This window comes from Vipera berus (assembly GCF_964194415.1).
Source record: "Vipera berus genome assembly, chromosome: 9".
Lineage (NCBI taxonomy): Eukaryota > Metazoa > Chordata > Lepidosauria > Squamata > Viperidae > Vipera > Vipera berus.
In genome coordinates this window covers 2,737,342-2,878,623 of record NC_138212.1, presented here as the reverse complement: position 1 = coordinate 2,878,623, position 141,282 = coordinate 2,737,342, and the positions used below count along the sequence as shown (strand labels likewise).

The window sequence follows — 141,282 nt, the reverse complement described above, 5'->3', positions numbered from 1 at the left end:
ATATAGTTTGTCCTGAGTTTTGATTGACTAACACAATGGCGGATATAAGTAGATTATAACATTTTTAACTGCATAATTGCATAGTATTTTTCAGTCTGTTAATAGGAGTGCGTTCACACACTATGATCTTTACTTACATATGTTGTGGGTCTGCAAATCTTTCTAATAGAAGAGACTCTCCTTGCTTCAGATTCAGGCTTTCATCTCAAAGAGGTGGGTTGGTCAATTCCTGTTGCAACCAATGGATCAACACTTGATCTGGAAAAAAAGACCTTGCACTTTCAGGAAACTACTAAAGATAGGAAAAAAACCTTTTGGGAGGTCCATCTTCATTTTGGTCACCAAGCAATCAGTTGTAAGTTGAAGACTGTACAATTGTCTCTGCTATCTTGACATTGTGGATACTTTTTATTGATATGGCTTGTTTTAATTGGTGTTTAATTATACCTTTGATATGTATTTTCAGACCTTCCCAACTTTTTAGTGTAAATCAAATAGAAATTGTACGGGTTGAGAAGGAAGCCACAAGCAATACTTTATAGGAACCAAACAACATGGGCAAAAATTTGGGTAAGATTTTGACATTCCCAGGTTTTTTTCAGTCTGGCAGGAATGTTATTAAGAAGAATGGAGTAAGGGAAAGAGGGAAAATATAACAAAGTTGATTTCATGAAACATATTTAAGATGGCATGGATGAACCACCACAGGCTAATGAATTAGGTTCTTACTCCTAGAAGGAAAGATAAAAGGAGTGATTTTAATAAAAGACTTGATACAGCCATGATACATTTTAGAGCATCTTCTGTAGCCATCAATTCTATTTTTAAAAAAATTTCAAATCCAGGGTAGTGCAACAGTTCCCTTTAGCATAGAATTTAAAACTCCTGGTTCTTTTTATTATAGCTTTGGAAGGTGAATAGATTCTTCTGTCTTTTAACTGCTGAAATATTTTAAAAGTATTTTAGTTTTCTGTCTCTAGGATTTTTAAACCATTTAAAAAATGAAACAATAAAAAATTTCCCTTAGTTCAATGAATCTTGGCACAGAAATTTGTATTACTAATAAAAGCTAGTTTGGTGCCAGGTTAAGGTGCTAGGCTAGAAGCCAGGAGATTGTGTCTTCCTTGGGCCAGTCCCTCTCCTTCAGCCTGACCAATCTCACAGGGTTGTTGTGGGGAAAATAGGGAGTACAGGTACTCAACTTACAACCACAGATGTGCCCAAATGTTTTGTTGCTAAGCAAAGCATTTAAGTAAATTTTGTTCCATTTTACGACCTTTCTTGCCATGGTTGTTAAGTGAATCACCACAATTGTTAAGTAACACAGTTGTTAAGCGAATCTGGCTTCATTGCCTTTGGTTGTCAGGAGGCAAAAAGGGCATCACATGACCCCAGACACTGCAACCGTCATAAATGAGTCAGTGGCCAAACGACTGAATTTTAATCACATAACCATGAGGATGCGGCGACGGTCAGAAATGTGAAAACCAGTCATAAGTCACATTTTTTCAATGCCACTGTAACTTCAAACAGTCAATAAATGAACTGTTGTAATTTGAGGACTACCTTACTGTGTTACCTTGAGTTATAAAAAAGTAATAATAAAGGCAAGTTATAAATAAGGCACAATCCCTAAAATTAAGCCAGTGTGACCACAAAACAGGGATGGCTTTCAGCTACAGAACCCTCATTTATTTAGCATGGGGCATAGACAAGAGCACATGGGTAACAGTAATAAAATTATATAGATGCACACAATACTAAGGTGCACGTACAATGGAAATACGTAGTCAATTTTGTAGTTTGAGGAATTTAAGAAATGATGTGTTATAGGTTAGTTTTAAAATAAGTTGATTCATAAGAATGACCCCTCCCCCGCTCCTCAATGGCGCTTGGGGTTCGTACCACAAAGGAAACCCAGACCCACACAGGCCCCGTTCACACGCCTGCTGGACCATCACCCTAATCCTATTTGGGCTGCTTGCGGGGTGCCACGTAGAACTATCAAAAGTGACTCTGAGCCGGCCTGATTTTAACTAATTCGGCAACCTCGCCGTCTGGGACCAAAGGCGGGTTCGGCGCCTCACGAATGAAGGTTGCACCCGCCGAACCGTCGTGGGAAGACACCCTCCCCACCGCGTCTTTATTTATCCCTCCTGAACACCTCCCCGCGTCCTCCCCCTCACGCCCGGCTCCCCTCAAGCAGCCCCTCGCTTCGGCTTTCGCGCCTTTCCCGCCCCCTCCATCCCTCTTGTCAAAATGGCGGCGCCTCTTCCTCGGTTTTCCCGCCCAAAAGAAAGTTGAAGGAGGGAGGGGGGGGGGGAAAAAGACAAAAAAAGGTCGCTCCTCCCGAGAGCCCCGCCCCTTTCAGCCCCGCCCTCTCCCCCCCTCCCCGGCGCGTGGGCGGCGCCTCGCCGTCCGCGGGCGGGCGAAGGGGGCGGGGCCGGAGCGCCGCCCTTGCCCAGCTTGCCGAAGAGAAGAACGACGACGTCGAGAAAAAGAGAGAGAGAGAGAGAGGGAGGGAGGGGCCGGCGCGAGGCGACGGGTAAAGCCAGTCGCTGGGTTTGGTTCGGCGGCTCCGCCTGGCTTGCCCTTGATCTCTCCGCCCCGCGCGCTCTCCTTTCGCCCCCGCCTCCTCAGAAAGGGGCGGTCCCACTTTGGATCCTCTCCCTCCTCCCCCCTCCCTCCCTCCGTTTGTTTGGGGGAGACGCCAGACGTCGGCTCCGCCCCCTTCAGGTGCTGCTGCAACCGCCCCGCCCCTCCCGCCTCTCTTCAGGGGAACCCCCCCCCTTTCTGCCGCTCCCCCCCTCCCCCCCCGCCTGTGCGTGCAACAACGTCCCATTTCCCAGCAGGAAAGAGCAAGGGGCTTTGTAGTCCTTCCAAGCCACCCCTCCCTTTTCTTCCTGTCAGGGGCCCAGCCTGGGGGGGGTCCCCCTCGAGAGGCAAACCAAAGAGGCTCCCTTTGGGCCTGTGGTAAGAGGCCTGCAACCCCCCCCCCACGCGCCCCCCCCTCCCCAAGAAGGAGGGGGGGTTTCCTCCTGGGCTGGGTGCAAAAGTCTGTTTCTAGGCTCCCCCCCCCAGCAGGAGGAAGAAGGCCTGCAGCCATTGCACAAGCTGGGCTTTGCTGTCCCCCCTCCCCTTGCAATTCAGAGAAGGGGGGGGGTTGGACCTCTGAGGGGGGGAGAGTGGGAAATGCGCCCCCCACCCTCGCCCCTGTTGGTGGTGTGAGTTTGCCAGGCTGGTGAGGGTGTGGAAATGTGCTTTGAGTTGGCCTGGAAGGGAAAGGAAAACCCATTTGGAGATCCCTTTATATATATATCTATATATCTATATCTATCTATCTATCTATATATATCTATATCTATATCTATCTATATCTATCTATCTATCTATCTATCTATCTATCTATCTATCTATCTATCTATATATCTTAAGGGACGCGGTGGCTCAGTGGGTTAGGATGCTGAGCTTGTGGATCAGAAGGTTGGCAGTTTGGTGGGTCGAATCCCGAGTGCCGCGTAGCAGAGTGAGCGCCTGTTACTCGTCCCAGCTTCTGCCAACCTAGCAGTTCAAAAGCACGTAAAAATGCAAGTAGGAAAATAGGGACCACTACAGTGGGAAGGTAACAGCGTTCCGTGCGCCTTTGGCGTCTAGTCATGCCAGCCACATGACCACGGAGACGTCCTCGGACAAGCACTGGCTCTTCGGCTTTGAAACGGAGATGAGCACCGGCCCCTAAGAGTCGGAAACGAGTAGCACGCATGTGCGGGGGAACCTTTACCTTTTATATATAACTTAATAAAAAGTTAGAACCCCAATCTGAATTGTGGGCTCTTTAAAAGCCTAGCAGGACCCCAGCTGATAATCAGCATTCTTGGTTGCTTAAATTTTTCTGAATTAAACCAGGAGCAAAGTTGGAGGGGGGGGGGAAGGGATATTTTATGGCCAAGAAATAGAATGTGGATGAAATGGAAGATCTTTTCTGTTGGTGGCTGGTGGTCTTCTTTTTAAACAGCTCTGGCAGAAATTCAAATCCTGTTGCCTCATCTTTTCAAACCACTTTTCTGCCGCCCCACTTCCTATCAAATTCTGCAGTTTTCCTTTTTTTGTTTTTCCTTTAATCAGATTTTTTGGGGGGAGAGCTCACAAAATGGCATAATTTCCTTTAAACATCTGCTTTCTTTTTATCAGGAGTTCAGACCAGCAGTACTTTTTAAAAAAAAAAACTCCTGAAAAATCAATATTCTGCAAGTGAATATTGAGCATCTTGAATGACAGATAATTGAAAGATTTTGGTTGATTAATCTTCCTGCTGTTTAAGTGATGTTTTTGAACTTGCACATCAGCAAGTGTATGATTATATTTGCACAGGCATATATATGGTATACTAACTTATGACATTGTTAGCATACCAAAATCACAATGCAAAAAAAAAGTTTATTTGCATTAACATTACCTGAAAATAATCAGTGCTATGACTATTATTTGTATGGGCAGCCATATAAATTACCCAAAGTTAAAAAAAACCTCTAAATTTCACATGCGATAAAGTTTTTCATTAATTATCCTGACTAATGAATTCCTCATTCCCCCTCCCCCACCCCCTTTGTTTACAATTACCCCATTCCAGTTTTTCTAGTGGTAAATGATTGTATAACAATAAAATGTGTGTTTTATAGATGATGCATTATATGAACAGGGTTTTTTTTTTAAAAGCTAGTATACAATATGCTTGGATATAGCTAAAGTGATCAGAACTTCAGATTAAATACTGGATGTACTTATGAGTGAATGTGAGTTAAAATTCCTTTTACTCTTTTTTATTTTAAGGACACTCCTTTTCCAGGATTTTCCCCAAAGGTATGTTATTGCCTAAAATACAGATACTGAAATGTTACTGCTTGTTTTCACTATTATATAAGACAAAAATAAGTCCTGATGATTTTAGCTTTATTGCTGGTGAATGGCACCTCTAAGCATATATTTAATTAAAGGATTTATAAAGGGAAGCTACTGACTCAGCAAATATGAATCTTCATGTGTAATTTTGCAATATATTCGCCCCTTTGCTAAATTAAGAGTACTGTTTTAGAGACAAAACAATCGCACACAGGCTTTAAAAAGCAATACTTTTAATATACTGCCTTTGCTAAACGTACCCAGAGTGTTGCACAAAGCAATAAAAGAAGAGTATCGTAATGAAAAATAAGATAGTATGCCAAAATGTATATAACTCTTCATAAAATCAACAAACATGTAAAGCTGCAACAAAAAGCTACAGTAAAAGGGACAAAGCTGTTTGACTTAAGAAGCAAAGAGTTCAAATACTTGCCCAGAAGTTTTAGGTTTTCCTTAGCAGAAACCGTTTTGAATAGCTCTGCTTAATAGAATTTCATTATCAATTACTGAAATCCTTAGACATTGCTGACTGAAGAGATAGCCCCATTACTTCTTTTTTTGTGTGTGTGCGTTTAGGAAATAACTTCAAATACAGAAGTGATCAAATATGGACCAGTATCATCTCAGTGATGACAGCTCATTCCATTCTGAAATTCAGCTCCCTGAATTTTCTGGGAATCAGGCTTTGGACTGTAGCGATACATTCAGCCATGATCTTTGTCCAGATATGAGAGACATGATTTATGCTGGACTGAACAATCTGGATGTGGATCCCAGCCTTTCAACTACAAATATAAACAGTGATTCATTGGAAGACAACCTGGACACCTTGTCTCTCTATTCAGTAAGAGACTGTGATTCTACTAAACTCCTTGATGATTGTGACACAGACCCACAACCGCTACTGCAGGGTGAGTAATCCATTGCATAGCTAACGTGGCCATATGTACAATCGACTTATTTCATTCTGTGGATTCAGGTCTTTTGCCTTATTCAACTTTATATTATTTCAGCTAAGGTAGCGTTCTTCAGCTGGATGTTTTCCAGAATGGTTGGGATTTCAACTGTCAAGAATTCTCAGCCAATATTAAAGAAATAGCTGTGCCAGGAGGCTGTTTGCTAATTCTATATTTTGTATATATAAGACTAATGGGAAAAAGGAGATGCTTGGCAACTGACTCATATTTATGACGATTGCAGTGTCCCGGGGTCATGCGACCCCCTTTTGCGACCTTCTGACAAGCAAAGTCAATGGGGAAGCCAGATTCACTTAACAACCGGGTTGCTAACTTAACAAGGGCAGCGATTCACTTAACAACTCTGGCATGAAAGGTCGTACAAAGGGGGCAAAGCTCCCTTGACAAATGTCTCACTTAACAACAGAAATTTGGGGCTCAATTTTGGTCACAAGTTGAGGACTACAAGGTAGTAATGGTAAAAGGAGAGGCAATTTTTGACAGTAACGGCACCAAATTTTTAAACTGCCTGCCTCAAAGTAGCTCTTGTGGTATTGTCATAACAGTCTTTTTGGCATCTGATGGAAGATTTTATTCTTGATATTTTAAAAACTTCCGAACGTTTTTTACATCTTGGTACTGTTTTATATTGCTGCTGTTTTTAATATGTCATTCCACCACATTGCTTTTAATACAGTGCTGTAGGTTTTATCTGGTTTTATTATGTGCGCTTTTGTCATTGATGACTCATTTGTATATTATGCTTCAGAAGTAACCTAAAAGTGTAATAAATGAATCATTGCCAGAATTTAGTTCTGCATGTACATATTAAGCCTTAGTCTGTGGTTTGGAAACTGCCGGGGCTAAGCAAAAAACTGAATCACAGTATGGCATAGCATGCTGTATGTTACATGAAACCATCCTATGAGGCCTAATGTGGATTCTTTGTTTTGGCTTAGCGTGTCGTATAAACACCATCTGTATAAAGTGTTAATCGTGGTTTAGTCTGTGGTCAAACAAACATTGTTTTGTACGTCTGACTGTCAAAATATCCTGGAACAAGCATAATTTCTCTTGCCATTTTTGCAGTACCTGATGTCTCAGAGGCTGCTGCTTCTCTGGCCCATGGGATACAAATAGTTGTATCTGAAATACTCTGGGGTCCTTTTGTGATGCCAGAAGCCTTTATATACATATATATATGGGATACAAATAGTTGTATCTGAAATACTCTGGGGTCCTTTTGTGATGCCAGAAGCCTTTATATACATACATATATATATATATATATATATATATATATATATATATATATATATATTTGGTTAATCTTTACCACACTCCTCCAAGGTAGGACAGCATCATATAGATCAGGGGTCTTCAAACTTGGCCCTTTTAAGACTTGTGGACTTCAACTCCCAGAATTCCTCAGCCAACCATGCTGGCTGAGGAATTCTGGGAGTTGAAGTCCACAAGTCATAAAAGGGCCAAGTTTGAAGACCCCTGATATAGATGCTACAGAGAAAATTGCTTGTGGGGCTCAAGCCCCAGCCTTTTTAGATTACGATAGTCCTCGAATTACAGTTTAGTGACCATTTGAAGTAATGGCACAGAAAAAAAAGACTTAACGACCCTTTTTCACACTTACAACCTTTGTAGTGTCTCCTTGTCATGTGATCAGAATTCAGGCACTTGGCAACTGGCATGTACTTACGACAGTTGCACTGTCCTGGGGTAACGTGACCCTTTCTGATCTTCCCAGCTAGATTTTGACATAAGCAGAGCCAATGGGGGGAAACTGCACTCACGTAACAACCTCGTGAGTCTCTTCACAATTGCAGCGATTTGCTTAACAGTGGCCAAAAAGGTCGTAAAAATGGGATGCAACTCCGTTGGCGACTGCCATTGCTTGGCAATGGGAATTTGGAGCTCAGTGGTGGTTGTAAGCCCAGGGCGACCTGACTTAGCGACTACAAGCAAGCCCAAAACTTCTGTTGCTAAGGGAAGCAATTGTTAAGCGAGTTTGCCCCAATTTGCGACCTTTCTTGCCACAGTCGTTAAGGGAATCGCTGCAAGTGTTAAGTTAGCAACCCGGTTGTGAAGTGAATCTGGCTTCCCCATTGACTTTGCTTGTCAGAAGGTCGCAAAAGGGGATCGCGTGACCCCAGTGGACACTGCAACTGTCGTAAATATGAGTCAGTCGCCAAGCTTCTGAATTTGGATCACATGACCCTGGGGGTTTTCCAATGGTCATCAGTATGAAAAATGGTCATAAGTCACTTTTTTCAGTGCTGTTGTAACGTCGAACTGTCACTGAATGGACTGTTGTAAGTCAGGGACTGCCTAAACCAGGGGTAGGCAACCTTGGCTCTTTTATGACTCGTGGACTTCAACTCCCAGAATTCCTGAGTCAGCATGGCTGGTTCAAGAATTCTGGGTACTGAAGTCCACGAGTCATAAAAGAGCCAGGGTTGCCTACCCCTGGCCTAAACGGACACCCGAGACCATGCCGATGAACTAAAAAGTTGCTTTTACTCATTTAGAATTGGGGCTTACTGCCCCTTCAGCACCGAAAGAAATGGAGCCTGGAGGCAGATCCAGTTCTGGCAGCGGGAAAAAAGGACGACCCCAGCAGAACGCGCTTCAAGCCACTTTCTTGGACTGCAGCCTCTGTGGGAAGGTTTTCAGTAGCACCAGCTCCCTCAGCAAACACTACGTGACCCATAGCCAGGAACGCAAGCACGTCTGTAAGATCTGCGGCAAAGCCTTTAAGAGACAGGACCACTTGTACGTATCTTTTTCACCCCAACGACTTTAAGTGCTATAGGAACAATAAGCATTACTGGCGAAATCCGCCGTGCAGGTGCTCACGAGGGGACCCTCCAGAGTCCCAGGCGATCTCGTTTTTTCCCCTGTCCTGGAAAAGACAAAACCTGCCACTTTTGGAGTCGCTCTGCTCAGTGGAGCTACTGTAGAACTTTCTAGCGTGCCAGGTTTTCACGCTAGCTTGATCTAGATTCTTGGGACCAAGGGGCAGCTGAAGAAAAGAAGAAAGGTTTTCTAATGCCGGGGGGGGGGGGGGCGGGGGGGGAGAAACATTAGTCCTCTAACTTTTGGGGGAGGGCAATTAATTTTCCCAAGGGGCCATTTGAGAAACTGAGACTCATGGAGGGCCGAACTAAGAGGGCTGTGAAGGTGTGGAAGTCTGCACCCAAGGACATATATTTAGGAAAAAATAGTAAGCATCTTCAAAAATAAAAGAAATCCACGCAGTCTGGACAGGGAGCGCCAAAGGGCCGGATATGGCCCAGGGACCATAAAATGCCCAGGTCTCCTCTAACTGGAGGCAGTTGAGTGATGGGTTCTGGCAACAGGGAACAAGCCATAAATAAGCATAATTGCTAGCAAATTGTTAATACTGCATTCCTTTGGAACGGGGTGGGTGGGTGGGAAACAATGGCCCTTTAATGACTTGTGATCTTCAGCTCCCAGAATTCCTGAGCCAGCATGGCTCAGCTTGGAAACCTCTCCCTTTCCCCTCAGCCTGGCTGGCTCAGGAATTCTGGGAGTTGAAGTCCACGAGTCCTAAAAGAGCCAAGGTTGCCTACCCCTGGGTAATGCTCCCTTCCTTTGCTTCATCCTTGGTCTCAGTGTACGATGATGGGAGCGATTTTAGTATTGGATAGCAACGAGGGTTAAGCCGCCTTTGCATGTTTCATGGTTTAATTTTTTTTTAAATTTTTTATTTTTAAAAAAAATCCCATCAGGAGTGGTCACATGCTGACTCACCAAAAAACAAAGCCCTTCGTTTGCATAGAACAAGGTTGCAATAAGAGCTACTCCGACCATCGGTCGCTGCGCCGGCATTATGAAATGCATCACGGCTTGCGGCTGTTGAAAGAGGAGGAAGCCTGCGAGAGCACGCCGCCTTCCCACGACTCGCTTCCTCAGATGGGACAGACCAGCTTGAGAGCCGCAGAAAGCTTGGCTGCTCATCCAGAATCGCCCGTGCCCAACAATTCCATCCTGCCCAACCGGGACTTGGTGAGATGCATTGTTAGTAGCCTGGTGGGACCAAAGCTTCCGTCCACGGCATCATCGTCTGTCGGACAGAATGAAACCGACCCCCGAGGACCCTTACCGCCTTGCACCTCGGTCTACGGCCAGATCTCGTGTGTTCCCACCAGCGCCACAGCAGTCAGAGAAACCCCCAGCGAGAAAGCAATGAAGGACATTTACCCTTGCCAAAAGAACGTGGCTTCTTCCAGCATGTACACTATCATCAACACTGGGAATTTATCGATACTGGGGACCTCAGAAAGCTGCACAAATTTCCCGGACCGGCCTCCCCATTCGGAACGCGAGCTCCTTTTAGAAACCAACCCTTTGGAGTATTGGTCCAACAGTGGCGTCCCTCGTTTCCCCTTATTCCGAGGCCAGAAGGTCCCCACCGCCACTCAGCAGCCAAGCGGCAGCATCCAGTGGGCCAGAAACGCTCCCCCAATTGGCCCCAAGACCAAAGGACATGGTCTTTACATGGCTCAGCTGTCTTCTGCTGGCCACGAGGTTTCTCAAGGGATGGTGGGGCCATCCCACGGGTTTGACTCCGCCAGACCCAGCTTCGAGTGTCCAGATGTTTTACCGTTCCACCCGGCCCCTATAAAGACCCCAGGGGAAGTTTCTGGAGAGACCAAGCTCAGATGCTTTGAAGAGACCTTTAGCCCAATGGCAAGACTTTCGGACGTCCCAAAGCATAGCCTCCTTCAGAAGGGCGAGGCCACGCCACTGTTCCGGCCTCTCTTCGTGAAACCCCAGGAATCCTCGCTGAGCCAGGATCAGGTGCATGTCCAGAGTCATCTTTTCCAGAGGATCACCAAATCTCAACACATTGTGTCCCACACCAAGGTGTTGGCTCCGTCGAAGCTGGCAGCTGCGGGGGTCGAACCGGGGGGAGCAAAATCGGTTCCCCACGGGTTTCAGCAGCAGAAAGATTTGGTTCGCCCGGTGGCGCAGCCGATGGGGAACGACGGGCCTCCTTTGACTCCGTTTCAAACAGACTTCTCTGATCTCGAAAAACTGCCTCTGCCGTCGTCCGCCGTCCCCTCTGGAACCACAAGCAGCACTTCTCACGCTAAGCACCCCCGGCCTTTGAAAAGATGTCTAGAGTGTAAAGAATGTTCCAGCCCAAATCAGTCAGCCTTGTATGAAAACACCCCGGGAAACCACACTTACGGGAAGCCGAGGCAGTTGGAAAAAGACTCTCCTTTACCAAGAAAGAAAGAGAAGACCAAGGCTTGCGCTAAAGAGTTGGGCAGCAAAGGACATTCTCGCAGCGGTAGACCCCGCCGGAAGGAAAAAACCAAGTTTGATATCACATCCGTGGCTTCTCCTAGTCAAGTCGCCATGGCTTCCTTTTCCTTGCCCAGTACCTCGTTTGACAGCGTGTCCAGAGCGAAGTCCAAGCTGACGATTTTCAACAGAATTCAGGCATGTTTTTTAAGGCTTTTTTTTTTAGAAATCAGAATAAGCTTCTAAATAATAGACCTCATTTGTAGATGAAAGGAAGCTATTGGTATATGTGTTTAATTTCTTTCTTTCTTTTGAAAAAAAACAGGGTGGAAATATCTACAGCTTTACGAATGCAGTCAAAGAGGAATGCTTTTCCCCTGGATGGTAAGCAGGGGTTTATTATGCTTTGATACTACCAAAAATATTAGTGTGCGTACGGGTGTGGGTGCATGTGTATACACACATATTCACACATGTACACACACACACACATCTATAGCTATATCTGTCATCTATCAACACATATACATATATCCACAGGCAGTAGTCACAACAGTGACAGCTCATATTTGTGTAAATTTTAGATTGCTTCCTTTAATTCTTTGTTAGCAATCTAAAATTGCATACATATATATATATATATGCATACATATATTCATACAGAGAGAGAGAGGGAGAAACGTAATTGCAAATATAGTTACAAAACAAATATCCTTCACCATAGTCGGATAAACAGTCGGAGATACAATCCTGCTTTTGTTCAGGTAATTTTTGGATGTGCTGTCCACGTTCCTTGATAATTACTTCTATCTGACAAAGGTGTCCAGAAAAATAAGCCAGAAGAGAGATAAAACCTGGCCCACTAATCATAATTCTTAATTTTAGTGTGTCAGAGACAGAATTTGGGAAAGCCCAGGCAGAAAGCTTATGCAAATATGAGGTTTCTGTTCCTCATGCTAATAAAACTGAGTTAGGTAAATAAGCTTCCAGCATTGAACAGATTATAATTCAGTACATATATGGGGAAGATACTCAGGAAGCAGACAGACAATCGGCGCTTCCAAAGATGGCATTTCAAAAGTGATTTATAAGAAGGCACACCAGGAAAAGGCTGTATCTGACTGGGCTGGCCCTCAGCAGCTTATTATCTTTTGGACAGTCCTTCTTTATATATGATGCCCCAGTGAGGTTCCTTCCCCGTTTAACAGTTCGGTAGCAAATGATCCGTGGAAGGACTCCCCCCCCCCCAGGCTGGCTTCAGAGGATCTCTGAAGTACAAGAACATAGTTAGGGTTGTAACATGGTTGGAGTATAAATCATAACATAGAAATTCAAGCTTTCTAATATACGTTTCTCACCTTACTTGCATCGATTGTTGCCAACAGTAGTAAGACTGAGGCAGATCTTGGAGACAGGAATGAGAAAGGGAACAGCTTTCGCTGTGCAACCTGCAATCAGCTGTTTTATACCGAAAGGGGCCTGAACAGTCATATGTGTTTCTATGGTGAGCAGTGGCAGTCTCCGTCAGGGAAGGAAAAGCAGCAGGTAAAAGGAAAAAAAAAACCACCGTGGTAAATGAATGTTTGTTACCGCTGATGCTGGAGTAGCACATAAAAAAGAGGAGGTTGTAGCGGAGAATGAATCTTAAATATTTTAGTCAGACTTAGTCTCGATTCTGCTCTCTGTGGGGTCCTTGCTGCTCTCTGAACTTGGTGGTTTTCCTGCAGACGTTTCGTGACCCAGCGAGGGAGTGTCATCAGTGCTAGAAAGTCATGGGGTTTGCAGGCTTTATAAACTCCACTCCCGTCTAGCACTGATGATGTTCCCTAGCTGGGTCATGAAACGTGGGTAAGAAAACCACCGCGCTCAAAGAGCACCAAGGACCCCACAGTCATTGACATCTCCTCCCCCCCCTCCCTTCTTCCTTCTTCCCCCCTCCTCCACTCCACAAACTTCACTCCCTACTAGCACTGGTAATGTTACCTAGTTGGGTAATGAAATGTCTTCAAGAAAACCACCAAGCTCAGAGAGCACCAAGGACCCCACAGTCTTCCTCCACTCCACAAACCCCCTTCTCTCCTAGTACTGATGATGTTCCCTAGCTGGGTCATGAGACATCTGCTAGAAAACCACCAAGGACCCCACAGTTCAACCTTGAGCTACAAATATTCTCTTTTATTGGTATTCTTCTCACTGCGTTCCTTGCCTTCCGTCACCAGATCTTACTGTTTCCAGAAGAAGTCTGCGTACTACTCTTCTTATTTCTGAGCAGAGCTACTTTTTGAAACTCAAACATTGCCAGGATGCATCCAGTGAGATAAAATGTCGTCTTTTGACATGCTAAGGACAAAATGCTCCTTTCATCCTTTTTCTAGACGGTTGCACTGTAGAACTCCCTTTGCTATCAAGCTTTTCCGTTCGTTTTTTTACCGGTAAAAGCTCCAGGCAGCTAATAATCCATGTAGAAAAAACAACCTACTGCATTAAAAAGGATGCTGAACATGCCAATGGGGACACGGAGCTATCTTAAATAAGATAATTCCACCTCGTGTGTGTCAAATGCTTTGAATGTTGAGAAATTGCTATATAAATGCTAATAATTATTAATCCAAAAATCCAATCTTTTGGCTATTTATTTGAACGTAGCCCGGCATGGTTATTACTTAGGGTTGGCTTCCAGGAAGGTATGATTAGAATTGAATATAATGAAATTTAACTGCCAGTTAAATGTATCTAGCATTACAGCTTTGAAAGGGGGAACGTGAACCATTTTGTTTTGTCCCCCCCCCCGTTTCATTTGGTAGTTCTTTCCAGGGTGGCCTGGCGGTCTCGTGGTGAAGACTCTCGCCTCCCACTCGGAAGGTTGAGAGTTCAATCCTAGTAATGGCAGATGTTTCTCTGTCAGGGCACAAAGAGAAAATACTTGCTGCAAACTGAACTCCACGTAGGCATCAGGAAGGGCATCCGGCTAGTAAACTCTCAGCCCCATTCGGTCACCCAAAACTCTACCCCAAATTAAGGAATTACCAGGTTGTAGAAAGAAAAACAACAAAAAAAAGTTATTTCTTTCCCCTGGCTTTTAAATCTTAAATATCTATTTCTAGATTAAGTCCTTTGGAAAGACCAATACAGAATCGGGGACAAAATTACAGGTAGCCCTCAACATACCATCCGTCGTTTAGCGACCGTTCAAGGTTCCCTCAAAAGGGACTTCCAACCAAATTACAACACCCGCTCACCCCAGTTACCCGACTGTGTTTCAGGCACTAGGCGACCTCCCCACATTGATGACCCTTTGCAGAGTCCCACGGTCACCTGTCCACAGTTTATGACATTTTTGTTGAAAACCGGCATTTACTTCTGATTTTGGGGCAAAAATGCCCCATAACAAACAATGAGTCGCTTAATGACCATGGCGACTCACTTAACGACCACCGCCATGAGGTCATAAAACGACCAGTCATGTGATGACCCGCTTTACGACTGTCACAGCTTATGACCGTGATGGGCAGGCTCCGTTACAGTCGTAAGTTGAGGACCACCCGCAGTTTGAAAGAATTAACCAGCGTTTGTATTACCACTTGCAGTCTTGTTGCTAGAATATGTTATTTCTTTTTTCTGTTTCCCTTAAGGCCTACGAGGCAGAGCAGTTCCAGGCTCAGAAGTGGCCCTTCCTGGCAGCCGCAGACCGAGCTGTCGCTCCCGAAATGAAAAAGTCTTCGGAAGAGGGAGCAGAAGCCCCTATAGTCATGCCTGTCTCAGTGCCCATCATGGCTGCCAGCCAACAGGAAGTGGGTAGTGGTTTGTATTTTATTAATTTTAAATTGCAAAGGTAAATGAATTGTTTTAATTTCTGGTTAATGCGGCAGTTCGTGGAACTTTACATGTCGTGCAGCAGTACGTGTAAAGTTCCTCCCTGTGCAGAATTGGCCTTTTTGAAGAATTAGAAATTTATGATTTTATTGTATTGTTTAGTCTATAAAATGAGTTGTGAATTATGGGCTCTTTTTATGAGCATTGTTTTTCCATACCTTATAGCTGATTGCATGGTGTACAGGAATAGAGTAGAGAGTAGAGTAGAGTAGAGTAGAGTAGAGTAGAGTAGAGTAGAGTAGAGTAGAATAGAATAGAATAGAATAGAATAGAATAGAATAGAATAGAATAGAATAGAATAGAATAGAATAGAATAGAATAGAATTCAATTCTTTATTGGCCAAGGGTGATTGGACACACAAGGAATTTATCTCCGATGCAGAAGCTCTCAGTGTCCATACAAGCAACAAGCTGTAAATCATGATTATAATCATAAAACTCATTCATCATAGATCATAAGATACAACACTCAGTGATATAGGGTACTAAATAAGCAATCAACATAAATCATACTAGGATGCTAAATAAAACAATATAAATCGTAAGATACAAGCAACAAAGACTTAAACCTTCCCAATGTGCGGGAATTGTTAGAAATATTTGGGCTTTGCTGTGTCTTCAGGGACATAAACATATCTGCAGTAGAGTTCCAGACTTAAACTAGGCCAGTAGCTTTATTGCTTTGTAACTTGGGTAGTTCTCAACTTATGATTGATAATTTAGCAACCTTTCAAAGTTACAACAGAGATACTTAAGACCCATTTTCAGTGACAGCCACTGCAGTGTTCCTCCTGCTGTTCATATTATGAAGGCAGGACAAGAAACAACGGATGGAAACTAATCAAGGAGAGAAGCAACCTAGAACTGAGGAGGTATTTCCTAACAGTGAGAACAATTAACCAGCGGAATGGCTGGCCTTCAGAAGTTGTAGGTGATCCAATTCTGGAGGCTTTTAAGAAAAGATTGGACAGCCATTTGTCTGAAAGGGTCTAGGGCAGACATGTCAAACTTGTGACATCATGTGACGTCGCACAATGTATCGGAGCTTTTTCGCCATTGCTGGCAATGGGGTGGGCGTGGCTTCCGGATGACGCATCCGGCCCACAGGCCAGGAGTTTGACACCCCTGGGTCTCCTGCTTGAGCAGAGGCTGGAATAGAAGACCTCCAAGGTCCCTTCCAATTCGGTCATTCTGTGATTCTCAGTGGTTTACAATGTCAACATTATTTGCATATTTCCCCCAACAATCTGGGTCCTCATTTTTCCAACCTTGGAAGGATGAAAGGCTGAGTCGATCTTGAACTTTGTTAGGATCGAACTTCCAGGCTGAGTTTGCCTGCAATACTTCAGTTAACCACTGCGCCACCAGGACAAGATAATGTATGAAGCTCAGAGAGTGCTGCAAAGCACTATGGGGTGGTATAGAAGTCTAAACGGTAAAATACTATTGCTGTCTTGTGAGGGATATATATGGCTGTAAGGTTGGCTGTGCCCATGCTGTAGATGGAGCTTGCCTGGGAAACGACTGAGACACATTGATTTGCCTCAAGCTAGCTAATCTATGACCCGGTTGTGATGCAGCTCACCAGCATCCTGATTTGAGCTCAGCCATGTTTATTTCCCAAGTCAAACCCTAAAGGAAGCAGGCCACACGTAGGCCACCGCTTCTTCTTTCGCTTGGACTGAGCCGTTCTCCCAGCCTCCTGGTTCAGCTTCTTCAGTCCCTACACAGGGATTTATTTCTCAGTGTCTCTTCTGTTCCTCCTAAAGGAAAAATTCTCCACAGATAATGGTAGGACTTTGCTGCTGAGTAAAACAACAGTGGGGGACTAGAAACCTCCATTTTATAGTGGTTTAATAGGTAAAACTACAAAATTGTGCTCTCTAGACTAGGCAGCACTAGGTCTTACTAATGCTAAGTGAAAGAGTGAAGTCCTAAGTCAGCAGCGATGGGGAACTATGGTCCCTTTATGACTTGTGGACTTCAATACCCAGAATTCCTGAGCCAGCCATGCTGGGAGTTGAAGTCCACATGTCATAAAGGGGCCGTAGTTCCCCCACCCCGTGCCCTAAGTCAACATTTATAGAAAGAAATGCTCTAGCTGGAAGAACAGCATAGTGATGTCATAATCCCGTCACCAACGGAGTTGGCATTTTCAGTTTCCCTTCAGGATTGCAGTTTCTAACCTTCTTTAAAGTACTTTTTTTTTTAAAAAAATGAAAACTAGACTGTAGCAGTAATTCTTTTTTATTTGGCGATTGATTCTCTCCCCCCCCCACAATTATTCACTGTTGACATTGTGAAATCCTTTGGGGCAGGCAGTACAGATAAAGGATTTTCTGAATAGCTCTGACAGGCTACAATTCCTAGGATTCTCCGGGGGAGATAGCATTTAATATGGTATCAAACTTGATATATTTGCTGCTGTGGCTAGATCTTGGTGGCGATTTGTCTCGGCGGGCGAATGTCAATAAAATATTTGGTTCTCGGGATTGTGTGATGGTTTGGGTATGGGTATGTGTAGGTTTGAGAAAGAAACATAATTTGCCACTTTGGTCTAAGGATTAAGGCACTGGGGTAGAAAACAGGAAACTGTGAGTTCTAGTCCTGCCTCAGCCCTGAGAGCCAGTTGGGTGAGTTTGGGAGACTCACAAGGCAACAGTGAGTTCTAGTCCTGCCTTAGGCATGAAAGCCAGCTGGGTGATTCTGGGCCAATCACCAGGAGACGGTGAGTTCTAGTCCTGCCTCAGCCCTGAAAGCCAGTTGGGTGAGTTTGGGTGACTCACAAGGCGACAGTGAGTTCTAGTCCTGCCTTAGGCATGAAAGCCAGCTGGGTGACTCAACCCAACCCACCTGACAGGGTTGTTGTAGGGAAAATAGGAGGAGGACAGGGTGTTGGATATATTGGATGTAAAAAATAAGGTGGGATACAATTAAATAAAACAAATTTTAAGACACATCACAAAAGTTGAAGCGGCCTTATTTTCTGTTATTCAGGAGAGCAGCGTTAGAACCAGCGTAAAACACGTAAGGGAAATGATTTTGACTAATCATTGGAGAAACTTCTTAGAGCGGCGTGGTGGCCTCAGTGTGGAGCTCCCACCTCCCAACCAGGAGGCTAAGCGTTCAGTCCTAGGTAGCGGCAGATATTTCTCTCTCTGGGCGCAAAGAGAAAATCCTTGCTGCGAACTCCGCGTAGGCGTCAGGAAGGGCATCCAGCCAGTAAACGTTCAGCTCCATTCAGTCGCCCTGACTCCACCCCGATGCGAGGGATCATTAGAGGGTCGTTGAAAAGGAAAAATAGGAGAAACTCCTTAAGTCAAAGCTACTGGATAGAGTAAGAGACAACCTGGGTATACTTGATTCTAGAGAAACCAAAGCCAAGGCTGGACTGGATCCTATAATTGCGGGATCCCTGCCGTGTAGCACTCCTACTTATAAAACGCCGTGATTCCAGTAGTCCTTAATAGCTTGACTAGTTGGGGCAAAGGTGCAGTGCTCATTTTAAGGACGCACCACCGTGCAGGCCGCCTTGATTTTCCTTCTTCCAGTTAATCCATCTAAGCTCCTGGGCTCCGTTTCTCTTGGGTCAGGTTAACGAGAAGGAGAGCCAGGATGATAAAGATCTTCAGGAAGGCATGCCCCCCAAGAAGAAAAAGAAGCGGGCTCATCCCAAATCCCTGCTCATCCCATCTCCTTCACCTGCTGGGAGCGAGAGTCAGCCTGGTCCCGGAGGATGCTACCAGAGTCACCTTCGCTCACCTGTCTTCCTCATGGACCATTTTCTTCAAGGCTTAATGCAGTTCTCTCCGTACACGCCACCCCCAATGCTCAGCCCCATTCGGGAGGGCTCCGGGCTGTACTTCAACACTCTCTGCTTTGCTTCTACAAATCCTACTCCTGCGTCGATGTACACCTCTGTTTTAGGTAACTACCCAGCCCTCATCCTCTTGACACCTTTGCGTAAAACTGCCCAATAAATGCACTATTTGTATTGCCCTCCTCTCTCTCTCTCTCTCTCTCTCTCTCTTTTTTTTTCTTTCTTTCTTTTTCTTCTTTCTTTCTTTCTCCCCCACAAAAAAAGTATAGTTCTGTCTATCTCTGTAAACTTTATTTATCATAGCTATTGATAAGAGTTACCCTGTGGTAAGGTGGGCAGCCAATAAAGTTTATAAATATTGAAAATGGTCTATCCTCACTGAACACCTGCATTTTTATCTCTCTCTCTTTTTTTGCCCTTTGGGTTTTTTGTTTTTTTTTAAATAATAATTAAAAAAAAGTTTTGTGATTGAACCTGTAAACGAGCAGTGAGAAATAGAAGAAAGCGTACAGATCCCATCCTTCGTCCTGCTGCCGAGGTTGCAGATGAAAAAAAAAAAGATTCATAAAGGTTGATTTTGTTTTTAACTTGTGCTTGTATTTTTTAGATGGAATGGATGGAGCCCTTTTATACTCCCTTGTGAAAGATACTACCAAAATTAACATAGAACCGTAAGTGGAATGACGGCAGTCTTAATCAATGGACACAACAACATCTTATGTTCTCTCCTATTTATTGATCTGTAGCAAGCACGATATTTAGACTGCCGTGACTATCCTTCCAGGTTTTGCATCTCTTTTCTGTCATTTCAGGCACATTAACATTGGGAGCCGGTTCCAGGCGGAGATCCCTGATCTCCAAGACAGATCAGATCTAGAGGACTATGAGCACCCAGCCTCGCTAGTCTGGAAGCCCTGGGGCGATATTGTCAGCAACACGGAAACCCAGGAAAGAGGTGACATTTTTTCCTCTTTTTGAGGCTCTTCCCACTCCACGTGCAGACTCTTATTTTGCTTCTACAGGTAGTCCTCAACTTACAACCCCAATGGAGCCCCAATTTTCTGTTGCCAAGTGAAAAATTTGTTAAGTGAGTTTCGCCCCATTTTACAGCTTGGCACAATTGTGAAGTGAATCACTACAATTGTTAAAGTTAGTAACATGGTGGTTAAGTGAATCTGGCTTCTGCTTGTCCAAAGGTCGCAAAAGGGGATTGCGTGACTCCAGGACATAAATATGAGTCAGATGCCAAGCGTCTGAATTTGGATCACCTGACCCTGGGAATGCTGCCACAGTCGTAAGTGTGAAAAACGGCCATAATGTCACTGTTTTCAGGGGCTGTTATAACTTTGAACCATCACCAAATGAAAGTGCTGTAAGTTGAGGACGATCTGCACGCTATTGTGATTGCGATTCCTGCCGAGCAGAACTTGACGTCTCCTTAAAACAAATTATCCTTCTAAAAACAAATTCCTTTGCAGTGGCAGACCTGCTAAAGCTGGCCTGTTCCAGTGCGATGCCAGGCGGAGGGACCAACTTAGAACTAGCCATACATTGTCTGCATGAAGTCCAAGGAAACATTTTGGTAAGATGGCTGGAATCGTGGCCTTTTTTTTCCACATGTGAAGAAACCTATTTCCTCTTTCAAATTAACGATTCTAGGGAGTAAGGCGGCTGCTTGCGGAGAGCAGTTAGGAGTGGTTGGTTGGGGGCACACCTTGCAGGAAACCTGGTTTGTGAAACAGGCCGTCTTAGCCAGCTGCATTCAGAATACTGCACCATATTATGCTATATTAAACGCAGTGGTTGATGTCATGTGTAATAACCCAAAAGCAAATGAACCTTATTAAAGCTTAGCATAGTGCATACACCCATATCATCTAAACAAGGGTGGGGAACCTTGGCTCTTTTAGGACTCGTGGACTTCAACTCCCAGAATTCCTGAGCCAGCCATGCTGAGGGGAAAGGGAGGTTTCCAAGCTGAGCCATGCCGGCTCAGGAATTCTGGGAGTTGAAGTCCATGAGTCATGAGGGGGCCATAGTTCCCCATGCTGGCTCAGGAATTCTGGGAGTTGAAGTCCATGAGTCATGAGGGGGCCATAGTTCCCCATGCTGGCTCAGGAATTCTGGGAGTTGAAGTCCACTAGTCATGAGGGGGCCATAGTTCCCCCATGCTGGCTCAGGGATTCGGGAAGTCCACGAGTCATAAAAGAGCCCAAGTTCCCCACCCCTGATCTAAGATTTCCCCGACTGTTTCTATTCAACAAGAGTTAATGGGAGTCTTCTCTAAAACAATTCTAGGAAGCGCTGGAGAGGATGCTACTCCAAGGGCCACAGAAGCCTCCTGGCCATCCTCTTGCTAACTACCATTACTCAGGTAAGAGACGATGAGGACCTCATTTGGGTCAGGATATAGCCATGGTGTTAAGATATTTAAATTGAGGACCTGGAGCGGTGAGGTTGTGCAGTGTGCCAGAACACACAGTTGTGGTTGATTGGGCTGCTGTGGATGTGGAGAGGGAATTCCCCTCCCTCTGCCCTGTGTGCTTAGTGATTTACCTCACGAGGACGCTCCTGTTTGCCTGACTAAAATAAGGCAAAGGGAGGCAATAAAAGAGGTTCATTTCACAGGAGCGCTGGGAGGTTAAACGGATTGCCTATTTTGCCTAATTTGTGTCTTCTTGGAATTCCAGGTTCACATCTGTGGACTCCTGCTGAGAAGCAGTTGTTCAAAAAAGCCTTTGCCTTGCACAAGAAGGACTTCTACCTCATTCAGAAGAAGGTAGCCTTCCCAGAAAGGGCTGCTTTCATTTCCTCTTTCAAAAAGCCCGTCCTTTGTTTTGAATATTCCAGCTTTTCCCCCCTTCCCTTGACAGTCCCATTCGTTGTTCCCGAGGGTGCACAGCTCAGGGCTCATTTACATTGGAGTCGTTGAGGTTGTTTTTCTCGCAAGTAGACCTCGACTTGAGAAATGTTCGCTCAGTGAACATTCAGAGTTGTAACGGCACTGAAAAAGAAAAGTGACTTAGGACCTCCCCACGGCCACGTGATCAAAATTCGGAGGCTTGGCAACTGGCTCGTACTTACGACGGTTGCTGAGTCCCAGGGGTCACGCGATCCCCTTTTGCGACCTTCGGACAACCAAAGTCAAGGGCGAAGCCAGATTCTCTTAACAACCGGGTGACTAACTTAACAACTGCCACGATTCACTTAACAACCGTGGCAAGGAAGGTCGCAAAACGGGGCAAAATTGCTCAGTTCTGGTTGTAAGTTGAGGACTGTCTGTGACCTGAATCACAATCTGATCTCAGAACTTTCCTTGAAGACAGAAGGTGTGCTGAGAAAGACAGCAGTTAGATCTTGTTTGGTTTAGCCGTTTCAAATGGTTCCTTCTATTTTGCCCGTATTGAAATTATTTCTTCTTTCCTCCTCCTCCTCCTCCTCCTCCAATAGATACAGACTAAGACCGTTTCTCAGTGTGTCGAATACTATTATAGTTGGAAAAAAATATTAAAATTTGACTGCAGCCGAGCGCAAGTGGGAGAAAAGAGACCCAGGACTGAGCAGGATGAGCTAGAATTGGATGAAGAAAAGGTAGAACGAGCTTGAAAAGTTGGTTGGGGACGACAGCTGAGATTTTAAAAAAGCTACATTTCCCCCCCCTCTTCCCCCCTCCCCCCTTTATGCTATACCCGCTGCTTACTTTAGAAGAGACAAGCCAGTTTTCAGGGTCACACAAGATCAGATTTCCCCCGGTCTGTTTCTCTTTCCCTTTCGGAATAAATATTTGTCTGTAAAAAAATCGTGGTATTTTTCCGTATTTGTATTTTGCAATCTAGAAAGTGGTTCTTTCCGCCCCCATTGCAGCTGGTTGACTTTCAGGTTAAAGTTGTGGCAGCTCCTTTCTGGCTCTGTGGGCTGCACATAACTTTTAAGCACACTGACCACCTCCTAAATTAGAAGTGACTGTACTGTACCCATTTGAAGACTGCAGTTTTCCAAAATGGTTGGCCAATTGATTTTTTCTTTTTATCCTTAAAATAAAAATGGAGGCTTTCGAGGAAGCCGAACCCTGTCCTAGAGCCCTGTTCCAAACATAAGCAAAATTTCAAGGCAAATATACGTGTCCCAGGATAATAATATTGCAGGAGACAATCTGGATCACTCAACGGGACCAGAGGTTTCGTCTCCCGAATATTTGGACTCGTGCTGGGGCCCATCCTCGGAGAACTTCTCTCTAGCAGAGTGTGGGCTTTGGGCTATTAAATACCCCACACCCCACACAAGAGCACAAAGCACAATCCGACCCAGACTGGATCCTGTAATAAACAAAACTGTGAAATGCAAAATCCATCTGGTTATTTTTTAAGAATGCCATTACCTGATTTATTGATTGGTTGATGTACAAATTATTCTGATATTGGTGCACCTGTGTGGCAGATAAGCACAGGATTTGATGATTGTATTCTTCAGCATTTTTTCCTGTGATTGACAGGAAACAAACTTTGTGTTCTTTGCACCTGTTAACCGCCGTGAATAAAAACAGGACAGTAGCAGGTCGCAATGGACCAAATAATCCATTCACACAGTCTGCTGTTTCTTTTACTAAGTACTAAGCCAGTCGTGTGATTCACCTTAATCTCTGCTTTGCTTCGGACACTACGTTCACGTCTGCAGAGATTGATAGATGCATTGCATTAATGTTTTCATTGCACGGGTCCTATATTGTGTTGTTGGGTCCTATGTTGTGCTTTTGGCATGCTTCTTGTGTGAAAGTGCTTTCAGAACACTTCGTTCGCCAAAACATAGCGGGGTGAAAAGGAAGTACATTTTCCCAAAGAGACTTACTTAGGACCCTCTTCTCAAATTGATTTGTCTTAAGATCAGTCTTTCACTATGGCTTTGATGTAATTGTTTCAGTTTTGCTTGGGTCATGTTGTGGTCCTCTCCCTTACAGGTAGTTCTCGACTTATCACCGGTTGCTTAGCGACCGTTCAGTTATGACGGACACCCCCCCCCAAAAAATGGTACTTAAAACCCAGATTAGAAGTTCCAACAGCCTGGGAGGGCGCCCCCCCCCCCCAGTCACATGATTGTATTTTGGGTGTTCGGCATCATCTCAGTCATGTGGCTGAGATGTATGACTTTTTTTTGCCAGAAACCAACATTAACTTTTGGTTTCTGGCAAAAAAACAGACATTATGGACAATGGGGTTCATCTAACAACCAGGGTATTCTGCAGGTTCACTTAACCACTACCGCCAAAAAGTCACAAAGTCGGGTCAGTCCCATGATGGCCCCTTTAACAACCAGCACAACTTTAATGACCATAATTCCAGGCTCCATTAAGGTCATAAGTTAACGATGGCCAGAACGGTCTTCCTTTCTGGTTTTCACATGGCTTTTTAGGGTTACTGTATTGATCTGTTGAATAATAGCTTGGGGCGATGGTGCTTTTAATTGGCTCTGTCTGAACATTTCTCAAGTAACGTTTTATCATTGGAAAGCAAATGAACTGCGAGTAATTAAAGCAACCCACGGATATTCCATGACTTGCAGATTGCATGCAGCCCCAAGAAAAGGCACTGCCACCTGCCTGAACAGGAGAATAAGCTGAAATCAAGGACTTACAAAAAAGCAGCGCCTGGAGCCTTCAGTCCAACCAGCAGCCAGAAGGATGTTCTAGATGCACCCAGAAGCGCAGGCAGTCAGGGCGTCTTCCCCTGTAAAGAGTGTGCCAGGTAGTACTGCAGTGTGTTCCACCTTTTGATGTCTTGCGATCTTGTTTGGTTATAACGCTTATTCTCCAAAAACGCTCCCCACTTCCCTGTCTGTCATGTTACGGTCATTTGCTGTGGCATCTCAGAACGCTTTGCCTTCATCTGATGACCATTGGTCCATGAGCATCAGAAAAAAGCTGGAGCCAAGAGAGAACCTGTTTTATTTTTATTTTCACTTTTATTTTTATTTTTTATTTTATTTTATTTTATTATTTTTTATTTTATTTTATTATTTTATTTTATTTTAGTTTTATTTTCTCCCGCCTTTGTCAATGACTCTGGTCAGCTTATAATTCAAAAAAACACATTTTACATTTGAAATACTAATTTTTTTTAAAAAAAAACAATAAAGAAAAAAAATATCCAAAAAGGGCAGCCAAGATACTTGGCCAGTTAACAATACAGCGAGCGCTCCAGACTCGAAAATACAGACAGGTTTTTAAGGACCTTAAAAAAACGTTAACGGGGTTGGAGCCACTCAAATTTCCGAAGGGAGGGATGTTCCATAGAGCAGGGGCCACTGCAGAAGAGGCCCCGCTTCTAGTCTCTGCCAGCCAACATTCTTTGGCTGACGGGATCTGCAACCTGCCTGTTCTGCTCGATCTAGTTGGGTGGGTAGAGGGGTCTTGGGGGGGAAAAAGCGATCCCTTTGGTACCCCAGTCCCAAGCCATGTAGGGCTTTAAAGATAGCCGCCAGCACCTTGAACTGCACCCAGAAACACACCAGTCAGCAATGCAGCTCACGCAGAAGCGGTGTCACCCATGCCTTGTATCTGGCAATTGTCTGTCTGTCTGTGTGAGAGAGAACTGAAGACTGGTGTCTCTGGTTTACCTCTAGAGTGTTCGACAAGATAAAAAGTCGGAACGCTCACATGAAACGCCACCGCCTTCAGGAGCAAATGGAACCCATGATAAAGATTAAGTGGCCCATAAAGCACTTGAAAAATGAACCGAAGAAGGAGGAGAAAACCTTGAGCATGGATTTCCTCCAGTGGTAAACTGGGAAGGAGCAATTTCAGGGTAAGGATGCTGTTAAAACTTACCGGATGCCAGGAAAAAGGAAAAACAAAAAAAATCAGGTTTCTGGTAAAAATTATGTTTAATGCTGCCAATAGATTCCTAGCTTTGGCATCCCTGGGTCTGAGTTAGCAATGGAGAGGCCAGCTTACATCGGAAAAATATCATCCATCTCTCGCTACAGTGTAGAAGGCCGGGAGTTGACATCCTGGGTGACGCTGCGGTGCCCTTAAGGAAAGAACCCCTCCTTCACTACAACAAGTAGCTAAATTCATTGTATAATTTGACACGATCATGTCCTCAGCTTCCGTGTTAACTCTAGGAAGAGCTGACAAGGTAGAAGGCAGGGAATTCACTGCGACACCATGCACAGTGAGAGTCGTAAAATTTACAAGAAATAAGGGAAAAGTTAAGATGGTAGAAGTACTGTTGAGGCCAGCAGTTTGTTGCATACCTTTTAACACCCTAGTGTCTCTGTTCCAAGAAATGTTAACCATCTTTGTTGCAATAGAAACCAGAGAAATAATACAGCATCACACAGATCAACTTATTCTGATGTCAGCTTTAGCCATTTACATTAAGTATTTTGGGGCGCTTCTGTGCCAGTATTTCTTAAAAAGCTCGATATTATATCACACCGGACAACTCGTATTCCATCATACGTGCCTTAACAAATTAAGACTGCTTTCAATTTTAGATAACAAAGACTTGGAAGTATGTTTATTAAGTGTGTGCAAGATCTCCTGATCAGGCTGTTTCAAGGAGGGTTTCTGGAACATAACCCTCCCAACTAGATGGGTGTTATGGTGTTCAGTACAGAACAGGCTGATTCAGAGGATTTAACTTCCAGATTTGAAGGTGTAACCTTAACGGGTAATTTAACAGTTGATTTAACTTACAAATCACATTCTCTGCCTATCATATTTAGTTGTATGTCTTGTTCAATTGAAATGTTATGATATACTAATTCTCTTTCTCTCTCTCTCCTTCATCTCTCCCCAGCTGTGTCTTGTAGAGTTCTGTTAATACTAATTTTTTTTGGAGGAGGATAAAGTAGACCAATCAGTGAGAATTGCCATTGTATTTCGTATCTTTTTCTGTGACTGATATTGTACAACCGCATTTTGATTCACTCTATAGTACCAAAGTGATCTGTGTTCTTGTTTATTTTGTATGCGTTGGTTATTAAATTGGGTTTTGCAACCAAAACTGCAAGAGCTTTCTGGAATTTATTCTTTGGCTCGCTCTGGTCCATATGGTAGCGCTGAAATTCAAAAGGAACGGGGACTTTGTTGTTGTGTGTTTTGATAAGAACCCGGCAGCCCTTCCAAGTAGACCAGATCAGGAGACAAGATTCCATAGGAATGCAGAAAATTATTGAAGAAGTGTCAGGTGTAAACAACCAGAGTCACATGTGAACAGCCGAAGTCCCTAACTTTATTGCCTACCACCTACGTTACAAGAATCTCCCTAGACTGCTTGGCATCCCCTAGGAACAACCAGGTAAGGCTTGATAGATTTTGGGAGGAGGTCAAGCCTATGCCACTTGTGGCTATGCAAGGACTCCAAGCTAGGCCCTTCTTTGACTCCTCCTTCCAGCCTGGCTGGCAGTTTCCCAGCAGGCAGTAACAACATTTTGCACATCTTCCCATGTTTTACCTTCCCTCCTTTTTACATTCCATCGAATCAGAGAGGAGTCTCTGTTCCCTTTAAGAAGTGGCTCTGTCTGTTTACCAAATGGTTTCTGCGGCTTTGCTTCGAGGCTATTTCCCCGGCTCTTTTAATGCCTCAAAAGGCATTATTACAGGTGGCTCTGGACTTACAACATTCGTTTAATGACCATTCAAAGTTACTGGACTGACGACTAGTTTTCACACTTCAGGACTCTTGCAGCGTCCTCATCGTCACAAGTCACACAATCAAAAATTTTGGCACTGGGCAACAGGCAGGTAATTACGACAGTTGCACTGTCACCATTTGTAACCTCCGCAGCTGGTTTCTGACAAGCAAGGTTAATGGGGGAAGCTGGTTTCGCTTCACGGCCATGCAATTCACTTAACGGCTCGACAGGTGTGGCAAAAGGAGGTTGTAAAATGGGTCAAAACTCACTTAACTTTGCTTAACTTGGGACAATTTGGTCTTAATTGTGATTGTAAGTCGATGACTCCCTGTATATGGATAAAAAGCAACCAGCCCCGCAGCCTTTGCCTTCTATCTTTTTTCCCCCTTCTGATGCAGCTAACTGACTCTGTGCTGGAGACTGTTGGCTGATTGCTATTTTGCTGGGCTTCTTCATGTACATATTCAAAATAATTTTACATAAACCTCAGCAGTACCCAGTAACAACAGTAGACAGATGAACTGAGTTATTTTCTTTATTTTATCCACTGAATCTATTTGTCTCCCCAACAGACTCAGTGCTAATCTTGTTAACCTTGTTTCAGTTTATTGCACCACAATATTGCATAAGTGACAAGCTCATATAGGAAGGGGGAATCCACCTATGGAATCTAAATTAGTTTGATTGCTAATCCTGGTTTACCCCTCACTGCAAGATACAGTGGTATCTCGGTATTCATCACCAATTGGTTCTGGGGGGTGGGGTGGGGGTGGGCACAATGAGTACCAAAAACGAAGAGTACCAAGCCAAATTTTTCCCAATAGGAATAAGGTAGTGTGTCACAAGGCAGCCGACATCGACAAGCTGTAGCTTGTGCATCGAGTGCCAGACAAACGATGGGGACAAAATTTCCGCATCAAAATGCGTTGAGTACCAAATTCGATGAGTTTCAGAGCAGTTGAGTACCGAGGTACCTCTGTACAACAAATTTGCCCATTCCTGACTTCATCCGTTGATGATGGAAACAAGGATTACAAACACATCTTCAATCAGTGGATGAGTAGGTTGGACACTAAGGCCATTTAGAACTTGACTCTTCATTCTTCAATACGTTATTGTCTACCTCCCTTTCTGTATGGGTCTTGTCATAGTTTGAGTTGCAAGCCTGAGAACAAGACCTGTCTTCTAAAAATGGGCTGCAGTTGTGTTTACATTATCTCCAAAGCCATAAAGCTCATTTAAAACACGTTTGCTCACTGCCCTCAGGCAACTTCTTACATTATAGCCAGTTTTTACGTTCACGTTTGCCTTCACTGTGGACACAACCTCAAGGCATCTTGGAGATCCTGAAACTATAATGAAAAATCTACGCTCATTGTAGATGACCGAGTACACTTTCCACACTTTTAAGACAGCCGTGTGACGTGGGCCTAATTGATAACGGGAGAGCTCTGTAAATGAGCTGGGTATGACCAGGAGAGAAACAGAGTGGCAGATACTTACTTGCCCAATGGGCTTTCCTAAGTTTGCATCCTGTTCTGGAAGCCAGTTACTTGCTAAATAGGATTAAAATAAGAATAAATAAGCATTACGAGTTTTAATCTCTAGGAAACTTTTCAAAGCGAGAGGCCATTATTATGGACTTGCAATATAGCCAGCACGTGTCTCGTTCATGAAAATGAAACCTAGGTTTCTCCAGGGCAGTCTTTTATCAAAATGAAACAACGCTTTTGAGAAGCAGGCATACATTTTGAGCTTTTTATAAATTAGGGTTGTTTTTCAAGACACCAACCGTAGCTGGTCGACGCACACCTTCCCCCGTCAGCCTCCCATGGGTTTGCTTTCCTCACGTGCTCGTATAATCTCACTTCTTAACTCAGGAGTGGGTTTGAGCCGTTCCCATCCTAACAAGCCTATTGTCATCCTCCCTCTTCCCCAGCATTGCCTTCCACGTTAACGTTTGGAATGCCATCAAAACTAGCATCCTTGCATAAATTATAGGATGGTTCTATACGGTCCTCACGCTTAGTGACCGTCGCAGCATCCCCCACGGTCATGTGATCAAAATTCAGGGCGATTGGCAAATGTATTTACGACGTTACAGTGTCCCGGGGGGGGGGGATCACATAATTGCCATTTGCAATATTATATTTTTGTTCCCTTATTAGAAGTTCCTTGCTCCACATGGTAGTCATTTAAGGAAGACACGTCAAATTATTTCAACTTGTCCATATTAAACCTCTTTCTGAAACAATGGAGGCATGAATCTAGTTCTCCAGTTAAATTTCATGGCTCTCCAGACACACCTGCCTTCCAAGAATACACCTGAATCTTTTTAGAAGAGCGACAAAAATGTCCTTGCTCTACAATCTGTTTTAAGCACAGGGTAGTCCTCGAGTTACAACAGCTCATTTAGTAACTGTTCAAACTTACAACGGCACCGGAAAAAATGACTTGTGACCATATTTCCACGTGTACAGCCGTTGCAGCATCCCCACGTGATTCGCTTACCAACTGTGGCAAGAAAAGTCATCGTAAAATGGGGCAAAACTCACTTGACAAATGTGTCAGCAACAGAAATTTTGGACTTAATTATGGTCATACGTCAAGGACTTCCTGTATGTCTCATCTTTTTTTTTTTAAAAAAAGCTAGTCTTATTTACAGGACAATCTGCACAACAGGGAGAAACATGTAAAGCTTAGGCAGTAGGCAAACTGGTTTTTAAGTTAAAAGGACGAGCTCAAACCTTGCTGCCAGTTTGACTAAAGGGACCTGAAAATCATGTTATCCTTTTTAAAAACTGATCATCCTCTTCCTCCTTGGCTGCATCAGGATACACTGTTTTCTATGCTCTTTCCATGCCTGTTTGTTGTTTTTTTTCAATACTGGCTGTGCGCAGACTTACTCAGATTCTCGTTCCCGTTTCGCATCGATTCTAAAAAGTCAAAATTCTGGTGCAAGAAAAGAATTTGGTCCAGGTTTTCGGGGGCGAGTACACTTCTCCGGTGCTCCAGTGCACTTTCGCTAGCAGCAAAGGCTTGATCCGGCGGTACAACTGTCGCCGGTATAGCCAAATATTGCCGGGCTAACCGGGCCACCGAGGGGAACCGGTGTTCGTTGCTCTTCCACCAATCCAAGGGGTTAGTGCTACGCTTGCAAAGGGGTTCCACGATGTAGTTCTCCAGCTGCTGATGGATCTCCGGCATGCTCTCCGTAGGGTCTTTCCCCAGAAGGATATCATACATACTTTGAGATTGTCCACTTGAACCTCTTTCCTTATGAGCAGCAAGCTGGCCGGCTGCTTCACTGACCTCTGCTTTGTAATCAGAATTGGGCACCCAGAACTGGGGGGTCAGCGGCGTCTGAGGATTGAAGAACTGGGACAACATGGCCTTGATTTTTTTGTGCAACTCGCTCCGCAGACTCGGGCTGAGGAACCTCATTTCCTTGAATCGAGGGTCAAGAAATGATGCGATGACCGCCGGGCTCTCCAGCAACTTAGTTTCATCCAAGATACCCCAACGCTGGGTGAGCTCTCCTCTGATATTGTGGACCACTGTTTTGATGATGCCGCTGGCTCCTTCCGACTGTTGCCCGATGGCGGTGATGATGCCATGGATGCAAGGCATCAGGGAGGCGATGGAGAAGTTTTGTTCTTCTCGCAAGAACGACGTGGCGATCTTAAGTGTCCTCATCACAGGCACCAGGTCCTGCAAGAGCTTCCACTGGTGATCGGCCAAATTCTGGACCACCGAAGGCCCCTTGGGGTGTTCCTCCAGAACAGACATGATGGCCCACTTGAGATCCAGCAGGCACTCACACATCTCGATGGTCGTTATCCACCGAGCCCCAGTGTCCATGACCAGTTTCAGCTTGGTCTTGTTGATAGCTTCCAGCTTGCTGTTGAGGGAGCAAGTAGCTTTGGCATCTTGCTGGAAATAACAGACGACGCTTCGAGCGGCGGCCAACGCCTCCTGCACCTGCTCCACCTGAAGGCCTGCCTTGACACACAGGTGGAGCAGGTGAGCTGCGCAGCACAGGCTGGTCCAACCGTAGATGCGTTTCAGGTGGGACGAATTGGCCTCCAAATCCTGCAGGCTGTCGTGCATCAGGCAAAAGACGGATTTGTTGGACAGCCCAAAGTCCGTCAGGACCGCATACAGCCTGTCTCCCAGGTTGCTCTCTGCTTTGTTCTCATGCACCTGCTGGCTCTCTAAGATGCACCTCGCCCGCCGCCATTCTCCGTCGATGAAGTTAGTCACCATCGTCAGGTACCTCTGGTTGGGGTGAGACAGCCAGAATTCGGCGCAGATGACAATCGACTGAGCTGTCTGCAGGTAGTGCTCCAGATGCTGCTTGACCACATTGTATCGGTGCCACAACATGCTAGAGAGCTGCACTGGGGAGGGCAGGACAAAGCTTGGTTCTAGGTAGCCAATGAGAAGGCCAAAGCCTTTGTCTTTCACAACGGAAAGCGGATGCAGGTCCCGAAAGATCATTTCCAGCACCAGTTCTAGGATCACATCCGTCCTGGGTTCCGTGCAGGCCCCAGTGTGATAGGGATTGTTGTTCTCCAGGGTCAGCTGACGAGCTCTTTTTATGGCGTTCTCCTGAGCTGCGTAGTCAGGCTCGGGCGCCTGGTCGTCCTTCAGCTGCGAGAGCAAGGTGTCACGGATGCTGTGCTTCCGCACCAGATGTTCCCTCATGGTGGTGGTGCTGTTGTGGAAGGACAGCTGCTTCTTGCAGACGTTGCATTCCACGTAGGCGTCGCCCAGCTTGGTGTAATAGTTCCAGACTTTGGACTTCCGGCGGTCGACGTAGAGAGACGTGCTGGTCCCGTCGTGGCCGCTGGCTTTCTCGCGCCGCCTCCTGGCACAGGGGCCCAGACTGGCTGGCACTGCACAAGTATTGAAAACCATTGAAATTTCCTCTGTCAAAATGGAACAGGAGAGGAGACAGTAGCCGCAAGCGTCGTGGTTAACAGCAGCACAGTTGAATGGGCCACATATCAAAGGATGGGGAGGGGGCAGCTGGCAGGGGGCACCATTCATCCACAACTGACATCGCCTTCAGGAAAGTGCTATTATAAGGCTACTTGGACTTCATGACAACTCTTTGTTTTAGGGGGATGGCTAGTTTTTACGATATAGTCACTTGGTCCTTTACAAATTACCAGGATGTTGGTTTAGTGGTTAAGGTGCTGGCCTAGAAATCAATAGACAATGAGTCCCACCTTAGGCATGAAAGTGGGCTGGGTGACTTTGGGCCAATCACCAGGAAACGGTGAGTTCTAGTCCTGCCTTAGGCATGAAAGCCAGCTGGGTGACTTTGGGCCAATCACCAGGAAACGGTGAGTTCTAGTCCTGCCTTAGGCATGAAAGCAGGATGGGTGACTTTGGACCAATCACCAGGGGATGGTGAATTCTAGTCCCGCCTAAGGCATGAAAGCCGGCTGGGTGACTTTGGGCCAATCACCAGGAAACAGTGAGTTCTATTCCCGCCTACGGCACGAAAGCCGGCTGGGTGACTTTGGGTCAATCACCAGGGGACGGTGAGTTCTAGTCCCGCCTTAGGCATGAAAGCCGGCTGGGTGACTGGTCTGGTCCCTCCCTCTCAGCCCAACCCACCTCACAGAGTAATTGTGGGGAAAGCAGAAGGGGGAAGGAAGTATGCTTGCCACCTTGACTTACTTATAAAGTAGTAAAGGCAGGAGAAACACCTAATAAACAAATAAGACAAATAAATAAATCTGCTTAAAGAGAGCCACCCAGAGTTGCTTTCCGCTGGCTGGGGAATTCTGGGAGTTGAAGTCCACCTGTCTTAAAAGTTGCTAAGGCTGGAAAACACTGTTCTAGGTGCAGAGATTTCTGGAGGAGAGCGATTCCCATACCTTGCACGGTCTGAGGATAGGATGGAATGACCAGAGGGAGACTTTGAACTTCCAAGATCTCCTTGGGTGGAGGGCCTCCCTCGTGGTCTTCTAGTTTGACGCATTTCTGCAAGAAGTCACTGATCCTTTTGGAGCTCACATCTTCCATTCTGGTCTTAAAGTGAGGATCGAGAGGGGGGAAAAATGGCACAGTAGCATTAGAAACAACAAGCGGGCCGATCTTCATACTTTTCCACCTCGTGGCTTCTGCTTTGCCAAGAGCTACTACGGGGACAAATATCTCCACATAATCCACCTTGCAGGAGAATTAAATGGGAAAAAAAATGACGGATTTACATGACTGGGACCTTAAGCCATAGAAGTACATTCCGAACAAAGTGCCCGAATTATCTTTAGATTCCATACAAGAGGATTGCGTTTTAAAAAAAACTGTAGGTAATCCTCAACTTACAACCACAATGGAGCCCAAAATGTCTGCTGCTAAGTGAAACATTTGTTAAAGTGAGTTTTTCCCTGTTTTTACAACCTTTCTTGCCACAGTCGTTAAATGAATCACTGCAGTTGTTAAGTTAGTAACACGGTTAAATGAATCCAACTTCCCCATTGACTTTGCTTGTCAGGAGGTCACAAAAGGGGATCACGTGACCCTGGGATGTGACTATCGTAAATATGAGCCGGTTGCCAAGCGTCTCAATTTTGATCACCTGACCACGGGGAGGCTGCAGCGCTCATAGGTGTGAAAAATGGTCATAAGTCCCCTTTTCCAGGGCCATTGTAACTTTCAACAGTCACTAAACGAACTGCTGTTGAGGACTACTTGTAACAACGGCACTGCCAAAAGTGAGTTATAACTAGTCTTTGCGTTTACAACCGTGGTTGTATCACCCGCAATCCAAATTCAGGTGCTTGGTCACCGGGTATGCATTTATGACAGTTGCAGCTTCCTGGGGTCACTCACTTAACAACTGTCTCACTTAGCAATGTAAATTTGGGCTCAATTGTGGTCGGAAAGCAATCTGTATATCATGATTCCTTCCTATATATAAGCAATCATTGTTTGGTGTTAGCAGAACCAGAACTTCTGCATATTTCCGTGTGGGGCAAGCCCATGATAGTATAAAAGATTAACTAGAGGTTGGTCAATTACAACATTATATTAAAAAATTTTTCCATCCTCATTTCCTTCAGAAAAAAAAATCCTTGTTCTGTTTATTGTTCTCATGTTGACTGCAGTGCCCATCATCTATAACAGCATAGTGTCCAGTTAAGGGAGAAGATCTGAAAAGGTCCTTGAAATTATATTAAAGGACAATTCAGAAAACAGGTTTAATGCAGTGTTTCTCTACCTTGGTAGCTGGAAGATGTATGGACTTCAACTCCCAGAATTCCCCAGCCAGCATTTGATTTATCAAGTCAGCAATATTGGATACCTTTTTCTGAGCCAGACTATTAATACGACGAAATTGTTTAGAAATCCTTGTCCTAGTACTCCTAGTATTTCTTTTGTCTTTGTCTTATTTTTTTAAAGTCTATTTAGCATGATTGGCTTATAATGAATAAGCACTGTATGGTTAATATGGTTAATTAATTACACAATTTATTCAGTTGCTTGTTTCTTGTGATCTCAGACCCATACACTATTTATTCAATTAAAGTTTGCAGCCCTCTATTGCTAGAGCAGCCTAGCCGGTGTTTTTGTTGTCTTTTTAGATAAAAAAGATTCCAAACCCCATCATTCTCAAAAGCCATGCTGGTTGGAGTGGATGGGAGTTGTAATCCAGCACAGCTGGAACCCACCAGGATAGGAAAAGCGAGGATGCTGTATCAGTTGCACACTAGACGGTGTTATTCCCTCTCCAAAAATTCTGCATGCTGCTGTAACCACCTAGAAGGAAAAACTAATATCACGTATGTGCCTGCAGCATACCTGTCTGGAACAGCAATTTAAAAGGAGGATGCTGATTTTAATCTTATTATTTTCCCCCGCAGTGATTTCTCGGTTTTCCCCGTTATCAATTTCGTCCGATAACGGAAGAGATGCTTCAAAACACGGCTACTTGAATCTTGAGGGAGGTTGGGAATTAGGTTTTCATTCCCACCAAAGGCTCAGCACAATCTTGCTGACGCACTCACCGGACCCGTCAACCAGGAAAGCCAACGGTTCCTTTGGGACAGATGAATTTTCTGCTGGAATTCCACTCTGCCCATCCCACCTTCTTCCCGTCAAAAATCCCCAGACCCGTCCAATGCAGCTTTTGGAGCGTCAGAGCAAAAGTTTTCAAGAAGCAAAGGCACCCCCCAGATCTCTGCCATCCTTACATGGAGATAACAGCTGTAGCGATACTCACTCCTTTGTTGTCATGAGCAGAGTGCAGCTTCCAGTTCTTCGGGGTCTCACAGCTCCTGGCGCAGCCAAATGGGATTACAGCCTAACCTTTCTTCGGGAAGTGATTCCTTTAGGGCTCCTCTAAAAAGTTCCCAGCAGGGCTAAAAGCGTCCTTGGATTAAGAGGGATTCACCCAAAGACAGCCAGGCTAAGATGGGTTTCTGCCTTTTAGTTTTGAAAGCTTGCCCTCCCTCTCCTGGCAAGCAGCAAAGGATTCCCCTGCCCTTATTTGCCGGTGTTATTAGAAGCCCCTTTTCACTGCAACATTTTGGTATCATGTTGGCGGTGGTGTTACATTTCCCCCCTCCCCTTTCAGGTGCCTTCAGCATTTGTGATTTGCTGCCTGGATGCTGGACTTGCCTGGCCAAGTCTGTCTGACCTCTGTAGCTCTCTGATTTCGGCAGAGGAAGAATGCTGAGGACAAGAGCAAACGGATATAGATATATAGATATTATTAGTTTTCTATTATTACATTTCATTGGTGCTTGATATATTGTCATGTGGGTTACATTTTGTTTTGCTTAGTAATGCAAATTATATTCCTAGTCTCTACACCAGGGGTCTTCAAACTTGGCCCTTTTGTGACTTGTGGACTTCAACTCCCAGAATTCCTCAGCTGGGCACGCTGGCTGAGGAATTCTGGGAGTTGAAGTCCACAAGTCATAAAAGGGCCAGGTTTGAAGACCCCTGCTCTACACCGTTTTTCCAGCCCATTGATAAAATAAATCCCATGTTTGAAAATACTCTATCTCCTTTCTCTCTAATCCTCAGCGTGAGTCTGTCCATTTCAGCACAGTCCAATATCCTCTTAATTCTATCTTCCTCTGATGGTGTTTCTTCTTTCTTCCAGTGCTGAGCTAACAGACATTAGTAGTGACCTTACAACAAGGCTTGGACATTGAATATGTCCTTTGATTCTCAACGGGATTGAGCATCCTTTAAGGTGGAACTGTACAGGGAGTCCTCAACTTGAGCCTGAAATGTATGTTGCTAAGTGAGAAATTCTTAAGTGAATTTTGCCCCATTTTAAGGCTTTTCTTGCCACAGTTGTTAAGTGAATCACTGTAGTTCAATTAGTAACATGGTTGTTAAGTGAATCTGGTCTCCCCATTGACTCTGCTTGTCAGAAGGTCGCAAAAGGGGATCACGTGACCCCAGGAACACTCGACCATCGTAAGTATGGGTCAATTGACAAGCGGCTGAATTTTGATCATGGGACCATGGGGATGCTGCAACGGTCGTAAGTGTGAAAAAACGTTCCTAAGTCACTTTTTTCTGTGACGTCGTAACTGTGAACTGTCACTAAATGAACTATTGTTAAGTTTAAGGACTTCCTGTATGCACTTGCGAAGTCAACTTTTGCAACAAGTACGCATGGCATGGAGAAAAACACTTTTTAATCAAATTTAACCTATGATTTATTTCACACCGCTCTTGTCTTTAGAGCGCCACTTGGTCACAGTGGCTAAAAGCAGCACGGGTCTAGAAAGCCGGAGACTGTGAGTTCTAGTCTTGTTTTAGGGCAGAGCCTTGCAGGATTAGGCTGAAAGTCCAGCCCGTTCAGTATGCTACAGAGGTAGATCAGCATCTCTCAATCTTGACAGCTTTGGGATGTTTGAACTTCAACTCCCAGAATTCCCCAACCAGCATTCTGGGACTTCAAGAGCTCGGGAAATGGAAGTTGCGATTCTGGTTTCCTCTACAACAGGGGTCTTCAAACTTGGCCCTTTTATGACTTGTGGACTTCAACTCCCAGAATTCCTCAGCCAGGCACGCTGGCTGAGGAATTCTGGGAGTTGAAGTCCACAAGTCATAAAAGGGCCAAGTTTGAAGACCCCTGCTCTACAAGATGCATAACGGGTCTGCAAACTTGGCAACTTTTAAGACTTGGGGGACTTCAACTCAGCCACCATGGCTGGCTGAGGAATTCTGGGAGTTGAAGTCCCCCAGTCTTAAAAGTTGCCAAGTTTGGAGAACCCGGATCTAGAAGATTTTGGGACGGGCCGCACAATTCTTTACTGGAGCAAATCAACCAAGGCCAAGACTGTTGCAATCTTAACCTTTTGCAAATTTGGCGCCTAGAAAAAAATGTGTCCTTTTCCATTATTGCCAAGCAACCGAGATCTTCCTGGCTGGGAGATATAAGGAGGCAGACGAAGAGGAAAGCCCAGCAACTGCCCTTACAACTCCCATAATCCACAGCCCGGCTGGCTGAGGACCGTGGCCAATTTGGAGGACCGTCAAACCGAAGCGCACATTTTAGCGAAGCATTTCCGTAGCCTGGAAAACGGATTTCAACCCCTCCCTCCCGTAAATAAAAATGGTACAGCCCAACTCGGCCTTAGCACCTTCCCAGCACCCCCCTCCCCCCCCCGTCCTGGACTGTACCACCCAAGCGGTCTTCCCCTGGCGGCAGTGGAGGCCGCTGGCCTCACGTGATGCTGGTGAGTCAGCAGAGCCTGAGTCACGTGAGGAGAGACTCCAGAGGCGTGCGTGCGTGCGTCGGGGGCCCAGAGGGCGCGGCCTAGGTCACGTGCTGGGAGAGGCGGGAATTACAGACGCCGCCGACGCCGCCCATTGGCTGTGCGTGCTGACGCGAGGGCGTTAGGCGACGTCTCTTCTTTTCCCCCCTCAGCCTGAAGGGAAAAAGATCGCCGTGAGGGGACAGTTGCGCTCGCCCGCTCTTTCTTCCCTTCCCTCAGCTTCGGCTTCTTCGCGGGGCGCGGGCCCGTTCTCCGCCGGCCATGGCGATGGACACCAGCGGCAAGGAGAAGGAGGCGCTGCAGCTGCTCGCCGAGGCGGACAAGAAGGTCCGCGGCTCCCATGGCTTCTTCTCGGGGCTCTTCGGGTAAGGCCCCGCGCCGCGGTCAGAACCTGGGAAGGGCGGTCTGACAGGGGGGGAAAGCCCGGAGGGAGGGCCGAAGCGGGCCGGCTTCTCCCGCCGTGAGGGCCCGGAGCCGTCTTGCCCGACCGACCGACCGACCTGTCAGGCGGGCCTCGTCTCTGGATTGCGGGCCTTGCTGCTTTGCGGCGCTTCCTTCCCTTCGGGCAGGGTCGCGGCGGGATGTTTGAGGGCAGGAAGCGGTTTTAGGCAGGCTCTGGTAGAGGTGGTCCTCGAGGTACGACCACAACGGAGCCCCAAAATTTATGTTGCTAAGCGAGACGTTCGTTCCAGGGAGCTTTGCCCCATTTTACGACCTTTCCTGCCCCGGTTGTTAAGTGAACCAGCGCGGTTGTTAAGTTAGTCACACGGTTGTTAACAGTGAATCGGGCTTCCCACATTGACTTGGCTTGTCAGAAGGTCACAAAAGGGGATCGCGTGACCCCGGGACACACTGTGACCGTCATGCCAGTTGCCAACTCTCCGAATTTTGAACATGGTGACGCTGCAACGGTCCTGGGTGTCAAAGTGGTCCTGTCGCTTTTTTCAGTGCTGTTGCAACTTTGAACGGTCACCAAATGAACTATTGTAAATTGAGGATTATCTGTACCCCAAACTCTTTGGCTCATCCACCCCTTCATGAAGTTTCAGATTTGGGGAGTCACAGGGCTGTATTATTTCCCATGTATTACATGGGTGGGGAAAAAAATCCTAGTTTAACCACAATAATGGAGACCTGCCCCTAAAGAGAAACCTTGAGGGAGAAACCTTGTTCTTAAAATGCTTGACCCAACTGCCCCTTTTCCCCATCTCAAAGACATTCCACCTACACACCAAAAAAAAAAAACCCAGGCCTGTTTTGCCTCAGCAGCTCAGTAGGGGCTGCCCCAAATGGCAAACAAGCAATTGCAAATTATCCACATAGAAGAGAATATTCGTAGCTCAAGGTTGAACTGTAGGGTCCTTGGGGCTCTCTGAGCTTGGTTTTCTTGTAGACATTTCATCTAGGGAATATCAGTGCTAGAAGGAGTTGGCATAGTTGTCGACATTTGGGGTCTTGTACTGGCATAGACGCGGTGGCTCAGTGGGTTGCCACTCGCGCAAATGGAGCTTCACAAATGCACACATGAGTGTCTGCCACCCGCGCAAATGGAGCTTCACATATGCACACAAGTGTCTACCACTTGTGCAAATGGACCTTCCCACATACACACAAGTGTCTGCCACTCGTGCAAATGGAGCTTTCCACGTCCACACAAGTGTCTGCCACTCACGGAAATGGAGCTGCATGCGTGTGCTCGCCTGCCGCTCACACAGAACAATTTCCTCTCTCTCCCCCCCCCCCCAGTCATCAAAGCCAGAAAGGTTGGGGACCACTGCCATAGACCATATATCGCTGAGCATGTCGATCAGAAGGTCGGCAGTTTGGCGGGTCGAATCCCGAGTGCCGCGTAGCAGAGTGAGCGCCTGTTACTCGTCCCAGCTTCTGCCAACCTAGCAGTTCGAAAGCACGTAAAAATGCAAGTAGAAAAATAGGAACCACTACGGTGGGAAGGTAACAGTGTTCCGTGTGCCTTTGGCGTCCAGTCATGCCGGCCACATGACCACGGAGACGTCCTCGGACAAGCGCTGGCTCTTCAGCTTTGAAACGGAGATGAGCACCGGCCCCTAGAGTCGGAAACGACTAGCACGCATGTGCGGGGGAACTTTTACCTTTACCTTTACTGGCATAGGAAAGATGCTGAAGAGTGAGAAAGTACCCAAAAACAGGCAGTGCAACCAATTGTTGCCAAGTGGGAGATGGGCAAAGAGAATGGAGGGTATATGACAAATACAATTCCTTGTATTATATATAATGTAAGTCTTGAACTTGAGAGGTGGACACACTTCTGCAGCAGGACATTGGTGTTTATTTTTTCCCACAGGCTGCGAATAAAAGTCTGGGTGTCAATAATTGTAGATTAATTTATGTTTTATTGCCAACATTGATGGTGTGTGTTAAATGGAAGAAGGTAGAGAAACTGTGACAGCTTTTGAAGATGTTTGCTTTCTAGATTCTTTCTTTACAAACAATAATGATGTGACCTAGCTGTTTTTGTAGTAGATTTGCTAGGAATAGTTATGTGCGCAGAGGCAATTAGGGGGTCACATATTGGAAGTAACAGGATGGGATTTGTATAGAACAATACTTAAATTCACAAAGCTCTACTACTCCCAGAAAAAAACTAATGGAAATACCCTGAAGAAGGCCATTGAAATTATCTACCTCAGAGCAAAATGCAGTTTCTAGGATAAGAACTCTGACTGCTAAATTGGCCGAGGTTTGTGGTCCAGTCAGACTTACCCTAGACTCCTTCTGTCCATTTCAAAAATAATAAGGTCCTAAGAGACAGTTTTTCATAGCATGTATAGCAAATGCCAACTGTGTAAACTGGAATGTGTTGATTTTAAAGGACTTAAAAATACAAGCTTGATTAAATGCTTTGGAAGTGTGAGGGCAGCTGATGCATTATGTGGATTAAAAATATGTTGTCTATTATGCTCATTTATCTTGTTTACATGCCACCAAAGAAAAGAAGACATAGGGGAGACATGATAGCTGTATTCCAGTATTTGAGGGGCTGCCACAAAGAAGAGGGGAGTCACGTTATTCATCAAAGCACCAGAGGGCATGACAAGAAACAATGGTTCGAAACTGATCAAAGAGAGAAGCAACCTTTAAGAAATTATCCTTAGTTAGAAGGATAAACTATAAATTACTTGTAGTCTGAGGAAACATTTTGGCTTCCTAGCATTTAGCTTATATGTTGGATAGCTCTATTTAATTGTCCAAGTTTTTCTGAGTTTTTGGTATTTGAAATGCCTCTTTGCATCCAACCCTGTGGCTTGTTCCCAGGCTGGTAATGTATCTTGTGCAACAGCTATAATGTTTTCTGGAATTTATCACTCATGTCTCTGGGCTAAGCCATGACTTACATCTCAACTTTCCTTAGAGGCCACAAGCTTTCCAACCACTATGGCTTGGACATCTCCCAAATTGGATTCTGTACATTTTTCAGAACTGACTGAAGAAATTTACTCTCTCAAAATACAAGCATTGGAATATTATTTCTATGTTCCTTGGCCTTTTAGTTTGGCCCCTTCGGTTCTCATATTTCAAGAGAACATTAACTAAAAATACTTTCTTTTCCTGGGTTTTATTTTGTTGAAACTCAGGCATTTGGCAAAGCCTGCCTGCCATCTGTAAGTGATTCAAAGAAAATGAATTATAGGTTTCCAGTGATGGAGCAGGGAAATTGCTTTCTGGAAGGGAATATATTGGAATGGCATGACAAAATTAAGCTTTCTACAAACTAGTGGTATTAGAGCAGAGCTGGCATAACCAGGTGCAACATTTTGTGGCACATGTGATGCGTGGTTTTGGGGAAACATAAATCTACTATTTTTCTTGGGCTGCAGCCTTGAGGTCTGGTTCAATGTGTTTTAACTGTAGTGGGCACTTTTAAGTTGTATGCTTTAAAAGTCTCAGTAGCTGATGCTATTTAAACTAAAACATTAAAATCCAATAAAGTACAAATTGTGTGACTTGATTATGCTATAAATCTAAAGCACCATTTTTTATATTATTTATGTTGGAGTCTGTTTAATACTGACAATTCACTAGCACATAGTTCTCTCATTTATTTTTAAGAGGAGGAAAAAAGGAGGCCTTAATATTTCCAAAGGTTTCTGCTTTAGTATTTTCTACATATCAACTGAAAGTGAAATGCAGATCTAATTTAATCATTTCAATGTCTTATAAAGGCATGTACTTTAGACAACAATCATTTTGTTCATACATCACATCATTAACTGGATTGAAATAAAGCTATACTTGCCTTTCCTTTGATTCATGTTCCTTATTGTGAAGTGCACAACCTGTATTTGGGGCCCCTACGGCCATGCCATTATTTAATTGCATGCAGTTTTTTTGTTAGAATGATGTGGCTAATAGTAGCTTCTTATTCAAAATGATGTAAACATTTAGATGTTAATACACCTATGTATATTCTTTCTTTTGTTTGCCAACATATTAGACACTACAACTGTTAGACATTCAGTATGGAGAAAGAGTATGTATGTATGTGTGTATGTATATGTGTGTGTGTGTATGTATACACACACACACACACACACACACACACACACACCTTAAGAAGCCCTGGGGAAATCAGAATACCCAGGCAGTTCAAATGGGTATAGAAATTTATTGCAAGCTTAAGCTCTCTACAAGAATTTGAACTAATTATGGGTCAAGCAAATTGGCGGTAGATAAGAGTCAATGGAATTCAAAGTGGGCTGGACTTGGATCTCTTCTGGGCACAAAAGGACTCTTAACTAATGACACGTTTGATGCCTCCCTCAGGTTTAGCCTGGCCATCTCCTACACTTGTTTTGCAACTAAATGATTCTTCCTGCTCTCTGCTGATGCACCGTGTTCTTTTCCTCCATAGAGGTGGTTCCTCCAGGATCGAAGAAGCATGTGATATCTATGCCAGAGCGGCTAATATGTTCAAAATGGCCAAGAACTGGAGCGGTATGTGGCCTGCCTGATCCTGTATCCCACACTGTGGTATATTTGACTTGCTAAGATATACATGCATCACTTTGTCTGCTGGTAGAACTTACACATCATCCTCATAAAGAGGCACGTTCCTCAGCCTGAGTTGCTGGAAGTACCTGAACAATCTTACGGAACCAGGAAGGGCTGGGCAGGTGCTGTTCTGGCTCGTTTCACGGAGCCATGACTAATATTCACACTAACCTCATTGGCTGCGGAATTGCCACTGCCCAAAGCCGCACTGAAAGAAGTGCTGCTGTTTTAAGTAACAACTCTACAACCAAGTGGCGTGGACCCCAAGATTTGATAGCAATGATAACCAAGTAACTTAAGATTGTACATTCCAGGCATTTTCCTTCTGTTACCCTTTTGTTTTTAGCAGAGGAGGATAAAGCACAAACTCTTTAGAATTTACTTCTGGTTTTGAACGTTTAAGTTACTTATTAAAAAGCCCCTAGCCTTTCGTTCCCCGTGACTCTTTTCTTTCTCTCGTAGCTGCCGGGAACGCATTCTGTCAGGCTGCTCAGCTCCATCTCCAGCTTCAGAACAAGCATGATGCAGCTATGAGCTTTGTGGATGCTGGTAATGCTTTCAAAAAGGCTGATCCTCAAGGTAAATAAAAGGGGGGCGAGGTATCTTTGCAGCCTTAGCAGAATAAGTTAGGGTTACCTCTTGGGGCATGGGGTTGATCCATTCATACCTCCCAACATTTCCACTAAAGCTATGCAAACCGGTTTAATCTACAGTATGTGGGTTTGCATCACGCAGTGTAACCAACAATGCTTCAACAAATACATATATTTCATTCAAAAAAAAAAAATAAGTCAACGTTGCCTTTTGGTCATTTTGAGCATGACTAGGAGGGGGAAGAGAAGAACTGAACTAAGCAACTGCTTTAGGGGCCAAGTCACACATGATTCTGCAGTCCAGATGTGCATCACCTTCTCCTTTTGTAGGTCATCTCCTTGGCCTATGGAAATAGCTTCAAGGCCCTGGCTTCTCTTGAGAGACTGTGAATATAGTTTCCTGGTTCAGCTCAAATGAGAAAATGAGTAATTAGAGATTCTGCTGAAATACATCATAGGGATGAAAAGATTTTGAGTATCCAGGATCTTTGTTACTGCCTGGTTTTTTTTGTTGCAGACATTTCATGACCTAAATTAAGTAATATCAGTAGTAGCATAATCACATAGTACTAATGATGTTCCCTAGTTAGGTCATGAAATGTCTGCAAGAAAACCACCAAGCTCAGAGAGCACCAAGGACCCCATAGTCCTCCTCCACCTCCCCTTCCCTTCCCCCTCCTCCCCCCCTCCCTTCTATCACTGAAGACGTTACCTAGTTGGGTCATGAAACTTCTGCAAGAAAGCCACCCAGCTCACAAGGACCCCACAGTTCAGCCCTAAGTTACAAATATTCTCTACTTCTGAGTATCTGCTTTATTAATCCAGTGTCATTAGTGGTCTACGCTTTGCCTCTTAAGGCTTAACCGACTTGTTCTGCCTTTAAACGGGCCATAAAGCTGCTTGTTGCTAGAATGTCGAAGAGCAAAATCTCGCCAGCTCACCTCCTAACAGGATACACAGAGAGATCATCCTTCAGGTGCAGTGTTGCAGTTTAACCACTCTCCACTTGTTGCAGAATGCCTAATTCTAATCCATGAGTCCATACCTCATTTTAATGTCTTACTGTTTAAGCTTAGGAAGGCTTGGGTAATCTTGGGTTGCCCAGAAGCCAGCTTTTTGTGTAGCTTAGAGTAAATCTGAGCTTTGCGTTATGAAGTTGCTCTTCCTCCCCCAGGCTCTTTGTGATTAGGAGAGGATTACAAGGAAGATTTTACCTCTCTTCTTTTTTCTTTTTTGTTGTTGTCTCTCTTTGAGTGCAACACCCGGGAAGATCTACCAACTGACCCACAATTTGTCTAGGCCCAGCTTCTGGCTTTTGAGTCTGTTTCTGGGAAGAGGAGGAATCCTTTTTGCGCCTTCTTGCTAGTACTTGTTAATGAGAAAATGGTGGGCAATTGAATCAAGAGATCTGTCTTCCGTAGCTCTACTGTGGCTCAAACAATAGTTCAGAAAGATGAAAATGTTACTTGAGGAGAAAACGCATCTAATCCTCACCAGGGATTTGTTTAATCTTTTTTTGGAGACTTGGAAGCTGATTATCGGCCTTAAGAGGGAGATGAAATAAGAGACGATCCAAGCTGTGTACCGAGTTCCCCCAAGGATTTTAATCTGATGCTTGACGCCTTTGGGTTGCCTTTTTTTATAATAATAATATGCAAGGCTTTTCCTGGGATTGGAGTTTGGAAAAGGAAACCATTCTGCTGCTTTGGAGCCAAACAGTGTCGGTTACAAATCTGTACCCCTGGAGGGATGGTCCTTGTCCACCCAGAACAGGTGTTCCAAAGAAAAACAAATTCGGATGGGGTTGCGTTGTCTTGGAGATTGGACAGAGCCTCTGGTCTTGAAGGGGAAATCTGGTTACCGGAAGCCTTTAGCAGTCAGTTCTTTCTCTTGTTAAAACAGTGCATTGGAGTTAGGGACAGGCCAGGATGGGCTTGAGGCATTGCAGAATCTTGAGCAGGAGATGGTGGGACATGGAGACCACCTGCTTCTTCTAGCTTGATAAAAAAAGTACTCGGAATAATGCCAGTCTATATAACAGGAAATTAAGTCTTTTCAAGGTCTCCTGCTGTTGCCCGAGAGGAGCAGGTGTCTACTAGAAGTATTTCTTCTGTGATGGCTGCTTGCTTTGATTTTTTTAGCACTAGGTGCAACACTTTTATTTTTCCAGGCTGTTTTTCCTCTTCCCAGTTGCAAGTTGCTCCACTAGGATGGGATGAAATATATGTATAATTCACATGCGGCCTGACTCCCTGCTTCACTGCTAACCCTGAAAATAAATAACGATAAGCTTGACAGTCCTCGACTTAACGACCACAACTGAGCCCAAAATTTCTTTTGTTAAGTGAGTTTTGCCCCATTTTACACGCTTTTCTTGCCACAGATATTAAGCGATTCACTGCCGGTGATAAGTTAGGAACACGGTGGTTAAGTGAATCTGGCTTCCCCCCTGACTTTGCTTGTCAGAAGGTAGCAAAAGGGGATTACATGACCCCGGGACACAGCAACGGTCGTAAGTATGAGTCAGTTGCCAAGCATCAAAATTTTGATCCCATGATCATGGGGATGCTGCAAAGGTAGTAACTATGAAAAACGGTCATAAGTCGCTTTTTCCAGTGCCGGTGTAACTTTGAACGGTCACTAAACGAATGTTGTAAGTCGAAGTTGTGCAGTTCTTCAAGCAGCCACATGATGGCAGCACTGGAACCCTTCCAAAGGTTGCTTGTCCTTCTTGGCCGTCCCTAACTCACTCCAGTATGATGCCCAACTGTTTGCCCTATTCTCGCTTGGGGAAGAATGCCAAACCATGTGGAAAAGTCCCATCCGTTCTTGAGATACTCTGTCCTGGTTCCAAGAAGGACCAGGCAGTTTTTCCTTTAAGTACTTACTGATCTCCTCCAAGAAAAGAAATATGCTATAAATATTCCTGCCTTCTGTTTGAAAGGAACAAAGGTTAGCTGGAGCTGCATTGATGAATGGCTTTGTTTCTTTGTGTTACTGTATTTAAAATGGCTTGTTTTGTTTTTTAACAGAGGCCATTAATTGTCTCCTTAGAGCTATTGAGATCTACACAGACATGGTAAGCTGCTTATATAATTCAGAAGTTCCCTTCTTAATTAAAAACAAGGAATATTTCATGCTTGAAAAAAAAATTACTTGGCAAACCCCTCACAGAGGACGTCTTTTCACAAATCACATGGTGTTTTTTAGACATGGCTCCCAAACAAGGATTGGGGGGGGGCGGATTGTCTGGCTAGCACACAAATTGCATAGTACTGTGAAATGCTGACAAAAAGTTTGTGTGTCGAAATTGCCCATAAATGAAATAAACACCCCCATTAAGGTAGATGGCACTGTCACTGGCTGGTCCGATGGATTATGCTACTTGCCACAGAATTTTCTGTAAAGTATAGGTAATCCTTGACTTACGACCACAGTTGGGACCAGAAATTCTGTTGCTAAGCAAGGTGATTGTTAAATAAATCATGCCTAATTTTATGACCTTTATAGCATCTGGTGGTTCAGGATAATTGCCTGATTTCAACATAGTTGAGGATGATCACCCATGGATTAGCACTGCCTTGGGTGGGAGATATCCAGCTGTCCCCAAAAGTTGGTTCCCAATTCATGCTATTTCTCTGGGCTTTCTTTTTCAGGGGCGTTTCACCATTGCAGCCAAGCACCATATAACCATAGCTGAGATCTATGAGAGTGAGCTGGTGGACATTGAAAAGGTACGGTGAACGGGCAGGTCATGTAGACCCTGTCTCCATAAGCTTGGTCATGCCCAACTCTTCACGACCCCATGGACCAAAGCACGCCAGGCCCCCTCCTGTTCTCCACTCCCTGAGTCCACAATGGTGTGCTGTTTATTTACTCATTCAATTTATGTGCCGCCCCTCTCACTGTAACAGCGGCTCTGGGCAACTTTTACCCTGCACCCTATCCTGGTTTCGCAGAAGAAGGGGATTGTTGTTGAGATTGAGGTAACTTTTGAAAAGCTCCTTTTCAATTCTCCTGCTGCAAACACCCACGTTTCAAAGGGCCTTGATTTAGCTGGTGGATGGGCAGAGAAGAGGAATTGATGGGCTCCAGGAATTAGGTGTAATGCTTTATAAAACCAGTTTGTAGTCAGAGTTAGATTCAGAACTAAAAGTTCATTTAGAAGCTTTGGACAAGTGGACTGTGTCTTTCATTGCAAATGACTTACTGTTAACTGCCACAGTGGAGAAAGGCTGGAGTCTTTAAATAAAATGCAATATTTTATTGGCCAAGTGTGATTGGACGCACAAGGAGTTTGTCTCCGGTGCATAAGCTCTCGGTGTACCTACAAACAACAAGGTAATATAATCATGAGATACCAATAGGAGGCAGTAGTAGAAAAGATGAGAGGGATAATAGTAACACAGCCCTACTGCATGAGTAAATATCTTTACATATAAGACAGCAGTGTGATAATTAGATGTTCAGCAGTGACGGCATGAGGAAAAAAACCTGTCCAGTTGTTTTGGCATGCAGTGCTCTATTGTGCTATTTATGAACTCTCTGGGAAGAGTCTGCTAAGGTCTTGTAGAGAAAAAGTGTATGTATGTGTTTTTCAACCCAAACCATATATATATATATGCTCAGTTCTCTTTCCATTTTCCCCTTTTCTTCCTTTCCAGGCAATAGCTCATTACGAACAAGCTGCAGATTACTATAAAGGTGAAGAATCAAACAGGTAATTCAAGCATTTCCTGTTTGCATTTCTGCCATGGGCTTACTGCTTTACGATGGTTCCGTTCCTGCTTGTCAGGAAGGCCTCAGAAAACAGACTGGTTTAAAAGCATCAAAGCTGGATGGACAGCTTGCCTGTTTTGGAAATGGTCAGAGGGGTTTTTGTGTTTCACTGACGGCAAGCTAAAATAAAATTTCAAGTTGATCCTTGTGATTCAGTTCCCTGAATCAAAGCTAAAGTGATATTTTGTCATCGCTGTGCCTTGGTGGATATAAAAGCAATGAGAATGTGGTTTGGCTGGTACTTCACGTTTTCATGAGCACGCACTGCACTTCCCTGACTTTAAGCTTACCTTACTAATTCAGCCTTATTTTGACTACTTATTAGACCAGTTCTTGCTTTCTCCATGTGAATGGCTGCCACAGGTTTAAAATACAGTGCTCTATAAACTTCGTCCCAAATGACTTTGGGGGCACTGTTGGAGATAGGAAGCAGTCATTTGACATCTGCCCCAGATGAGTAAATTTGTGTCAAAAGGTTTTTCCAGGAGTTCGAATCTCGCTGGCTCAAGGTTGACTCAGCCTTCCATCCTTCTGAGATTGGTAAAATGAGGAGCCAGATGAAGCAGTATATAATTCTAAGTGCTATTGCTATTGCTAAAGGAGCTGTGGACAAAATGACAAGAAGCAACGGATGGAAACTAGTCAAGGAGAGAAGCAACCTAGAACTAAGGAGAAACTTCCTGACAGTGAGAACAATTAACCAGTGGAACAACCTGCCTCCAGAGGTGGTGAATGCTCCAACACTGGAGGTTTTTAAGAAGAGACTGGACAGCCATTTGCCTGAAATGGTATAGGGTTTCCTGCCTGAGCAGGGGGTTGGACTAGATGACCTCCAAGGTCCCTTCCAACTATTATTATTATTATTATTATTATTATTATTATTATTATTATTATTATTATTGCTTGATCGGTGCCTTCGACACACATTATCTCTGGAATCTGAATGAGCTGGTTCATCACTCCCAGAAATTTCTACACCACTCATCTCACCTAAGTAACTCTGGGCATTTTACAACAAATTAATAAAACCATATAAACGCATGAATAAAAGCATAGCTTGAGAGCAGAGTTGAAGCAAGTTAAAACTTACAAGTAAAAATGAATTGGGTTAAAAGTTCAAAGGCTAGGAAGTTAACAAGGCGGTGGGAGTGTCTTCAGGCCACCAGCCATCTAATGTTGCACGATACTTTTCATAATAGTTCACAAGTAGGGTCCAGCTCCTTTTGCGTTATCTAGTCTGAATGGATTATTCTGAATTTAGTTACATGGAGAAAGGATTATTGCTTAGGCAGCAGCTTCAACACACAAGGAGTCAGAAGTGCCTCTTAAGTGACCCTCTGCCCTCAGGCTGGTACTCAGTTTGAAAAGATCTTGGCTCCTGGGAAGAGCGGAGAGGCCGATTGCTAGGAGCACTTTCTGGAAATCTTCCATTATAGACACGTTATCCTCTATGCTTGCCTTGAGAAGTACAGTTCTACTCTCAAGTCTCTCTAGACTAGCGAGAGAAGCCTAGTCGGATGCAAACCCAACTTTCTCCCACACAAGCTACTTTTTAAACTTGTATTTGCATTTTGCATTTGGGCCTTAGCTAGTTTGGGTGTTTTGGGGTCCACTGATGTTGCCCGGGCGGGCATGATGGAGGCTGTGTTGGCAGGTGGGGAAGAAGAGTTGCTGGTCTTTCTGTGTCCATTTGCCTCCAATCCTTTTTTTCCCCCTTTTTTCCTGCAGCTCTGCCAACAAATGTTTGCTGAAAGTGGCTACCTACACAGCTCAGCTGGAGCAGTACCAAAAAGCTATTGAAATCTATGAGCAGGTCCGGTTACTTCTGTTCTCTCTCCCCACCCCCACCCCTCCGCCTTCCATTGAACCTTCATAAAACCACACCTCTTTAACATACTGAACCACCATATAAGTGTGAAAACAAAAATCTACCAGGGCTGAGATTTGCCAGTTTTAATGAAAACAGGGCAATCGGACTTTTGAGTTAAGAGAAACAGGGATGCTGGTTCTATGGATTCTTACAGGCGTATTGTGACTAGTTCTGTTTTTGCCAGATGTCAGGTAATTCATGAGTTTGCTCATTTAGAAGGCTACCCAGCCAACCCTGACTCTGAAGAATGTATACATTAAAGGACAAACCCAAGAAACACACACAAGAATAAGCATAGCGGCAGAGGAACATGACATACACCCTAGCCCACAGGTCTGCAACCCACGGCTCCGGAGCCGCATGCGGCTCTTTCAGCCGTCTCCTGCGGCTCCCAGTTTTCTGACGTGCAATCCAAAAAAAAAAAAAAGTGGGACTAAAAAAGTTCAACCAATCAATTCAAATATGCAGGGTAGGTGCATATCTCGCCTTGGTTCCACTCTTCAGTCAAACCCTGTTCTGCGCATGCGCGCATGTACACGCATGTGCACACATTTTTTGCGGCTCCCAGTTTTTCCTTTTGTGAGGGAACCGGTTCCGAGTGGCTCTTTCACTGTTTCAGGTTGCTGATCCCTGCCCTAACCCAAGCAGTCAATACCAAATGGACACACACCAAACGTGACTCAGAGCTTGGGGGGGGGGGGAGTATTTCTATGGTTTGTTTCAATAAAAGAGGATATTTGTAGCTCTGGATTGAACTGTGGGATCCTTGGTGCTCTCTGAGCTTCATGGTTTTCTTACAGACGTTTTAAGACCCAACTGGATAACTTCAGTGCTAGAAAGGAATGGGCTTTATAAACCAAAGACTCCACTCCGTTCTAGCACTGATGAAGTTACCTAGTTGGCTCATGAAACATCTGCAAGAAAACAACGAAACTCGGCACCAAGGACCCCAAAGATTTGTTTAAAGAATTACAATATTGGGGCAATTTGAATGTCTGAGGATATATTACTCTAAAAGGCAAACATCAGAACAGAAAAAGTGTGCTTGAGACCTATCAGAGGACATTGCTTAATAGATAGAACATGAAGCACACTTGCTGTGTTGGATCTTACAACAGAGATGATGAGAGACTGAAAGAGTCTTTTATGCCACAAGCCATAAAGTGGTGTGAGGGATGGCTAAGTCCTCAACATGTTCGGAGAACTTTCAGTGACCTTTCTGACCAGACTCTTCACCAGCCTTCTCTTCCATCCATTTTGCCTCCACAAGAGTTAGAAACTTATTTTCTTTGCGTAAAACTTGCCTTAGGTTCACAGGAAGCCATTGTAATGACTTTCTGGGGATGTTCCTGGGATCTTGTGGCATTATGACCCCCGCAGAGCAATTCTAATAATGTTTTCCAGAATCTTCCCCTTCAAATTTGGAGCAGAGGAATGGAGATGATTCAAAGACTAAGTGCATTTTTTTAAAAAAAACGAAAAAAAATCACTACTCTAAAATGCTGTATTTTGCTCAGAAAGATTTGTTTGCTAGTTCTATTCCTGTCCGTTTTCTGCTCTCAATGGCATTGCTTATTGTATCAGTGCAACTTCTTTATTACAATCATTGGTTTGTTTATGCAAGAATAAAACTTTTGCAAGAAAAGTGTTTAATCAATCAGCAGCAATCCCGTTAAGTTACCAGGTTAGAAAGTGGGAGACGTGAGTTCAAGTCCCACCACAATCACGAAAGCCAGCTGGGTGACTTTGGATTGGTCCCTCTCTCTGTTTGATGCACCTCGCAGGGTGTTTGTTGTGGGGAAAACAAGTCAAGAACAGTGTGTTGAATATGTTCACTACCTTGAGTTATTTGCATAAACAATAAAAGCGGGATACAAGTCAATAAAAACACTAATAACACAGATTAATATAATTACAACATTTCTGTCTGCCGCACTTCTCTGCTCTGCATTTGCCATATTTGGACTCCTCAACACGTAAGATTTGCTGACTTCTCTTAAGAAAACAAAAACCGAATGTCTTCATGTCTCTTTTGTGGTAGGTGCTCAATCCTGCATGTGAGGGTATAAATAATACCATATCATTTTCTTCCGTTTTTTTTAAAAAAAAGCTTCCTTCAAAGCAAACCCCCTTTTCTGATTTTCTTCTTTCCCCCCACCTTTTCTGCAACCTCCAGGTGGGGACCAGTGCCATGGACAGCCCCTTGCTGAAATACAGTGCAAAGGAATACTTCTTCAAAGCAGCCCTCTGTCATTTCTGCATTGACATGCTCAATGCCAAGGTTTGGACAATGTCGTTTTATTTCTAGAAATTTGGTAAAGCTTTTACAGTATTCTTTATTGATGAGGCCTCAAAGTCAGCATATGTTCAAGTGAATTCACCACTGCGCGCAATCCCAATGTGTTCTATAAAATATCTTCACTGTTGGGCAGCCCTGAGTATAAACTTACGGTTCTAGTGACCACATATATATTTGTGCCCTGAAGGAAATAAGATAATCTGTTATTAAAAGTCTCAGTAAATAGTTCTGTCAAGTAGTGTCCGTAAATACCGAGCCTGTGCAGAGGCATATAATAGACAATTTCTTTAATTACCGGTAAATTTCTACACTGTCCATCTAGCTTAAAACCATATGTGAATAAACCATAGATTAAAAATTAAAAACAGGTTAAAACTTACAAGTAAAAATTGAATAGGACACATGCAACGTCTCCTATTTATGCTCCTTTGTAAAATTTTGTATTGAGGGGGCTCCAGGCTAAGGATTCTATGCATGAAGGAATCTGATTCCTTCAGAATGTGCAGGGGATTTAAGGCTGTGTATATGTGAGAAACGTAGCTGTCTTAACTTCCTGACCCTCATGACAAATAGGCTCTTTATTTTTGCTTTAATAATCCCCCAGAAAGAGGTTTGTGTGGAAGGTGTTGGAGAGAGACTGTCCGGTCCAGGGGAGGAGTCAAATGGGAAATTAGTCTGGAATCCCTACGTGGACATGAGAATGAACTCTGACCCTCCCATTTAATGCCTTTGAAGCTTATCTAGCGTAGCCAAGTCAGTCTGGGAAGATTCCTGCATATAAGCTTGAGCAATAAAACAAGTAACTGAGTTCATCACATCGTGCCCGATGTGGGTGGAGGAAGAAAAGCAGAAAGTTTAATTTCTTAGTCAAGGCTTGAAATTTTGTAGTTAAAAGTAATTTGATTGTCACCTGTGCAGTATTTTAGTGCAGGAAGAGGCAGCCTAAAAGGCTTGTCTGCTGTTTCACCTTTTGTAACACCTGAAGTCCTTTACCTTTTGATTCACACAGCCCCTAACTGGGATTCCATTCTTTTCCTTCATTTAAATCAGTTGGCCATACAGAAGTACGAAGAGATGTTCCCGGCTTTCTCGGATTCCAGAGAATGCAAACTGGTTAAAGTGAGTATTTCTTATCGAGGCTTGAGGCCAGTCTCACTGAATGTATGCATCTGAGATTTTCAGCCTCAACGTACCAACGATAATCTTGGGTTAGATTTTTAGCTACAAAACTTGAGTGATATTATACAAAGATTGCAGCAGTCATGAGTTAGAAATTAATTGCATGATTAGTCAGCGAAGGAGGAGGAGCTAGGCCATACAAGGATGGCATTGTTCTTAAGCACTGGGGGTTAGATTTCCAGAAAAAAATTGGAGATGTTTGGCTAGTTAAATTACAGGATGTTTTTTTTTTCTGTCCAACGGTGGCTCAGCGGTTAAAGACAGTGAGCTTGTCAGCTGGAGAGCTGACAGCCCGGGTTCAAGATCTGAGCTCCACCCAATGGGGTGAGTCCTGCTACTTGCCCCGGCTTCTGCCCACCTAGCATTTCAAAACATGCAAATGCAAGAAGAAGAATGGCTACCACTTCGGTGGGAAGGTAACAGCATTTTGCGTGCCTCGGCATATAGTCATGCTGGCCACCTGACCGTGCAAATTGTCTTCAGACAACTCTGGCACCCTTGGCCAAGAAACGGAGACGAGCACCGTGCCCTGGAGTTGGACATGACTGACAAGGGAAGCTTTACCTTTGATGGTTTATATAAGGTTGGTCTACCCAAGACCACACAATGTCCACAAAAGCAACGATGGGCTCTTCGGCCAGCGTATAACATCTGCGCTCAAACCGATGAGTCTTCTAATTCCCTTGCGTCAACGGCTGAACCTTGCCCTCTGTTGATACTGCTTTGTTTGGGAATTGATCTGGAAATGCCTCACGCCTCTCCTGTCTTCTTTCCTAGAAATTGTTGGATGCTCACGAGGAGCAGAATATTGACAGTTACACTGAATCAGTAAGTTTTGGGTTATCCTCTTCCTTTCCATTACTGTCCAGCTCATTCCCCACCCACCCCCAAGCTTGGTGCCTCCTGATTTTCAGTTTTGTGATTCTGGATGATCAAATGCAACACATCTAGGGAACCTCAAGCTGGAAAGAGAGCGGGCCCATCATTTGCTCTGCAAGTAGACAGATTGGAAGGCTGCAAACGGCCTCAAATTCTGGAGCTGCAGTCGCAGCTCATCTGGAAGGAGAATGACGAGGGGAGGGTGGGAATACAGGTAGTCCTCAACTTACAACTTTTCATTTGGTGACCAATCTGAAGTTACAACAGCACTGCAGGGGGAAAAAATGACCTACAAGTTTTTCGCACTTAAACTTGTTGCAGCCTCCCCGTGATCACATGATCAAGTTTCAGACACTTGGCAACTGACTCGTATTTATCACAGTTGCAGCGTCCCGGGCTCCTGTGATCCCCTTTTGCGACCGTACAAAAAGCAAAGAAAATAGGGGAAGCCAGATTCAATTAGCAAGCATTCTACTGACTTAACTGCAGTGATTCACCGAAGAAAGGTCATCCAATGGGGCAAAACCCACTTAACAAATGTCTCGGCAACAGAAATTTGGGGCTCAGTTGTGGTCCTATGTCAGGGACGGTCTGCATTTAAATTCCTGCTAATAGAATATTCCTGGCCACATTTCTTTTTTCCCCTCCACCAGGTGAAGGAATACGACTCAATCTCTCGCCTGGACCAGTGGCTGACCACCATGCTTCTGCGCATCAAGAAAACCATACAGGGTGAAGAGGAAGATCTGCGTTAAGAAAAACCCCCAAACACCTTTGCCCTCCGTCCTCTGGCCCGTTATTTGCAGAACTCTGCCTGGATCAGCTCTGGGGGAAGAGAGGGTCTTGGCACGAAGGAATTAGACTCAAGTGGCAAATTCTTCATTTTCGCTTCCTTTCTCATCCCGCCTCTTTGCGCTGCAGTAAACACGGCTGGGATGCGTCACCTGTGGATTGCTCCTGAGAGATCTACAGTCCTCCAAGCCTTGCCTCGCTTCCCGAGTCAGCATTTACATCCTCCCCGTGGCTTCGTTGATGGTTTAATATTTAAAGCATCTTTAGTAAGTTGGGTTTGTTGATGGTGCCATTCTCTTTTCCTTCTCCCCCAAATCTTAACGGAAATTGACAAGGAAAACGGCTCCTTTACAGCAGAAAGAACGCCTGGTGATATTTGTGGCTTCATCTCATCTCTTTCCCCACCCCCACCCCTTTTGACCACAGCAGTTCCAGCTCCCTTTTTTCAACGCATTGCAAGGCTAGGGAGCCCCTTCCGTGAGCTTTGGTCAACCCTTCTCCTTCCAAAATAATGTTTTAAAAGTGGACAGAATGGCGCTGATCTCTAAATGAAGGAGCCGGGCTTGCTAAGCGTCTCTCACCTGCCTCGTTTCAAATAACACGGGAAACCCACACAAATTCTGGCTGTTGCTGATGAGCTGTAGGAAATAATTCGGCTTCATTCCATGTCTCTCTCTTGTACCCTGAACTACCTTAATTTATGTGTGTTAGCCCAGTTTATCCCTTTAGAGCAGGGGTGTCCCAACCTTGGCAGAATTTCAGACTTGTGGACTTCAATTCCCCAGCCAGCCAGTCAAAATTCTGGGAGTTGGAAGTCCACAGGTCTTAAAAGTTGCCAAGATTGGACACCTCGGCTTTAGAGATTGGTGTTAGAAATGTGGTGTTGTATATCCATATCTCAAGAGTGATAAAGGATATTCAGGTCTCCTGTTCCTCCTCGGCAAGAGGCAGACCAATCTGGGAATTATGCAGCAGATAGCCAAAAAACCACCTAATTTAAAACTAGAAGCTGTGTGTGCAAGCTGTCTTTGATCTCTCGTGGCGCATGATTCTCCCTCCTGGCTTAGTTTGAAGAGAGCATTTTTCCAGCCAGGTATTCTGTATACATCGTCATGAAGCTGCTGTGTTTTTCCCCCCCTCCCTTTTCTCTTTGCTTTAAGTTTAAGAGAAAGAGCTTTATCATGTAATCTAGCATCTTCAGGAAAGTTTCTCATATTTAATGTTTCCTTACTCTGCTGTTGGAAGGTAGACTTAAATTCTGTTGCATGTTCCATAATGTCTACCGGAAAGCAACTAATAGTGAAATAACTTGCGCACAAGAAACAATAAAAAGGAAAAAAAAAACACCAACTTTTGCATGTGGAAACAGTGTCGAGTATGATTATAGCCTCCCTAACTTTAAAATTTCTGCTGCTTTCTATAAACGTCTTGCTTCTGCTCTGTTTCCCTCTGGATTCCGATTCCCTTTCCCACCAATTTTTCTAAGTTGTGATCCTGTTCTTGAACACTGGCTGTGGTTCTGCGTGTCTAAAAATACACCTGCATGCTTGAATTTGGCTGCCTGCCTGTGTGTGTGTGTGTGTGTGTGTGTGTGTGTATAAATTTTTGTGACCGCAGTAGATTTTGATGAGAAGTCCTTACAGGAGTGAGGGTTAGAGGTACTCTGAAGTTGCATAACAAGTAAGAACGTCCCCACATCAATTGTGCAAATTAAATCAAGATTACTTTAAAGTACATAACTCTATGCAGGGCACTGAATTTTCTCTTTCTTAATTGGAATCTTTCCCCCCCCCCACTGGCACTGAAGTAACTTTTGCTAAACCTCAGTGCTTTTTGAGAAGCATATCTACCCAGCCATAAAACCACCTGGAAATTGGTGATAACTGTCAGGAATGAAAAGACTTGCAGTCCAGAGATTGCCAGTTTGGACATCTCTGAATCTGAGGTGTCCACGAGGCTTGCAGCAAGAAGTAGCTGGTTTTCTAGCAATTACATCACATCACATTAATATTCTCCAGAGAAGGGCAATACCTGCCATCTGGGGGGGGGGGGCGCAGATTGAAAGAAGGTGGCTGATATCCTCTGCCAAAACAAAGGCCCATAACAATAGTTGTTATGTTGAGCAATTAAATACACTGTAAATCCTCAAAGATGCTATCTAAATGAGAGTATGTTTCTTTGTCTTACATTCAACGCTAACATAAGTTATCCCTAGTTCAGAAGAATTAGACTACGCCCAGATTCCATGACTTGCTGGAATGGGTTTCCATGAAGTCCTAAGTTTGACCTGACTCCAGAACTTGCTTTATTTCAAGCTTTATGTAGCTCTGAAGTCAAAAACATTTTGTGCTATCCCATATTGCTGCTGCTTGTGGGCACACCTATTGTCACAGAACTAATGGCCAGTGATGTGGGAGTAGTAAAACCAGCCAGACCAGGAGAGACAGTAGGACTTGTTCATGGAAGCATAACCTGGATTAGCTGCCTCCTGGAGTGATTTAGACCAGTAGAGTTTTGTATTTTCTTGCCATGTCAACAGTACAAACCAGAAATAAAGCATGAAGCTGGCATTTGTGACTCAAACTGGATCTTGTATTACCTTAAAAGCCAATACCTCAATTCTATGTCAGGTCCTTTGGTTAAAAAACAACAACAACTGCACAGCCACAGATGTGTGTGAAGCATTGTCCTGAAGAGGCTGAAGCACAAATGGTTGGGGGTGGGTGGGATTTAAATAAGTTACAGAAATAGGAAAAAGTACAGAGGGTAATACAGATAATCCTTGACTTAAAACAGTTCATTAAGTGACTGTTTGAAGTTACAGTGACACTGAGAAAGGGACTTAACGACCGTTTTTCATACTTCCATCTGTTGCAGCATTCATTCCCCCATGGTCATGTGATCAAAATTTGACAACTGACTCATATTTATGATGGCTGCACTGTCCCGGGGTCACGTGATTTCCCCCCTTTGTAACCTCCTGAAAAGCAAAGTCAATGGAGGAAGCCAGATTCGCTTAACAACCGTGTTACTCGACAATTTCAGTGGTTCACTTAACCGCTATGGCAAGAAAGATCGTAAAATGGGGCAAAACCCACTTAACCAATGTTGTTTCACTTAACAACAGACACTTTGGGCTCAATTGTGGTTGTAAATCGAGGACTCCAATTGGGAGAAAACACCATTAAAGTTATTACAGGAGAAAAAATCGGGAATCGGAGTAATTTTTATTAAAGAGAGACAATGGCCAATGTGGGTTTTAAATTGGGGTACGGCGAGTAGAAGATCGGTAACTTAAGACAGGCATTAGTTAAATTACAAGCACGTGAGCAATTTTATTGGATTACAAAATCCTGTGTTTGTCGAGACCTTTTGAAATGGCAAAAAAGCTTTTTCAAGTACGTTGAGTCTTAACAATTTCTCACGATGCTGTTGTTCTCCTCCCACCCTTTTCTTTTTTAAGAAAAAGCCCCGTCTTTCTAAAAAGTCAATTTGAGGTCACCATAGGTCTCTTACAAAACCCACAGTCGAAGAGGGAAACTAGGCAGTGTATTAAACGTGGAAAGAGGAAGCCTACACCGTTAAACAATTTCAATTTAGCTTGGAGTTAAAAGCCGAAAAGCTACTCAAACCTTCCAGCCTAGCTGTGGATGACGTCACCGCCTTGCCTCCAGGCTCGCCCTGCTGTCACCCAACGCGCATATTCCACGGCGCCCCGCCCTCCCGGAGGCGTCACCCGCAGCGCGACTGCCAACGTTGAAAGCCCCCCTCTAGCCGTCGCGTCCCGGGGAGCAGACATGGAGGACGGGGCTGTCCTCAGCGGTGCCTGAGTCGGGATGGAGCCTCCCCGCAGCTGCCCCTTCTTGGAGGACAGCTTCACCCGCTTCTCCTCCCAAAGCAACGTCTACGGGCTGGCGGCCTTGCCGGGGGCGGCTCGGGGGGGCGGGCGAGGGCAAGAGGGGCCCGCAGGGGGGGCTGGGGCGGAGGAAGCCGGGGGAGGAGAGCTGTTCTCCCAATGGGGCCCAGAGGTCGCGGCTGGGCTGGGGGGGGCACCCGGGGAAGGCCCGGGGGGGCTCCTGGCGGCCACCCTCAAAGGGAAAGTCACTTATTTCCGCTACCAAGACATGAGGCGGAATCTGCGGCCGGTGGCCAGGGAGGTGCAGTTCACCTACATCCCAGGTAAGGCTGGGGGTGGGGTGGGGGGCTGTCCGGGTCTTGGGGGGGGGGTTAGGGGAGAGGCTGGGGACTGGTGCCCGGCCTTCCCTGCTGCATTAACAGAGGGGATAGAATCACGATCACGTGAAGTCTTAATACCACTTTATAATAGTTGGGTAAGGCCACCCTTGGAAATACTGCATCCAGTTCTGGTTACCGAATTATGAAAAAAGATGTTGAGATTCTGGAAAGAGGGCAGAGAGAAGAGGAACAAAGATGATTAGTTCGTTTAGTGACCATTTGAAGTTACAAGGGCACTGGAAAAAAGTGACTTGCGACCATTTTCCCCACTTAACAACCGTTGCATCCTTCCCAGGATCAAAATTCAGACACTTGCCAACGGGTTCATGTTTATGACGGTTGCCGTGTCCCGGGATCATGTGATTAGCTTTGGTGACCTTCTGACACACAAAGTCAATGGGGCTGCCAGATTCACTTAGCAACCATGTTATTAACTTAACAACTGCAGTGATTCACTTAGCAACAGTGGCCAGAAAGGCTGTAAAATGGGGCCAAACTCACTTAACAAATTCCTCACTTAGCAACAGAAATTTTGGGCTCGATTGTGGTCCTGTGGTCGAGGATTCCCTCTATGAAGGAGATTCCAAGTTAGAAATGATTTACGTTTCTTATGTAATTTACATTACAAACGGTTTACATTTATAAAATGCAGCTCTGTGCTCCCTGCAAGAGGAGACGATTTTCTTTCTGTGATCTTCGGTATGATTGCATAACATAAGTAGCTCTTTTTTCCCCCCAGTTGATGCTGAGATTGTTTCTATTGATACTTTCAACAAACCACCTCCCAAAAGAGGCCTTGTCGTGGGAATAACCTTCATTAAGGTAGGCAGGTCGTTTCATTCATTGTTTTTCTTGCAATTTGCAAAGTGTTATGAATTGTTGTGCAGAGGTCTCCTTGTGCTACCAAGAAGTTGCACAGACAAGGAAGGGTACTGAGAGCAGTAAGAGTCACACAGTAACCACAAGAGTACACTGAGTTGTGAAAGCAAAAAATACTTTACTTTGAGGTGGTGTAAGAACAAAAATGCACGGTCAAAAATAAACAGTCCAGGTCATACACAACAGCAACAGTCCATGGAGTAATCCAAAATACAAAGTCTTCTTACCGGTCCAGAGGTCAATACACAGTTCCGGTTTATCACAGTAGTAAACCGATAGTACAGCAAAACAGAGCAAAAACAGTAATAGTAGAGAGCAGTGAATTCAGAGAGAGAGAAGCTACGTTCCTAGCTTCCTCTTATGGCCATGAGAACACTTACACACCCATTGGCCAATTAACATCTTAAAGACATAACATCATGGTTAATATATTTTCAGCCCAACATTGTAGGCTATCACCATAAGCCTAACACAAATATACATGTAAATCTATCTTACTTTGCAATTTTGTAATGTACCAGCTTAGCAGATTACAAATTTTCCGTTTATATTATGAAACGGTTTGAGTTAAAGCTTTGGTTTAAATCATTGCCGTGGGACTTATCTTACTTAATGAGTAAGGGGCTATATTTTTATTTCCCACAGTGGGGATGCTGCAACAGTTGTAAGTGTGAAAAATGGTCAGAAGTCACTTTTTTCAGTGCCGTAACTTTGAACAGTCACTAAACAAATGGCTGTAAATCAAGGACCACCTGTATTGTATACTTTTTAAACCTATGCCTAATGACCCCAGACTATTCTGCCTCTATGGTCTCTGGTACATCTGAGCAATTCAGAGCTTTATTCTTAGCAACCCAGAAACTAACCGTTTAAAACTGCAGAGGGCAGCTGTGCAAACTGGAATGATGCTTGATCTGACTTCCATGAATAAAGCTGAATCTGTCAGCATCGATGCAAGTTTAGTTTGTTCTTTCCGTTTTTTGCAAGTGTAGGTTGATTGCTAATGAAGCATTAATTACTGAAAGCTATGTAATGGCCAGAGCTGACTTTGGGTTCCTTCAATCCATGGATTTGTCTGGATTTTTCATTTGCATAAATTGAAGGGGACCTGTCTCCATACATACAGACAAGGCTGCTTTAAACAGATTAAGATCTAGACAGAGGACACTCTGTTGAGATCAATGCTTTTCTATGTCTCAACGGGGCTGGATTCTTCTTTTTGGGCAGTATCCCCTGTCCTTCATATTCCCAGTTGACTATTACTGGCTATTCTGCCTCTTCTTGCTATTGCTTAGCAACTGGGAGGGATGAGATGATTGGCAGCAATTTTTTTAATGGCCTTATTTTTCCTTTTCAGGATTCTGGAGACAAAGCCAGCCCCTTCCTTAATATTTATTGCGACTATGAGCCCGGCTCTGAATATAATCTGGATTCTATTGCACGTGAGTTTTCTCTGCCCAACTCTGTTCTCCGATGCCATCTTTTGTCTTGTTTCTGCTTCCCTGGCCACTTCGGGGTTTTCTGGATAGCCTTTTGAGAGCTGGATATAAGAAAAATAGCGAGAACATTCATGCCGTTGCTCCTGGGACAAATGTCTTCTTGTTATAAAAAAATTATGACTTTTTAAAAGAATTGATTCCCTGTGGCTGCTGCTTTTCCGAGTGGAATGAGGACCCAGATTGTTGGGGGCAATTAAGCTGACTTTGTAATAATGCCGCTTGGGGTGTGTGTGAAAGCCCTAATAAGCAGGCAAATACATAGAATGAAGGCTACTGCTAAGCTTGTAAGCTGCCCTGAGTCTTTGGAGAAAGGCGGAATATAAATGGAATTAAAATAAAAAAATAAATAAAAAGAGACACTTAAGATAGTTGCACCGACCAATAGAAACCACGATGACTACAAGAACCAGCATGTGACGCTTTTTACCTTGCAATCAAGGTAAAGGCTCCTTTTGCTGACAATTGGCTGGGTATATTTTTTTAAAAGAATATCTCAGAAATTGTACCTAGCTGGGGTAACATTCAGTCCTTGATGGTGCAGTTTGAGGATATCATCTCTCTCCCAGACACTTTCCTAATCCCCAAATGTGAAACCTTATAAAGCACAATTGGGACGTGGATTTCCGTTGCTAAGCAAGGCAGTTGTTAAGTGAGCTGGACTTGGTTTTATGACCTTTTGAACCATGATTAAGCAAATCCCTGCTGTTGGTAATGAATCAGATGGTCATTGAGTGAGTCTGGCTTCCTGGAAGGCGCTTGGGAAGGTCCCCGATGGCAGCCAAGCGACCCTGGGACTGTTCTGTTCCCCCTCCCTCAAGGTACAAACAAACAGACAAGCAGGTAGTAATCAAAAGGGTTAAGTCTTTATACCACAATATAATTGCTGTCCGATAAAGTCTTGGCAGCAAGCTACCCACAGTCAGCCAAAAATAAGCTAGTTATCTCAAACGTTCGCTGACATGAGATAACTGCCAACAAGTAAGTCCAAGAAAATCCAGGCAAACAAACCAAAATCAGAGATGAAGAAGCATAGTCACAAAATCCAGACCAGGGTTCACACAGGTAGAGAAATCCGACAGATGTGACCAGAAGCAGTGTTGAATTAAATTGTTCGTCACAAAGTTCTGAGAGCAGCCACACCCCCTTTTGTACCTTATGGGGTGTGGCTCAATGACTCAGCTACTCCCTGGCCCTCCTACTCATCCTATGTTGCTGCAAATGCCTGCGTCTTTCTCGAGGGTCTAGCCATGAGTCATCTTCACTAGACTGTATTTGCTGCAGCTGCTTGAGCTCCATCCCAGCCTGGCTACTCCCAGGCTGCTCCTCTCGGTCTTCAGATGGAGACGGAGGCCTTGCCAGAGAGGAGGGCCCCGGAGAAGGAGGCCTTGCCAGTTCCTCCCCATCATCCTCAGAGTCCTCTTCCTCGGTCAGGACAGGCGCGGGGTTTGGGGCCACAATAGGGACGCTTCAACCCTTGACAATACAGGCCACTTGTCAAGCACCTGAATTTTGATCACACGACTGTAAGGAATGCCGAGACAGTCGTAGGCGCGGGGACTGGTTGTAAGTCACTTTTTCAGTGCTGCTGTGACTTTGAATGGTCACTCAGCGAATGGTCGCAAGTCAAGGACGACCTGTCTACCTCTTAGTTTGAGAATCATGCCTCTTTCTCACAGGCTCTTACACATGTTCATTTTGTACCTTTTTGTCCTTCACAGAAAGCTGCCTGAACCTGGAATTACAGTTCACACCTTTCCAGCTGTACCACGCAGAGTACGTACCTCCACAAAGCGAGCAGACCTTTTGCCTTCCCCATTAGTCACCTTTCCCCGCAGGAAGTTAATGCGGTCGTATCCGTGCAGAAATTCCACACGTCGTCGGGGTTTTACTTGCCTTTTGGGAAAGGTGAGGAAGGCAGGACAGAGAAGGGAGGAAGGGCAGGAGGGAGGGAGGAAATGGGAATGGGAGGAGGAAGGAGAAGGCAGGAGAACGAAGGAAGAAAACAGGAAAAGGAAGGAGAATGCAGGACAAGGGGGGGGAGGGAGGAAGGAAGGAAATGGGAATGAAAAGAAGAAGAAGCTAGAACAAGGGAGGGAGGGAGGACATAGGAATGGAAGGAAGAAGGAAGGAAGGAAGGAGAATGCAGGACGAGGGAGGGAGGGAGGAAAGAAAGAAGAAAGAAAAGAAAAAGAAAGGAAGAAAGAAAATTGGTTGTTCCCCAGCGAATGATGTCCATGAACCTGGAGATGGCGTAAGGCTGTCATGACTAATAATTCAGGGAAAACATACGCTTTCTATATTTGTCTGCTTCCCTTTCTGAGCTAGTGGCTGTCAACTGCAGTCAGCATGCTCCAGTTCTCCACCCAGCTGACGAGTACACCTCTTCTAAATTAAAATAGTCGGAGGTGCACCGCATCTCCAAAGTTGTTACTATGATTAAACTCTTTGATGAGCCAGTCCTACTCATCCCTCATGGTGAGTCACTCACTACTGTAGCCACCTCTCCTCTGAGACACTTCCGCACTCAAGAAGAGACGACGATCTGATCGGAAAGACGGGAGAATGACTTCTTTCTCTTTTTGTCTTTGCTCCGCCTCCATTTGAGTTGAGCTGGCGAGAGAGCAGGACTCCTAAACCGGCCCCTTTCCCGTGTTTTGACCCACAGCCAGCCTCAGATAGATGCCCCTAACTCGGCCTTTGGCAACACCTAGTTGTAGATGCTGAGCTTTGAACTCTAACAGTGTTCTGTCCCAGCCTACGTACGTCCTTGTTACTTCACAAAGACAACCCCTCTTTTAACAGTAGACTGGAAAAATAAACCCTTTTTGTCTGAGTTACAGACCTGATAATTGTCCCAGAAAAACAAAAGCAACAGAACACTTTTCCAATGGACACCTTGTCCAAAAGCAAAACGGAGCATGAGTCAAACAGGAAATAACTCACATGCAAAATAAACAGACCACGATCTCTTGACACTGAAGTTCTTTGCAAACGGTTGCCTCCAGCAACCAGCCCTGCCCACACATTCCCTTTTTGTTACGCAACCCCCCCCCCCCAAGGCGTGGCTTCTCACTGCTTTCTCCTTCTCCCTTGGAGTCTCCCCATTGCCTCCCTCTGTCCTACTCGTGTGACCTGTCTGTGTTTGCAAGCTTCTCTGAGGTCTTCCAGCTGTGAGTCTGACTCAGCTTCCCAGCACAGCTGGGTCTCAGCCTGAGGACGAGTGGAGCGGCCAGCCTCTTCATCAGAGTGTAAGTCCTGGAGCTCATCAGAGCCTTCCTCCGACTCTGGTGGCTCTGCAGGCCCCTCCTTCTCCTCCTCTGATTCCCCAGACTCAGCTACCGGGATCACAGGCTGGCACGGAATCACAAAAAAATGGTTTCCTTGGTTGTGGAACATTGCCTTAAATGGACCTTCTGATTTTGTGTAGGCAGCCCTAGACTTAACCACAGTTCAATTCAAAGCCACAAGGGCACTGAAAAAAACATGGACTAGTGACATTTTTCACACCTTCTGACCGTTGCAGCATCCCCGGTGGTCATGTGATCAAAATTCAGCCGCTTGGCAGGGGACTTACACTTTTGCCAGTCGCAGCCCCCCCCCTGTTGTCACGTCATCCCCCTTTGCGACCTTCCGTCAAGCCAAGTCGGAGGGGAAGCCAGATTCACTTAACAACCGTGTGACTCACTTAACAACCGCAGTGATTCACTTGACCGCTTGGGCAAAGAAAGGTCTCATGAAAACGGGGCCAAACTTCCTTAACAAAGGTCTCACCGAACAACAGAAACGTTGGGCTCGGTTGCGGTCGTACCTTGTGTTTGAACATGGATGAATTCTCGTGGTGGTGGTGGAGTTTCTGTTTCAAAACGGACATCTTTGACCTGCCTCTTTGGTTGGTGCAGAGTCCAGGTTGCCGATCGGCCAGAGACCGTCTTCCTTCTGAGTGGAAACGATCCCGCCATTCATCTTTACAAAGAGGTGAGGCCTCCAGTTGGACTTTGCTTCTCTGGGCCTTCTAGCCCAGGGATGGCGAAACTTTTAGAGACCGAGTGCCCCAAAAACCGACCCGACCTGGCCGCTCCACACCGCCCCTGCCCTGCCCCACCTGCCGGGCCACCCACCGCCTCCACGGCCTGCCGCAGATCGCTCAGGCAGCCCTGCAGTGCCATGGTGGACACGCCCTTAATCCGCGTCCCTGCTGCCCAGCTGCCGTGTGCTTGGCTGGGCCGCTCCTGGGGGCGACTCTCCTCTGGGAGCACTGCTGTTGAGGATGGGGCTGCGGGGGGAGGCAGGGCTGGGGGGACGGCGTGCGTGCCTACAGAGATGGCTCTGGGTACCGCCTCTGGCAAGCGTGCCGTAGGTTCACCGCCACCGTTCTAGCCGCTCTGGAGTTTTCCTTTGGGTCCTTTTTTTTCCCCAAAGAAACCCCAGCCTTCATCTGCAAGGCCCTTCCCCCTCCCCTTTTTCTTTCTTTCGTTCCATCGTATCTCATGACACTCTTTATTTTTTTCCCCTGGTCAAATGGCTTTGTAGTGAATTAAAGCAGGGGGTTTAATTCGGACCAACCCCCTGGTCCGTGAACCGGTACCGAGCCGCAGCATGCCAGCAGCCGGTCTGCACAAACAAGGAAAGCCCCATCCGTGGGTTGCAGGCAGCACACAAAACCAGGCCCCCTCCGGTCTGTGGGAAAACCTCCCTCCACAGAAGTGGTCCCTGGCACCCAAAAGGTTGAATTAAAGCTCTTCTTAAAAGTTAAAAACAAAACAACAACAACAATGGTTTTTACAATTTTTTCGGTTTGAGCTGAGCGAGGGGCGAGTGACTGGGGAAGCTTTCGGTCACTGTGATTACAAATCTCTGATGAAGTCTTCAGAACGGAAAGGTCATCTTGCAGAGACAGCTAGTCCCAGACTTACAACCGCTTATTTAGTGACCGTTCAAAGTTACAACGGCAGTGGAAAAAAGTGCCCTAGGACCCTTTTTTGCACTTACATCCGTGGTCACGTTCTCAAAATCCAGACCCTTGGTAACTGACTCCGTTTTATGACAGTTGCTGTGTCCCAAGGTCACGGGATTCCCCCTTTGTGACCTTCTGACAAAGTCAACGGGGGATGCCAGATTCACTTAACAACCGGGCAACTCACCAACCGTAATGATTCGCTTAACGAGGGTGGCAAGAAAGGCTGCAGCAAAACTCCCTTAAATGTCTCGCTGAGCAACAGAAAGGGTGGGCTCAATTGTGGCCATAAGCTGAGGACTGCCTGTCCCTTATTTATTTTTTCAATTTATTTGTTTATTTTTTACAGAATGAAGAGCTCCATCAATTTGAGGAGCAGCCGGTCGAGAATCTCTTTCCAGAGCTTAAGGAACTGCCAAGCAAGTAGGCAACCCGGTTTGTTATTAAGGTGTGAGGTGGAGGCAGAATGGCATTTGGGAAGAGGCCGCAGGTCGGGACTTGTTATGCATATACACATACATAGCTATACACACACGCAAATACAAATACACACAGGAATATATATCTCTATACTTTTTAAAGAGAGAGCGCAGCTATATTTATTTCATCATCATCCTATTGTTTTTCTCACCAGCTATATTTATTTATTTGCTACATTTATTTGCCTCCTATCTTGCCAAGAGGTTACTCTAGGGCTACTTTACTGTACCCTGTATAAATATCTGCATCTTGCTAGGTGTGTGTATTCTCACCTGGGAAGGAAAGTGAGCAGTCCACACAACCCTGCTGCTGCTTCTCACAATAACCCTGCATTGTAGTTATCTCTTTTGCTCCCAGGTGGAGATATACCATGTTTCCCTGAAAATAAGACCGGGTCTTAATTTTTTTTTTGCCTCCAAAAGAGGCACCAGTTTTTATTTTGGGGGGTGTCTTTTATACTCACCTCCGGCACCGACAGCCCCGCCCAGCCGGTCCACTTTTTCTGGGGCCGAAGTTCTGCAGCTGCATTCGGGGCTGCATTTTGCAGTCAGGCCTTTCTGGAAGGCCTCTGCAGCTGAGTACCGAGCTATGGATTCAATCTATAGCTTGATGCTCGGCTGCTGAGGGCTACAGGGCTTTCCGGGAGGCTACAGAGGCCTCTTGGAAAGCCCTGTGACTGAGAAATGCAGGCCTGGCTGCTGAAGAGGCCTCAGAAGAAGAAGTGGGCCGGCAAGGAGAGGTCTGGCTGCAAGGTAAGTGGGTGCGGGGCAGGTGGGGCAGCAGCTCCACATCCCCACCCCAGCCGTGACTTGATTTTTAGGTGTGTGCCTCGCCCCAAAACTAGGGCTTATTTTTGGGATAGGGCTTATATTAGGCCCACCCCCCGAAAAAAATCAAGCTATGGCTTATTTTCAGGGTAGGCCTTGCTTTCGGGAAAACAAGGGTAGTTGAATTTGGAGCATACAAATCTGATTTGCCAAGCCATAACGTGGCTTATTGGATTTAGTTTGCTGTCTTGGGTGAAACCGGCCATTGTGGTTTGTTAATTAAACCATAGATTATTGGAGAGATAGGCAATCTTGGCTCTTTTATGGCTCGTGGACTTCAACTCCCAGAATTCCTGAGCCAGCTGGCTCAGGAATTGTGGGAGTTGAAGTCCACGAGTCAGGAAAGAACCAAGGTTGCCTACTCTGGATTAGTGTGTCCCATTTTCCTCCCTCCTCATTCCCAATTTCCTCCTTCCCTTTCTCCTTCCCTTTTTTCTCCATCCCTTTTTCTTTCCCTTTGTCTCCCTCCCTGCCCCCCTCCCTCCCCTCCCCCCCAACCTTTCTCTCACGATCCTCCTTCCTGCTTTGCAGTGTGCTCTGGCTTGACGTCTACAACATTCCCAATTCGGGGCAGCGGATTACTGCTTTTGGCTGCCAGAGCGGCTACATCCGGGTCGCTCAGGTTGAACCAGCCAAGCGAGGTAAGATCCCCTTCTCCCACCCACCCCCTCCCTCTTCTTCCGGGGCTGACCGCCGGGTCTTCCTCAAGGCTCGGACTGCAAGCCTAGTAAGCGAGGGACGGTTGGATTGATTGACTGGTGACCCTTCTCTCCTTCTGGAGCGAAGAGGTGCTGCAGAGCTGGAGCATCCAACAAGATGGCCCCATCTCCAAGGTCCTGGTTTTTGCTCTGCCAAGCGCCAGCCAGCCAGATGGCACCTCTGGGGCTGCGTCTTCGAAAGGTGAGATCGGAAGGGAATGGGAAATGGGCACTGAGAAGGAGGGTCTCCCCCTTGGCGGCCATAGGAACCATGTAAACCAGGTCTGCAGTGCTTGTCAGCCTGAGCAACTGGAAGAGGGGTGGACTTCAGCCTCCCAGAATTCCCCAGCCAGCTGAACTGGCTGAGGAATTCTGGGAGTTGGAAGTCCACAAGTCATAAAAGGGCCACGTTTGAAGACCCCTGATGTAAACCCTTATCTCAGTCTTTCTCCACCTTGGCAACTTGAAGAGGGGTGGACTTCTACCTCCCAGAATTCCCCAACCAGCATGCCTGGCTGGGGAATTCTGGGAGTTGAAGTCCACCCCCTCTTCAAGTTGCTCAGGCTGACAAGCACCGCCTTAACTCATCCCAACTTCTCTGCTTTGAGATCTTTTGCAGCTCCCCCAGGTAGCCCCGATCCCAACCCTCCAAGCTACAGCGTCCTCGTAACCAGCACTCTCGAACTCTCGGTGGTCTACCGGTGAGTAAAGGAAGCGAAGCGGGAAATCTCTCTCTTGCCCACCCAACCACGCACCCACCCCCTCTGCTTACTTGAGAGCTCGTTTTCCTTGTCCCTTCTAGGAACGTGCTACACAGTGGTCTGGAGGACCAAGTGGTCCTGCCCCTGAGCGACCAGTACGACAGCGTGCTCTGTGCCCTGGTGACAGACGTTGACTTCGATAGCCAGCCTGAGATCCTCCTGGGCACCTACGGGCAGGTAAGAGGTTGGCCAGGCCCGTCCTCGCGGCCAAGGTGTGGCTGTCGGGTTTCCCCCCCCCCTCTTAAATTACGTCGGAAAGCATTTTCATAGATAATTGGAGGGGGGTTTTGGGGGGAAAAACATCACTGGATTTAAGTTTGCTGCTGTTGTTAGTTGTGAAGTCGTGTCCGACCCATCGCGACCTCCAGGCCTTCCTGTCCTCTACCATCTTCTGGAGTCCATTTAGGCTCATGCCTCCTGCTTCAGTGACTCCATCCAGCCACCTCCTTCTCTGTCGTCCCCTTCTTCTCTTGCCCTCCACCTTTCCCAGCATGAGGCTCTTCTCCAGTGAGTCCTTCCTTCTCATTAGGTGGCCAAAGTATCTGAGTTTCAGCTTCAGGATCTGTTCTTCTAAAGAGCAGTCAGGGTTGATCTCCTCTAGGACTGATCGGTTTGATCGCCTTGCAGTCCAAGGAACTCGCAGGAGTCTTCTCCAGCACCATAGTTCAAAGGCTTCAATTCTTTGGCGCTCAGCCTTTCTTATGGTCCAGCTTTCACTGCCATACATCGCAACTGGGAAGACCATAGCCTTGACTATACTGTACGCACTTTTGTTGACAGGGTGATGTCTCTGCTTTTTAGTGTGCTGTCTAGATTTGCCATGGCTTTCCTCCCCAGGAGCAAGCGTCTTTTAATTTCTTGGCTGCAGTCCCCGTCTGTGGTGATCTTTAAGTTTACTATAGCTAGCAATTTAGCATTTCAAATACAGGCAGTCCTCAGCTTACAACGGTTTGTTTAGCGATGGTTCAAAGTTACGACATCACGAAGAAAAGCGAGTTACGACCATTTTTAACACTTGACGACCCTCGCAACATCCCCTCAGCCCCCCTGATCACATGACCCTGGGAATGGGCAGCCATCACAAGGGTCTGGTGTCAGATGCTTGACTCGTATTTACGACGGCTGCGGTGTCCCAGAGTCATGCGATCCCCTTTTGTGACTTTCTGATAAGCAGAGTCAATGCGGAGGTCACTTAACCCTGTTGCTAACTTAGCAAGGGCATCGATTCACTTAACGGTAGCAACAAAGGTTAAAACGGAGCAAAACTCACAATAACTGTCTCACTTAGCGACAGAAATTTTGGATTTAATTGTGGTTGTACGTCGAAGACGACCTGTATTGTGGTCTATAGCTTTCAAAGACCGTTAAGATTGAGAAACTGCGATTTAAAAGGAAATCCAGTCTACTGGCTGCCATGATTCCTTGATCAGATGCCAAAAGCTTTTCGCTTCCACAACCATGAGGGATAGAAGCTTGGTTTTTAAGAGTACTGAGATTCTAGAGATCTATGTTGATTTTATTTTTCATTCCGTACTTAGCAGCATTATGCAAACCCCTTGGTCTTCTAGGAGCTTTTATGCTACAAATGTCTTTTGTCTTGAGAGGATGCCAACAGCTGAAAATGTATCCTTTTTTGCTTCCACAACCATGAGGGATAGAAACTTGGTTTTTAAGAGTACTGAGATTCTAGAGCTCTCTGCTGATTTTATTTTCCACTTCATTACGCAACCTCCTTTGTCTTCTAGGAGCTTTTATGCTACAAATATCGGGCTGAGAACACGGGGGTGGCGAGCACAGCGAGACGCCGCTGTTTGCAACAGCCTCGTGGAGATTTCCATCTGCTCTGGCAGCGTAGCTTCCCCAGCCCTCTGTTATCCATGGACTACGTAGACCTGACCTGCGATGGCCTCTGTGAACTGGCCGTGGTGTGTCTGAAGGGCTTGCACGTACTCCAGGTTGGTGTGCTAGGAGAAGACACGGGTAAGAGAGGCACCTTCAGCAAAGCCCACCCAATAGGCAGAACCAACATTTACCAGAACATTCGTTGTTCAAGTTACACATAGCTGTCCTGCACAACTTCTACTCCCAGAGTTTTCCAGCCTTTCTGGGGAAGGAAACGGGGAGGCAGGCGCCTTTATGCGCGCATGTGCACCCCGCAAACGGAACCTTGAGCGCACGCACAGCTTATGGTGACGCTAGCGTTTACGCCATGCAGCAACGTTGGCATTTATGCGATGCGAGTGCCGCGTGACGCGGCGATGCTAGCGTTTGCACGATGCGAGTGCCCACACAATGCTCGCGGCAACGCTAGCATTTACGTGATGTGGGTGCCGTGCGACGCTCACGGCAAAGCTAGTGAGAGTTGGGGATGAGTGCACGGCCGCGCACTGGCCAGACCCTCACGCGTCCCGGTGGCCAATAGGCCACGCTTGCTAGTGGGCCATGGCCCATAGGAGGTTGGGGACCCCCGTTCTAGTCCCGTTTCATTTTTCATTTCCTTTAACTGCTTTCCCCCCCTCCCCCCCCCATACAGCACAGCCTGACGGACGTCCTCCAGTGCCTTCTAGAACGCCTCCGGTTGGAAGCGACAAGCCGGGCATCCCATCTGAATGTGTCTGTGCAGGACCCAGATTCCAGGGTTGAGGATACGGATGGCTAAGGACCCAGAGCGTGAGAGGCTGGCTGGGCCATCTCCCCTGCTATTTTCATCCCCAAGAAATGAGGAAATGGAATCGGGAGCGGAATCCAAAGGATTCTCCTGGCCTTCTGCAGGGTCCCAGAAGGAGCGTGGAAGTTTAAATCAGCGGCTGTGAAGGGCAGGGAGAACACCAGCCCCTCCCCATGTCACTTTACTGGCATAACTGCAGACCGAAAAGGGGACGTGCCTCCAATACAGGAAGTGCTCCGTGGCCAGCAAAGTTGAGTAACTTTTTTTTTCTGTGCCTCCAAGGGAGGGGGTGGTGGTGGCTACTCCGAATGACTGCGCCCATCATAAATATAAAATAAAAAATTGTATGATGAGTGGGGTCTTCTCTCTGTCAGGATGGGTGTCTGGAACGCCAAGACGGATACTGCTCCTAAGTTACTAGAACTCAGCGTCCTTTCTGTCCACCTGGCTTCTGAGGGCCAAGGCCTCTTCGTCTTCCAACGGAACAGAAGGAAAGTATCAAAGGGTGATAATAAGAGGCAAGGAAGCGCATCGCTCCAGGCCTTGGACTGCCCCGAGTCCCCTTTTTGCCATCCGAAGCCTGAGACATTTGCCCCACAGAATCGCTTCTCCCTTACCCCCTTCCTTACTCATGGCTTCCCCCCCCCCCATTTGTCCCCTCCTAAGCCGATAACTCTGGAAAAGGAAGGAATCCAGCAGAAAGCCACTGGATGCCAATATCAGCTCACAAGATGTATCTGATCTACCCTGGCAGTGACTCGAACCCAGTTCTTGCTTGGGCGCGTCGGATGTTTTTGAATCGAGCTAGAACTAAGGAGGAATTTCCTGAAAGTCGGAGCAATTCATCAGTGGGACAGCTTCCCTCCAGACGTTGTGGGTGCTCCATCACTGCAGGTTTTCAAGAAGAGACTGGACAGGCATTTGTCTGAAATGTTATGTGGTCTCCTGCTTGAGCAGGGGATTGGACTAGATGACCTCCCAGGTCCCTTCCAACTCTGCTATTCTGTTATCCGGGCTTTTTGTCCGGGCAGAGTTTTTAATAAAGGAAGGAGCCTCTTCTTTCAGCCCTGGGGCCAGGAGCAGCAACTGCTGAGGTACTTCTCTCTTTGACCCTTTGGAAGGAAGAGGCAGCCCCATGGGCTTGGGAGTCAACTACCTCCTTCAGATTTGAGGCTACAAGCGCCTGTCAGTTGAGCACTCTGCCTTGTACGTTTAGATGGTGTCTGGGGCTAATGGAGGAGGCTGTGGGGTGCCATTGCTCTTCCCCACACCAACATCTCCAGATTCTGGCTTTCCTCCTCCTCCTCCTCTCCACAAACCCCACTCTATTCTAACACTGATGTTGTTACCTAGTTGGGTCATGAAAGATCTGCAAGAAAACAACCAAGCTCAGAGAACAGCAAGGACATCACAGTCCTCCTCCTCCCCCCTCCTCTCCTCCTCCTCCTCCTCTCCTCCTCCCCCCTCCTTTCCTCCTCCTCCTCCCTCCTCTCCTCCTCCCCCCTCCTCTCCTCCTCCCCCCTCCTCCTCCTCCTCCGCATGGCGATAAAGCTGTCTCTGTTCCAGAATTTGCTGGCAAATCAGAACAGATGGCTCGGGAGAAAGAGGATAGATGAAGTGTGCAGCATTGCAATTAGGAAGGGGTTTGTGGTTTCTTAAGCCTGCTGGGAAAATGGGGGGGGGAACTGGAGCCGTGCCCTCGTCAGGTCAGGAAGCCACACGGCCGTCTCCCCGGCACACAAGGTGCGGTTGTATTCACCTGTAGGAAGGGTGTGCCATTCAGACGCCTCGGCCTAAGGCCAGGGAAATCACTTGCTGACTGTGAAGGAGGTGAAGTCAGAGTTCCTTGCATAAGTCACAACAGAGTGGCTCATGGGGACGGAGGTGTGTGTGTGTGCACGCGCGTGCGTGCCTCAGGCTGTTGACATCCAGGAATAAAATTTGAGCGGGGCTGGATCCAGGTTCTGCTGATCTGTATCCTGGCCAGCTTCTTCAAGCCGCAGGAAGCGAGCGGCAGGGTTTCCCCCTTGCAGAAAAGGCCTTGGCCCTCAAGATGGCCAGGGAGTCTACGAAACCGCTCCTCCTGAGGAAGCCTTGAAAGAGACCCGGCACGTTGATCTCGGTAAAGAGATTAAGGGATCTGTGAGGATAGTCTGCTGGTGCTGAACAGCTGTTCCTGCAGAAAAATGGAGGAGGGGATCACGCTGGCTCTTGAAAGCAGCCGGAAAAGCCAAGAATGGAGATTGCAGATCGACAGGACTAGGTAAATAACGGAGAAAGCGTCTTGAGTTGCTTCGGGAGGGATCTGCCTGCCTCAAGAGGCGGTGGATTCTCCCTCAGTTTTAAGACATTTCATCAGAAGCAGGGAAAGCCCTACAGAGGTAGTCCTCGCTTAACAACCGTTTGAAGTTGCGGCGAGCCTTCCTTTCCCCTCCCCATAAGATACCACCCTATTTTGAAATTCCAACAGCTGCACAGACCTATGCACACCCCTGTTGCTACATCGCATTGTGGGCGCCTGGCAACCACCTTGCCTGGACCGCCATTTGCAGGGTCCTGCAGTTTCTGGGTATAATGGATCGCTTTGACAAACCCCACCTTCGCTTAACCCCTGCAAGAGTCACAACATTGGCTGTGGTCAGGTGACCCACTTAATGACCAGCACGACATAAAAATTCCAGGCTTAATTACAATCACGAGTTGAGGATGTCCTATAATCAGGGGTAGGGAACCTTGGCTCAGCTATGCTGACTCAGGAATTCTGGAAGTTGAAGTCCACGAGTCATGAGGGGACCATAGTTCCCCCATGCTGGCTCAGAAATTCTGGGAGTTGAAGTCCACGAGTCATGAGGGGACCATAGTTCCCCCATGCTGGCTCAGGAATTCTGGGAGTTGAAGTCCACGAGTCATAAAAGAGCCAAGGTTGCCTACCCCTGCCCTATATTGAGGATTGTGTGTTTCCCTTCTAAGGGAATGCAGTTTCCTGCTCTTGACGAACTTCCAAGAGATTCACGATTTCTCCCGTATCCAGTCCTTTGCCCAAGACAAGAGTTCTCCATGTTTTGGTCTTCCAAATACATGGGTCCAATTCGTGGAATTTCTAGCCATTATGGGGCATAGCTAAGAACTCCAGAATATCAGACCTATCTGGAAGGAATGTATCTACACAAAACCCCCATTTTAGAACAGAAAAAAGTGACATGACTCTTTTTCACACTTACAACCGTTGCGGCATCCCCCCCCCCGGTCACGTGATCAAAAGTCGGATGCTTGGCAACTGAACTCATACTTATGACAGTTGCAGCGTCCCAGGGTCATGTGATTCCCCCCCTCTGGCCAGCTTCTGACCAGCAAAGTCAATGGGGAAGAACTTAACCGTGTTACTAACTTCACAGCTGCAGGGATTCCCTTAACCATTGCAACCGGAAAGGTTGTAAGATAGGACAAAACTCCCTTAACAAAGGTCTCATTTTACGACCAATGTGGGCCTCCGTTATGGCCGTAAGTCGGGGACCACTTGTATTAGGAATGTCCGGTCCCTTGAGTTACCTATAGAGGTAATAAAAGGCAGGATAAAAATCTAATAATTTATCCTGGGGGAGAAGTGAGCTAGCATTTGATCTGGGATCAAGTCCTGCATCCAGTTTGGGGTCAAACTGCAACCTTTTGGCCTGTTTTTTTTCTCTTTCCTTCTTCTTCCCCTGAATGAACTTGGAAAGAAATATAAAATCGGCCAATTTCAGGGCAGGAAATAAAATGCCGAGTCGGGGAGCTGTCCACCGTTGCCCGGTGCTGAAACGGCTCTCCCTCCTCTGGGCGAGATTGCGCGTCTCGGAGGGCCAACTGGGGGGTTAACCCTTTAGGTCGCGCCTCTCTTTCCAAGGCAGTCGGGACCCGGCAGCTTTGGCCGTTATCCGAGAACACAGCCCCCCCCCCCCGGCCTCATAGATTCAGCCTCTCGCTACTGGAGATGATGGGGCTTGTAGTCCCCCCACCTTTTGCTTGTTCCCGCTTCAATTTGGTCAATGACTGGCGTTGGGGGGGGCCCGCTGGCTCCCTCCACAGACCCTCCCAGGGGTCCCCTTCCCCGCCGCCCAGCCTTCCTCCTCCTCTTCCTCCTCCTCCAGCCAGCCCCTCCCTGCCTCCAGCCCTCGCCGCCTCCCCCAGAGGCGGGCTCTCTCGGCTGCGAGCGAGGCACGCGGGCGGGCGGCGGGCTGGCTGGCTGGGGCCGCTTCTCTGCCAGCGGCCGCTCTCCCGGGGCTCCTGTCCTGGGGTCCCCCTCCCGCCTTGCCGGCCGCCCCGCCTTAGCCATCCACCCGGCGGTCCCGCATGGCTAGGAAGTGACCGGCTCGGCTCAGCCATCACGGAGGAGGAGGAAGGGGCTTGGAAGGTAGGTGGTGGTCGCAGCAATTTGGGTGGGTGGCGGCGGGGGGGCCGATCCCACTTCCCGGGGCTGACTGTTGGGGCGCCCTCCCCGCCCGCGCTCCGCTTCCTTGGCACTCCTCCACCCCAGCCCCGCCGCTTGCTGCCAGCCCGATCTTCTCCAGCCTTGTTGGGGTTCCTCACCGACCCCCACCTCTCCAGCCGGGGCTGGGGCACCCCCGGGGCTCCCTCCGTCTCCTCCTGCTGGGGGATCCCCACCCTGGCTAACAGCGGCGGCGGGGGTGGTGGTGTAGAGCGGACCGAGGGAGGGAGGCAGATGGCTTTGACGCCATCGAGGAATTGTTAGCCCGTTAGGACCGAGAGGCAGCTAGATTTTTATAAAGAGGAGGATGGGAAACAAGAGGGCTGCCCCCCTCCCCCCGGGAAAGAACCAGCCCAAAGGCGCAAGCAGCCCCAACCTTCCTTTTCTCCTTATTTTTCACCGTCTCCTCTCGTCTCCCTGGGTGTCTCCCATCCGTTGGGCTAGGACAGTTGCTATAGACACAACTTCCGAGGTGCCCAGAAGCTCGTTTCCCACCTCTCCCTCTGTACGGGGTGGGGGGTGGGATGTGTGTGTGGGTGTGGGGGGATGCGTGTTCAGCCCTAGCCACCCGTCCATCTCGAAATGTTTTATGATTCACCGTGCATCAATGGGATGGGCAGGGCGGGCAAATGAATGAGCGATCCTGGGGCCCGGGGGGGGGGGTGTGGGGGGAAGGGAGGAAGGTTGATCTCTGGCCAACAAGCATTAGGGGAAATAGCTGCATCTGGGAATTGGCAGAGGGTTCCAATCCTCCCCCACCCCACCCCACCCAAAAAAGTTGCAAACATGGGTCTCTGGAAGAGCTTGGTGGCATGGGGGGAGGTGCTTTTGAGATTTTAGAATAGCAACCTGTGTCTTTTATGTCTCAAGTATCTTCCATCCAAATTCCCGGCATTGGGATTTGTATTTTTTTTTAATCTCAATTGCCCATCTTGGCATCAGGGTGCCCAGATTCCAGGCTCGGCAGGAGGATATGCCTGCCGTTGGATTCCAAAGTGCAGAATAAAAAAAAACTTGGAACGAGCTGAGCTTCAAGGTTGGGCACACAAAGTCCCCAGGAAACACTCCATATTAAGGAAGCTTGTGCCGGTGGTGGGGGTGTCCCACAGCCTGAACGGTCATCCTATACAGGTGATCCTTATGACGTAAGACTTACATCTGAGACCAGTATTTCTGTTGCTAAACGAGTTGGCCGTTAACTTGAGTCGTGTCCAACTTTACAGCCTCTCTGCTGTGATTGTTAAGCCGTCGTTAAGCGACTCACACATTTCTTAAGCAAACCTGGCTTAACCCGGTTTGGCCCATTGACTTTGCTTGCCAGAAGCCTGCTAGGAAGCTCGTGAATTGGGACCCCGGGACTCTGGGGGTCAGTGCAACGGTTATAAGTACATGCCAGTTGCCAAGGGCCTGAATTTTGATCACATGACTGCGGGAGAGGCTGCAATGGACGTAAGTGGGAGGACCGGTCATAAGTCAGCACGGTTGTAACTTCGGTCACTAAACAAATAGTTGTAAGTTGAGAACTACCTGTATTTTGGACCCCCCACCGGGCCAAGCCCGTGGAAACTCCAAGCCAAATTGATGCTGATGGTTAGCGGAGCTCCGCGCCACGTCGATGCCCGCCTGTAGGAAGAAGGAAGGGCAGGCTAAAAATGTCTGGGGAGGCTTAGATGGGGCACCTCCCGTAAATGCCTTGAGCGCATCCTGGAGAGGACCTGGAAGAGGTTAAGCCCTTTCGGGCAGGTCCATTTTTTCTCAGCCAAAATCTGGCAGCGAGGCCACGGCGCCGGACTGGTTTTAATCTTTTAATGATCGGTTAATATTTCATGTACGGCTTAGGCAGGGGGAAATTTAGCCTTTGTTCTCCTTTGTTTCTCTATCCTGGGTAGATGATTACATCTGCATGCGTAGCCAGATGTTCTCAGGCTGCTCCCTTGGCTGGGCTCCACGAAAAGCGACGGTTGTTGAATCGTCGCCTTGTAGTTTTTTGGTTTTTTTTTTTGCTAATGTCTAAGAAGCCTTAAGAGAGCCGAGGTTGTTTACTCCAGAGTATTTATGATTTAGGGCCAAAGGAGCATGTCTGCTGTTCGCAGGGATGAGAAGTGGCATCTATGTGCTGAGATGGCATGATTGCATGGGGGGTGGGTGGGGGTGGAATGAGGATGGAGATGGTCAAAATTCAGAAGCAATCTGTGCCGGGTCTAGGACAATTCAGCACGGCCAACTCGTCACGGCCAGCTCACCACAGGATACCTTGCCACGGGACAAGAGTCACACTAATATCAAAGAAATAGTGGAATAGAATCATTAAGGGAAGGATGCCAAAGGAGGGACAGGATGAAACGTGAATGGCAAAAATTAAAATATGTATTTTTTTAATTTATTTTAAATCATTCCACAGAATTGTTCAATTGTCCTGCGGCGAGTTGTCCCATTCTGACCTGTGCCTGCTTTTCTAGATGGATATGATATACAGGGAGTCCTCAACTTACAACCATTCTTTTAGCATCCATTCAAAGTTACAACAGCATTGGGAAAGCGACCTACAACCAGTCCTCACACTTATGACGGTCGCAACATCCCCATGATCACATGAACAGAATTGGGATGCTTGGAAACTGGCATGTATTCATGACGGTTGCAGTATCCCGGGGTCATGTGATCGCCTTTCACGACCTTCCCAGCCAGCTTCTGATAAATCAAGTCAATGCGGGAAGCCAGATTCGCTTAATGACCGCATGATTTATTTAATGCCTGCAGGGATTGGCTTAACAACCATGGAGAAACAGGTCGTAATTTGGGGCATGACTGACGTGACCACTTGTCTTGCTTAGCAGTGGAAATTCTGCTCCCAGTTGTGGTCATAAAGTCAAAGACTATCTGTATGCCAGTCTTGGGACTTCCGCTACTTGGATCTCATAGCAAATCTGATTACAGGTAGTCCTTGACTTACGACTACAACTGAGCCCCAAATTTCTGTTGCTAAGAGAGACAGTGGTTAAGTGAATTTTGCCCCACTTTATGACCCTTCTTACCACAGTTGTCAAGTGAATCACTGCAGTTGTTAAATTAGTAACAAGGTTGTTAAGTGAATCTGGCTTCCCCATTGACTTTGCTTGTCAGGAGGTCGCAAAAGGGGATCATGTGACACCACCCCCCCAGGACACTGCAATTGTGGTAAATATGAGTCAGTTGCCAAGGTCCTGAATTTTAATTACGTGACCATGGGGATGCTGCAACAGTCATAGGTGTGAAAAATAGTCACTTTTTTCTGTGCTGTTGTAACTGCGAACAGCCACTAAGCAGACTGTTGTAAGTTGAGGACCCCCTGTACAATACAACGTATGATCCTGGGGAAAGGAGGAACAGAAATAAAAAGATTTGTCTTAAACTCAAGAAATGGTGTCAGGGATCAGAATGTTCATCTCTGCCCCATTTGGGCTGCATCAGACTCTGGACCAATCACCAGGAGACGGTGAGTTCTAGTCCCGCCTTAGGCACGAAAGCCAGCTGGTTGACTTTGGGCCAATCACCAGGAGACGGTGAGTTCTTGTCCCGCCTTAGGCACGAAAGCCAGCTGGGTGACTTTGGGCCAATCGCCAGGAGTCGGTTAGTTCTAGTTCTGCCTTAGGCATGAAAGCCAGCTGGGTGACTTTGGGTCAATCACTCCTTCAGCCCAACCTACCTCACAGGGTTATTGTTGTGGGGAAAACAGGAGAGGAAGGCATATTAGAGATGTTCAGTGCCTCTAATTATTTATGAAATAATAAAAACACAACCCACTTGATGAGATAATCCCATTCAAAGTCACTTCTAAATCCGGACCTCCAAAGTATCTGGGAAGACGCTCAGATGCTTTCTGCACCCAATGGGGGAAACCAAACCCTGCCAGGTGTGAGTAATTTTGCACCAGCTACCTTATACCCGGAGAGGCAGATATCCTAATAACAAGTCCCAATCTGCTACGGGGGAAAAAAAAAAACAACCAGATGGATATGCACGAGCATCAAAATGTTGAAGAAATATATTCCACACCTTTCTCTGCCATCAAAAAAGACACCTACCTCCCCCCTCCACCTTGCTGTCGTACAGTCTTTGTAAACACCCCCCCCCCTCCGCCATTCTTTCCCCAGCGAAAGCCCCATGCTTTCTCCATCTCCCCTCCTATGGCTTGTTAAATTCTCCCTTTTGAGAAGCCCTGCAGCTTCTCTCTTTCTATAAACTGTACAAGTACCTTCGGCCAGGAGAATAGGCAGCACCCCAGAATGAACTGGTATAGTGATTTGTCCCTGGGCTGCCTCTGATCTAATTTGCTACCTTATTCCACAGCTGAAAGGCAAGAGACATGGAGGCACATTCTGTCCGATTTTATCTCTTGCAGCCGAGATTAAATGGAGCCCGGGAGAGGCTGCAGAAACTTATATGGGGCTGAGGGAAAGGGGGAAACGGAGTCACCGACCCCCCCGTTGGAATGCAAACTTACACCATTTTGCATCTTCCAACCGTACGTATTCAAAATCCATCGTTCTCCGAATATTGGTATTTCATTTTTTTTTAAAAAATAACACCGCTGGTTAGAATAAGGAATGGTCTGTCCAAATATGCATGTATTTATGGAAATGAGATCTCCGTTAGCTTGGGTGAAGTTTCAGTAAAAGAAAAAAGGAAAAAACCTGCACAGCCTAACAAAATTGCAAATCAAAATGCCTGTGTTTGAAGTAACCTGTCTATTAAATGTTAATGCAAACCCTTAAAAAGAAAGCTTGAATTGTGGGTATTTGGACAGATTTCATTAAAAAATGAGGAACACCAGGAAACAGAAACAGAGTCGCCTATTCTGGATGCAGATTTTCTATTTTGTTGTTGTTGCTTTTAATTCCTATAACCTCTTATAGGACAACATCTTTGCAGGTGCAACATCGTATACATAAATGATATTTTAAAATTTAAATATGCAGAAGTTCCCAGAGCCCCGCCCTCCCCTCCCCCAGTACTGCAATTTGCCATCCTAGTCTCTAAAGAAGAGGCAATTCTGGCTGGTGTCCAGATTAAAGCTGTATTTTTGTCATGGTGATAACTGCGAGGCTATGAGTTAAGTTTCTCTAAGAAAACCTTCTGGTCTAAAATCTGTTCATATACAGTGGAATTCTGACCTTACTACAGCTGCAGTTCTGAACTAGCATCTCTTTTAATGCATACGAAGAACGGTTGCAGGAACTGGTCATGTGTAGTTTAGAGAAAAGAAGAGCTAAGGGCGACATGATAGCAGTCGTCCAATATTTGAGGGGCTGCTGCAAAGAAGACCTCCATTTCAAGTCATATTCCCCCTCCCCCGGTTCCAATATCTCCAAACTGGCTTTCACGGCTAAGGCAGAACTAGAATTCACCACGTCCCAGTGACTGGCCCAAAGTCACCCAATCAGTTTTTATTTGCTTAGGCAGGACTAGAAGTCACCATCTCCTGGTGATTGGTCCAAACTCACCCAGTTGACTTCCATGCTTAAGGCGGGACTAGGACTCCCAGTCTACTGGTGATTGGCCCAAACTCACCCAGTTGACTTCCATGCTTAAGGCGGGACTAGGACTCCCAGTCTCCTGGTGATTGGTCCAAACTCACCCAGTTGACTTCCATGCTTAAGGCGGGACTAGGACTCCCAGTCTCCTGGTGATTGGCCCAAACTCACCTAGCCGGCTTCCGTGTCTAAGTCATGGGAATTAATGTCCGCATATTTTAAGTTCATGGTCATGCTGGCTGGGGAAATTCTGGGAATTGAAGTCCATCTTTCTCCAGCTTGCCAAGTTGGAAAAAACACTCCCCCCAGAGTAGCAATGCTTCTATTGCTGATGTGATTTGCACACTGATTATACGCAGACGTGTGTGCAAGAGTGCCGGCTGCGTAAAGTGGGTGGACCCCAAAGGATGTACCTAGCAACAGTTTCTAGCGGTAGAGATGATGTGGGCCAGGACCGTTAAATTGGAGCCCACCACCGTCCCTTAGCATAGGATGCCGGTACCTCCTCGGGAGCACACCTAAGACCAGCCTCACCTGTGCTTTGTCTTAGGAATAAGGTGCATTTCTCCTGCTCAGAACACACAGCTCTCAAGGGGGTATTAAATCCCACCCCTCTCTAATAAGGCTTTATTGACCTGCATTTATTGACCTGTGAATTAATGAGAAAAGATCTGTTTAATTTTGACTAATCTTCTCCCTTGCCTTGCCGGTTTGCAGTAATTCAGACGTGTGCTAATCCCCACGTATTTGCAAAAAGAGAGAAAAAAATATTCGTAATCTAAAGACTTTTTCTTCCGGAAGGCCAGAATAAACTTTAGTATTTATTTTTGGCCCATCCATCAGCAAGAACTTCTAAACATCAAGAGGAAGCTGTTTGACTTATTACCTCTGCTCTCTTCCCTCACTTGGAAGGATCTCTGGGCATTATTTTCCAAAAGAAGAAGATTTTCCTAGAACAGAAATAAAGAGACAGTCAGCTCTGTGTAGTGGGGAAAATGTTGGGCTAGAAACCGAGAGGCTGGGAGTTCTAGTTCTATCTCAAGCATGAAAGCTGAGTGGATGGTTTTGGATCAATCACCAGGAATCTGTGAATTCTGGTCCTGCCATTAGGCCTGAAAGCCAACTGGGTGACTTTGGACCAATCACTAGGAGACTGTGAGTTCTAATCCCATTTTAGGCATGAAAGCCTGCTGGATGACTTTGGACCAATCACCAGGTGTTAGTGAATCCTAGTCCTATCTAGGCATGGAAGCCAACTGGGTGACTTTGGACCAATCACCAGGTGTTAGTGAATCCTAGTCCTATCTAGGCATGGAAGCCAACTGGGTGACTTTGGAACAATCACCAGGTGTTAGTGAATCCTAGTCCTATCTAGGCATGGAAGCCAACTGGGTGACTTTGGACCAATCACCAGGTGTTAGTGAATCCTAGTCCTATCTAGGCATGAAAGCCAACTGGGTGATTTTGAGCCAATCATCAGGAGACGGTGAGTTCTAATCAATGCTGATTAGAATTGGCTCAGTGCTCAGCCAATCAGGAGGCAGGTCCTTGGCTGTCAGAAATCTTGGGGGGAAGAGGAGGATAGCAAAAAGTCTTGAGCTGCTCCTGGAGCCAGGTTATTAGGGGCTGGGGGAATCCTATAAGCCTACTTGAAGTGAAAAAGCAATGGAGATGTTTCTTTCAGGCTCTTGGAGAAGGGCTTGTACAGGTTGTCCTCGACTTATGACTACACTCAGGCCCAGAATTTCTGTTGCTAACCAAGACGGTTAAGAGACATGCCCAATGTTGTAACCTCTTTTGCCACAGTTCTTAAACAAGTTGCTGCAGTTGTTAAGTGAATCACAGGGTGGTTAAGTGAATCCAGCTTCCCCCAATGACCTTGTTTGTCGGAAGCATGGTCATAAGTGCGAGGACCGGTCATAACTCGCTTCTTTTCAGTGCTGTTGTCTCTGAGCTCAGAGCCAGAAAGGGGAATGGCAGGCCCCTTCTGGGATACGCTACAGCACCCCCACCTTTTGCTGGGTGTGGGGTGGTACTGCAGCTTCACTTCCACCAATCAGGGGGTGACAGGAGCCAGCGAATAGAATTCCAGCCGGGCCCTTAAAACAGGTCTGCCTTGACCCCACCTGTTGGACCATGTTTTCGTCTCCTACACCTGTCCAAAATCTGCCTGCCAGACCCGCTCTCCTTCCTCAAAAGAGTCGGTTGCAGCTTTAACATTGGGACACACACCATCTGGCTTTCCAGCCCTAAATGTGCCGCTCTGTGTGTGTGTGTGTGTGTGTGTGTGTGTGTGTGTGTGTGTGTCTGCGTTAGTCATGAAGGCAGCTTAAGGCAGTTATTAAGAAGTAGCAAACCCTCAATCGGAAAGGGGAGACATGTTAATTCGAGACCCATTGTTGTCCTCTGGTTGAACGAGACTCCCGGATCTTTTAATTGGTGTTTCACCCAGATACACTTAATGAGGCTATTATGTTAATTACAGGAATGTTTATGTTGGAAACTAGAAGTCCTGGTTTCTCCTTCCTGGAAACGAGTAAGGCTAGAGGCTTCTTTCTCCCATCAGCTCCTGAAATGCTGGACAGTTCTCCATGGGAGACTTCTGCCGAAACCAACATGGTCTGACCCACATGTGCCAGAGAACATGGATTCATGTGGCAGCTCTTCAAGTATTGAAAGATACTATCATGTCTCCCCTAAATCTTCTCTCCGTTAGGCAAAACTTACTTCCCTCAGCCAGGGTGGTACAGTGGTCAGAATAAAGTATTGCAGGCTAACTCTGCCAACTGCCAATGGTTCGATCCTGACTGGCTTAAGGTTGACTCAGCCTTCCACCCTTCCGAGGTCAGTAAAATGAGGACCCAGATTGTTGGGGGGCAACATGCTGACTCTACAAACTGCTTAAAGAGGGCTGTAAAGCACTGTGAAGCGGTATATAAGTCTAAGTGCCCTTCCTTCCTTCCTTCCTTCCTTCCTTCCTTCCTTCCTTCCTTCCTTCCTTCCTTCCTTCCTTCCTTCCCAGTGGTTTGAATGCAGTATTGCAGGCTAACTCTGCCAACTGCCAATAGTTTGATCCTGACCGGCTCAAGGTTGACTCAGCCTTCCACCCTTCTGAGATTGATCAAATGAGGACCCAGATTGTTGGGGGTCAACATGCTGACTCTGCAAACTGCTTAGGGCTGTAAAGCACTGTGAAGCAGTATATAAGTCTCTTGCTATTCATCATACAATTTAGCCTTCAGACCCCTGGATTCCAAACTCAGGATGGTCTCTTTGTCACATCACAAAGAGGCTGCTTTGAGCACCTCTGTCTCATCCGGGGCTGTTGGAGCAGGATATCGAAAGAGCAGAACGGCCAATTCTATATCTCTGATTTCTAGCAGCCCATTAACACATGCCTGGCGTGGCTTCCGAAGGAAAGGGGGTCCCGCCTGGCTTTTAAAGGAGGCCCTCTCACTGAGCAGAAAGATAAGAATCAAGTAATAAGAATCAAGGAGAAACTTCCCGACAGTGAGAACAATTAACCAGTGGAACAACCTGCCTCCAGAACCTGTGAGCGCTCCAACACTGGAAGTTTTTAAGAAGAGACTGGACAGCCGTTTGTCTGAAAAGGTATAGGGTCCCCTTCTTGAGCAGGGGGCAGGGGTTTGGACTAGAAGACCTCCAAGGTCCCCCCCCAACTCTGTTATTCTGTAAGAGCGTCCTTCAGTCTTCTCCTTCTTTTTATATCCCTGAGTTTAGCATCCTTTTTATAGTTCGGTTGCTACGGGAACAGTGGCGTTGCTACGAGTTGAGCACAGCAGTGATTGCAAAAGCTGGTCTCCCAAAGCTGGTGCAGATGGGTTTTCACAGACGCGGCGTTCCTGGTCCACGTTTTGCCTAGGCAAACTTTATAAAGGGTGGAGACACACACACACACACACAAGCACACACACACACACACACGCCTGATCCTAGTTGCACCTTGCAACTCAGTTGTTTTTTTTAGTGACGTGGTCGGTGGGTGAATCCAAGGGAACTGGACCCACCAGAAAGTGTTTTGCGTCTTTTGTTCTTTGAAATGATATATTTTGCATTATTTTTATTTTTATTTTTTGCAAAGAAGAAGGGTACTTTGGCTTTCTTTCATTGAAAGTTGTGTCGGCAGATCAGCCAGAAGCCACTCTGCTTGTCCGTTGGGAGACTATATGATTTTCCTAAAGTGGAAATATAAAAACAAAATCAGGTCAATTAGGGGTATCCGCAGAGAAGTAAAAAAAAATCCAGTGGCCCCCACCATCTCAGCTAAGCCTCACCCTTTTTTATTTATTTATATTTCATATTTCTCGACCTCCCCTCAAAGAGGGGGATAAATATGTATACGAAACATGTAAAATATGTAGGTGAAATACGTGTACAAAATATGTAGGTGAAATACATATGCAAAATAAGTAAAATATGTAGGTGAAATACATGTGCAAAATATGTAGGTGAAATACGTATGCAAAATATGTAAAATATGTAGGTGAAATAGGTATACAAAATATGTAAAATATGTAGGTGAAATACATTTGCAAAATATGTGAGATACATATGCAAGGTGGTTGCATCTGATCTTACGACCTTTTTATCCCAGTTGTTTTGTGAATCGCTGTGGCTGTTCAGCGAATCCGGCTTTTCCCATTGACTTTGCTTTGACGGAAGTCGGCTGGGAAAGTTTATTTATTTATTTATTTATTTATTTATTTATTTGGCGAATGGCAAATGGTGATCACAAGATCCTGAAATGCTTTCAACTGTTATAATAATAATAATAATAATAATAATAATAATAATAATAATAATAATAATAATAATAATAATAATAATAATAATAATAATAATAATAATAATAATAATAATAATAATAATTTTATTTGTATACCGCCCTTCTCCCGAAGGACTCAGGGCGGTGAACAGGGCAATACATGTTAAAAACAAGAATACAAAAGTTAAAAGAGATTAAACAAGATGCCCAAAAACTATAACAATAAGTTAAAATACATAAAAAGCAATAAAACCCAAACCCATCAGCCATCAGGCCAGGCCGGCTTGTTCGAACAGGTAGGTCTTTAGATCGCGCCGGAAGGAGCGAAGGTCGGGCGCCATCCGGAGCTCAACCGGAAGATGGTTCCATAAATCCGGCGCGCCAATGTTGCCAATTCTGATCATGTGACTTTGGGGATATGGCCACGGTCATAAATGTGAGGACCAGACCTAGGTTACTTTTTTTTTCAGCGCCACTGTAACTTTTAATGGTCAAGGACTACTATACATATGCATGGCTTTGCAAGATTAACAATTTAAGCATTATATTCAATTCCTCTCTCTCTATTTATTTTATTTATTTATTTTATTTTATTAGACTTATATACCGTCCTTCTCCCGTAGGACTCAGGGCGGTTCACAAGGTTTTTTTTAAAAAACAATACAGCAAATTACAAAAATTAAAAACAATTAAAATGATTACATTAACCTTGAAATAAAAACCCCAATTACAATTAAAACACAATTAAAACCCCAGTTAATACTCTCAGTCCAGGCCAGAAAGCTCTACCAAGGAAGAGAGGGCTGGAGTAGATGACCTCAGTTCTTTCATTCTTCCCCACCCCCCACCCCTTTTATTTTGTGCCATTGAACTGTAAAAGGGGGGGGGATAAAGAGCAAACAAGGAACAGGGAAACCCAAACAGAACAAAACACATAACGAAGAAGAAGCATAAAATTTCCAAACATCCTGCACTTGAATAAAATTGAATATGCAGCTAGACAATAACTTTCAGCTTGACATTAGTTTAATTTTATGTTGTTAAATCTCTTCTGCCCTTTAAGGAAACCCAGCAGGTCATTATTAAAATCAAATTAGTATTCAGCTATCAATGACAGTAATCAAAACAGGATAAAGCATGAAGAGGGAGAGAAAAAAAATTACGGTAATTTCTGTCTAGGAGGTAGTATAACAGCCACCCCTGTTGAAGAGATCACCGGGGACTTAATCTTTGAGGCCAACGTTCTGATTCTTAAAGAAAGGCAAAAGGTTTTGGCTCCAGCAGGTTAATCTCCCTGGGGCACCAGAAAAGTTATTTGAGCCTCTGCAGAAGATCATCCTAACCTTGGCTAGACGGGCGGAAAGACTTAGGGGTGAAAATGCCCTGTGGAAGCTTAGAATTAACCGGGCGGAAAAGATCACACAGCCAGGGATCCAGTGGCTTCCCTGCTTGCCACATTGCCTTGGCGTTTGCAAAATCGCCCGCAGGCTTCTGTCCTGTCGTGGTGGTGGGCAAAATGAGGATTTCGATGAACCTTTTTCAGCAGGTGATTTTTTTTGGGGGGGGGGGATAATAAGAGCCAGCAGCTGAGAGACGCTCTTTTGCCTGAGATAGTTGGACTGGCAGGAGTGGAAAGAATAAGAGAATGACAGAGCGGGAAGGGACCCCGGAGGTCATCTAGTCCAACCCCCTGCTCAAGCAAAAACTCTACACCATTCTGAACAAATGGCTGTCTAATCTCTTAAAAACCTCCAGGGACAGAGCACCCACAGCAGATCCACTGATGACAGGTACTCCTCAACATAGGACCACAACTGAGCCCCAGGTTTATCTGGCTGAGCAAGTTTTGCCCCATTTTACGACGTTCCTCCCCACATTTGTTAAGGGCATCGTTGCCGTTCTTAAATTAGTCACCCAGTTGTTGAGTGAATCCGGCTTCCCCATTGACTTTGCTCGTCAAGAGGTCTCAGAAGCGGATCATATGACGCAGCCACCGTCATAAATGTGAGTCAGGGGTCAAGCATCCGCACATAAATCACATGAGCATGGGGATGCTGCAATGGTCTGTGAGGGTGTAAAAAAGGGCCATAAGTCCCTTTTTTTCAGTGCCGTTGTAACTTCGAACGGTCACGAAGTGAACTGATGTAAGCCGAGGACTATCATTAACTGTTCTAACAGTCAGGAAGTTTCTCCTTAGTTCCAAGTTGCTTCTCTCCTTGATGAGTTTCCACCCGTTGTTTTTTGTACTGCCTTCAGGGGCTTTGGAAAATAGGTGGACCCCTCTTCTTTGGGGCAGCCCCCTCTGTCAGAACCCACTCCAATCCACGTCTTAGGAAAGAAAAACTCTTGGAGACAAGATTGTCCAAACAGGAACTTTGACTAAGACATAGTAAAAGAGGATAGAATAGTAATAGCGGATATAATAGACAGGATCTGAAAAATCCCCTCACAGGTCAATATTTTTAAAGTGTCCCCGAGCAAAACCCCACCCCTCAGTCCATTTGGTCAGTCCCGGATCAGTCAGGTCTCAGGTGTCAAACCCCTCGTGGGAAAGTGAGAACCATCAGTCCATCCGCAACACAATTACTTCCTCCCCTTCACATTCCATCCAGAGATACAAGCCAGAATTCCCCACCACCACCACCCCGTTTCTTGTTTGCTCGTAAATCAGAGAGGGAGAGGATTTGCTTTCACCGGCAAGAGCCAGAATCCTCCCCACCCCGTTTCTTAGTTGCTCGTAGTTCAGAGCGAGTGGGTTTCTTCCATCGGTCTTGTGCGATGGCCGACAGGCAGGCTGAATAAACAAAAAGTTACATCTAAGGCAGGGGTCGGCAACCTGAAAAAGGAAAAGAGCCACTGGGAACCGGTTCCATCACACATAAAAAAAAGTGGGAGCCGTGTGCGTGCGTCTATGCACGCGCATGCACAAAAAAATGTTTTGCGCATGCACAAACCGGTTTTTTCTTGCGCATGCACGGACGCGCGCGGTTGCCATTTTTTTAATGTGTGATGGAACCGGTTCCCGGTTGCGCGACGGCGACGACCCGTTTGCAGAGCTACCGCCTTCGGCAGCCTGCAAACGTGCCACGACAGCTTTCCCAAAGAGCGGCGCCGCTGCCCGTTCGCGCGGAGGTGCACGCGCACCTCTCCAAAGGTTTGGGGAGGTGCGCGCGCACCTACGCTCGTTCGGAGAGGTGCGCGCGCACCTCTTGGAATGGGCAGCGGCGCCGCTTGTTGGGAAAGCTGCCGCGGCCCGTCTGCAGAGCTGCCGCTTTCGGCAGCCTGCAAACGTGCCGCGGCAGCTTTCTCAAAGAGCGGCGCCACTGCCCGTTCACGCGGAGGTGCGCGCGCACCTCTCCAAAGGTTTGGGGAGGTGCGCGCACACCTCCGCCCATTCGGAGAGGTGTGCGTGCACCTCTCCAAACGGGCGGTGCCACTCTCCATTTGGAGAGGTGCGCGCGCACCACTGCCCGTTCGAAGAGGTGCGCGTGCACCGGGCGGCTGGGAGCCGCAGGAGACGGCTCAAAGAGCCGCATGCGGCTCCGGAGCCGCAGGTTGCCGCCCCGTGATCTAAGGGAAAGAGATGGGGCAATAAACTCCCCCGTCTTCCCTTTCCTCCTTGGGGAAGGCAGAATCCAGTTAAGGGGGGGTGGGGTGAGATTTGGGTTTGCACAGAGAGGGAGTTAGAAATGAAATATAAATGGATTCTGACACCCTCAAATATTGGAAGAGCGCTATCATGCCCCCCCCAGTCCTTCTCTTCATTAAACTAATACCCAATATATGTTCCTAGAGGTGGCTCAAAAGCAGTCTTAAATCCGACAGATGTAATTGTGTAGTCTGGCAATTTCTCGGTTTTGGAATGAGCTTAGATTCTTTTGGTGGTCTTCTTCTTAGCCAGCCCAGCTCAGACGCCCTTTGCAAACCCCGACTCAGGTCCCGGCGGTCCAGAACCTGGTCCCTGTGGCTGTCAGAGGGATTTCCCAACCGGCCTGCTTTCCACTGGAGGAAGCTCTGAGTCAACGGCTCTTTCGGAGAGAGCGGAGAGGGGGCTGGAAAAATAGAAGAGGCAGCAGCTGCTGAGAGCAGGCAAAGCGGGGTTCTCCCCTCCCCAGAGGAGAGCTGGTGGTGGAGCATGGAGCCACCATAGTCCAGAGCTAACAGGACACTCAAGTCAAGGACTTGAGATAGTCCTCCACTTACGACGGATTGTTTAGCGACCATTCCAAAGCTGCCTAGAGCCATTTCGTTCCAAGATGGGTGACAAATACGTTCAATATAGAATAGAATAGAATAGAATAGAATAGAATTACAGAACAGAATAGAAATATAAAATAGAACAGAACAGAACAGAATTTTATTTAATTTATTTAAAATAAAATAAAAATAAAGTTACAACCTACATGAAAAAGGGGAGTTAAGACCCGGTTGTAAAGTTCTGACAGTTGTCCCTCCCACCCCACGATCATGTCGTAAAATGGGGCAAAATTCTCTTAACAACTGCCTTGTTGAGCGATGGAAATTTTGGGCTCCGTTAGGGTCGTAAGTAGAGGACTACCTGTATATCTCTCTACTTCACATTTTTGCAGCATGGGTGATAAAGTGCCTCCGAAGTTGTTGCTATTGCTGAGTGTTTCATTTCATTTCTTGATTTGCTTATTAAATTTGTCAGACACTCATCTTACCTCAAGGCAAACCTCTTTAAGAGAAGTTGGCCCAAGGAATCCCAAAAGCAACTGGATTTTCTTTGGGTGTTTTTTTTTCCCTTGAAGTCGTTTCGCTTCTCATCCAGGAAGCTTCTTCAGTTCTGATGGAATGGTGGAGAATGGAGGGATTTATATCCTTCCATTCAGGTGACTGCAAAGAACGCAAATCCTTCTCTTCTCCACTATTCAGCCTCTTGCCTTTTGAAGAAGCATCTTTGAGACAACTACGATTTGGAAGATTCAGAATCTCCATAGAAATTTTGCCGTTCGAAAGCATGCACGTGCGAGTAGATTAATAGGTACCACTTTGGAGGGAAGGTAACAGTCACTTTTCTTGGTCCTTTTCTCCTTTCAGCCACTATTTGATGTTCTGAGAATTGGTTCAAAACATGGGGATGATTAAAACCACTCACTTCTACCTGTTCCCTTCATCTTTTTCTTCCTTTTGTCCTTGCTTTTTTCTCACCTTCTAGAAGTAGGCAAATTCCTCAACAACGTCATTGTGGTTTTTTAAAAAAAACGAAACAAAAACACACAAAAAACTCCTGTAGCAGATTGTTCCTTGGCTTTTAAAATTACAGTGTGAAGCTGTCTGTCTCTCTTGCCTCCCTGCTTACCACTATTTATTGCTATGGCTCTTTAAATATTGTCTTCCTCCTGGAATTGTTTTAAAAGCAGATTTGTTTAAGAAATAACCATCTTCCCCCTTCCCTTCCTAATTTGTTATCTGAGTGGGCAAATGACTCATTTGTTTACTTGCTGGGTAGAAAGTAAGCAAAGGGTGGTCAAGGCTCGGATAATGCTTTCTCTAAAGCAATGCACAGGATGTTGCTAGGATAGGATTCGAACTCAGAGCGTAGAACAGGAGGATTGGACGGGACTTTGTAGATCTCCTAGTAGTTCAAGCCTGCTCAAGCAGGAGATCCTATACTATTTCAGACAGATGGTTATCCAATCTCTTAAAAACTTCCAGTGTTGGAGCATTCACCACCTCTGGAGGCAGGTTGTTCCACTGGTTAATTGTCCTCACTGTCAGGAAGTTTCTCCTTAGTTCCAGGTTGCTTCTCTCCTTGATTAGTTTCCATCCGTTGCTTCTTGTCCGGCCTTCGGGTGCGTTGGAGAACAGCTTGACTCCCTCTTCTTTGGGGCAGCCCCAGAGATATCGGAACGCTGTTATCACGTCACCCCCCCAGTCCTTCTTTTCGTTAGACTTGAGATACCCAGTTCCTGTAACCGTTCATTGTAAGGTTTAGCCCCCAGACCCTTTATCATCTTTGTTGCTCTTCTCTACACTATTTCTAGGGTCCCGGTGTCTTTTTTGTATCAAAACAACCCAAACTGAATGCAATATTCCAAGTGTGGTCTTATCAAAGCAGTGAACATATCCTCCATACCTTCCTTCTCCTATTTTCCCCACAACAACATCCCTGTGAAGTGCATCAGATTGAAAGAGAAGGACTGGACCAAATTCACCCAGTTATCTTTCATCCCTAAGGCGGGACTAGAACTCCCTGTCTCCTGGTGATTGGCCCAAAGTACCCCAGCCAGGTTTCATGCCTAAGAGGGGACTAGAACTTACCATCCCCTGGTGATTGGCCCAAAGTCACCCAGTTGGCTTTCATGTCTAAGGCGGGACTAGAACTCCCAGTCTCCTGGTGATTGGCCCAAAGCCACCCAGTTGGCTTTCATGTCTAAGGTGGGACTAGAACTCACCATCTCCTTCTTCCGAGTCTGGTGCCTTAACCCCTGGAGGGCAGCCCCCAAGAACGCTAATGTTTCTCCCTTCTTCTTTTCCTCCCACCCAGATCCTGTGGCCCTTAACTACTCAAGAAGGATGCTGTTTCCGTGGTGGCAGCCGAGGATCTCCTCTTCCTTTCTTACCAAAATCTTGGTGGCCGGGGTCTTTTGTGCTGGGAATGCCTCCTGGGTGGGTGCCAATGAACTTGACCCAGAAGCGAATGGCACCTGTGAAGGTTTTACTAAGTGTCAACCAGGAGTGCTCCTCCCGGTTTGGCAGCCGGACAACCCTTCTTTTGGAGACAAGGCTGCCCGGGCCATCGTCTACTTTGTGGCCATGATGTACATGTTCTTAGGGGTCTCCATCATTGCGGACCGCTTCATGGCCTCCATCGAAGTCATCACTTCCAAAGAGAAGGAGATCACCATCACCAAAGCCAATGGGGAGACCAGCATTGGCACCGTGAGGATCTGGAATGAGACGGTCTCCAACCTCACCCTCATGGCTTTGGGTTCCTCGGCTCCTGAAATCCTTTTGTCTGTCATCGAGGTCTGCGGCCATAACTTCCAGGCAGGAGAACTGGGCCCTGGCACTATTGTGGGCAGCGCGGCCTTCAACATGTTCGTGGTCATCGCCATCTGTGTCTATGTCATCCCCCATGGCGAGAGCCGCAAGATCAAGCACTTGAGGGTCTTCTTTGTCACCGCTTCCTGGAGCATCTTTGCCTACATCTGGTTGTACCTGATCTTGGCTGTCTTCTCCCCGGGGATCGTCGAAGTATGGGAGGCCTTGTTGACCCTGGTCTTCTTCCCGATCTGTGTTGTCTTCGCCTGGATAGCCGACAAACGGCTGTTGTTCTACAAGTACGTCTACAAGAGATATAGGGCAGACCCTCGCAGTGGCATCATCATTGGAACCGAGGGGGAGTTCCCCAAAGGCATTGAGATGGATGGAGGATTTGTGGCCAATGACCACCGAGAGAGCGTCTTCGTGGATGGTAGCGCAGCATCTGTGGCTCCCCTTCCGGTCGTCACCCAGGAGGAGAAAGAGCTGGACGAGAGTCGCAAAGAGGTCATCCAGATCTTGAAAGACCTCAAGCAGAAGCACCCGGATAAAGAGCTGGAGCAGCTGGTGGAGATCGCCAACTACTATGCCCTACTGCATCAACAGAAGAGCCGGGCTTTCTACCGCATCCAAGCAACGCGCATGATGACCGGGGCGGGCAACATCCTCAAGAAACACGTCACGGAATTCTCCAAGAAGTCCACCAACCTTCTGGAGGTGCCCTCAGAAGCAGAAGTGGAGGAGAACTACAGCAAGATCTTCTTTGAGCCGTTCATGTACCACTGCTTGGAGAACTGTGGCTCGGTCACGTTGACCGTGACTTGCCAGCAAGGTGGAGACACCTACAACACCTTCTACGTAGACTACAAGACCGAGGATGGTTCGGCCAAGGCAGGTTCCGATTACGAGTACAGCGAGGGCACCCTGATCTTCAAACCTGGCGAGACCCAGAAGGAGCTGAAGATCGGGATAATTGATGACGACATCTTTGAAGAAGACGAACATTTTTTCGTCCGGCTTCTGAACCTGCGGGTGGGGGACGTGGAAGGCATGTTTGAGTCAGACTCTGCCGAACACCCCAAGGGACGCTTGGTAGCCCCGCTGGTGGCCACCGTGACTATTCTGGACGATGACCATGCCGGCATTTTTGCTTTCCAGGAAAAACTGTTAAGGGTCAGCGAGTGCCAAGGGACCCTGGAGATCAAGGTCACCCGGAGCTCAGGGGCCCGAGGGACTGTGATGGTCCCCTACCAGACGGTGGAGGGGACTGCTCAAGGAGGGGGTGTGGACTATGAGGACTCCTGCGGGGAACTGGAGTTCAAGGACGATGAAACTGTGTAAGTAAACAGAGGGCCTGGGTGGGTTAATCGTGGTGTTGAGCGGAAGGCAGAAATTATGTAGCCTGGGTGAATATTTGATATAACATTCCCGATAATACAAACAGGTGGTCACTAGGAGAATGGGTTGAGTTGAGTTGAGTTGAACTGAATTTGTTCCCTTGATGTCCATCTGGAGGAGAAGACAATTTAATCTGGAGAGCAGATTAAACTGCTAGAAGGGAGTAGAGTTGGCTCTCCGTTTATAACCCCCCTCCCTTCTAGCACTGAGGATGTTCCCTAGTTGGGTCATGAAAGGTCTTGCAAGAAAACCACCCAGCTCAGAGGGCACCAAGGACCCCACCGTCCTCCTCCTCCTCCTCCTCCTCCTTTCCACAAACCCCATTCCCTTTTAGCACTGAATATATTATTTAATTGGGTAATCCAATGTCTGTAAGAAAACTACCAAGGACCCCACAGTTCAACACTGAGCTACAAAGTTTCTCTTCTATTTTTCTTTCTTTTTTAAAAAGAAGAGAGAGCGAGAGATTAAGGCAGCAGTAGATCGTCAAAGGCATTCAAAAATTCAGTTTGTTTGTGTTTTTTTTAAAAAGAAAATCACCTCTTTCCAGATCCAGCCTAAACTTTATCCCCAGGCCCTGCACAATGCTCCCCCCCCCACTCTAAAGAATGTTTTCTTAGAAAAAGTAAGCAATAGAGAATAAGGCTACAATTTTAATTCATTTCCCCCCCCCCCCCCCGGTAAGAAATTTGGTTTGCCAAAGCTTCCTTCCAATCTGGCGCTTTGTGATTTAAGGCAATAATTGAGAATTGCTTTCTTTTTCTCCCCCTTCCCCCCCAACACTTTTCTGGGAATAGGTCCAAAAAAATGGGGGTGGGGGTACGTTTGAGAAGGCTGAGAGCCGAGCCAAAGTAGCTGAGTGGAGGAAGCGGAGACCCTAACCCTCCTTCAGTTGCTTTTGGGCTGCCATTTCAAACCGAAATAGCTGACCTCGGGTCGCCGAGAAGGGGGGTGACGATGTGGCAGGAGCAGAAGGGTCAGGAAAGGGGGGGGCGGTGTGCCAGGAGATGAACTTGGCAAACATCTCCCAGAAGAACAGGATTCCAGTTTTAGAGGTCTTTGAGCCGGGCTCCTGAAGGCGGAAAGAGAGAACTCCCTACTCCCAACGCGCAGAACAGGACAACCCAACCATTTCAAACCATGTTTAAAAAATTATCTTAGTTTTCCTCATTCGCTTTCCCTTTGGCATCCTGTCTCGAATGATTCCATTCGGCTGGAAGACCCGGTCTTGGAGCACGTCCAGAGTGCTTTCCCCCCCCCCAGGGACTCTTCTCCAGAGAGTCTGGAGGGAAGATCAGCACCTTCCTTGCAGACAGGCAGCTCCCAAAGGTAGCTTGGGGTTTGTTTTGGGAGCGTTCTGGGAAACGACTGGCCTGGCCTCCAGTCCCGTGTCTCTCTTGCCTCCCCCTCCCAGTCCAGCAGCCGTGGAAGAGGCACGGGTAGCTCTTCATCTGAGCCTTTTCAGGGACAGTTGGCGCTTCAGCGTGTCTCTGCCTGCCTTCCGTGGCTCGGCTGACAAAGAAGGGGAAATTAAGGAGTCATTCCTTCCTTCCTTTCCTTATTTCTCTCCCTCCCTCCCTCCCTCCCTCCCTCTGTTCTTTCTCTCCCACTCTCCCTTATTTCCCTCCCTTTCTCCTTCCTTCCTTCCTTCTGTCCTCCCTCCCTGTTCTTTCTCTCCCACTCTATTTTCCTGCCTTCCTTCCTTCCTTCCTTCCTTCCTTCCTTCCTTCCTTCCCTTTTCTCCCTCCCTCCCTCATGTCCTCCCTCCCTTTCTTCTTTCTCTCCCATTCTCCCTTCTTTTCCCCTCCCTTTCTTCTTCTCCTCCCTCCCTCCCTCCCTCCCTCCCTCCCTCCCTCCCTCCTCCTTCTCCTTTTCTTTCTTCTCTCTTCATGTACATATGTGTATCCACTTGGAGGCTGATAACATCCAATTCCTTGGAAGTTCCCAGGACATTTCAGGAGGTGAGTTGTGGCCCAGCCCAGGCAAAACTCAAAAGACAAACAAGGCGATGCTTTCCTATGAGTGATTCAAAGCTGCCTCCACAGAGTTGGTTCTGCAGGTTGGGCTTGGGAAACCCCCCACCCCTCCCGGCAGACCCTCCCAGGCCCAGCCACAAGCCCCCCTCCATGTTCCATGGAGGCCTCCCACAGGATGTGTCATTCACAGCTGTGTTTGGCTGGAAGTCAATCAAAAATGTCTCTGCCGAGTCCCAAACTGTGCCCAGGTGCCATTTTGGAGGTTTAAGCAACTCAAGAGCTTGGTTGGGGGTGCTGTGTGACTTGTCCTTTTGTCTGCTAGATGTGGGATTCTTCCCCTTCATTGGAGAAAGAACAGTGACTCAAAGTAAACCACCTACAGGGTGAAGGTAGGGCTAATTTGTTTGTCTCTCCAATGGTGGTAGCCAAAAATACTGAAATGATGAGTCAATGGGCTTGCATCCCTGGCCTTCCCAGAACTGGTTACTTCTAGAGATAGATTGACACATCTGGACAACAGGAACAGAACAGAACAGAATAGAATTATTAGAATTAGAATTAGAATTAGAATGAACAGAATAGAATAGAATAGACATAATTAGAATAGAATAGAATTAGAATTAGAATGAACAGAATAGAATAGAATAAAATAGACATAATTAGAATAGAATAGAATAGAATTAGAATTAGAATTAGAATGAACAGAATAGAATAGAATAGAATAGAATAGAATAGAATAGAATAGAATAGAATAGAATAGAATAGAATAGAATAGAATAGAATAGAATTAGAATTAGAATTAGAATTAGAATTAGAATGGAATACAATACGAGACTAGAATAGGATTGCCTCCTGCTCCTGCCCCAGCAAGGTCAACCTTTTCCCTTTTGTAATTTCTCTTCTTCTGCTCGCCCACATTTCCCTCCCTTCCCACCCGAACCAAGTCATAATGCAAAGGAGGCTTAATCTCTCCTGTAAGCCCCGGGATAAAGGAAGCAATTATGCCCCCCCTTGTCTCCTGGTTTCAGGCACCCCCCATCTCTGGATGACAGGACTGGAGAGGAGAAGAGAAGAGAGGCCAGGATCTTCTCTGCTGGAGACCCTCAGTCCTACCTACAGCTTTCAAAAAAACACCCCAAAACCCTTTGGGGCCCTTGGGGCCCTCTGAGCTGGGTGGTTTTCTTGCAGACGTTTCAGGACCCATACTAGGTAACATCATCAGTGCTAGCAGGGAAGAGGAGGAGGAAGAGGAAGAAGAAGAGGAAGAGGAGGAGGAGGAGAAGCAGGAGGAGATCTGTAGGGTCCTTGATGCTCTCTGAACTTGATGGTTTTCTTGCAGATCTTTCATGACCCAACTAGGGAACATCATCAGTGCTAGAAGGGAGTGGTTTGCAGAGAGGAAGAATGGGAGGAGGAGGACGGTGGGGGTCTTTGGTGCCCTCTGAGCTTGGTGGTTTTCTTGCAGATCTTTCATGACCCAACTAGGGAACATCATCAGTGCTAGAAGGGAGGGGGAGAGGAGGGGGAGGAGGACAGTGGGGGTCTTTGGTGCCCTCTGAGTTTGGTGGTTTTCTTGCAGATCTTTCATGACCCAACTAAGGAACATCATCAGTGCTAGAAGGGAGGAGGAGAGGAGGGGGAGGACGGTGGGGGTCTTTGGTGCCCTCTGAGTTTGGTGGTTTTCTTGCAGACGTTTCAGGACCCAGCTAGGGAACATCATCAGTGCGAGAAGGGAGGGGGGGTTGTAGGGAGGAGGAGTTCCTCAATTCCTTCCTTCCTCCCTCCCTCCCTTCTTTTTCTTGTTCCCTCTCTTTTCTTTTTCCTTCCTTTTCTTGCTCCCTCCCTCTCTTCTTTCCTCCCTCCCTCCTTCCTTTTCTTGTTCCCTCCCTTTTCTCTTTTTCCTTCCTTTTCTTGCTCCCTCCCTCCCTTCTTTCCTCCCTCCCTCCTTCCTTCTTCCTTCCTTTTCTTGTTCCCTCCCTTTTCTCTTTTTCCTTCCTTTTCTTGCTCCCTCCCTCCCTCCCTCCCTCCCTCCCTCCTTCCTTCCTTCCTGGCATGTGCATTTGGCCCAGGCGGGCGTGTTCTCGTTTCGGCGGCTGCCAAATCCACCCCCGCCGTCGCAGCCGGCGAATTCTCCATCATCCGCCCACACAGCCGAGGCCGGCGCGGCTCGCCTCCGCAGGAGAAGCCCGTCCGCTCCTTGAAGCCGCCGCTGGTGTCGCTTCCTCCCGGCCGGCCCGGCCTCTCCTTAACTGCTGCTCCAGGGTGGGAGAGGCCGGGTGGGGGTGGGAGGACTCAGATGGCTGCAGGGGAAAAGAGGGGATAAGATCCGGTTGCAATCGCTGGCCAAGAGTGTCACATTAGCAGGTTGCGTGCGAACCGGCCTTCAGCAAGGGGCTGGACTACATGATCTCTAAGATCCCTTCCAAGTCTTTTATTCTCTTATTCCACCATCCTAGAAAGTCAAAGCCGAGAACGAAAGCGTCCTAATTCTTGCTTTCCGTCCCAGGCAGCAAAATCAGGCGGGCTGAGCCTTTTCCGACAACCCAGCCCCAGGAGAGACCCTGCCTTCCCCCCCCCCCGCCCGCCTTCCCACAAACCCCGGCCTCCTGGTGCGTTTCCAGGCAGGCCGCCCTGGAGCGCAATTGAGCTGCCTCCACCACCCTCCTCTCTCCTCCCTCTCGTCCTCGTGCGCCTGAAGAGCCCGCCCGGGCCTCGCTTTATCCAGGAGCCGGCAGGTGATGGATGGAGTTTTTTTGATAGTTCCCCAAAGACGGCGGCGGCGGCTTTATTCAGCCCGGTTTCTGTCTGCGGGGCTAAATTTAGCACGGGGATGGGAGACGCGCTGAGGGTCCGGAGAACAGAAGATACAAAATGTGTGTGTGTTTGTGTATGTCTGTGTGTTTGTGTATGCTGTGTGTGTGTGTGAGAGAGAGACACACAAACACACACACACACACACAGAGAGAGAGAGAGAGAGAGAGAGAGAGAGAGAGAGAGAGAGAGAGAGAGAGAGAGCGGGAGAGGCAATCCTATTCTAGTCTCTCCTTCCAGCCACATTGTGGGTGGAAGGAGAAGAGCATGGCTGGAAAGGCTGAAATTTTAACAAGTTGACAGATGGAGAGGAGAATAGGAAGGAAGGAAGGAAGGAAGGAAGGAAGGAAGGAAGGAAGGAAGGAAGGAAGGAAGGAAGGAAGGAAGGAAGGAAGGAAGGAAGGAAGGAGTCCAGTAGCCTTGAGGATGGAGGAAGATAAATGGGCCTGTTGCAACTACCTGGAGGGAAGGACTGCAAAGCATATTGTTGTTGCAGGCAAATATGCATTGTAAGGCAAATATGCATTGTAAAGATCACTTGGAGGTGGGAGATACTTCCAATGTAATCTACCAGATCCCCTGCATGGATTGCCCCTATGACTATGTAGGACAGACAGGGAGGAAGCTAACCACCAGATTGCAGGAACACAAGTGAGCGGTCAGACGAGGAGACCCAAACTCACTGGTAGTCTCACACTGCAATGAATGAGGACACGCATTCAGGTTTGCAACAACTAAAATTGTTGAACGAGCAGGCACAAAAACAGCCAGGGAAGTGATTGAAGCCTGGGAAACAGACTAACAACTTAAGAAGCCAGCCAATAACACACCCCAATCAACATCTAAAAGCCACTTATGACAGGCACTACAAATACCACACACATTACAGCACACGCTCTGCTAGAAAGAAGTTCCCTGAAGTTGGGCTCCAGCAGGGGTCCAAAAGCTCGGGAGACAAAACATGTTATTGCATTGATGACGCTACCTAGTTTGGTAATGAAATATCTGTGAGAAAACCCCCAAAGTCAGCACCAATGACCCCATAGTCTTCTTCCTCCTCCTCCTCCTCCTCCTCCTCCTCCTCCTCCTCCTCTTCTTCTTCTTCTTCTTCTTCTTCTTCTTCTTCTTCTTCTTCTTCTTCTTCTTCTTCTTCTTCTTCTTCTTCTTCTTTTTTCTTCTTCTTCCTTCTTCTTCTTCTTCTTCTTCTTCTTCTTCTTCTTCTTCTTCTTCTTCTTCTTCTTCTTCTCCTCCTCCTCCTCCTTCTCCTCCTCCTCCTCCTCCTCTCCACAAACTCCATTCTTTTCTAGCACTGAAGATGTTATTTATTTGTGTAATGAAAACCACCAAGCTCAGAAAGCAAGAAGCCTTCCTTTCCTCCTCCCCCTCCTCCTCCTCCTCCTCCTCCCCCTCATCTCCATAAACCTCTGCAAACCACACTCCCTTCTAGCACTCAGAGAGTACCCAGCACAATTCAACCCTGAGCGACACATATTCTCTTCTCTCGATATTGTCATTGTTGTGAGCTGCCTCTAATTCAGCCGGTCTTGAAGGAAAGGGAGCGAAAGGGTTAAGCACCGGGCCATTCATGGATTACAGGTCTCCATCTAGGGCTGCAATTACCCCAGAGATGCTCAGTTCTGTTTCTCCCTTGCCTGGAAAATATTTAAAAATGGAGCGAGGCAACCTTTTCTTGCCTTCCCCCTGGGGAAGCCCCACTGGATGGGCTCTTGGCCGACGATGCTTGAATGCGTGCACTCTCTTCTCCGAATTAAGAGGGCTGTGAATCTTACAGGGGGAAGCAAAAGGGACCTTTGCTGGTAAGCCCCCTTGACGGGGGCTCATCTGTCTTTAGCCCCCATTTCAGGACCAACGAGGGAGCAGCGCCTGGATAATTTTAACCCATCTTGGTGGGGGGGAAAATGAAGCCAATGGCAACGGGAACAGGACCACCAGGAAATCCGTAGTAGGGGATTTGAAACAAGTACTTTGGAAGCATCAGGCGTGAAAGAGCAGATCCGCTCACGAAGGTCCAATGAAAGTGGATTTATTGCTAATCATGCTATGGACAGGAGTTTTCTCTGTGCGCTTGTTGACGTTGGATAAGGGCCAACCGAACTCAAAAGGGGTCGTACTGGTACTGTGACTATGTAGGGATTCCCGGCTGATTCCCCTTTCAACGCCACCCCCAGGTTTTGCCACTCCTACCCCTTCAGAAGAAGCCAAAGGAAGATGGAAGAAGCCTACTCTAGGGAGGAACATTCTTGAAGGCGAGGTTGAATCCAGGTAATTTAATGGACCAGCTGGACGGACAGCTCCATTAAATTATCTGAAGCTTATTTTCAAGAATGCTTCCTTTTACATCCCGTAGGAAGGTAACGGTGGCAGATTGGGGACATCCTATGGGATGTACTGTGCTGGCTGGGGAATTCTGGGAGTTGATGTCCACCCATCTTCAAGGAGCCCAGCTTGAAAAATGCTGATCTAGCCCAACATAGGCGACAGGCAAAAGCTTTGCAGAGTTTCCAGCAGGTTTTTTCCCCCACCTAGCCTACAAAAAAAAAGCCAGGATACGACTGACTCCAGGTTTCCCATATTACAAACCAGGATTGGTGGCCGGTGTTAGAGATGGTTTCTTCCCAGCATGCAACCCTGAGGAGATTGATTGCTTGGCTTATCGGCGAGGGGATCCAAACTTTGTAACCTAGCCTGACCCTGTCGGCCAGGCCGGCTGAGGATAATGGGTATTGTGATCTGACTAACGCTTCCTCCTGACACAGCCGTGTCTTGGTTTGGCTGATAGAGGGAGGTAGAAAGGGTGGCCTCTCCGTCATCTGCCTATTTGTAACTTGGGGAGCGTCAGGCTCCGAGCAATGGCACTGAGGGATGTTTTGGCAGGCTAATGCCAGGCCCCACTGGGGATTGTGTTGCTCAGGTAGAGCAGACATGTTTTTCCAAACATGTTTATTTTTAAAAAGCATCTTAATAGGTTAGGCTGCTAAAGCAGGACGGACTATGGAGGACAGCCACCATCTCCCTTCTTGCTAGAATCCCAGCAGGAAAGACACAGGGCTTTGGAGCATAAGCAGAATTCCTCCTTTGCCTTTGCCATTCAGGATCTGCTCAGATATGCCCACCTCACCCGGAGCTGGCTTCCCTAGGAGAGTTGTAGTCCCCTAGGTGCACTCAAGGGGCAGGGAGTTCCTCTGATTCATCAGCCAGGAGGATGAAGGGAGGTGCAGGCAAAAGGGAATAGGACAGGGTTAGGGTTACATCACCGTGAACTCATAGAGCAAGATGGACATTGCCAACAAACTCGGAGTGCTTGGGTATGGTTAGGAGGGCACTGACCTTTCTAGCCTGCCCTATCTATGTTTCCTGGTAAAATACATGGGAAAATCCCATTGAAGGAAAAATCCACTTAGGGTTAGGGTTAGGTCCCCATGAACTCATAGAGCAAGATGGACATTGCCAACAAATTTGGAGCGCTTGAGTATGGTTAGGAGGGCACTGACTTTTCTAGGCTGCCTTATTCATGTTTCTGGTAAAATACATGGGAAAATCCCATTGGAGGAAAATTCCACTTAGGGTTAGGGTTAGGTCCCCATAAACTCATAGAGCAAAATGGCGACAGTGCACGTGCCCACAGAGAGGGCTCTGCGTGCCACCTGTGGCATGCATGACCTAGGTTCGCCACCATGGGAATAGGTTGAAGGTCAGAAAAGAGAGCTGAGTATAGGTCACATTTTAGAAAGGAAGAAATCAAACCCTGATGGCTTAGATTGGGGTGTTTTAGGATGGATGAACTCAACTCCATTAAGATGGGTGGACTTCAGTTCCCGGAATTCCCCAGCCAACATACTTTAAATTGAGCGAACTTCAGTTCCCAGAATTCCCCAGCCAGCATGCTTTAAATTGAGCGAACTTCAGTTCCCAGAATTCCCCAGCCAGCATGCTTTAAATTGAGCGAACTTCAGTTCCCAGAATTCCCCAGCCAGCATGCTTTAAATTGAGCGAACTTCAGTTCCCAGAATTCCCCAGCCAGCATGCTTTAAGATGAGTGGACTTCAGTTCCCAGAATTCCCCAGCCAGCATGAAGGGAAAAAAATGGGGAAATACTGGGTTAGGAGATGGTAGATTTCCTTGTTAATAGGAACAGAATCTCCTCTCTGCTTAGTTGGTATACCTGCAAAGAAACTCAAGCATTGCAAAAGATCATGAGGACCGCGAGATTATGTTTGCCAAAGGAATTAAAAGCCTGGATGAGTGTGACAATCCTGTAACGTTCTCCTTTCCAGAAACTGAGAACTGTGGAAATTTTTTTTTAAAAGAACCAATACCGGTGACCCTTCAGGGTGAAATAATCAGCCCATTTCACAGAAATAAGAAAGGCTATGCTAATGAAAATAGAGAACGTTGAACGTTTTTCAAGCTTGACAATTTTAAGATGTGTGGACTTCAACTCCCAGATGCTGGCTGGGGGCGGGGGGGGGGGGATTCTGGGAGTTGAAGTCCACACATCTTAAAATTGCTAAGGTTGAGACAAACACTGATGTAGAACTCTTTAGAAAAGGACAGGAGAGAAGAAGAGAGAAACGAACAGTTTCCTCCTTGAGCAATTTACAGTAAAAATCCATCTTTTTCCTCCCAACCCATCAACTTAAACTTATTTCAATCCGACTCGATCAACGTGGTCTAAACCAGCCTTCGCTCGAGGGACAGAAAAGCGGGTTTGAAAATCACAGCTTGTGAAAGAGGACCCCAGAAGGGAAAGATGGACAGGGGGGAAAAAATGAAGATGTCAAAGAAACCTATGGTTAGCTCTCTTTTTCTCTTGGAACATATCGTGCCCTGGCCCAAAGATGCTTTTTTCACGAGGCAACTGGACTTTCTTGTTTTTCTTTGAAGACATTTCGCTTCTCATCCAAGCTTCTTTGGCTCTGACTGGATGGTGGAGAACGGAAGGATTTATACTCCTTGCAGACTGCTGGTCATTTGCCTTCTTTGAGAGAGTCACTGAGGCCACTTGGAGGTTTGTCTGTGTCCTCAGGGTCACCTGAGTGGTGCAAATAGGTGTGGAGCCTTCTTGGAACTGCGGAAAGGTCTGTGTTGTAGACTGGAGAGAGAGGATGTTGTGACCCTCCGCCTCTATTGACCTGGATGACTGAGAATCTCCATAGATATCTGGCAGTTCCTGGTTTGTGCGTAACAACAACAAGAAGAAGAAGAAGAAGAAGAAGAAGAAGAAGAACAAGAAGAAGAAGAAGAACAAGAAGAACAAGAACAAGAACAAGAACAAGAAGTTGGAAGGGACCTTGGAGGTCATCTAGTCCAACCCCCTGCTCAGGCAGGAAACCCTATCCCATTTCATACAAATGGCTGTCCAGTCTCTTCGTAAAAACTTCCAGTGTTGGAGCATTCACAGCTTCTGGAGTCAGGTTGTTCCACTGGTTAATTGGAGAAAATTTCTCCTTAGTTCTAGGTTGCTTCTTTCCTTGGTGAGTTTCCATCCGTTGCTTCTTGTCCTGCCTTCAGGCGCTTTGGAGAATAGCTTGACTCTCTCTTCTTTGGGGCAGCCCCTGATATATATATATATGTGCAGTTCCATTTATATACAGACAGACAGATAGACAGACAGAAACCAAGAACTGCCAGATATCTATAGCATAGCATAGGAGATATATTTAGCATAGGTGGTGGCCCATATGCGTCACTTAAGTCGCCGAGATTTGCGTTTTGCAAAGAAGCAGGGAAACGGGATGGGCTAGAAATCCGAATGGCTTTTTCTGGCATCAGGAAGGCAGCGAGGAAGCATCGGTCCATTTTGCAAAAATGCAGCGCCCACCACAGGGGTCACAGGAGGGTTGCCGGGCTGCAAGAAATAAATCTTTTAGCACCGAATGAAATATTCACAGCTGCTCCGACTTCATCTTTCCGTTCGTGTCCGTGTGTCTGTGCCAGGGTGGAAAAGAGGAACTTCTTTGGTCCAAATGCATGAAAAGAAGCCCGGCCTATGGATCCACTGTAGGCACACAGGAGAGAGGTTGTCAATCCGTGGGAGTGGAAGACTCCCATATTGGAAAAAAAAAAGTCTGTATTCCGTATGTCTGCTTAAAGGGATCTGGCCCACAGATTGCAGAATCACAAGAGTTGGGAGGGAGCTTCGAGGCCTTCTAGTCCAACCCCCTGCTCAGGCAGGAAACCCTACACAGGTTGACTTACAAGAGTTTGTTTTGTGACCGTTCAAAGTTAAGGGAAAAAAGGGACTTGGGACCGTTTTTCGCATTTAGGACCGTTGCAGCCTCCATGTGGTCACGCGATCAAAATTTGGACGCTTGGCAGCTGGTTCACAATGATGACAGCCGCAGCGTTCTGGGATCACGCGACCCCCTTTTGCGACCTTTTGACAAGCAAAGTGAAGGGTGAAGCCAGATTCACTTAACAGCCCTGTTACTAGCCCAACAATTGCAAGGATCCACTTAGCAAGAAAGGTCGCAAAATGGGGCCAAATTCACTTAGCACATGTCTCACTTAGCAACATAAATTTTGGGCTCCGTTGTGGTCGTACGTTAAGGACTACCTGTACCATTGGAGCATTCACAATTTCTGGAGGCAAGTCGTTCCGATTCTAACTCTCGGGAATTTCTCCTTAATTCCAGGTTGCTTCTCTCCTTGATTAAGTTCCATCCGTTGCTTCTTGTCTTGCCTTCTGTTGCTTTGGAAAATAAATTGAGCCACCCGGCTTCTTTGAGGCAGCCCCTCAAATATTGGAAGACTGCTGTCATGTCACCCCTGGCCCTTCTTGACATTAAACTAATACCCCATCTATGTTTCTGGAAGTTTTAAATCCGATAAATGTAATCGTTCAGTTTGGCAATTTCTCGACTTTGGAATGAGCTTAGATTGTGGGCAGGGGTGCAGGGACGGCGATGCGCATGGGACCTGCTCCCGTTGCAACATCGTTGCCTAAGTGTTGAGCCCGGTTGTAATTAAGACCAGGGACGCCCAACTGGGATCAAGCCACTCAATCAATCAATCAACCCAGATCAATCGATCAAAATCGGCCCATCTTCCCCTCTCTATTTTCCCCTGAATTTCCCCAATCCTCTGATGCACTTGAGCTCTTTCTTCCACTGCCCAACCCATCAGCCACTCCCTTTGGAGGCGGGCAGGGTGGGGGGGAGGGCGAGAGAAAGAAAAGGCGCCTGGATGATTTGTCAGTAATTGATTTCTCAGCGCTTCAGGTCAACAACAAAAATCTCAGTCACCATGGCAACCCTTCCCCGGTGCTGCGCCTGGGAGGGGGCTGGTAGGAGGCGGGGCCGAGTTCCTCCTCTCCGAAAGGCCTCCGTGCCAGTCCCGAATTTGCTTCCGTTCGAGGGATGCAGTCGGAAGCTGGAATGTGTGCACAGGTGTCCACTGGGGTGGGGGCGGGAGGGGAGTGGGCAGAAGGGGGCTTTGGGTTTTGGCCAGGGACAGTGGCTTCCCTACGGAGAGCCCAGAGAAATTCTCCATCAATAATAATAATAATAATAATAATAATAATAATAATAATAATAATAATAATAATAATAATAATAATGATGATGATGATGATGATGATGATGATGATGATGATGATGAAGTTGGAAGGGATCTTGGAGGTCATCTAGTCCAACCCCCTGCTCAGGCAGGAAACCCGATACCATTCCAGACAAATGGCTGTCCGGTCTCTTCTTAAAACCTTCCAGTGTTGGAGCATTCACCACCTCTGGAGGCAGGTTGTTCCACTGGTTAATTGTTCTGTCAGGAAGTTTCTCCTTAGTTCTAGGTTGCTTCTCTCCTTGACTAGTTTCCATCCGTTGCTTCTTGTCCTGCCCTCAGGTGCTTTAGAGAACAGCTTGACTCCCTCTTCTTTGGGGCAGCCCCTGAGATATTGGAAGCCTGCTGTCGTGTCATCCCTGGTCCTTCTCTTCATAAAACTGGACATACCCAATTCCTGCAACCGTTCTTCATATATTTTAGCCTCCAGCCCCCTGATCATCTTTGTTGCTCTTCTCTGTACTCTTTCCAGAGTGTCAACATCTTCTTTATGAATCATGGCGACGAAAACTGGGTGCCGTATTGCAAGGGTGGCCTTATCAGGGCCACTAATACTAATTATACTAATACTTCTCACAATCTTGATTCCATCCCTCCACTAATGCAGCCTAGGATTGTGTTGGCTTTTGGTATTGAGGCTAGCCGGCTGTTGAGAATGCCATGATTCCTACCTGGAGCAGGGAGTAGACTTGATGACCTCAAGGGACCTTCTTCAGGTGTGGAGGTGAAGATGACACTTTCCAGGGTTACTGGTGTCCATGCCGCTTCTTGCCTGCCTGTACCCGCCATAGATCCTGCTTCCTTGCGATCTTGGCGGCTGCAGAACACTGACGATTGTCAATTTGATCTGCTGGCCTGAGAGACAGGAGGCAGTGAGTTCTAGTCCTGCCTTAGGCGTGAAAGTCAGCTGGGGGTGATTTTGGGCCAATCACCAGGAGGCAGTGAGTTCTAGTCCCATTTTAGGCATAAAAGCTGACTGGTGACTTTGGGCCAATGACCAGGAGATGGTGAGTTCTAGTCCCACCATAGGCATAAAAAGTGACTTTGGGCCAATCACCAGGAGTTGGTGAGTTCTAGTCCCACTTTAAGCATAAGTGACTTTGGGCCAATCACCAGGAGTTGATGAATTCTAGTCCCACCATAGGCATAAAAGGTGACTTGGGGCCAATCACCAGGAGACGGCGAGTTCTAGTCCCACCATGGGCATGCAAGCTGGCTGGGTGACTTTGTCCATCAGTTTCTCAGTTCAACCTACTTCACAGGGTTGTTGTGGGGAAAATAGCAGGAGGAAGGTTGCCTTCTTTAGAAACAATAATACAGGATAAAAACCAACCCACTCAGAGCAGCTTTCACGATGCCTTTTAGACTGTTTGAACCTTCGAGGCCCAGAAAGTCCTTTCCACTTGAATGCATTTCACGGCTGTTTTTCTCTCTCCCTTCCTTGTGCACAGAAAATCCCTTCACGTGAAAATTGTGGATGTCGAAGAATATGAGAAAAAAGACAGTTTCTTCATTGAATTGGGCCAACCCCGTTGGTTGAAAAGAGGGATCTCCGGTAAGTGGGGTATCAGCAGGTGGAAAACCTCTCTAGGGCAAGAGGAAAACAGCCCCTAGGGTGGCAGTAAGATGGGCTGGCTTTAGGGCTGGCTGGTGAAATCAACCCATCTTAACGCTGGGGAATTCTGGGAGGTGAAATCAGCCCATCTTAAAGCATGCTGGCTGGGGAATTCTGGGAGGTGAAATCAGCCCATCTTAAAGCATGCTGGCTGGGGAATTCTGGGAGGTGAAATCAGCCCATTTAAAGCATCTGGCTGGGGAATTCTGGGAGGTGAAATCAGCCCATTTTAAAGCATCTGGCTGGGGAATTCTGGGAGGTGAAATCAGCCCATTTAAAGCATCTGGCTGGGGAATTCTGGGAGGTGAAATCAGCCCATTTTAAAGCATCTGGCTGGGGAATTCTGGGAGGTGAAATCAGCCCATTTTAAAGCATGCTGGCTGGGGAATTCTGGGAGGTGAAGTCAGCACAACTTAAAGCATGCTGGCTGGGGAATTCTGGGAGGTGAAATCAGCCCATTTTAAAGCATCTGGCTGGGGAATTCTGGGAGGTGAAATCAGCCCATTTTAAAGCATGCTGGCTGGGGAATTCTGGGAGGTGAAATCAGCCCATTTTAAAGCATCTGGCTGGGGAATTCTGGGAGGTGAAATCAGCCCATTTTAAAGCATGCTGGCTGGGGAATTCTGGGAGGTGAAGTCAGCCCAACGTAAAGCATGCTGGCTGGGGAATTCTGGGAGGTGAAATCAGCCCATTTAAAGCATGCTGGCTGGGGAATTCTGGGAGGTGAAATCAGCCCATTTTAAAGCATGCTGGCTGGGGAATTCTGGGAGGTGAAGTCAGCCCAACTTAAAGCATGCTGGCTGGGGAATTCTGGGAGGTGAAATCAGCCCATTTAAAGCATCTGGCTGGGGAATTCTGGGAGGTGTAAACAGCCCATTTAAAGCATCTGGCTGGGGAATTCTGGGAGGTGAAATCAGCCCATTTAAAGCATGCCGGCTGGGGAATTCTTGAAGTCTTAAAAGCTGCTAGGGTTCAGAACCACCGACGTGCTGTATTGATCTGGCTCCTTTGCAGCCAGAGGTGATCACAGATAGTGCAAATGGGGTGAGGTCCAATGCATCTTCTCTTGCCTGGCCCCCTCAGAGAGCCTTTAGCAAGGGTCCTGCCTGGCCAAACAGCTGGTGGTGGTTTCTCCAAGGGTTCCTCAGAGCGGGACCCTTAGGAGCCCAACAGACCAGCTGCTTCTCCAATGTGGAGGCTGTTTGTGAAAGCTGAAAGCAGAGCAGAGCCAGCATTGGCTGGATCCAAGGCCCATGCTTCCCAGCTGACAGAGCCTGCAAGTTCACTATACTACAGGTAGTCCTTGACTTATGACCTCAGTTGGGACTGGAATCTCTGTTGCTCAGCGAGGCGTGAGTGAGCCACACCCAGCTTGACCACCTTTTTTTTGCCACGATTGTTAAGTGGACCCCTGCCGTTGTTAAGTGAGTCACATGGTGGTTAAATGAATCCAGTTTCTCCCACTGGCAATCACATGACCCCGGGATGCTGCAACGTGCCGGTTGCCAAGTGCCTGAATTTTGACCGCCTGACCCTAGGGATGCTGCAGCGGTCGTAAGTGCGAGGACCGATCGCAAGCCACTTTTTTTCCAGTGCCTCTGGGGCTTCAAACAGTCGTTAAACGAATGGTTTTGTAGGTCGAGGACAACTTGCCGGAGGGCTGTTTTCATGGGGCTCCCCACCCAGTTTAGGCTGTCAAGTTTTGGCGCTACCTTCTTAAGTTCATAGAAGTTTCTGGCTTTGTTGACGGGGCAATTGCCTAATTTCTCTTTCTCTGTTTCCCTGTTTGCAGCCCTCCTGCTCCATCAAGGTAAGCCCCCCTCCCCTCCCCCCTTTTTCTCCTTTCTCCAACTAACTCCTTCCACAATTGGATTGACTCCATATTCCCCCACCCACCACCCATTCTCTACTCTCTACCTGTCCATCTTTCTTCCTTTTTTGGTAATCCTATAGTTGTATTTCTCCTCGTTATGCTCTCTTTCATTGTTTTATTGTTCTATTATCTTACTTCTATTCTGCTCATTTCTTTCTTTTTATTGTTGTAAGCCGCTCTAGAGTAGCCCCACGGCTAGCTAGACGGCAAATACATTTAACAAGTGGTAATGAAATAACAATTGGGGGGGTACTTACTCTGCGATACTCTGCATCGCAGGCATTCTTTTTGGACCCAGTTCTTAAAACTGTTGATGATTTTTCCCCCCCTCCCTTTCTAGTCAAAGCAATGTACTCGGTGTTTGTTGCACCCATTTTGCAGAGAGGGTGATTGAGCGCCTAAGGGAAGAACAGCACAAGGCTCTAAATGTTTGCTGAAAATAACCTCTGATTTTACTCGGGAATTTGTTTTCCTTATGCTAGGGAGTGGCAGTCGTTTGAAACCACTTTGGGAAAAATGGAAAATATCCTCTCAAATCCAGGTCAAAGGCAGGTCTCTGCGGTTTCCTTGTCGCATTTGCAAACGAACCAAGGAAGAATTTAGCAAGGGGGGTGGGGTGGGGGGTTGGCATTTCCCTGGACAATTCTAGTGATGTAGGCTTGATCTTAAGTTGCAGGGGAAAATGTCCCCCACCTCCCTATAAGGAGCAGACAAAGGGATGGTCATGTCAAAGATATACTATTCCTAAACAAGGAGGCTTGCTTATTCATCCCCACTGATGTACCATTCTTTCAGGGAGTTAGCAGATCCTAAATGTTTCCCCAGCGTGTCTTAAATGGTTAGCAAATTGTGGGTATGAGTTTGTGTGGCGCATAGTGTCACAGGGGTTAGAATGCAGTATTGCAGGCAAACTCTGCCCACAGCCAGGAGTTCGATTCTGACCGGCTCAAGGTTGACTTGGCCTTCCATCCTTCCCAGGTCGGTAAAGTGAGGACCCACATTGTTGGGGGCAATAGGATGAGTCTGTAAACGGCTTAGAGAGGGCGGTAAAGCACTGTGAAGCTGTATGTAAGTCTAAGTGCTATTGCTATTGCCTTCCTTCCTTCCTTCCTTCCTTCCTTCCTTCCTTCCTTCCTTCCTTCCTTCCTTCCTTCCTTCCTTCCTTCCTTCCTTCCTTCCTTCCCAGTAGTCAGAATGCAGTATTGCAGGCTAACTCTGCCCACAGCCTGGAGTTCAATCCTGACCGGCTCAAGGTTGACTCAGCCTTCCATCCTTCCGAGGTCGGTAAAGGGAGGACCCAGATTGTGTCGGAGCAAGATGCTGACTCTGTAAACTGCTCAGAGAGGGCTGTGAAGCGGTGCATAAGTTTAATTTGTGTTGCTATTGCTAATTATATCCTGCTCTCCCTTAAGTAAGCCATTGGATCTGCACCGAAGTCAAGCAGAATTCATAATTTCTTTATAATCAACCCTGGAGGTTTTCAAGAAGAGATTGGACAGCCACTCATCCAGAATGGAACAGGTTCTCCTGCTTCGGCTGGATTATAAGGCCTCCAAAGGTCCCTTCCAACTGTTATTCTGTTAAAACACCTTTGGGAAATGTGAAATGAATCTCCCAGGAAGGCGAAACAATTCCTTCAGGGGAGGTGAGTGGGCAGACGAATCGGCAGGTGCACGTGTCTCCTTCACACCTCCCCGGCCCAGGTGCTGGAAATGGCACCTGCCAACCAGAATAAACCTTTGCCATCTTTCGCCCCGCCTGGCTTGCTGGCAACGTGGCGGACCCTGCCTTACTCCTTAGCCCGACTGGACTGGGAGGAAAACGTTGTCAGTCAGCGCATAGATCCCAGATCCGTGACGACTTGCCTGCTCCTCAACATCTGTGCCAGGGAGGAGGGGGGTGGGGGTGCCACGAGAGGCTGTGCGTAGGAGAAAGTGCGTGTGCGTGCCTGAGCATTTTGTACATTAGCTCCGTTCTGGGGGAGAGGGAATGTGTGGGTGAGAAACTATGCACTGTGCATAGGGATGGGAATGCGCTGCAGTTTTTGAGAGACAGCCAGCCTGTCCTGCCTTAGAAGACCCTCCTTGCTTGGGAGAAGAACCCCCCCTCTCCTCCAGCACCTGCCAAGAGACCGGTGGGTTTACAGGAGGTGTGCGGCAGAAACGGACACGGAAACAGAGTTTTGCCAAAAGGCAAAAATTTAAACCCGGCGGAATCAAGAATCCAGCCTCCTTGTTCAAAATGTCCAGAACCTTGCTCCCGAGTACATGATGTTAGCTAGTTTGGCTTGTGAAATGTCTGCCAGAAAACCAACAAGCTCAGAGAGCTGCAGATATTCTCCTTTATTGGCAGAGAGACATGCAAGGAATGGATTAGCATCTGCAATAAGGGAAGAAGGCATAGGAAAGAAGGACTGGGGCTGACATGATAGCAGTGTTCCAATCTCTCAGGGGCTGCCCCAAAGAAGAGGTAGTCAAGCTGTTCTCCAAAGCCCCTGAAGGCAGGACAAGAAGCAACGGATGGAAACTCATCAAGGAGAGAAGCAACTTAGCACTAAGGAGGAATTTCCTGACAGTGAGAACAATTCATCAGTGGAACAACCTGCCTCCAGAAGTTGTGGGAGCCCCAACACTGGAAGTGTTTAAGAAGAGCCTGGACAGCCAGTGGTCTGGAATGGCACACGGTCTTCTGCTTGAGCAAGGGGTTGGACTAGAAGACCTCCAAGGTCCCTTCCCAGCTCTGTTAAATCTGTTCTGTCCCCCCCGATTCAATCTGTATCCATTAAATGTCCCAGTCAGGCTCTCCAACCTTGGCAACTTTAGGACTTGTGGACTTCAACTCCCAGAATCCACATCTTCAAGCTGCCGAGGTTGAAGACCCCACCCCCCCTACCCTAAAAAGCTGCCGGCTTTAGGAATCAGAGAACTAAGGAATATGTCAAAGAGTGATTTATTCTGACAGTTAAAGGAATCTTTTTTTTTTATTACATTTATATACCGCCCTTTCCCGGAGGACTCAGGGCGGTTTACAGGGTAATTAAAAACAAAATACAAAAGTTAAAAAACCAAGTTTAAAAAAAAATTAAATTTATCCCTGTGTAAGTAAAACCCCAGTTAAAATAAAATTAATCTTCCCTAGTTAGGAGCAGTGTATGTATCTACCGGCTCTAGGGACAAACAGTAGAAAATAGACCAAAAAACAAGCAAGCAAACAAACAGACTAAACTAGAAATGGAGAGCTCTAGATTTGAATTTCAGTTCAGCCAGCTGACTTTGGCACAGGCGCAGTCCTACCTCGCAGGATCGTTGGGATGAAAACAGAGGAAAAGAGGGAGGGAGTATATAACCATCCCGTCCAATCAAGCTCTTGGCTGCTGTTATTTCTTTTTACTTAGCCGACGGTGACAGAAAACTCTCCGCGGAGGAAGAGGAGGCCTGGAGAATTGCTGAGATGGGGAAACCCATCCTTGGGGAAAACTCGCGCCTGGAGGTGATCATAGAAGAATCCTACGACTTCAAGGTAAGCAGCAAAGTACGAAGTTTGGGCTGCTTCCCCTCACCTCAAGCGAGCCATGGTGGGAAAGGCCGTTTGGGGTCTGAAAGCCAATTGACCTCTGCATTTTTGAACCCCTGTTTAAACTTCAGCTCAGGGAACTTTTGAAATTCAAAAGTAGTGTTGGGATAGAAAGATGATAGATAGATAGATAGATAGATAGATAGATAGATAGATAGATAGATAGATAGATAGATAGATAGACAGGAATGGATGGGTAGATAGATATAGATAGATGATAGATAGATAGAGATAGATGATAGAGAATAGATAGATAGATAGATAGATAGATAGATAGATAGATAGATAGATAGATAGATAGATAGATAGACAGATGGATAGACAGACAGACAGAAATGGATGGGTAGATAGATATAGATAGATAGATGATAGATAGATAGATAGATAGAGATAGACAGAGAATAGATAGATGTTAGAGATAGATATAGATAGATGATAGAGATAGATAGATAGATAGATAGACAGACAGACAGACAGACAGACAGACGGATGGACGGACAGACAGACAGACAGACGGACAGGAATGGATGGGTAGATAGATATAGATAGATAGATGATAGATAGATAGAGATAGATGATAGAGAATATATAGATGATAGAGATAGATAGATAGATAGATAGATAGATAGATAGATAGATAGATAGATAGATAGATAGATAGATAGATAGATGATAGATAGATAGATAGATAGATTAAACTGTACTGTGTATTATATTGGCTACAATCATTTGCAAAATTGCACAGCAATATAGATACATTTTAATGCATTTTTTTAAAAAAAATCTTTCGATTAACCTAATGAATGACATAGAATGAACGGGGAATGACAAATAAAGAAAAAAACCCCAAACTGATCGAGTTGCAAACACGAGAAGCCAATCCAAATGGAAATTGACAATATTTGCTCACCGCAACCATCCACGATTCCTTGAAGAACAATGTCCTATTAGTATTATTGTGACTGTTCACTGAAAACGGGGCTGTGCAGAACGCCTCTCCCTGCCTCAGTTGGCGCCTTCAGCCTGATCCCTTGGTGGCTGAGAAAATCCCTGGGGGGCTGCTGTTCTGGGGAGATGTGCAGAGAGAGCCTGCAGGGATTTTTCAAGAACACCCCCCCGGAACCACATGGGAATCAGGCGGCTGCGTCTTTTTCTGGGAAGTGGTGTGACATCTCCCCGTGCCACCCTCCTGCACTGGTGCTTTCTTGATGCTGAGTAGAGAGGTGACTTGTCAAGGGCCCCACCTCCCCAAAACCCAGACAGCCACAGGGTGATCCTTCCAAGTAGAACATCATCGCCATCACCACCATCATCATCATAGAGTGGGAAGGGACCTTGGAGGTCATCTAGTCCAACCCCCCCACACACACACACTCAGGCAGGAAACCCTTTACCATTTCAGACAATTGGCTCTCCAGTCTCTTCTTAAAAACTTCCAGTGTTGGAGCATTCACCGCTTCAATTTCTTTATTGTTCCTCACCCATAGACAGAATCTTGGCAAAGTGAAGTCAACCGCCAGCTCCATAAAATGTATACAGATAGTCCTCAACAGCAGCGGCACTGAAGGAAGTAACTTACAATTGTTTTTCCCACGAACGACCGTTGCAGCATCCCCGCGGTCGTGGGATCAAAATTTTGGGGCTTGGCAACCGGGATGTTATTAATGATGTCTGCACTGTCTCAGGGTGAGGAGAGAAAGGTCATAAAATAGGGGCCAAACTCTCTTAACAAGTGTTTTGCCTAGCAGCAGAAATTTTGGGCTCAACTGTGACTGTAAGTCGAGGACTGCCTGTAGTCTGGGAACCGTTAGAGGGGAGCTGCCTTCACCCTCTTTCTCTCACACAAACTCTCTGAACTCAACTATCTCTTACTTCGCTGGGAATCTGGCCCCTCCCTCCCAGGAATCCAGACCAGGACAATTCACCCCATCCCTGCTGGGTTGGCCAATGTCAAAATTGCCATGTCTGAACGGCAAAGAAACAGAGGGTGCCACGCTGAACAGGAAGCCATGGAAGAGAACGCAAGTTGATTGGTTGGTGCCACAGAAGGGTAGTCAGCCCTGAATCACTGCAGGGCGTCTCAAATTTCCCAGAATCCCCTAGCATTTCCAGAGGCATCATGGGACATTTGCAAACCATAAATGTCCAGATCTCACCCCAGCCGACCCCTGTCTGCTGCCTCCAGTCTCCCAATCTGGAGCTGATCCAGATGCCAAGTCCGGCTCATCAACCCAGCCTCTTCACCAATTCTGTTTCTGCCGCAGAACACGGTGGACAAACTCATCAAGAAAACCAATCTGGCCCTGGTGATTGGCACACACTCCTGGCGGGAGCAGTTCCTGGAGGCAATCACTGTCAGCCCAGGTAAGTGACACCCCCGTCCCCGCCCCCCACCCATCCACCCCTCACTACCACCAGCTTGGAGGGATCAAGAAACAACATCTTCAGGAAATCTGCTCCAGGAAATGAAAACGCCAACAAGCTAGTAGACAAAATGCTGGGGTACAAAATCTGCACATTTTGTATTGCAGAATTTCTCCCCTTGGCAGGTTGAAGATGGGTGGACTTCAAGCCCCAGAATTCCCCAGCCAGCATGCTTTAAGGTGGGCAGACTTCAACCCCCATCCAGCTGGAGAATTCTGGAAGTTGTTTACCTAGCTATCCTCTCTCTCTCTCTCTCTCTCTCTCTCTCTCTCTCTCTCTCTCTCTCTCTCTCTCTCTCTCTCTCTCTCTCTCTCTCTCTCTCTCTCTCTCTCTCTCTCTCTCTCTCTCATCTCTCAACCATTTATCTGTCTTCTATCATCTATTATCTATCTTATCTGTCATCTATCGTTCATCTATCTTCTATATCTATTATCTATCTAGTATCTCTATCTTCTATCATCTTATCTATTATCTCTGTCTTATCTATCTGTGCATTTCCCTGGCCCAGTTCATGGAGCTGAGGTCTTACATTCACTGTCCTTGGGGTGCACAAGCCGGGCTCCTGTGGCTACATTCTGTACTGCTTCCAGATACTCTTCAAGGGCAGCTCCATGTAGTCCATACAGGAGAGGACCGGGGCACGAGTGACTAAAAGGAGGGCTTCAGTTGGAGTCAAAATCCACACACCTTAAAGTTGACCAGGTTGAGAATCAGGGCTGTCAACCGTCTGTTGTTGTTCAGGAGAGAAAACTGCACTGCGGGAAGAACAGACCGGGATTAGATTGCAGAATTTAGCTAGCTTAGCAAATGCTGGTGACCCACAAAGGAGCAAGCAAACCAGAATGGCTGATGGCCATATGTCACCCTTTACTCCCTGCTAAGAAAATGCTGGCTCCTCTGCTCTGCCTGGCATGCACACGCACACACACACACACACATACACACATTCACTCAGAGACCGATATACAAAAACTGTCCCCACTGGAACCGTCGTTCTCTGAACGCAGAATTCATGTGAACAGACAATTGTGTGGCTGTTCTTGTCCCTCCCGCTTGGAATTAATAAGCTTTGGAGATAAGAGACATTGAGAGTTGTGTTATTAAATCAGGCTGCCTCCGCCTGTGAATTTTCCTCCCCACAACCAGAGGGGAAAGAGGCAAAAAAGTCAGAGTGGACAGGGCTGCCGTCCTCTGGACATTTGGATCTCCTTTTGGGAGTCAATGCTGGCCAGACTTTTCCCTTGCTAAGCAAGGCATTTGTTAAGGGAAGTCGGGCCTGAGTTTACGGCCATTTGTGCCGTGGTAAAACTAATCACTGCGGTTGTTAAGTGAATCATGCAGTCATTAAGCAAGTCCGCCTTCCCCCATCTGCTTTGGTTATCAGAAGCTGGCTGGGAAGGTGTTCCTTCCTTCCTTCCTTCCTTCCTTCTTTCCTTCCTTCCTTCCTTCCTTCCTTCCTTCCTTCCTTCCTTCCTTCCTTCCTTCCTTCCTTCTTTCTTTCTTTCTTTCTTTCTTTCTTTCTTTCTTTCTTTCTTCCTTCCTTCTTTCTCTTTCTTTCTTTCTCTTTCTCTTTCTCCTCCTCCTCCTCTCCACAAACCCCACCAACTCCCTTCTAACATTGATGTCGTTACCTAGCTGGATAATGAAACTTCTGCAAGAAAACAACCAAGCTCAGAGAGCACCGGGGACCCCACAGTCCTCCTCCTCCTCCCCCCCATCCCCATCCTCAACCCTCTCCTCTCCTTCCTCCTTCCTCCTTCCCTTTGGTTTTCACAATATGCACCCAATATAGGACAATTTGAGCCTGGGCCTTTGTGGCTCGAATGCGAACTCCGGAGTGATTGTGTGACCATGGAGGTGTTCATTTTTTTTCTGTTTCTCCATGGTATTTTCAATAGGTTTTCCAAAGTGCAAAATTATCAATACTCTATTTTGCTTCCAAAGGGTATCACAAGAAAATCGTGACTATTCTGTAAGCAAAATTGTGAATAAAATGGGTAGAATGACCTGAAAAACTGCTTAAATGTGCTGTTATCGACTCTGAGCTGATGCTAGCATACATTTCTGCAGAATTTTGATATTTCCTAGACTAGTAAAAGGAAATAATAGGGGCTGGATTCGAATCCCTTTGGAGGGTTAGCCCCCGTGTGATACCAAAGAGCCGCCGTTGGGTCTGGCGCTGATGCTCTTGCAAGGCCAGGGCGCCCTCTATCGGTCAACATCCTACCTAACGGAAATTTAGAACTTTTTTTGTGATGGTTTTGTTTCCGGCAATATTTTTAGCTCTTGTCAAAAGCCTTGCCTGTATTCTCTATTCGTTTGCCTGGAATTCATCTCTTGTCATCCATCACTTGGCCTGATTTTTAATTTCTCTAGTTGTGGTTAACAAACAAAAAAAAAACCTTGGGGAGCAGCAGTTGGGTTGCAACTTACAGCAAAGAAAAACAGGATTTTGCTGCAGGCGTGTCTTTTTTATTTCTTTTTCTGAATGTTCTTTCTACCAATGGTGGTGGTGGTGGAGGAGGAGGAGGAGGAAATCTAAAATGGTTATGAAATAACGCTCTAAACCCTGACCCAACTGATTGCAATGGTGTCAAGTGGCAGATGGTTCCCTCCAGTACTGGAGGTGGAACCACCATGAAAAGCCAACAGAAGAGAATATTTGTAGCTCAGGGGTGAACTGTGGGGTCCTCAATGCTCTCTTTGCTTGCTGATTTTCTTGCAGACATTTCATGACCCAGCTAGGTAACATCATCAGTGCTAAAGGGATTGCGGTTTGTGGAGAGGAGGAGGAGGAGGAGGACCATGGGATCCTTAGTGCTCTCTGAATTTGGTTGTTTTCTTGCAGACCTTTCATTACCCAAACTAGATAACATCATCAGAGCTAGAAGGGAGTAGGATTTGCTCATTTTATCATCAAGGAATCACCAAAACCACTTCCACCAACACTGACAGGGCAAGCCACTAGATACAAAATGAGAGGAAACTGCACTCCCTACTAATATTGATGAAGTTAGCTAGTTGAGTCATGAAACGTCTGCAAGGAAACCACCAAGCTCAGAGAGCATCAAGGACCCCACAGTCCTCCTCCTCCTCCTCCTCCTCCTCCACCATCCTCCTCCTCCTCCTCCTCCACCACCACCACCCTCCTCCTCCTCCTCTTCCTTCACAGTCTTTCTCCTCCACCCCCCTCCACTGTCCTCCTTCTCCTCCTCCTCCTCCCCCCAAACCCCACTTCCTTCTAATTCAGAGAGCACCAAGGACCTCACATTTTACGCCACTGTCAAATTTTGGGTCCCAGCTCTCTACCGGTCTTTTTTCTGCCCACCTTGCCCGTTGGGGCTGAATGCCTGACTCAGGACTCCTTGCCCTAGGTGTTGAAGACGAGGATGAAGACGGGAGAGAGGAGCGGCTGCCGTCTTGCTTCGACTATGTCATGCATTTCCTGACAGTCTTCTGGAAGGTTCTCTTCGCCTGCGTGCCGCCCACCGAGTACTGGAATGGCTGGGCCTGCTTCAGTGTTAGCATCATGGTGATTGGCATGCTGACTGCCCTCATCGGCGACCTGGCCTCCCACTTCGGCTGCACGGTGGGACTCAAGGACTCCGTCAACGCCGTCGTCTTTGTGGCCTTGGGCACCTCCATACCAGGTGTGCTAGCCGTCTGCCCGGTTCACACAAGGCTCTTAGCCCGGTCAGCCGTCACGGGTGGCTCTCGACTCAGGACGGCCACGGAGCCTGGAATTTTGGCCATCAAGTCATTGTGGTTGTGAGTCCGAGGCACCACGTGATCGCCACCAATTTTACCTTTGTGCTGTGCAGGTTCTGAGGTTTTGCTTGATAAAAAAAATTGCAGGAAACCAGAAGTTGCCTTCAAGCGTTACGTTTTTATTCAGCTGAACAAAGACGGGCTTCTCTAAAAAGAGACGAAAAGCCCCAAATATCAGAAAACCCTTATTTTTATACCTTCTTTGATGACATAAGCAATTCACCCAGCAAAGCTGACACACATAAGATCAAGACTTTGCCCTTTAAGGCTGGCACACTGTGGATAAGAAGGAAGAAAGCAGAAGTAGCTAAAATGTTCCCTTTTGGGGTGTTTCCCCAAGACACCATATGTTAGGATATGGGGTGTTTCCTTTGCTGTCCTTTCATGACCCTGCATTCATGGTTCTGCAAGTGGCCACAGATAGCGGGCCCCCTGCACGTATTCACAATTGATCCTGTCCCCTAAGTCCGGGTCAACAATCGTGTTACGATCATCCTAAAACGAGTCACACAGTCATCAAGTGAACCCCGAGGAATGCATACGTGAATCCAGCGTTTCCGATGGGTGATTTTCCGATATTTTCTGCTGGAAAACCTTTACGGCTGATTTTCCCGCAGAAAATACCAAAAAAAACCAACCCTCATGGTCCACTTAATGACCTTGTTATTCAGACTCCAGTCAGTCAATAACTGTCCAACTTCCAATCGTTCGTTTAGTGACCATTCAGAGTTATAAGGGCACTGGAAAAAGTGACTTAGGACCATTTTCCATACTTCCGACCATGGCAGCCTCCCCAGGGTCTCATGATCAAAATTTGGACACTGGGCAACTGACTCGCATTTATGATGGTCGCAGCATCCCAGGGTCAGTTGATCCCCTTTTGCGACCTTCTGACAAGCAGAGTCAATGGGGAAGCCAGATTCACTTAGCCACTGTGGCACTGTATTGTTGTAAGTTGAGGACCACCTGTACACATGGGCTGTGAAAGTGGGGAGACAGTGTGTGTGGGGGGGTCCCTGACGGGAGAAAGGGCTGTCTGGTTTTCTGGACTTGTACATCCTCACTGCTCTCCTCTTTCCGCAGATACCTTTGCCAGCAAAGTGGCCGCTCTGCAGGACCAGTGCGCAGACGCGTCCATCGGCAATGTGACGGGCAGCAACGCGGTCAACGTCTTCCTGGGCCTGGGCGTGGCCTGGTCCGTGGCGGCCATCTACTGGGCTTTCCAAGGCAAAAACTTTGAGGTGCAGACTGGCACCTTGGCCTTCTCCGTCACCCTCTTCACCATCTTTGCCTTCGTTTGTATCAGTGTCCTCATGTACCGCCGGCGGCCACACATAGGGGGAGAGCTGGGGGGTCCCCAAACTGCCAAAATCCTGACCACCTGCCTCTTTGTGGGCCTCTGGCTGATCTACATTCTCTTTGCTGGCCTGGAGGCCTACTGCCACATCAAGGGTTTCTGAAGGACATCAAAAGAAGGATGTGGCGAGGGAGAGTGGACACCAAGGGCCTCACTTTGCGGCACCTTCAGCAGACCCAATGTCCATGAAGCTCCTTCTTCTCCACCGTTTCAAGCTTCTTTTGAAGAAAAACACCCTCTATCATCTAGATGGAAGGCAGATCTAGACGGAAGACACCCTAACCCTCTCTTCTACCAACCTGTCCATTTTGACCTACCCCATTTTCAGGCATCTTCTGATGGCTGGGCACCTCTTGTTTTCCAACTGGAGACCTCTTCTCCCTTCTTACTTGTCTCTAGCAAGGGACTCCGATCCATTCCAATCTTGGGATGTCCCACTCACGGAGACTAAGGGTGCAAACCCAGAGGATTGGAGCAGGCATCTGTGTTAATCCCCCTGCCTCAATTGCTACGATTCTTTGGCCCTCCCAAGGAACCCAGTTGTGTTTCTACTCAAGTGTCTTCCCGTGGCTATCTTGTCTTCTCCAAGCTGGCACCCTTGGCCTGGATCCAAAGGAAGATGTTCTCTCTGCTTTAGAGCACACTCACATACACACAGAGAGAACTGGAAACAGACCTTTCTCCTACTCTCTTTTTTGAGGTGGGAGGAGGACACATTGAAGAAGGTCTGTGTCAGAGGCAAAATAAGACGCATTATGATGTCTCTCCTACTGCTGGACATTTTTGGACACATTCTTCGGCTCGAAGCTGGAGTGAAATCAGTTCTGGAGAAGACTGACCAGTTTTAGCTGTCCCAATTCATGGGAACAACAGAGGGGGATATATTTGGCCTCAGTAGCAGCCCTTTCTCAAGTTCCAATATTGAGGGCAGGAGAACGGATGATCAGTTGAGGGATCTTGCTGGATTTATGGGTACTGGGAAATAGTTTGGGCAGAGACACAGACTTCTGTGGAAGCTACAGGTTTCCAATCTTCTGCTTTACTCTCTTGGACAAAGGGGTTAAAGAAACCATGTTCCTTCTTATCCCCATGTTAGTGGGGAAATTGCACACACCCCTCAGTTGATGTACCCCATGTAAAACAGGGTGCTTTCTTCTGCTCCTCTATTTATGTCCACCTCCCTGAAGACTCCTTCCTTTCTCCCTAGAAGCCTATGACCACAGCTGGATGGCAGGTTCGACCGATGGGAATCAAGATGGCACCTGGGATGAATGAACCTTTGTGCAGGTTCTCACACACTCATTGCCTGATGTGGGAGCTTGTGAGCCCATTGTTGTCTGATGCTATCAGTGTAATGTGGGGGGGTGTCTAGTAAGGTCTAATCAAGGGTCTCCTTGATGCTAAAACCGGGCTTGGAGTTAACCATGGTAGATTTCTGCCAAAGGGAACTTGAACACGTTTGAACGGAACCAGAATCAGGAGTGCCATCTGGGGCAACATCTGTTCACTTCTCCAGCTGTGCTGTCCAGTGTTTATAGATATCTTTTCCTTGCTCCAAAGCAAACGTTGCACCTGGGTGTACATTTAGGTCAACTCCCCTGCACACTGCTGATTTTTAGAGATAGGCCACCCCATCATGCTTGCGTGCCAATAGGAGACGGAAGAAGTTGGAAGTCAAAACTTTAGAGATGTTCTGTAGATTGGAGAAGACATTTCAGTCGTCTTGAAACCAATAGCGGTAGAGCTTGCTTTGCTAGGCTGGAGGACTGGAAAGTATCACCCCTCCCCCATCTTTTCTAGGCAGAAGTTAGATGGGGTGAAAAAGCAAAGCTTTGTTCAGGACTACGGACAGCTCCCTTTAGGTACAGCCGCCTGCGTCTTTTGCAACTCATCCTTGGCTTTGCTTCTCTAGAAGAGCTGGCTGAGGTCCTTCAGAGGCCCCAATTTTGCATTTTTTTGGCTTCTGCAGATTAAAGGAAACAGGCATTTCGGGGGTGGGGGGGAGAGAAATCTTCTGAGTCAGAGGTCTATTCGCATCTTCTAGGAGGGATGGCACAAGAGCAGGTTTCTGGCTATAGCACTCGATTATCTTCAGGGTTTGGTGGGCCGGCAACCAAGAAATTCTAGCCCAGTGTTGCTCACCTTTGGCAACTTGTAGTTGTCTGGACTTCAGTTCCCAGAATTCTCCAGCCAGCACTGCTTTGAGTTATGGGCACGTGTGAGTTTTTCTCTCATTGGGAAAAACAAGAGGGAGGAAAAAAAATCCATTTGTAATCATATTTTTCCAGGGTGATGGAAGCTGTCCTTCTAATGATGAATACTTAAACATTTAGAAGGGAGATGGAGGAAGAGGAAGAAGAAGAGGAGGGGGAGGAAGAAGAGGCAGCAGAAGAGGAGAAATATCTAGAAGTGTTTCTCAACCTCATCCACCTCAAGATATGTGGACTTCAACTCCCAGAATTCTAGGAGTTGAAGTCCAAAAACTTTGAAGTTGTTGAGTTTGAGAAACACTACTTAAGAATCTGCTTCAAGCAGGTTGACCTGTGGGAGGATCGTTAAGTAGGAGCAAGTAATGAAAGCCTTGTCGACACAAATGCTTCAGAGCTTGTACCATTCTAGCATAAGGGAGCTTTCATGATCCAGATTATCACGGCCTCAGATCCTGCGGTCGTCTCTGATTCCACGTCCCCAGATCTCTGCAATTGCAGAAGCATTCAAGGTATAAACCTTTGTTCTTGTGATACCCCCAGTGTTGCCTTCGTGCCAAGCCTGGTAATACTCCAGGCTGGGTTAGTGAAACAATCCATGATGCCCCTTCACACAAGTCTAAAAGGCCGTAACATTTCCTTCCACAGAGCCAAGGCTGAACACTAAACAGAGTAGCTATGCAAAGAAAGCACAATATCCCAACTGGAGCTGTAACAATGATAGAGGGAGAGGAATGAGAAGATAGCAAGATAGCCAGTTTGGTGTAGTGGTTAAGGCGCTGTCCAATCACCAGGAGACGGTAAGTTCTAGTCTCACTCTGAGCATCAAAGCTGGCTGGATGACTTTGGGCCAATCATCAGTTCACAGCGAGTTCTAGTCCTGCCTTAGTTATGAACGCCAGTTGGGTGATTACTGAGTCAAACACCAAGAGATTGTGAGTTCTAGTCCCACTTTAGACGTGAAAGCCAGCTGGGTGACTTTGGGCCAATCACCAGGAGATGGTGAATTCTAGTCTCGCCTTAGCCATGAAACCCAGTTGGGGTGACTTTGGGCCAATCTTTTCCTTTCAGCCCAACCCACCTCACACGGCTGTCGTGAGGGAAATAGGAGGAGGAAAGAATATTAGGTTATGTTCACTGCCTTGAGTTACTTATAAAAGTGGGATAAAATAAAATCTAACCAATAAATAAATAATCCTGAACGAGAAAGGGGAGAATAAAAGGCTGGCAGCTTGCAGGGTTAATGTCCCTCTGGGCCGCTTAATTCAGCCTCTCTAAAAGGTGGCAAGCATATTAAGTGGCCTGCTTTCACTCCGCTGTCTCGAATGCTTGCTTCTTCTTGTTGTTGTTGTTGTTGTTTTACAAAAAAAAAAAAAGAGGGAATACCGAGAAAAGCCATGGACACCTCTCTTGTCTGCACTAGACAGAGAAGAGCCAGCCCATCGAATTCCCCAACGATACTTTGCAAAACAGCCACTTGGGAAATGGCTGGGTGAGTTCTTTCTGGTGTGTATTTGCTTGCTCTCTTGACCGTAGGCTGGTGTGGCCAATGTCAGCTTGGCCTCCAACCAACCAACATTTCTCTCCTCTTCCGTGTTCCAAGCACAGGTTGGCCTGGCATCCAAGCACTTTCCAAGCCAGGACGTACAACGTTTTTGTTTAAGAATCAGGCGGACGTGGTTTTTTTCCCCCCTTCCCAAAATCCCACCCAGTTTTCTTATCAAAACAAATGATGGGAACAATTTTCTATAGCAGTGAGGAAGCTGAGGGCAGAGGGAAGCCGATGGAAAATGTTTCACAGCAAGGGACAAATACCATTGTGTCTGAAAAGGTAGGTGGTTTCCTGCCTGAGCAGGGGGTTGGACTAGAAGACCTCCAAGGTCCCTTCCAACTCTGTTATTCTGTGCAGGGGTGGGGATCCAGGCAGCATTTTTAATACTGAGCTTTCTTAACACTTCTTCTGTTTTGGCACATGACAGAAAACACCTTATAATTGGTGAAACTTTGTTTTCGGCTTAGCATCCCCAGGGGTAAAAAAAAAAAGAGAGAGAAAAACCCTTTTGCAGTTGTCACTTTCTTTCCTTTTTTTTAATTTTCTGCCTCTTTCTAACGTTTTTCATTTTTTTAAAAAAAATTGGGTTTCCGCGTGCGTTATGTGTATGTGGGTGTACAGATTGCCATAAACCGCTGCATTCTCGCGCCTTTTGTTCTGCAAACAACTAAAAGAGTAAAAAAAACAAAAGTATGTTGCTTTTAAAAAGCTTGCATGATCTCCTTCATGGGTGGGGGGGGGAGGGGGAGAAATGAACATCTTCATGAATATAATTAATTTTGAAGAAAGAACCGAACAGATGAGGTGTTCAATGAACACGATGATTTTCAACATAAACTTCTGATTTTCTTTTTCTTTTACAATTAGTGCCTCTATGGGTAAAGTCCTTAGGGACTTTAAGATGGGTGCACCTCAGCTCCCAGAATTCCCTAGCCAGCTTGGAGGCTGGGCAATTCTGGGAGTTGAAGTGTTGGAATGTGTTTCTATACAACAGCTTCAGTAGTGTTCAGCCAGTAGATGGCAGTATCGGGACGTATATGTCATAAGCACAGCATTGCCTTTGCTCCTTAGCTTCCAGACCCCCATTCTAAGGCTTGCTGGGAATGAGAAATGGATGGTCCTTCTTCTCCTGTTCTGTTGTCCACCAGGTTCATCCATCAGCCAGGCTCATCCAGACTTTTGGGGATGGCGTCCAAGAAGAGCTAAAGAGCTCATTGTTCTTGAAGGAAAGTTGGGAACTGATGGCCTTCTGTACTGCTCTTTTGAACGACAAGGTTCTCAGCAGCTTCAGACCAAGGTGGAAACTGTTTCTAAATTGTCAATCACAAGTCAGGGTTGCCATCTGCACCATGTCATTTTGCCCCAGGTGAAGGTTTGGATACTCTCCAGGGGCTGCCCTGAGCACAACGCTTCTCAGTAATCAATAAATGGCTGGTGAAGGCCAGATTCTTCTTCCCCAAGCAGGGATAGAGATGATGTTCTCTGCCAAGATCAACAATCCTGCTCCTATGTGGCTGCCCATCTCCCATCAGGCACTTGCATCTCCAATCCACCAAAGAGTGCTCCATCCCATCAAGATCCAGTTGATCAAGCAGATGCTCAGGAACAGCACCAGAAGAACATGCATGAAGACCTCAATTGTTGGGTGGATGATGGTGGATCTCCTGAACTTCCGAGAATCTGGGCAGGTGGAGCCCATCCAATAAAAAGGGTATTGAAAATTCATCTGCCCCAAAGGTATCTGTAAGGTAAAGGTAAAGGTAAAGGTTCCCCCACACATGCGTGCTAGTCATTTCCGACTCTAGGGGCCGGTGCTGATCTCCGTTTCAAAGCCGAAGAGCCAGCGCTTGTCCGAGGACGTCTCCGTGGTCGTGTGGCCAGCATGACTAGACGCCAAAGGCGCACGGAACGCTGTTACCTTCCCACCGTAGTGGTCCCTATTTTTCTACTTGCATTCTTTACGTGCTTTCGAACTGCTAGATTGGCAGAAGCTGGGACGAGTGACAGGCGCTCACTCTGCTACGCGGCACTCGGGATTCAACCCGCCAAACTGCCGACCTTCTGATCGACAATCTCAGCGTCCTAACCCACTGAGCCACCGCGTCCCTTAAGGTATCTGTAAGTGGGGTCAAAAAAAGGCCAGGTTGGGAGTCACAACCATCAATGACTGAAGGGTTGAAGCTTTGATCACTGGTTACGGCCATCTTCCTAATTTTGTTGAGCTCCAGCCTTGTGGAGCCCACCTCCCAATCTAACTTCACTCTTGAGTCCTGTCTAGACCAGAGGTGGGGAACTATGATCCCTTCATGACTTGTGGACTTCAACACCCAGAATTCCTGAGCCGAGCATGGCTCTGTTAGGTGAAGTCCACAAGTCTATGAAGCAGGGATGGCTCAGGAATTCTGGGAGTTGAAGTCCACAAGTCATGAAGGGGCCAAGGTTGCCTGCCCCTGGTCTAGGTAGTATTTCACTGTGGAACCTTCACAAATCCTGCGTTTTATCCAACAGGATTCTTTTTCAACCCTTCTTTTATCCGTGCTTTTCCCCACCTGCCTTAGCTGCTCTCCACACGTTAGAACAGAAGCCTGTTTATCAACTTCTTCAAGAATATCCTTACTTGATTATTTCACTAAGTCCGGTTGAAAAACGTTCCACAATCAGCTTTGGCATTCATGCCCTAACAATTTTATGTCTCTTTCCAGCCCTGCCCCTCCCAAGACTCTTGATAAAAAATGGCTTCCGGATTTGATAGACGGGAGCAGAAAACAGCCATGACTTGCCCAGTGAGAAAATACGACTTTGAGAACACAAGACGTAATTGCACGGGCGATGGGATTTGCTTTGCCAGCCTCAAGGTAGCTGGCATGAGGAGGGCACTAAGAGGAGGCTGGCATCCTTGGAAGGGGGCACGCTTTTAGGGAGCTCCAAGGGTTTTAGTGTGTGTGTGTGTGTGTGTGTGTGTGACAGAGAGAGAGAGAGAGAGAGAGAGAGAGAGAGAGAGAGAGAGAGAGAGAGAGAGAGAGAGAGAGAGAGAGAGAGAGAGAGAGATGATTTAAGAACAGGAGGTAGCGAGTTCCAGTCCCACTTTAGGCATGAAAAGTCAGCTGGGGGAACTTTGGGCCAATCACTCTCTCTCAGCCAAACCCACCTCACAGGGTTGCTGTTGTTATGGGGGAAAGAGGAGGGGGAAGAAATATTACCTTGAATTATTTATCAAAATAAGAAAGGCAGGATATAAATAAGAAAGAGAGAGAGAGAGAGAAAAAGAAAAAGAAAGGAAAGAAAGAAAGAAAGAAAGAAAGAAAGAAAGAAAGAAAGAAAGAAAGAAAGAAAGAAAAAAAAAAGAAAGAAAGAAAGAAAGGAAGGAAGGAAAAGCAATCAGCAGCCAAATTCAACATATCTTTTAAACGTAGCCAACTCCTTTATGGATCAAAAAAAAAAAACCAAGCTGGCACTCCACACATTAAAACAAAAGCCACAGGCTTTTTTTTGTGCTTTCCCAACCACCATCTTGACTGCTTTGACCCAGTTCCCTATCCCGCCCAACTGCCATCTTACCAGCCCAGCATTTCAATATCATTTTGAATCTCTTTGATTCCTCTTTTCCTTCAGCTGGTGTCCCTCCCCCCCCCATGTCTTGAGCTGATAAAGGCATTTGGAGGACACCCAAGCACAGTGAGCTGTGGGCAACTCCCAGAATTCCTGTGCTGGCTCAGGAATGCTGGGAGTTGAAGTCCACAGGTTGTAAAGGTGCCATAGTTGCTCACCCCTGATCCTGAGGAACAGGAGGAAGAGCTGTAAACAAGGCAGCTGTAATCAGATAAAAGAAACACCAGTCCAGGGAAAGAAAGGAAATGTGAGAAAGCCACAACAGTCAAGACCTTCCCTTGTTTTCTCAACGATAAAGGGCGGGGAGGGGGGGACTCATTCAGACATGCAGGATTCTGCTGCCATCCCTTTATAATGAAGGTAATCTTGGCCTGCATAATTTTGATTCTTAGTCTGGCCTAATCTGGAAAGGCTGACAGCCATCTGGTTTTAGGACTGTTCCTCCTTTCCTGAGTCGTTCTTGAGCAGGCAGGTGAAAAGCCCACTCAGATGGCGACCCTGGTGTGCAAGAGCCGGTTGCCTGGTTCCTCCCCCCTCCCCAAGCTGAATCTCCCCTTCCCCCAGCCACCCTCCAAGCCCTGGGTTTGCCTTCTGCCTGCTCCCGGGGTCATCTCTGCTTTGTGTCCCATTGTCTCCCCTGGATTTGTTCTGCTGAGGGGCCCCTGCCAGCTCAGATGCCCCCAGCCCTTCCTCGGCTCACACCATTGTTCTCCTCCTGACAGGTGTATAATTGGATGATTAATGACACTTCATTAGCCTGCAATTGAACCAAAGAGGGCCACGGATTGCATTTCAGCTTTCCTGGAGACCCACAGAGGGGTTAGCGGGAGGAGGCAAGGGTGCCTTTCACCCATCTGTTCTGGGCTTTTGTGGTCTTCCACAATGCAGACCCTTCCCCAACTCTCCATTGGGGTCCTATGTGCCCAGCACCTTTCGGGGCCCGACGTGAAATGGAAACAGGGTGGTTGGGAAGCTTCCTTGTTTTCAGCTGCAGGTAGCTCGCCTGTCACCAACACAGGTGAACATTTATGGTTCAACTAGAGCAGGGCTAGGCCACCTGGGCTCTTTTATGACTCGTGGACTTCAACTCCCAGAATTCCTGAGCCAGCCATGGTGAGGGGGAAAGGGAGAGGTTTCCAAGCTGAGCCACACTGGCTCAGGAATTCTGGGAGTTGAAGTCCACGAGTCATAAAAGAGCCAAGGTGGCCTACCCTAGGCCTAGGCCGCTTTATGACTTGTGGACTTCAACTCCCAGAATTCCTGAGCCAGCCACACTGAGGGAAAAGGGAGAGGTTTCCAAGCTAAGCCGTGCTGGCTCAGGAATTCTGGGAGTTGAAGTCCACGAGTCATAAAAGAGCCAAGGTGGCCTACCCCTAGAGGGTTTGACCATTGATTCCATCACAATAAATAAATAAGTAAATGAATGAATGAATGAATGAATGAATGAATGGGGTTGCTGACTCCTTGGGAAGAAGGAGCCCAAGTTATTCCTGGAAACTCCTTCGCTGTGCCCCCAGCAGTACTTTTTCCGTCGCAGGGAGATCATGCCTTTCACCATTTTGTCTACGTATGGACTGAGCTCCGATAGGTGTGAGAATTGGCAGCCCCCAAAAGGAGTTGGCTGGCCAGTCTGTAAGTTAAAGCATTCCTTCGCCAGCTTTGACGGGCCATTTGCTGTAGGGCCATTTGCTATAAAAACCCGCAAGGTTACGGCGGGCGGGGGCATGAACTCAGAACAAAGGGAGGGAAGGTGTATTTGCAAAGTCTGCATCACAAAGATAAAGGAAAAGGGGTTGTGGACAGGTGGAGCCCCTTTGGAAACAAGAACAGACCGTCAGGCACACCATACAAGACATATTACTAAGATAAGGAATGGGGCTAAGAAGGAGCCAATTGAAGACTTGCTAAAAGTCCTCTAGGATGCCTATTAGTTAACTTCTAGGAATAGGGTTGAAGTAGCCAATAGTAGCCAATAGTCCCTGTTCGGGAGAATTGTTTTTAAAGGACGCGGTGGCTCAGTGGGTTAGGACGCTGAGCTTGTCAATCAGAACGTCTGCAGTTTGGCGGGTCAAATCCCGAGTGCCACGTAGCAGAGTGAGCGCCTGTTACCTGTCCCAGCTTCTGCCAACCTAGCAGTTCGAAAGCACATAACAATGCAAGTAGAAAAATAGGGACCACTACGGTGGGAAGGTAACAGTGTTCCGTGCGCCTTTGGCGTCTAGTCATGCCGGCCACATGACCACGGAGACGTCCTCGGACAAGCGCTGGCTCTTCGGCTTTGAAACGGAGATGAGCACCGGCCCCTAGAGTTGGAAACGACTGGCACGCATGTGCGGGGGAACCTTTACCTTTACCTTTAGCCAATAGAGGACCCTTTAGATAACTTTCAAAAAGCCTATTAGACAACATTTCTTTATCCCACCTTGAAAAACTGTATAAAAGCTTGTTGAATCCTTTGTTCTGGGTCTTGGCATTTTGCTGGCTGGGACCCCTTTTGCTGAAGCACTTCGATAAAAGGAAATTAATCCCGTGCATCTTGTCTGGTCGTCTTCTTTGGCTTTGGTGCCAGGCTAAGACCCGAATTTGGAGACAACAGCTTGCTAGTGAACTTGAAGATGGATCGATTTCAATTCCCAGAATTCCCCAGCCACCATGTCAACAAAGATAGGTGGGCTTCAACACCCAGAATTCTCCACCTACCATGTTAGTGAGCTTGAAGATGGGTGGACTTCAACTCCCAGAATTCCCCAGCCAGCATACTTTTAAGATGTGTAGACTTGGGAGTCAGCAAGTCTGGAGGTCAAAGAATCAAGGTTTCAGCCAGGAGCTTCCAGAGAGAGGAAGGTCAAAAAAGTCAAGATGGCGGCCACAACTGTCAAATCTAAGTCTCAGCTGTTCCTAAAACTGCAGCGCTTGTTTTAAAACAGCAGGGTTAGGATGTTGTTGTTGTTGTTAGTTGCAAAGTCGTGTCCGACCCATCGCGACCCTATGGACAACGTTCCTCCAGGCCTTCCTGTCCTCTACCATCTTCTGGAGTCCCTTTAAGCTCACACCTACTGCTTCAGTGACTCCATCCAGCCACCTCATTCTCTGTCGTCCCCTTCTTCTATTGCCCTCAATCTTTCCCAGCATTAGGCTCTTCTTCAGTGAGTCCTTCTTTCTCATTAGGTGGCCAAAGTATTTGAGTTTTAGCTTCAGGATCTGGCCTTCTAAAGAGCAGTCAGGGTTGATCTCCTCTAGGACTGACCGGTTTGATCGCCTTGCAGTCCAAGGGACTCGCAGGAGTCTTCTCCAGCACCAGAGTTCAAAGGCTTCCATTCTTTGGCGCTCAGCCTTTCTTATGGTCCAGCTTTCACTGCCATACATTGCAACTGGGAAGACCATAGCCTTGACTATGCGCACTTTTGTTGACAGGGTGATGTCTCTGCTTTTTAGTGTGCTGTCTAGATTTGCCATGGCTTTCCTCCCCAGGAGCAAGCGTCTTTTAATTTCTTGGCTTTCACCCAACCCCTAGGAACGTGTAGCCGCCATCTTGCCTGGCTTCAACACTTGATTTTTCTGCCTGTCAAGTCTTTACTGCAGAGGTCCAGGACCCGAGTTCCTTTAAGAAGAAATAAACAAGGGACAAACAAACATTGCTCAGCTTTTCCACCTGGGAAAATGCAAGTCTTGACCACAGAAGAAGGAAAGGGTTAGACTGAAGTTAGCCAGGGAGCGTGCATCGGCACCCCCACCCACCCTCCCAAAGTGCCCACGTGCGTACACACACACACACACACACACACCCCTACACACATTCCCCTACTAGATTTGGGAAAGGGGGGGGTTACAGACCTGCAAGTTTCCAGGCCTTGTTTTGGGCACAGTCAAGGGAGGGGGCTGTAACCCAAGACCCTGCTTTGCTTACACTTCTTAATGGGGGTTGTAAATATTATCAAAGAGCCCTCTGATTTTTAAGCAAAATAAACAGGGCCAGTCCTGTTTATGCCACTTTAATTATTTATACAACGGCCTTGGAGCAAGGATCTGAAGCCGGCGCGGTCCATGCATGTTAGCCTTCGTTAAAGGGAGATGATCGGCAGACTTTCTACATGGGGAGAAAGCGGCTGGTTCAGTTAAGCGGGGACAGAAAAGCTCACGTTTTCTCCAACCCACGGACCTTTCAGATGAGCTGGATTGTGGAAGCGCAGAGGTTCGAACCCAGAACAGCGTTTTTCAACCTCGGGGAAGATGTAAAATGTGTGGACTTCAACACCCAGAATTCCCCAGCCAGCATGCTAGAGGACAACAAGAACGTGTGGACTTCAACTGCTAAGTTTGTAAGCCGCCCTGAGTCTTCGGAGAAGGGCGGGATATAAATGGAATTAAAATAAATAAAAAATAAAATAAACTCCCAGAATTCCCCAGCCAGCATGCTAGTGGACTTTAAGATGTATGGGAATGCTGGCTGGGGAATTCTGGGCGTTGAAGTCCAACACGTCTTAAAGGGGCCAGGATTGAGAAACATGCAGGGGTAGGCAACCTTGGCTCTTTTATGACTCGTGGACTTCAACTCCCAGAATTCCTGAGCCAGCATGGCTTAGCTTGCAAACTCTCCCTTTCCCTTCAGCATGGCTGGCTCAGGAATTCTGGGAGTTGAAGTCCAGGAGTCATAAAAGAGCCACGGTTGCCTACCCCTGCCCTAGAGCAATAGGGCAGCCATGTTGCTTCCCCTCCCCCGTTCAGTTTTACCTTTGATAACATTCTTTAATCAGCTCTCTACAACAAAAGAATGATTCTCCCTCCCTCCCTCCCCCCCCCCCCCGGCCTGGCAACCCCCACAAGAATATTTCTTAAAAATCAGCAGCTTGGAAAACATGCCTGCAAACCCTCCCCTCTCCCTTCCCTGCTTTCTTCTTGCCTCCCCCGGGATTGCTGGCTTGACTGGTGAGCATAGCCGGGTGATAAATGACTTTATTATGATTCCTCCTTCCCCACCTCCCTACCCCTTCCTCTTTTTTCTTCTGGAAAGCTAGGGTCTTCGACACCTAATTCTACCTCTCTGGCATGGCCCATCCATCATTTCTCCCCCCCCTTCCTCCTCCGCCCCCTCCTCCCCCCCCCCCACGCACACAGGCACCACAACGTGGCCTGCTGGTACGAATCAGGCTGAGGACGAGGGGATCCAGATGCCCTGCAAATTAGGCAGCCTGAATTAGGACCCCGGAATGGCTGGGCTGCCATTGGCCTCTGGCCCAGGGAGAGCGGAGCACGGGAAGGGATGGGAGACGGGCGAGGGGCCGGTGCAGGGGGGCCCACGGGAGAGGCCGATGGGTGCCTGGGATGTTGGCAGGGGAAAGGAAAGGGGAAGAGGGAAGGGAAGGGAAAGAGGGAGGAAAGGATCAAAGAGGGAAAGGGAAAAAGGAAGGAAAAAGAAGGGAAGGAAGGAAGGAAGAAAGGAAAGGAGGGAAAAAAGGGAGGAGAGAATGGGAAAGGAAAGGAGAGAACGAAAGGAGGGGAAAAAGAGGGAAGGGAAGGGAAAGAGGGAGGAAAGGATCAAAGAGGGAAAGGGAAAAAGGAAGGAAAAAGAAGGGAAGGAAGGAAGGAAGGAAGGAAAGGAGGGAAAAAAGGGAGGAGAGAATGGGAAAGGAAAGAACAAAAGGAGGAAAAGGAGGGAAGGAAAGAGGGAGGAAAGAAAACAAAGAAGAAAGGTAGGAAGGAAGGAATGAAGGAAGGAAGGAAGGAAGGAAGGAAGGAAGGAAGGAAGGAAGGAAGGAAGGAAAAAAGAAGGAAAGGAAAGGAGGGAAGGAAAGAGGGAGGAAAGAATTAAAGGAAAGGAAAATGTTCAAAGAAAGAAAGGCGGAGACCATTGCAATTCGCAGCAATTCGGGCGCTTCCACCAGAAACCATGTAATCTTGGGGGATCCGGTCATAAGAACGCAACAAGAGTCTTCCCAGCAAGATCTTCCTAGCACCTCAAATCCACAGGGACCCCGGGGGCAGCCAGCCCTCCCCCCCCTTGATGACGCCACAGTTCTCAGCTGGAGGATACCGAGTGGTCCTCGGCTTACGACCGTTTGCTTAGTGATTGTTCGAACTTACTTTTCACCCTTAGGGCTGTTGCGGTGCCCCTGTGGTCACGTGACCAAAATTTGGCAGCTAAGCGAGTCCGTTGTTAAGTGAGCTTTGAGCCCATTTCGCCAGCTTTCTTGCCACGTGGGTTGATTCAATCGCTGCGGTTGTTAAGTTAGTCGCGCCGTGGTGAGGCGAGTCTGCCTTCCCCGTGGACTCCGCCCGTCAGAAGGTCACAAAAGGGGGATCGGAGAATATTCAGCCGGGTGTAAATAGACTTGGTATCCTCCAGCCAAGAACTTGACCGTCCTTCCACGGCTGTAGGGAATCGTTCTGGTTAACAATAATTTTTAGAAAGCTCGCCCACTAACAGCCTGTCATGGCAACCAGATTTGTGGGCTGCCATTGGTGTTTTGGTTCCTCTTAAGTCACTGCTGCTGAGCGCCAGGCAGGCTTCTCCGGAGACAGCCAAGAAGAAGAAAAGGATACGAGAAGAACAATTTATTGCAGCATCGGTATGCAGTTGTGGCACTCGTTCTCTAAATCAGGGCTGGAAGACATTTGGAGCTTGGTTGTGGAGCAAAATTTGGGATGGGTGGGGCAGCATGTTGTAGGCCCCTGCACAATATAGGATCTAGAAAGAGCGCAGAGAAGAGCAACAAAGAGGATTAGGGGGCTGGAGGCTAAAACATAACAAGAACAGTTGCAGGAATTGGGTATGTCTAGTTTAATGAAGAGAAGGACCAGAGGTGACAGGGTAGCAGTCTTCCAATATTTGAGGGGCTGCCACAGAAGAATAGAATAGAATAGAATAGAATAGAATAGAATAGAATAGAATAGAATAGAATAGAATAGAATAGAATGGAATGGAATGGAATGGAATGGAATGGAATGGAATGGAGTGGAGTGGAGTGGAGTGGAGTGGAGTGGAGTGGAATGGAATAGAATAGAATAGAATAGAATAGAATAGAATAGAATAGAATCTGGAAGGGCCCTTGAAGATCTTCTAGTCCAGCCCCTTGCTCAAGCAGGAGAACCTATACCATCTCAGACAAGTGACTGTCCAGTCTCTTCTTTAAAACCTCCGGTGATGGAGCACCCATGTTTTCTGGTGGCAACCTGTTCCCCAGGTTGATTGTCCTCACTGTCAGGAAGTTTCTCCTTAATTCCAGGTTGCTTCTCTCCTTGAGTTTCCAACCATTGTTTCTTATCTTGCCCTCTGGTGTTTTGGAGAATAACGTGACCCCCCCTCTTCTTTGTGGCAGCCCCTCATATACTGGAATGCTACTATTATGTCTGCCCTATTTCTTCTTTTGTTTAGACTAGCCAAACCCAAACCCAAGAAGAGGGGGTCAAGCTATTCTCCAAAGCGCCCGAAGGCAGGACAAGAACCAACGGATGGAAATTAATCAAGGAGAGAAGCAACCTGGAATTAAGGAGAAACTTCCTGACAGTGAGAAAACAATTAACCAGTGGAAGAACCTGCCTCCAGAAGTTGTGAATGCTCCAACACTGGAAGTTTTTAAGAAGAGACTGGACAACCATTTGTCTGATATGATCTAGGACAGGGGTAGGCAACCTTGGCTCTTTGATGACTTGTAGACTTCAACTCCCAGAATTCCTGAGTCAGCATACCTGGTTCAGGAATTCTGGGTATTGAAGTCCACAAGTCATCAAAGAGCCAAGGTTTGCCTACCCCTGGTCTAGGGCTTGCTGCCTGAGCAGGGGGATGGACTGGAAGACCTCCAAGGTCCCTTCCAACTCTGTTATTCTGTTACCGTATATTGCTGGGTTAGTGGGGATGGCCAACCCTTACCCAAAAGTGAACTCCTTTCTCAGCAGGCCTCCGAAGACTGGAGTTTCCAGATTTGCCCTTTTAATTAAAAGATTTTTTTTAAGTCACAAGAGGTAGCAGCCCCATGGAGAGAGGTCTGTTTTTCATCCTTTTTTTTAAAAAAAGGTGGAGTCTTTCCCCCCCCCACTCCCCCAGGGGTTGTTCTGCCTTCTTTTCAGAGGAAAATGGCTAGTCTGTTCTTGCTCTGTCAGTCTGCTTTCTTTCTTTCCCTCCTTTATTATTTTAATGAATATCTCAAGGTGTTGATCATACATACCTAACTCTCTTTTCTCTTCCTATTTTCCCAACAGTAACTCTGTGAGGTGGGTTGGGCCGAGGCTGGCCCAAAATCACACGCCTGGATCTCATGCCTAAGGCAGAACTAGTGCTCCCAGTCGCCTGGTGATTGACAAAAGGCACCCAGCCGGTTTTCATGCCCAAGATAGGGACTGTAATTCAGAGTCTCCTGGTGATTGGCCCAAAGTTATCTAGCTGGCTTTCATGGCTAAAGCAGGACTAGAACTTCCTGTTGCCTGGTGATTGGCCCAAAGTCACCCAGCCAACTTTCGTAGCAAAGGCGGGACTGGAACTCACCGTCTCCTGGTGATTGGCCCCAACTCACCCAGCCGACTTTCATATCAACAAACCCTGTCTTAGTATGTAATGTTTGGTTAACTTAGTTTTAGAGTTTAGAGCTTTGTGTGAACCCAGAGTTGGAATTTCCAAGATATTTGGAATTTTGGAGTCTACCCCGTTATGAGTTAAGGAGATTAGGATGCTGGCGTATTTCTTTTTGATGTTTGCTTGTAGGCATGATGTTGGGAGATACTGTTGTTAAATTAAGTTGCTATTCCACATTTTCCTTCATTTTAAAGATGCGTTTCTCAACCTTGGGAACTTTTTAAGGTGGGTGGGACTCCCAGAATTCCCCAGCCAGCGTAAGGATAACGTAAGGGTCTCCAATGAAGCAAATGTTCTAACATCCCATTGAATAAGAACCAAAACCGTAAGGGGAAAAAGGGGCAAGCACGTTTCTCTCCAGGCTACTAAGGCCACAAGATCCAAGGTGGGCTTTGAGACCTAGATGAAAGTGTCACGGAGGAGTGGATTTATTCTCCAAAGTTCTCAAGAACCTTGGGCAGAAACTTTAGAGAGTGAGAGAGATCCAAATTTGAAATAAGGAGGACTACGAGATGTATGAAGCAGTCATTTGCGTGGGATAATCTGGGATGGTTTGAAGATACCTGCCCTGGGCAGGTGGTTGAAGTAGGACATCCCAAACCCCTTCCAATCTCATGATTGGTGATATTATGAGTTTGTGACCTTGACTTTTTGACCTCTCTTCCCCTGGTAGACCCTCTGGTGATTGGGTGACCTTCAAGAACTGGCAATGGACATCCTGTGCCTACCGAACGCCGTTGATCGCAGTTTCCAGGATCTCCTTCTAACTGAACCATAGATGATGCTTGTCTTGATCACCCAGGTGCAACTGCATTCTTGACTTTTTGGAGCCCCATCCAAAGAACCCACTGATTTTTTTTGTGTTCCCATGAGTCCTCCACCATTTTATGGAGAACAATAAGTGAATAAAATGTTCCTAAGAACCTTAACATTAAGAAAGCATTGGAAACCCAAATGAACGCGGGGGGGGCAGGGGGGGGAACATGCCAGACTAAAAAACGAAGTAGGAGAGGAAGAGAGGGAGAGAAGGAGAGGGAGGGGGGGGAGAGAGGGAGAAGGAGCTAGAGAGAGAGGGAGAGAGGGAGAGGGAGAGAGGGAGGGAGGGAGAGGGAGGGGGGAGAGAGGGAGAAGGAGCTAGAGAGAGGGAGAAAGGGAGAGAGAGAGGGAGGGAGGGAGAGGGAGGGGGGAGAGAGGAAGAAGGAGCTAGAGAGAGAGGGAGAGAAGGAGAGGGAGGGGGGAGAGAGGGAGAAGGAGCTAGAGAGAGGGAGAGAGGGAGAGAAGGAGAGGGAGGGGGGAGAGAGGGAGAAGGAGCTAGAGAGAGGGAGAGGGAGAGGGAGAGAAGGAGAGGGAGGGGGGAGAGAGGGAGAAGGAGCTAAAGAGAGGGAGAGAGGGAGAGAGGGAGGGAGGGAGAGGGAGGGGAGAGAGGGAGAAGGAGCTAGAGAGAGAGGGAGAGAGGGAGGGAGGGAGAGGGGGGAGAGAGGGAGAAGGAGCTAGAGAGAGAGGGAGAGGGAGAGAGGGAGGGAGGGAGGGGGGAGAGGGAGAAGGAACTAGAGAGAGAGGGAGAGGGAGAGAGGGAGAGGGAGGGGAGAGAGGGAGAAGGAGCTAGAGAGAGAGGGAGAGGGAGAGAGGGAGGGAGGGAGGGGGGAGAGGGAGAAGGAACTAGAGAGAGAGGGAGAGGGAGAGAGGGAGGGAGGGAGAGGGAGGGGAGAGAGGGAGAAGGAGCTAGAGAGAGAGGGAGAGGGAGAGAGGGAGGGAGGGAGAGGGGGGGAGGGAGAGAGGGAGGGAGGGAGAGGGAGGGGGGAGAGAGGGAGACAGGGAGAGGGAGAGAGGGAGGGAGGGAGGGAGGGAGGGAGGGAGGGGGGGAGAAAGCAAGAAAGCCCTTCCACCTTTCACAATAATACAACAGAAAAGTTTCCCACTTAATTTACTTCCCCTCTCTGATCATCCACATCGATTATTAGAAGAAAGGAAGAAAAGAAAGGAAAAAAGAATAACAGAAATTTAAAAAAAAAACACAACCCCAAACGCAGCCTCTGGGAATTCTCATCTTGTTTGAAAAGAAGTTCACGATGGAGAGACCACCGTGGATGGAGGTGACCAATGTGGCCAACAGCAGGTCTCCCAGGTGGGGGGAAGAGGGGGGGGCGTACAGACACGTATACTTTCTGTGTGGGGGGAGAGAAAAGAGAGAGAGAGAGAGACCGACGACTTAACAATTAACCCCTTTGCTTCTCCCCCGCCCCGCAGTTCTCTTCCAGAGTTGACCAGTGCTGTCCATCTGTCCATTCTTCTTATGTTGGGACGAGTTGCCATCAAAGGCGGCTGGCTTGTCGCGCTTCACCATCTGGTGCCTCAACCTTGGCAGGCAAAAGGCCATTTTGGAACAAGTCGGAGGGACGTGTAGCCGGGAGGGTCCTCCTTTGGGGAAAAGAGTAAAGGAAAGAGGGGCCATAGAAGGAGAGACGTGGGCCACGTTGTCCATGCGTGTTCCCTCCCGGAGGAGAGGGCGGTGTGGCAGTGCAGAGAACGGCCGTGTGCCGTGGGGAGG

General features: G+C 46.9%; 5 protein-coding genes and 1 long non-coding RNA gene across 8 annotated transcripts; 5 read left to right on the top strand and 1 right to left on the bottom strand.

Annotated features, from left to right (window-relative positions):
• Window positions 1–5,444: 5,444 nt before the first annotated feature.
• Window positions 5,445–26,837, top strand: ZNF541 (zinc finger protein 541). The gene is made up of 16 exons (XM_081334211.1): window positions 5,445–5,810; window positions 8,399–8,642; window positions 9,623–11,342; window positions 11,470–11,528; window positions 12,530–12,689; window positions 14,777–14,935; window positions 18,611–18,944; window positions 19,445–19,508; window positions 19,650–19,792; window positions 20,316–20,419; window positions 21,136–21,211; window positions 21,528–21,616; window positions 22,288–22,428; window positions 24,394–24,575; window positions 25,453–25,634; window positions 26,634–26,837. Exons 1-15 carry the CDS (start codon window positions 5,507–5,509, stop codon window positions 25,610–25,612), a joined length of 3,939 nt encoding a protein of 1,312 aa, XP_081190337.1. The 5' UTR covers window positions 5,445–5,506; the 3' UTR covers window positions 25,613–25,634; window positions 26,634–26,837.
• Window positions 26,838–30,351: 3,514 nt separating this feature from the next.
• On the bottom strand, window positions 30,352–35,781 carry LOC308671848 (E3 SUMO-protein ligase ZBED1-like; the record flags this gene model as incomplete). The annotated part of the gene is made up of 3 exons (XM_081334331.1): window positions 35,711–35,781; window positions 33,363–33,516; window positions 30,352–32,402 (listed from the first exon to the last, which is right to left on the bottom strand). Exons 2-3 carry the CDS (start codon window positions 33,508–33,510, stop codon window positions 30,352–30,354), a joined length of 2,199 nt encoding a protein of 732 aa, XP_081190457.1. The 5' UTR covers window positions 33,511–33,516; window positions 35,711–35,781.
• A 2,569-nt stretch (window positions 35,782–38,350) lies between these two features.
• Window positions 38,351–56,999, top strand: NAPA (NSF attachment protein alpha). Its single transcript, XM_081334704.1, has 11 exons — window positions 38,351–38,596; window positions 43,123–43,205; window positions 43,725–43,841; window positions 46,888–46,934; window positions 47,512–47,589; window positions 48,520–48,575; window positions 50,363–50,447; window positions 52,681–52,785; window positions 53,854–53,922; window positions 54,760–54,810; window positions 55,515–56,999. Exons 1-11 carry the CDS (start codon window positions 38,493–38,495, stop codon window positions 55,614–55,616), a joined length of 897 nt encoding a protein of 298 aa, XP_081190830.1. The 5' UTR covers window positions 38,351–38,492; the 3' UTR covers window positions 55,617–56,999.
• Window positions 57,000–59,474: 2,475 nt separating this feature from the next.
• On the top strand, window positions 59,475–73,784 carry KPTN (kaptin, actin binding protein). 3 transcript variants are annotated; one of them, XR_014027354.1, is made up of 13 exons: window positions 59,475–59,832; window positions 60,629–60,711; window positions 62,126–62,210; window positions 63,986–64,040; window positions 66,167–66,242; window positions 67,571–67,644; window positions 69,060–69,169; window positions 69,315–69,428; window positions 69,846–69,927; window positions 70,029–70,164; window positions 71,733–71,942; window positions 72,521–72,905; window positions 73,030–73,784. XR_014027354.1 is itself a non-coding variant. In XM_081334835.1 (12 exons), exons 1-12 carry the CDS (start codon window positions 59,490–59,492, stop codon window positions 72,644–72,646), a joined length of 1,494 nt encoding a protein of 497 aa, XP_081190961.1. In that variant the 5' UTR covers window positions 59,475–59,489; the 3' UTR covers window positions 72,647–73,008. The 3 variants fall into 3 exon arrangements, 2 of the variants coding, with proteins under 2 accessions (XP_081190961.1, XP_081190962.1); XM_081334835.1 differs by lacking the exon at window positions 73,030–73,784 and having other exon boundaries at window positions 72,521–73,008; XM_081334836.1 differs by lacking the exon at window positions 73,030–73,784 and having other exon boundaries at window positions 59,661–59,832; window positions 60,612–60,711; window positions 72,521–73,008.
• A 6,750-nt stretch (window positions 73,785–80,534) lies between these two features.
• LOC308672015 lies at window positions 80,535–85,278 on the top strand. Its single transcript, XR_014027330.1, has 3 exons — window positions 80,535–80,595; window positions 81,450–81,624; window positions 85,200–85,278. It is a non-coding gene; the product is annotated as an uncharacterized lncRNA (long non-coding RNA).
• An 8,681-nt stretch (window positions 85,279–93,959) lies between these two features.
• Window positions 93,960–122,903, top strand: SLC8A2 (solute carrier family 8 member A2; the record flags this gene model as incomplete). The annotated part of the gene is made up of 7 exons (XM_081334330.1): window positions 93,960–95,764; window positions 109,642–109,745; window positions 111,598–111,615; window positions 115,073–115,197; window positions 117,516–117,615; window positions 121,050–121,325; window positions 122,527–122,903. The coding sequence occupies 7 exons, from the start codon at window positions 93,960–93,962 to the stop codon at window positions 122,901–122,903; spliced, it is 2,805 nt and encodes a 934-aa protein (XP_081190456.1).
• Between the last annotated feature and the right edge of the window lie 18,379 nt (window positions 122,904–141,282).

Coding starts and splice junctions, on each gene's coding strand:
- ZNF541 (XM_081334211.1), top strand. CDS start 5,507: ATGGACCAGTATCATCTCAGTGATGACAGCTCATTCCATTCTGAAATT. Junction 14,936..18,610: donor TGGCTGCCAGCCAACAGGAA/GTGGGTAGTGGT, acceptor CTCTTGGGTCAG/GTTAACGAGAAGGAGAGCCA. Junction 18,945..19,444: donor GATGTACACCTCTGTTTTAG/GTAACTACCCAG, acceptor TGTATTTTTTAG/ATGGAATGGATGGAGCCCTT.
- NAPA (XM_081334704.1), top strand. CDS start 38,493: ATGGCGATGGACACCAGCGGCAAGGAGAAGGAGGCGCTGCAGCTGCTC. Junction 43,206..43,724: donor AATGGCCAAGAACTGGAGCG/GTATGTGGCCTG, acceptor TTTCTCTCGTAG/CTGCCGGGAACGCATTCTGT. Junction 47,590..48,519: donor AGCTGGTGGACATTGAAAAG/GTACGGTGAACG, acceptor CTTCCTTTCCAG/GCAATAGCTCATTACGAACA.
- KPTN (XM_081334835.1), top strand. CDS start 59,490: ATGGAGCCTCCCCGCAGCTGCCCCTTCTTGGAGGACAGCTTCACCCGC. Junction 60,712..62,125: donor TGGGAATAACCTTCATTAAG/GTAGGCAGGTCG, acceptor TTTCCTTTTCAG/GATTCTGGAGACAAAGCCAG. Junction 69,429..69,845: donor TGGGGCTGCGTCTTCGAAAG/GTGAGATCGGAA, acceptor GATCTTTTGCAG/CTCCCCCAGGTAGCCCCGAT.